We start from the raw sequence: 109,951 nt of genomic DNA, 5'->3' as shown, positions 1-109,951 counted from the left end.
AGTTAAAGTGGGACAACTTTTGTGTCTAGACAAGCCCCTAGTCTAGATGTGACCGTAGCGTATGTAATAGCAGGACCCCACCCTGCTTCATTCTGCCTAGTACAGTATTCCCAGGGAATCAGTCAGTACTGTAAAACCCTTATTTTAGGAGTTCATAAAATCAAAAGGTTCATAAAATCGAACCCCACAGGTGCAGGGCCTGGTGAACTATGGCTTTTTTCTTGTCCTTCACCTCACTGCAATGGGGTTCCCCGTGCACGGAAGGCATCGGAATGGGAAGCTATGCCGACCTGTTCCTCATTGTAAAATCGAGGCGCCGACTTTCCAAAGTGCCGGGGGGTGCTTGACCCCCGGCTCTGCCCCAGGCCCTGTTCCACCCCTGCCCCCAAGACCCCACCCCACCTCTTTCTGCCCCCACTCCATCTCTGCCCTGCCTCTTCCTGCCCAGTTCCGCCACCTCCCTTGAGCGCACCGCGTCCTCGCCCCCCCCCCCGAGCCTCCTGCATGCCTCGAAACAGCTGATTGCGGAGGTGCTGATCCACGGGGCCCGCCAGCGGGCAGGAGGCACTGGGGGGGGGGAGTGAGGAGCAGATAGGGGGGCTGCTGGTGGGTGCTCAGCACCCACCATTTTCCCCCTGTGGGTGCTGCAGCGCCGGAGCACCCACAGAGTCAGCGCCTATGCCTGGAGTATGTATAGACATTTCCTATTTCTGTCTAATCTATTGCTGTTCCCACGTGCTGATCCCGGCGGTGTCTCACTGGCACTCTCATCCTCTCCCAGGTATTGAAAAGAACAAAAATGATCCAGTTTGTGTGCATGCGGCATAGCAAATGGATTTGCTGTTTTCGCAGACTTGGGGTTTTTTTACAAAAGGAAAAAAGAAAAAATTAATCACTTCATGCTGCTGCAGTTACAAAGCAATACAAAAGCTGGCAAGCAATTTTAATCACGGACCCATTGTATTGCTCTGCCCAAAGAGTGTTTTGTAAGGATGATTAGGACAGCAGATCCAAACAAAGAATTCTTCCATTCATTTCATTCTTCGGTAGTGCCTAGAATTGTAGTTAAGTTCTCACAGATCGACAGCAACGTCAGATTTCGCTGTTGTCCCTATGATATGCATAATGGCCACTTAGAACTGCCCAGGAATAGAACCCAGATCCTCCTGCTCCAGAATCGAAGGCCTCTACTGCTTGGGCTAAATGAAGAAGGTTGCATCTGAAGAAGTGAGGTTTTTACCCACGAAAGCTTATGCCCAAATACATCTGTTAGTCTTTAAGGTGCCACCAGACTCCTTGTTGTTTTGGGGCTAAATGAGACTCTCCTTAGCAGCATAGGGCCTATCACATGCCGGTGGGCAGTTCTGATTGTATCCACTAGAGGGCAGTGGTTTGCAGCTGCCTAATCCAATTAAGTGCCACACTCTGGCTGTGAATAGTCTTGCAAGTCTTTGCACTGTTGAAGAGCGAAGAGGAATGGAGGAATTCTCAGAGCCAGCTGCTGCAGGGGGTTATATTTGAGCAACAGGCAAGAAGCACGAGGTTTTGTGGGTTATTGAGAGTGAAAATGAGTGTTTGCAGGATCAACTCAAACAGGTGTCAGATGGTAACAACTTCCAGCTGCTACCGACCTGGATAGGGCTTAGACCAGCCCAGCTACAGACTGAAAGGCTTTATACTTAGTCCTGCCTTGAGTGCCGGGGAGTGGACTAGCTGACCTCTCGAGCTCCCTTCCAGGTCTGTGATTCTATAGCCAATGCCAAGCCCCTGGGCTAGTTAGTCCTTCTCCAGAAGAGTTCCTCGTGGCTTCTCAGAAGTTTCTGGTACCATTGCCCTGGCAAGGTAGAGGAACGGAACAGACTTGTTATCCCGTTATCTTCTGAACACGAAGTACTGGCAGGGAAAGGCTATTTATTTAGCATCCAATTTCCTAGACTTGTACACATCCTTCTCTGGGAATAGTTCCAGGTGCATTTTCAGCAGCTAGTCTCCTGTTGGTTGGGTCTCTGCATAGGCTGGGTCTCTGCAGGGAAATGTGGGCACATGGAGTTCCCAGCACTGCAGAAATCACAGAGAAATGACCAGCCCCCAAGATGTGGATGGAGGGGGAACAGGAGGAACAGATCCAGAGACGCAGAGATTGGGGACTCTTGTGGGCACTATACTTGTGCTCCAAGGAGAGACTGATCAAAGTCAAGTGAGTTCACTAGTGAGGAAGAGAGGGTGCATGTGCACACACATGGACACACACACACTATGCACGCATAGAAACAAACACATACATTTAAATAGAGCCCCATCTCAGTGGCTGGTAAATGAGAGGGCTCTGGTTCTGACAGTACAGATGATAGCACCTGACACAATGGGGCCCTGGTCCCTGGCTGGCACCTCTAAACTCTACCGTAATATAAACAACGTCAGTCATTTATTACCATGCCACAAACCAGTTTCTCATGGGGTAAGTGAGTTTCTTCGAGCAGGGCCCCATCAGAGTGTGGCCCCATTGTGGACAAACATATACCAAACAACGCCAGGCTTGGAAGGTTTACGGCCTTGGGTGCTGCTGTAACATAAAAAGCAAATAGTAATGGACCAGCAGCTCCGCCATAGTTAAGGTTGAGAGTCACTATTAGAAGATGACTATTCTAAAAATTCACATGCTGAGGGTAGTTAGTGCTCCAACTTTGGGGTCATTAGAGCAAGCGGTTCATGAGATTTTAGCACCCCTAAAAAACATACGTTTACAGAATCAGCTGCTTATTGCAATACAGTAGAACCTCAGAGTTGCGAACACCTCGGGAATGGAGGTGGTTTGTAACTCTGAACAAAAACGTTCTGGTTGTTCTTTCAAACGTTTACAACTACTGAACAGTGACTCAATACACCTTTGAAACTTTACTATACGGAAGAAAAATGCTGCTTTTAACAATCTTAATTTCAATGAAACAAGCCCCGAAACCGTTTCCTTACCTTGTCAAATCTTTTTTTAAACATTCCCTTTATTCTTTTAGTAGTTTACGTTTAACACAGTACTGTACTGTATTTGCTTTTGTGTGTGTGTGTGTGTGTGTGTGTGCGTGTGCGTGTGTGTCTGTCTGCTGCTGCCTGATTGCGTACTTGCGGTTCCAAATGAGGTGCGTGGTTGACCGGTCCGTTCGTAACTCTGGTGTTCGTAACTCTGTGGTTCTACTGTAGTAAGAAAGCTCTGTCATGATTGTAGGTTTTACATCTGACAGGTGTCTTTCCAAAATCCATCCACTAGAGGGAAGTGGAACCAATGACTAGTTATTGGATGTCAGCGATACATAGAGACAGGAACTGTGAGAGGTGGCTTGTTTGCCTTGAAAATATTTAAGATTAAGCTTAACAGTTGTGACGCAGACCAGACCTCCCAGATATGCTAACTTGACTCTGCAATGAGTAGCATAAATTCCCACTTCTCAGAAACAAATGCTAATGTTAGGGAAAGATTTTTCCTCAACGTTTTTAAAAGTCTCGACTTCATCTATCTTAAATTTTAAAAATGGGCTGAAATATTGAAAGTCTCCTGGAGACTTTACTGTTGTTCTTTCTTGTTACTGTTTTCCTTATTTGGAAACTGGCCATTCAGACCAAATGCACTTTGGTTGCTGCTTGTACAGGGGGAAAAAACGTGCTCTGCGCTTCCGTAATTCCCTTCGCCTGAGGAGACTGGAGGCATGTTCCAAATGCCAATGCACAACAACCTTGCGAAACAGGCAGTGCCCTTCTGGTTGGACTGATGAGGACCTGAAGCAGTGACTCTCCCAGTGTCACACTGATTCAGTGGCAAAACCAGGCCTGGAATGCAGGAGCCCGGACTCCCAGTCACAGTTGCCAACTTTCACGTGGTAAATAAGCACCCCGACTTTCACAATAAGCCAAAAATCAAGCTAATCCCATTTCAAAATAAGGCCAGAACAAGCCAATCCCTAAGAACCCCAACACTCTGTGTGACTAGATCCCCCCGGCACACAATCTGGGACTGTGGAGGGCCCGCTGTGCACCCCTGACTCTCTCCCCCCTTGCCCCTGCTTGCCGGGAGCCAGTCAAAAAAAAGCAACAAGCTACAAGCCAAAAACTAGCTAACAAGCAACTCGCAAGCCAATTAAGCCAAAAACAAGCCCAATTTCTGTTTTTTTTCTCGCAGGTTTGGCATGTCTGCTCCCAGTCCCCGCCTACTCTAAGCATTGGGCAGTGCTCTTATCTTTCAGTCAATGGTTCCCGGTAGGCCAGGGCAGGGAAGCCCAGCAAATAGATATATATAGAGAACTCTCAGTGCTATATGGAGCAGGGAGTTCATGGCTTTTTGCTTGAGGTCTCTGTGACCCTTCTCAGCCCTTATGTTAAGAGCAGCAGGGCAGAGAGATTCCTGGGAGGGGGCTGGGAGCCATGGGGCTGCCCCCTGGCAGAACAGGTTTTACAGCTGAAGCTTGCCCCAGGGTTAATATTTAAAAGGCAGGTGTGTGTGTGTGCATGTGTGTGTGCATGCGCTGGGGGCCGAGGGATGCAAAATAGCTGCTGGTGATGCTGTTCTGGAGAGTTGCTATTGCCGTGCTCACCACCTGATTAAGCCCTGCCCTGCCCCACAGTAACATAACGCCCGGTAGAGCTCTGTGCCCTCTCTGTGTCATCAGAGGAGTTGATGCTCTGTTCAGGTACAGGAGGGGCCACAACTTGGTTGTTTGGTCAATGCTTTTATCAGCCACCAGGCTGGCTTGTGCTCACATCAGTGTCCGTGAGGATGGAGCCAGTGCCAGCGACGGGAAGGGTGACCTCTGGAGCTGCACAGGGGTGCTTTAATTCGGCCCGGATGAAGGAAAGTTCTGTAGGCTGCCGGGCGCCACGGCGTGGGTGGGTGGGTGGGGCAGATTCACACCACCTTGTGTCTGCACTGCTTTGGCCTAGGCTGGGGTTACGCCGAGCCAGCTGGCCTTTTGGCAGCCAGTCATATCTCTGAACTGCCACAAGGTGTCAGCATGTCCAAAAATTAATGCAATGCCCATCCAGGGCCGGGACTAGTTCTGTTCTTCATCTGACTTGAGCACGGGTGATGCTGCCAGCCCAGGGACTCTGGGGATACCAGAGGAGCTGGCAGGGCACTGCAGAGCTGTTGCGCTCTGAGGAAGAGAGCTCAGAGACAGGTATCACAGGGACTGTCAGGGGTCCATGGTGCCAGGGGACAGGGTTCAGACTGCACTTGGGCTAGAGGAGAATCTCCATTAGCGGTAAGGGGTGTGGGACATACACCTGGTCAGCTGTGATCCCATCCAGTAGGGGGCACTCAGACACACATCCCGGTTCACTGTACTCTTTTTAAACAGAACAATAATGCAGCTCTTCGCACATGGGTAGCTCAGTGAGATTGGTTGATGGGCTGCAGAGCTGATTCTCCCCTCGGCTGCCAGCCTGAATTCAGCCTGGGTCAGCTGGCTTCATGCTGCCCTCTGGGAAACCAGGTGGTGCTCACGGCCTGAGAGCCTGGCTTTCCACGGCACCATAACTGGCACTAAGTGGCTCCCTCCTTGGCACTTGGAAGCAGGAGAGAGCTGGCTTGTTTTCCCTCTGCAAGGGGTCCCTCCAGGGCCGGGCTGAGAGTGTGTGGGGAAGCTTGCCTTGTTCCCATGCTGTACCTGTCCGGTGGCTAACCAGGACGTCATTCTCCAAGGCTTTGCAGCCCACAAACCCTTTAAACATAAGAGCTGCCCTGATATCAGTGTCTTTGTGTAGGTGTGTCTGCTCCCCCCAAACCTCCTCCAGGGAAGCTAGCAGGTCCAACAGCCCCGGGCTCTGAGCTCTGCCTCATGTTGTGTCTGATCTCTCAGCTAACAGGGAAGCAGCTATGACAGGAGGCGCAGCAGCAGGGTCTGCTCATGGCAACGCTCGAGAGGGACCAGGGTTCAGATCCAGCCACAGCAGAGGGCAGGTAAACAGAGGTGGCAGAGGGCAGGGGATTGCACTTAATTCTCATTTGCAAGGCATTGGAGGGAGATAGGGAGTGACCTGGGCTGGCTCCCTGCAACAGAGTCACAGCGGATCAGCTGAGCCTTATCTAACCAGGTGACTGATGATAAACCTGTTCACTGCTGGTCTCTTCCGCAGTCCAGGAAATGCATCCGGGACTTGCTCACCTCCTTTGAGGCGGCTGTCCCAGCGTGCTGGCCACCACCATGCGGAGCGGCTGCCATGGGACATGATGACAGGCTGGAATTTTCAAAAGGCTCAGCCCCCCACAGTCAGGGTCAGATTTTCAGAAGAGCTCAGTGCCCACCGAGGCAGTGCTAAGCTGTAAGCAGGTTGGGTGCTGAGCCCTTCAAAATCTGGCCCATAAATGTCTTCCTCCTGGTAATGCCATGTCTAGACCATGAATCCCCAATCAAAAAGCTCAGAACCAGACCCCTATAATAATCCTGTGCCCTTCTCTAGCATCCTCCCCGTGTGTTACTGAATTGTGCCCATCTGTGAAATATTTTTTACAGGAGAAAGCTGAAACTCAGAGAGTAGAAGCAACTTGCCCAATCTTCACCCAGCGGCAAAGAGATTAGAACCCCCGTCTCCCCAGTTCCAGACCTGTTCCTTATCCAGTAGACCATACTACCTCCCTGGAGTCTCAGCTGTTTAACTGGAAGTCCACCTTCGTCAGATGCTTCAGGTCAGTGTCTCGTTTACGTCAGCAAGTGTTGAAGCTGTGTCTAGAGCCACACACCACTCAGCATCTTTGGTTCATTTCAGTTTGCATATTTTTTTTTTCATTCCTTTTGCTTCATGTGGTTTCTTCCTCCTCTTGAGCTTTGCTTTCAGGTTCCGGTTCCTGGCACCCTACAGTGAACCTCCAAACAGAATTGTTCTCTCCCTTTAAGCTCCGTGCATCATGTAGCGGTTTGCAAGGGTTTCTGAGAGTTTGATGGATTTAGATCCGTCGTGTAAACCGTCATTTTGTGCAGGACTAAAGTGAAGCCACCAAGCTTGGTCTCCGAAAGCCGTTCTGCATAATCATCCCAAACCTGATCAGTGTTAAATAGGGGCTTGAGCGCCCAACATTTAGATCTGGATCCCAACCACCCCAAACTGTGGGGATGTTGGATTCCAGGAGTTTGGGGAGGCCTGTTATCTAAATGGAACCAGCTGCAAAATTGTGATTAGGATCTGCATTCATATGCTAGCCTCATTCCCGCTCCACCCCCCCACGAAGTTGGGAGCTGTTTGGATCTGGGGTTTGGTTTGGATCCAGAATCTTCAGCGTGACAGAGTAAATGTGCAAAGTCCAGCACAATATGCAAAATCACCCTGACATTTCCCTTATGTTTGCTTAACAAGTAAGCAGCTAAAAATATGTTGGTTATATCCGGAGGCTTGTGAACCAAGAGATTTAAAGCCATAAACAGTTGTTCTAACCTTGTACTCTTTGCTCTCAGTTCTACACCAATGTAGCTTCATTGACTTAATAGCGTTACTCCTGATGTACACCATGTGAATGCTGGGAGGATCACATCCAGCTCCTGCAAATGCAGATGCTCTTCTGTGGCGTTTCTGGATGTAATTTATAAGGCTCTCGACAGTGTAGAGAGAAGCTCCATAGAGACCAGTCCTGACATAACCTTTAGCCATTGCCTTGGTGGCTCTGCAAGTGCAGGGAAAGCTGCTTCAGTAGTCAAAACAATGCTAGAATTGCGCCGTTTAATAATCTGCATTAGGATTTGCTACTCTGGATTTGAGCTGTACGTGGGCGGTGTCTTATAGATTACAGGTCCAGTTCTGTGCTGCCCTTCTTGGAGGCACAGCACGGGGAGGGATGGGCAAAGATGCCTTTAAGATCCCCAGATTCTGGCCCAGATGAGGGCCAGTTTGGTAGCTAACATGACTTAGAGCAACTCTGGATGTTGCTATCATTTATGGCAGCCTCCTAAGGGCTGCCCAAGGGCTGTCATAGTCCACAGTGCCCAGAGTATTATGCTTTGCAGAAACCCCCTGTCTCATCCCTTATGCGCCCTACACTGGGCCTTGCCAGGGGAGCAGGGCAGGGTCAGTTACACTGGTCCTGTGGTGCTCTGGTGCCAGGGGAATTCTGCCCCAGCTTTTGTATGCTACTTGTGCAGTTTGTAGAAGCCAGGGTGGTGGGGAGAGTGCTATTTGCATTCTAAAGGGATGGTTTCCCTGGGCTTTAAGTTACAGATCGTACAGGCATGTATCAGAGCTTGGCTGCATTAGTTCAGAACATCTGGGTCTTACAAGGCAAGATGATTCTGCAAGTACCCGGAATTCCCTTTTGTGCTGTTTCACCGACCGGGTTTTGAAATGCGCCTGCTCACTTATTTCCTGTCCCGTAAGCCCGGCCCTATTTCGTTTGCAATATTGCGAAAATTGCAGATCCCGCAATATTAGGCGTCCACCGCAGTTTTTTAAATGAGCTTATATTGCACAATCCACAATTTTGCAGACCTTGTGAGTATATAGTGCAGAGTGCTGCACTAACATTCAGTGCCTGTGAAAATGTAAAAGGCAAACGTGACTGGACTCCGAATCTACAGCAGTTGTGTTAAGACTTCTTCAGTCTTCTGAATTTTATATGTTCAGTCACTTTTTTTTAATGAATGTAACATAGTTGCAGCAAAATGTCTGATTATAAAAAAAAATCAGCAGGCATAACAATACCTGAATGTTTATATTGTTCCAGCAAATTTTTCTTTTTTAAAAAAAGCTCTACTCTGGCTTTTCCAACTTACCATTATTAATAAAGGTCCATTATTACTTTCCCATGATTTTCCATGTCTTATCCACAACTCAACCACAATTGTTTGAAGATCATCCCGCAATTCAAGTAGGGCCTTTCCCATGATGGATAACCACAGCTAGACACATGTGCAGGGGAGCAATCTAAAGATTTGCTAAAATACTGCATGTTGTATGTTCCCCCAGTTGCTTTGGGGAGCAGGTTCCCCTGCAGAGATTAAAGGCCTGGAGTTAATAGTAATAATCATTCTTTGGCGCCTTTATGGAGCCTTTTCATTCCTAGACCTCAGAGCTGGCTCAGCCCTGTTTAATAGATGGGGAAACTGAGGCAAGGAGAGGTTTTTCTGTTTGGTTTTGTTTTTTAGGGACTGATTTTCAGAGTTGCTGAGCACCTGCAGCTCCTGTTGATTTCAGCTGGAGTTGTGGGTGCTCAGCACTTCTGGAAATCAAACTCTAACTTGATTTTCTCAAGTATCGTATATAATTTAGTGGCAGGGTCAGGACTAGAATTCAGGTGCCTGGAGTCCTAGGTGTCTGTGTAGTCCACTGGATTACGGCTATCCTTTCCATTGAGTAGCATGCCTCTGCCAGAGCTGGGGTTGTGGGGTGACCCTTCAACCCCTACTATCTAAAAGGGAAGCAAGCCTGTCTGCAACATGGCAGTACAAATGATTTCAGGATGTATTCATAGAATGTGGGGAATAAAAGGCTCCAGATACCATTGGAGCACTTAATAGCTTGAGAATGACATCGCTAATGAAATAATAGGTGTGTTCAGCTAGGGAAAAAATCCTGCTGTAGATTTACCTAGAGGCTGCTGCCCAGGGAACTGAGAGCTGTGTGCCATTTGATACCATTGGCCAGGAGCTCCTGCTAAGCATGGTTGCCATTCTCCCCTTGCCGATGGTCAACTCACGGCTGGTGCATCACGCAAGTCCCATCTGAATCAGGTTCTCTGAATCCTCCCCAAACCAGTTTTTCTGCAGTTTAGAAGGCTTGAAATCCCTCTCTTCAAACTCTGTCCCTGGGAGCTGAAGTGGGGCTTTCTGCTGGTTTTGTGCACAGGGCTGGAGTTCCCCCCCTGCGATGGCTAGATGGTGATTTTCCACACGAGCAAACTTCTCCTGCAGTTCCCATGCCCGGGCAGCACTGCCAGTGTTATAAGAAGAGGCTCCTATGTCAAGTCCCCTCCCAAACCCATTGTCCCGGGTTCACAGAGGGGAAGGGGCAGGGTGTTCGTTCATTTTCCCCATGTAAACAAACCAACACAGCTTGATACACGCATTGACTATTATGGTAGCACCAAGGGCCTGGTTATGGTAAGTGTTGTACGCGCATGTAGTAAGAGAGAGTCCCTGCCCTAAAGAGTTTATAAGCTCAATAGCGGAAGGGTGGGAGGGGATTCAGAGAAGGGAAGTGACTTGACCGTGATCACACAAACAGGTCAGTGGCAGAATTGGGAGTAGAACCAAGGTCTCCTGAGTCCTAGCCATTGGCCCATGCTGCCTCTTGTGCCTACGCCGAGTCCACGGGGAGCATGTCGCGAGCCTGGCAGTATCCAAACGCCATTTGAAACCAGGGTGAAGCCCTTGCGGGCGTAGTCTTTGCAGCACCCAATCCCATGTGCTCCAGCGGATCACCCAAGAGCAGCCCCGGCGTTCCTGAGCCCCTGGATTGCTCTGAGAGGGCAGGATTGGCCTGCAGTGGTAGACAGCTTCATTTGATTTTCCTTCTTTCAACTACAGTTTTTGCCATCTGCTCTGCCTTCCTAATTATAACAGCAGAGAGGAGTGGGTGTCGGGTTTGTTAGCAGGCGTTGTGTGACGGGAGGGGAAGGAACAGCATGCTCCAATGCACTGGATGGACAGTCTGATCCAGAGGAGATCTGGAACACAGCGTTACCTGCAGCGGATCCCAGATGTGGGGCCGTGCCCTCTCCACGCCTCTCTGACCCCAGCGTGGTGCCTGGGTGCTATGTACATGCCCAGCTATTGGTCAGCCTCAGGGTGCTCTGCGCTGGACACTGTCGTGCAGGGCGTGGTATGTGCCGTGACTAGCTCCTTCTGCTTTCTCTCTCAGAAATGTTTCCCTGATCCCCTCTCCCGCCTGTCGCCGTGGAGCTGACAAACCCTCCAGCTGCGCCAGCGTTTGGGGAAGGCAAGGGCTGTGCTGGTTCCCCTGCTCGGGCTGAAAATAGGAAATGTGCTGAGCTGTGGGGTGCAAACCCCGGCACGGTGTCCTGGTGAGGGCAGACGTGGCAGCGAGTGTCTGAGTGGCTCCTGCCATTCCCCTCTCTGTGCCATCAAAGCTCTTCTCCCTGGGGCAAGCCAGCCATGTGCATTGCTGTAACCCTGCCTTTCCATAAAGCCCTATTATACAGCCAGGAGGGGCCATAGGGATCCTCTCGTCGGACCTGCTGAATCAGCCACATGCAGGTGCTCTTCACCCAGCCATACCTGGTACGGTTGGGCTCAGAGCTGGACACTGGACAGCAGTGGGGCAATCACTCGAGCTTCCCCCTGCCCCCTCCACTCCACCAGCATTTCCATCCTGGTCTTCCCCTTTGTCAGTCTCTCGGACAGTCACCTCCATGCCTTCCCCCAGGCACGCTCGCCCTCCCTGAGCATATCTGCTAAGCCCCTCCCTGCTCCCCTTCCCTGAAAAGAGACCCTTCTGCTGCGCAGCTTGTCGGGAATCTTGTTGATGTGGCTAGAAAGGCCCTTGTGTCCACCCCCTTCCTTGACCTCTGGCTGTCCTTAGGCTGTGAAATGCTTGAGGCAGCGACTGCCCCTTCTTGTCTGTCTGGAAAGGACCTAGTGCTGTGCAGGTGCTTCTGCAGACACACAAATGAATTAGCCACAGCAATGCTCTGCTAGGGAAGGGTTTGACCTGCCGTTCACGCACCTGAGCTGCTTGTTTGCTCCTGCTGCTCCCTGCAGGCAGACACTTCCCTGTAGCTCTTTCACCCAGCTCCTGTGAAGGCAGCCGAGTCCCGACTCCATGCCCTCGCTCACCTGTGGTGGCAGGAGAGAGGTTTGTTCTGGGCCCCTGACTGAGCCAGCGGGAAGGATCCCTTGGCTTGGAAAAAGGGAAGCTTGTCAATGGGTCAGCAGTGGAGGGAGATGGATTGTTCCCCAATTTATCTCACTTCTGTCTCTGCTCCGTTCGCACGGCGCCATGGAGGACGAGGTCCACGGCTGGGAGCAAACTCCTTTGGCATTGGCGTTCGACTGCTCTGCATGTAAAATAGAGAGAGAGAGAGAGGGAGACCCAGGGAGTTGCATATTACATGTATGTTGCTTTTGTCACCCGTGGCATTTCCCACATCTGTGTGGAGCTGGGCATCATTGTCGCTCTCCAAAGAATGAATAATAACAACAAAGATCTGCCCTTCTCTAGCTTATTCCAAGCCAAGGATCTCATTGACATCGACAGATTAAGCCTCACAGTGCCCTTGTGAGCGAGTGTAACTAACACCCCCACTTTTTGGATGAGGAAACTGAGGCACAGAGCAATCAGTGGCCTGATTTTCAGCTCCTGTTGATTTAATCATGCGTTGTGGGTTCTCAGCACTTCTGGAGATCACATCATAAGTGGCTTGACCAAGGCTACCCAGCCAGGCTGTGGTAGAGAAAAGAATAGAACCCAGGAGTCCTGGCTCCTAATCCAGTGCCTTCACCAGATGATTTCCTCCTTCAGAATTAAGGACCCAAACTCCCCGAAATGGGCTTTGGTTCTGGTGTTTCAATATTCAGCTGCCCAGCTTGAAACCTCTTAAAGGGGCCTGTTTTTCAGAGGTGTGCCAGCTGCAGCTCCCATTAAATTGAGAGGTTTCAGAGTAGCAACCATGTTAGTCTGTATCTGCAAAAAGAACAGGAGTACTTCATTAAATGGAGGGTGCTCAGCCTCTCTGAAAAGTCAGATCCCTTTAAAGCGTCTCAAGTTGGCCACCCACAGAGCAGAGTAGTTAGGAGAGTTTTGCCCTTAATGTCTAACCCTTTTCTAGACAAGGGGGTGGTCTTTATGAGCCCCTAAATGCTTTTGACTCTGTCCTGTGAGTGAGCTCCAACTCCCTGCCTTCCCCAGCCAGTGTGGGGGACAAATCGACGCACCAGCCGGGACTTTCAGCCAAGCCTAAGGGAGGTGGGCACCCAGCTCCCGCTGAAATCAATGGGCAGTGACAGTGCAGAATCCGCCATGCTATCTGCTAATGTGTCCCACCTCTGCTGGAGACCGGACAGGAACTGAGTCTCCTTAGCCTGTTCAGTCAGGGTGAAATCCACCCCCGTGCCCACAGAGGCCCACACATGGCCTAGGCACCACGTCCGCCCTCCGAATTGCCTTAAATGGTAGGTTTTGTGGTGCTGTCCTGCACAGGGGCGAGCGTCCTCCTCAGTCCTGGCTTCTCCGTTGAAGCTGCCAACTATGTGGGCCAGCTGTGGAAGGGGTATTTGTGCTACAGACACCTGCCCACTGGGAACTGGGCTGAGACCTGCCCCAAACTCATCTCACATAGTATCTAATATCTGACCCTCTCCCCCCAGGATACTCTGTGGGCCAAATGCTTCCCCGGTGTTCTCAATGGATTTATCCTAGTGATAAGCAGCCATTGGAAGAGGGCAATTTGTCTCTGCATGGGGGAATGTCAGTTCCTGTGGGATAACGCCGATTGCTCCCAGCTAAGTTTATAATTACGTGCTTCAGTGTGTTCCTCTCTTAACCTCAGTATAACTGGGATAGCTGACCCAGAAGGGAGTTGCCTGCATATCCAGTCACTTTGCATTCCTCTTCCCCAGCCACTATACCATTGACTTCCATGTTCTCTTCAAACCCTGGGTGTAGAGCTAAGTTAGGCAGCAATGGTCAGTAAGCATTTGTCAGCCACATCCATGCAAGAGCCCCTTCCCCAATTGGTGGCTCTGGGGAAATAATTAGCAGCAAATATGCAGATTAATTGAGCCTGTGTCTCTTCTAGGGATCAGAGGGGAAAGGGAGATGGCAGGGAGGAGCAAGGCGAGTTGAATGTGAGGAAAGTCCCACCAATTTTTCCCTGCTTGGGAGCCTCTTTGCAGCATGAGCATCTTCCCATCCTCTGCAATCCCAGGAACTTGGGCCATGGAGCCGGGCAGGGGAAGCCCGTTTAGGCTCACAGAACCCAGAAGCCACAATTTCAGACTTAGAGCACAGGTGCCAGAGTAGCTAACGTGACTGTAATCTGTCCCTCTGTCGGGCACTGTTTCTCCTTTCCTTAGAGCCGGGCCACACCTGTCTCTCAGCGGCCCCACACCTGTCTCTCAGCGGCCCCACACCTGTCTCTCAGCGGTCCCTAGCAAATCTTCCCTGAGCAACTCCAGCCAAACATTCCTGCTTGCTTCCCCCAGTCCCACTGCTCTTTGGAGAGGGTGAAGATTCCCCTAGTGCAGAGGGCTAACCCAAGATCTATGCACTACTTAAGTCCTGCTTCAGCCCTAGCGTTAGCAAATTCTGGATGCCTCTGCCATCTCTCTGAGGTTTCTAGGTAAGTGATGTCTGTTCTGTATGCTGGCGGTGTAAGGGGCAGAAAGGAGCCATTCTGAACCACACAGCCAAGAGTTAAGTAGTGCAAACCGATGGCCAAACTCCTCCCTAGAAGAACTCCATGCCTTTGGCCCGAAGAGCCTCTTGGGTGGAAAAGAGCAACTATTGATTGCAACCTTATTGTTCATTTGACATGACCCTGCGTTTTAGGCTCTGGCTTTGCAGAGTCCAAAGGTTTTTTGAATGGATTTACATGAAAAGCATGGAAAAAATACTTTCTGCATAATTTTTATTCCCATGTAATTCATCTGTCTCTGGTTGCTAAGTGCACAATTCTCTGGCTCTGATTGGTGGATCCGTTGTTATGGTGATGCAGCGAGGGCAAAATTGAAACTAGTTGCTGCTGGATTTATTGTTTTCCTATTGGTCTGTTGGTTGCTACGGTCAACTGTGATTTGGCTGACTTTACGTTTTTAGTGTGTGTGAGGTGCGTAGCATAGCGCCCAGTGAGTTTAGTTGAGTGCAATGAGGTTAGTTGATTGGGAGGGATTTTTGGCTGAAATGTGTTTAAGGGTATGTCCACATTGAATTGTAAACTGGGTGTGTGGGCTTGAGCGTCCACACTGCACTGTAAACCTGAGTTTACAGTTGCTGGACCCAGCTCTCTCAGTCATGCAAACACGTCCACACTGCACTGTGCAGAGCTTCTGACTCGGGTTTGCAGCTTGACCCGAGTCCACAATGACTGGGCTTGGACCCGGGTCACCGCAGGACTCAGGCTCTGGTGCACCCCCCACCTTAGCAGGGTCCTTGGACCTGCTTGCTGACCCGAGTCAGACTGATTTGTATGTAGACAGAACAGGGATATGGGCTCAAATCGGAGTCAGAGTCCCAGCTTAGTGTGCAGTGTAGACATACCCTCAGTGATTACTCTCCATGTGGGATGCTCTTGTGGCTGGTGCACTGTACTGGGATGTAGGACACCTCCTGCTCATTTCTAGACACTGCCACAGACTCCCTTTGTGAACGCAGGCAAGTCCACATCTCAGTGGGAGTAGGTATTACTCAGTGTAAGAGTATTCAAATCTGGCCCACTCTTTCCTGTACTTCAGTTCCTCCCCTATAAAATGAGGATAACAGTACTCCCTTTATCGATCTTGTCAATTTAGACTGTAAGCTCTTTGGGGCAGGGATTGTCTCTCGCTCTGTGTATAGCACCTGATATTGATCAGGGCTGCTGGCACTCCTGTGATACCAGCAATTACAAGCGGCTGCTTTAGCCGCTGCCAAAGCAAAGTGACAATTTTGCAATAGCCAGTGGAGGTCAGATCTGCTTGAATTTTTAGGTACATCAGCTCAGCTAACCCCCAAACAATCCCTGGTCTGTTACCTGAATGGTAATCTGCCTTTGAGTGGGGCAGCTTGACTACAGCGTGCTGGAACAGAGGCACGAAGAATGTCTGGTACAAGCTGTGCCTCTGGTGACAGCTGCTTTAATAATAAGTTATTTAGATAACGTGGTGATCAATAAACCCCTCTTAGCACACATAGGATGGGGTGGGGAAATGACAGGATAATAGCAGTTTAACAATCCCGTCAGCTGAAGATCTCAATGTGCCTGACACAAGTGAGATAAGCCTGCAAACTGGGGAAACGGAGGCATGGAGAGATCTCTTAGCCTGCCCAAGGTCCTGCACAGTCAGGAACAGAACCCAGGAGTCCTGATGCCCAGCTGTCTGCTCTAACTCAAGGCAGCAGCAAAAATCATCTTCCTCGGGCCCGAATTTTTCAAAAGTGGATGCTGATTTTGGGTGCCTGACTTGAGACCGAGGGTTTTCAGAGGCTGCTGAACCCTCGCAGCTCCAGGTGAAATCAGTGGGATTTGCAGGGGCTCGGTACCCTATGAAAACCAGGTCCAAGGTGACTCCGTTTGGGCACCCAAAAATCAGTGGCCAGTTGCAAATTTTGCAAATGAAGTTGCCCATCTTGAATCTAAAGGTCAGACTGAACGCTTCAGTGGCTCACCTCCTGGCAATGATTTTCATGTGTGTGTGTGTGTGTGTGTGTGTGTGTGTGTGTGTGTGTGTGTGTGTGTGTGTTTGCGCGCGCAAGAGACGAACGGGGCATGGGCAGCAGAGTATGAACATGTTTTATCTCCGGGAGTCAGTGCCTGTGTAGCTCCCGAGTGGCAGGGCGATGGGAAGATGAAGTGCTCACTGGAAGGAGAGACTAAAACGCACTGTATGTTCTGCTCCCCGAAGACCCATCTGCCTGCTTCTGTCTGAGTGGAGCGTGTGTGTGCACGTGAGCTGTCTCAGGTTAGGAGAGAAGAAAACCTGCATGTGAGCATCTGTAACTGCGCCACTGTGAATCCTCTGGGATCTGGGACAGCTGTGCCACTCCAGTGTTGCTCTACTTGGAAGCGAGGTGAAGGCAGGGGGATGGCATAAAGAAAAGAGGTGACTTCCACTTGTGCTGACACGTGTTTCATAGACTAGCAGAGAATATTATCTGCAGTTAGTATGTACATACTGCTGCGGATTCTTCACCTCTCCAGTCTAGACTGTCAGACGCACCCATGTTAGAGTGCTCAGGATAGGATTGTCATGACTTTTTATTAATAGGTATGCCTAGTGGTTAGAGCAGTGGGCTGAGAACCAGCGCTCCTGGGTTCCAGTCCTGCCTCTCAGAGGAAGTGGGGTCTAATGGTTAGAGCACCAGACTGGGAACCAGGGCTTTATTCCCAGCTCTCCCTCACTCCCTGTCACCTTAGACAATTTGCTCAGCCTCTCTTGTGCCTTAGTATCCCCATCAATCAAATGAGGCAAATGTTCCCCTGCCTTGCAGGGATGCTGTGGGGCCTGAGCACAGAAGGTTTGTACCAGGGGCATTGAGCTCCGCAGACGGATGTTGCTCTAGATGGATGTGGAATTATGTAGAGAGTGGTGCTGAGGCCTGGGGCCTGAGCAGGTCCACTGGGGATGCTAGCAGCCTGCCCGCATGGAATGCCCAGCTCTTTTAGCGCAGATTGGCCGGGCTGCGTTTCCCGGGCTCCCAGGCTGGGAGGCTGAGATCAGTGTTAGAGAAGACCAGGGAGGGCCAAAGGGTGATTGAAAACGAGAGAACTCTAGGATGGATGGTGCGAGCATTTGGCCGGCTTGCCAGCAGGTCGCCTCCAGCCCAGCCTGGTAGCTAGGAGAGGTCATCGCGTTAGCTGTTCGGTGGCTTGTATGCAATGAGCTGGGGTCTATGTGCATTTCTAACAAACTGGGCCTGTAGTACGAAAACCACCACTGCGTTTGGCCCCCCTCGCTGCTGGTCGCAGCGCGGTGGGACCAGTTGCTGAATGGACCATGGAGACTGAACTCCCCTCTTAGTCACTTCAACGCTCTGTGCCTCAGTTTCCCCATCTGTTAAATTGGGAGAATAACCCCTCCCTACTTCACTTGCCAGGCTCTTCTGTTATTTGTAGCACGATAGCACCTACAAGCTGCAACGTGCGAGGTGCTGCTCATACACATAGGGAGAGACGTCCCTGCCTCAGAGTTGATCAATCCCTCGCTCGAACCAACAGCAATACACAACAGAATTGAGGCCATGCATCCGAAATGACAAATAACCCAGTACAAACTCTCCAGTGGGAAGCAGGGAGGTCTGCCAGTAAACGCAGCTCCTCCCCACGACGCCCTGCCCGGGTGGTAACCAGCTGTTTCCCCATCTCCAACCTAGGACAAGTTACTCAGGGATCGGGTGGGAGCAGCGGGGTTGCCCCCCCCCCCGGCTTTGTATTGGTGGTGGTGGGCGAGGGTGCAGCTCTGTGGGGCTTCTGCTGCAGTAAATGATCTCTCCTGCTCCCCTGCCCGCAGAACGCTGGAACACTGGGTTCTGCTCCATTTCCCGTGCCGGTTCCTCTGGGGCCGGGGCGCGCATGGAGCTGCAGAATGCAGATGCACCAGTTGAAGGAGAGCGCTGTAGGGAAGAGCAGCCCTTCAGGAGTCTGTGATTAAAATGCTGCTCAGGGCTCACCAGCCTCTCCTAGAAAACTGTTGGCAGGGAAACCTCCTCCCCATCTCTAGTCCTGTTGGCAGGGAAACCTCCTCCCCATCTCTAGTCCTGTTGGCAGGGAAACCTCCCCATCTCTAGCGAAAGGACTCAGCAGTGTCGTCTGGGATCTCTCTGCTGTTGGCTCATCCTTGGGGTGGGGAGGTGTTTTTGGCTTAAGGAAGAAATGTGGTGCTCTCTGTGTAGAGGGTGGACATGTCCATATCTCTATGCCCATCTCCTGGGGAATTCACCTGCTACGACGGACGTTCCAGCAGAATCCTAACCCCCTGGTGCCTGGGGTTGCCCACCTAAGGGCCATGCTGGTAACTTGACAGGAGCCCCAGGGCTGTGCCTAATTGGCATGAAACAGAACAGATTGCAGTGGCAGTCATTGCTCATGTGGAGGTGCAGCCTGTGTTGGTGCAGGTCCCGGCATGCCAGGCCCATCTGGATCGAGATGGAGAGTTACCTGCTGGGCTTGGCTCTCGGGCTTGACTCTCCACTGCCTGGCATCCCATGTCGCCATTCCCCCTGAGCAAAATGAGTGGGCAAGGGATGTAAACACTCCTGTCCAGATCTGTGAGCATCTGTGCTCATGTTATGGAGGGGTAAGTGACGGCACAAGGTGCCAGGCAGGGTAGGAGCAGGGCTGATGTCTCCAAGGGATGCAACCTGTATCCAACATGAAAGCAGCCGGGGGCTTCCCTGTGGAGCTCCCCAGACGGCATCTGACCCATTGGCTGCAGTTTGGCCAATCTGTGCACTAGGAATTGCATTTCGGTAACAGTTCCAGGGTTCACTGCCCTGTCCAGCCCCACGGATTCCCTGAGCAAAATGTCCCCAGGGGGAAGCAGCCATGCTCACAATCATTGGCTTCGGCAAACTGTCGCGACTTCCAAACCAGACCCATTTTTGAAAAATATTCCTCACAGCAACGGGCCCATTTCAGTGAAATTTGCCTGTGAAATATCACACGATTGCTTGATTTCACAGCCCTAGTTCGTGGGCACAGCAAGACTTTGCAAACCCAAACATGCCTCTGTTCCACCCAGCTGCTAAACTGCCATGTTGGAAAAACACCGTCCACACTGCCTTGCAAATCACTGAATCAGAGAAATGCCAGGCTGGAGGGGACCTCAGAAGCTCATCAAGTCCAGTCCCTTGGGCTTGCAGATCAGGTAAACCTGGGTCAACCCTGACAGGTGTTTGTCCAACCTTTGCTTAAAAACCTCCAATGATGAGGATTCTAGAGCCTCCCTTGGAAGCCTGTTCCAGATCTTAACTACCCATAACATTAGAAAGTTTTTCCTAATACACCTCTACCCTGATATAACGCTGTCCTTGGGAGCCAAAAAATCTTACCGCATTATAGGTGAAACCATGTTATATCGAACTTGCTTTGATCTGCCGGAGCGCGCAGCCCCGTCCCGCCGGAGCGCTGCTTTACCGCGTTCTATCCGAATTCGTGTTATATCGGGTCACGTTATATCGGGGTAGAGGTGTATCTAATCTGAATTTCCCTTGATGCAGATTAAACCCATTACTTCTTGTCCTGCCTCCAGTGGCCGTGGAGAACAATTGATCACTGTCCTCTTTGTAACAGACCTTAGCATATTTGAAGCCTGTTGTCAGGTCCCCCCTCAGTCTTCTTTTCTCAGAACTAAACATGCCCCGTTTTTTTTAACCTTTCCTCATAGGTCACATTTTCTAAACCCTTCTAAGCCTAAATGTGCCACTCCCTATTGCAGAGGCTTCTGATGACATGTGCCTGACTCAAGACCAATGACCATCAGGCCCTGCTGTCCTCCACAGACTGTTGCTTAGGGGACACTTTGCTTTGGGATATTGTTGGGAATGAACCCTGGGTTACAATATGGAGCCCAGTGCCTCCCTACTAGAGGTACTGTATTGCTGGCCTGCATCCTAAGGAACGTCTAACATTCAGTGTAATGCTCCCAACCTCTCCCACGCTGCTGCCATGTTTATCGGAGGTGGTTTCTCTCCCAGGCTGTCTCTGAACAGGAGCACTAGGAAAGCTTCCCGTCTTTTGGCTGCGCCAGCAGAATTCTTGGCTTCTCCACTCCATGTCATTCCCATCAGGATTAGAGCTCTCCCTTCCTTGACATGGTGATTAGTGTGATTTATTTTTATGGGGAATATTATGGGCCCATAGGCATATGGTGTGACCCAGGCACGGAGCTTACATCCCTGCTCACTAATTGCTTGTAAAAGTCTTAGCTGTTGCATGCAGGTCTGGTTCCGCCAGTGAGTTCTCTTTCTGTCTTCGGTTCGGGGCTCACTGTCCCTAATTGGATATGTTTTGCCTGGGATTCTACTCGGCTTCCTGGTTCTAAACGACTTTAAGGTGCCAGGCTGACAGCACTGGAGACTGAAGTTCCATTTGGTGTCACGTGAGCAGCAAGAATTGCCGTTCTATTGAAATCACCCCATCGTGCAAGACATTGCATGTAAACATGTTAAGAGATCGTCCCTGCCCAAAGAGTTTACCATCTTAAATAGGCAAGACAAACAAAAGAAGGATTATGATCTCCATTTGGCAGATGGGGAACTGAGGTACAGAGAGACTAAGGGACTCTCCCAAGGTCACACAGGGAGTCTGTGGCAGAGCTGGGCTTGAACCGAGATCAGCCATGTTTTAGATTGCCTCCTTAACCACAGGCCATTAGTTCTCACCAGCTAACTTAGCTACACACCCCACCTGCCTAACATACCTCAGACATGAACTGGAAGGACAGCTTCTAGAGATGAGAGTGGAATTCAGCCTCCAAAGCCCGGTCAACTCTTGGTCTGTCTGTCTGGGAGGTGCAACGAGGTCTTAACTTCTCGTTTTAGCTGGCGGGCCCTCTAGAAGACTAGAGAGTTGGGGTGGGAAGTTTCTCAGTTATAATGGTAAGGATGCTGAATCTTTCACAAAGGTCACATCCCTCCCAAGGTCTTGGTTGGGTGTTAGAGTTACAAAGGTATTAAGATGAGCTAACAAAACAGCCTGACTAAAAATCCCTTCCTCTCTGTTGCTCAGCTTTCACACTCTTGTGATGTCATCATTTCTCCAGTTCTCCAAAGAGTCCTCCAGCAGAAAACAGACAGCCTTGTAATTCTGTATGAAAACAGACAGGACAATCTCCCAGGCCAGGACAATCTCCCAGGACTTCTTCTGGCCTCTTGTTCTCCATGCCCTCTTTCTAAGGGGCGCCATGCCCTGCCAAACAGAGGTGTGTTATTAGCATCCCCGTCTTATTCCAACCCTCCCGTCTCTCCCAAATCCTCTTGGATGACGCTGACATTTTAACGTAACATTACATTCGTTACTGAAATTCTAGTGACAGCCAGACAGTGTTGGAGAGGGATGGGAATGATCTTGCAAGTTATGTGAGAAATTAATTAGTCACAGACAGATGATGTTGATACCTTCTGTAAGCCTGATTTATTTCCATGGGTGTCTGTTTTTGGAAAGCTGAATATGTTTGGCTAAATATAATACAGCAAATAGTTCCTGGCGAAGATGATCATGCTGCAAACACAGAATCCAATGGAAACGCACTAGGCTGATAAGTAGAAATCTAAAAGATTTGGGCAACCAATTCCCCAGCCTTATGTTTTCATGCCACAGGTTGGTTGGTTGTTGGTGTTTTCATGCTGGGAGTCAGATTCATCCCACATGAGCTTGGTGCTGGGATCAGGGCAGTGAGAGTGGACAACACTGGCTTTATGTGGAGGCTGCTAGGGTCCAGTTCATCTCCTGCATCGTCTGCAGCTTAGAGCAACCTCCAGGGCTTCCCTGGTTTGTGCCCCCTAGGGCAGCTGGGAATAGCCAGGGTGCTGGCCATATTCTGCAGAGGGCCCTGCTGAGGGAAAGAGAAGTACGACCCAAACTCGGGGGTCGGAGCAGGGCTCACAGTCAGGTTCTGGACAGAATTTTACAGCGGACTCTCTGTCCCTCTGAGTGGCTGGAACTCTGAGCTTTGGCACCAGCGGCCCAGATCCTCACCTGGTGTAAATCAGCATCATTCCATTGAAGCCAATCGAGCCTCACTCGTTTCCACCAGCTGGGGAATCTGTTCCATGGGGCAGGGACGGTTCTAAAACCAAACTTCCCAGCCAGCTACTCTGTCTGCCATGGGCTGAATCAGACTTCAGATCGATCCGCCTTGGGGCACGGAGGGGTGGGGAATCTGTGGCTGGATTTTGCTGCTTGGAACGATGGCTGACGGTGCCCAACAGGGAGATGCCGCCCTGATGCTGCTGCAAGGCTTGTTAGGCTCTTTGCCAGTGTCCACACTGCCGAGGGGGTGAGTTACCAGTCCACCGGAAATGGCTCCTGGGCTCTAGCCTACACCTCCAGCCTGTCCAGCTAGCCTGGGTTGAAAGCACCCCCGCCCCAGGGGGAGAGGGTTTTGTGTGTGGACAGCCCCCTACTAAGAGCCTGAGTAATCTTTGCAGTGAAGACATACCGTGGGTTTGGGTGGGTGGGAAGGGGGATCAGAGGCCAGATTTGTTTTCCAAATGAGCTGCTGCCATCCAGAAGTACACTGTGCACCCACCCATCCTTGTATGCCTGGGACAGCTCGGGAAAAGACATCTGAGCCCGAGCCAAGCAGGGCTTGCTACCCCCCCAGGATTGGCAGTTGCCCGGCAGGGATGTCAGCTTTGGGGAGGAGCCAGTGTCACACATGAAATACTCCAGCCTTACTGGGAGGATTTCTCTCTCTCTCTCTCTCTCTCTCTCTCTCCCCGCCCTTTGCTCAGTGCCTCTTGCAGCCCTTGCTGCGGGAAGACTCTTTTCTTACCTTTTCGGGGAGTGAAGTGCGCCAGGCAGACGAGCCCGGCTGGCGCAGGGGAGAGATCGGAGACGGGAGAGACGTGGGGAAGCAAAAGTGGACTTGATCTGAAAGAAAAAGAAAGAAAGAAAAGAGAGTCTCCTCTTTCTCCAGCGTGTAAGTACTGGCTCTTCCCCTTGTGCGGTTACATTTCACCAACATTGCAATGTAAACAGAGCAAAGGTACGGCAGAGTGGGGTTTGCTTTTAAAGGAGCAGTTCCCCTTTTATATCCCGCTGGCTTCCCAGCACAGCTTCCTCGGTGGGGATTATTGATCTCTTGGTGGCATGCTGTACTTTGTGGGAGAGGGCGTGAGGGTAGTTGGGGGCCGGGGGATCAGATCAGCTTTATGCCAAATGTAGCAGTAGGATATTCTGGTCTCCTCCTTGGCAGAAGAGATTCCTGTGTGTGTTTTGGTTTTGGTGCGGGGCATTTCGGAAGCCGTGTTCCCCCTCCCCTCCATCACGCCTTTCTCCAAAACCCAGAGGAGTTTGCTCGCAAGGCACGATATTGGCCCGTCTCTGAAGGAAGCCGGCCGGCTGGGAGAGGAGGGGAAAATCTGTTGCCTCCAGTATGAAACTTTGCCAGGCTGCTGTTAGGAGGAGATGACACTGAAGTCTCGGTGTGACATCTGTTCACGTGCTCAGGCGGGGGACGTTCTCCCTGGATGTGTGCATTCCCCTCACGCTGCACTTTTTGTGGCTGCCAGTGTCCTTTGCCTCTCGCTGTAGCTCTGCCACATTCCCAGATATGTGGGGAAGTTGCCCCCTAAGTGTTGCTTCCTTCAGCTCCCTCATCATCACCGCCCTCATCGCGGGTGGGGAGAAGTTACCTAGACCAGATGGTTAATGCCTGCAACCCAAATCCTTGCCAGGCCAGGACTAGAATTGGTGCCAGTGACACTTTAACCAACTGGCCGGTCTCTGTATGGAAACAACCCAGAATGAGCGGTGCCGACAGACTGGCACAATGGTGGCATTAACTCTGAAAGGGAAGAAGCATCAGCCTCCAGCCTGAGGCTCCGGCTTTGTTTGTGTGTCTGGGGGGGGGGGCACTCTGCACAGGCAGCAGGCAGAGGGTTAATGGAACGGCAGTGGGTTTTGTTAAAGTTGAGGAGGGGTGCGTATGCCTGGAGCTCTGGCTGCTGCAGGGTAACCAGTGGTTCGGGTTCAGTTACACTGCTGGGCATTTTCAGTGGCAACATGGTTTGGGCAGAGCGGAAAAACAAACCCCAGACTGAATGTGTGATAAATGCGAAATGGGGCTGCTTTCCATCCCCGGGTGGCTGTGAAAAGGCTCCTGAGAGGCCACCAAAAAACCCCAATTAGCTTGAAAACAGTTACCCGCTGCAAACGCCAGATATTTAGACTCACTAATCATAATTAGCACTTTTCCCTCTTAGCTCTCTAAGCACATTTACAAGCTGGGTAAGTAGCATCATTCCCTGAGTATAGGAAAGTGAGGCACATAGGAAGTGACATGCCCAAGGGCTTGCAACAAGTAAGTGGCAGATCCCAGCTCTCCTGACCCCTAAGCTGGGGTTCTGTCCACTAGGCAATACCGCCTCCCTGCTGCATGACTAGAGATCAGAACCATCCACTCTCCTGATAGGTCACTCTGCCAACTGGCACAGTGAAGGCCCCTTTGGCACTGGTCCTGTCTGCATGCTGGAGGGTTTTGCCAGTGTGGGTGAGAGGAGTGGTGCCAGCTCACCTGGCCAGTAAGGGAGAAGTACTTTCCAGGGACTGCTGCCCCTTACTGGAGGGGTTTAGAAATTTCGCAGGCATGCCTCCACTGACTGACTCGGGTTTGTCTTCTGTGTGAGATGCGCAAGCAACTGTAGGCCTGTGTTAGCCTACGCACCCAGGAGTGCCACGTTGCCACTCCTGACTCCCCAGCTCCAACCTCACAGGCCTGGTGACAGGTGAGGAGGGAACTGGATGGGTCTCTAGACATCTTACTTCACATAGAGCCTTTCAGACACTACAGCCAACCCCACTGAGGTGTGTGAGGGGTGCTGGGTGGGGCAGCATATGGGAAGGATCAGAGAGTAACAGGATTGATTTGGGCATAGGAGAATGTAGGCACCATATCAGGGAAATTTCCTCAGGGTGAAATCAGTTAGACAGTGGAATAATCTCCCCAGCAAAGGCTGGAAGCCCCCTCATTAGAAAAGAAAGGAAGGTCTTATGGCTAAAGAACAGGAGTCAAATGATCTGGATTCTATTCTTGGCTTTGCCACAGATTCCCCCGGGGACCTTGGGCCACTCACTTAACATCTGTGCCTCAGTGTCTTCATCAGTGAACTGTGACCTTGCATCGCTCCGTGAGGTTTGCTCATTCGGGTCTGCACTGAGCATTGAGATGCTGGCATGGAAGGTGCTTTGGAAGCACAGAGTATTATTTTCAGTGTTGTATTTTTTGTGAAGGCCACTTTCACTAATTGGCCACTCTTTTAGGTCCCTTGAATGGAAGCTAACGACAGGTTTCACTGGATGGAGTGTGTAGTTATTGTGTGTCATGTTCATACATTATGGGTGACGATAGTGCAGTAGCCATGCACCCTGGCTTCTGAGTTGGCTGTTTTAAATTTGGCTAATGTATTCCAGATGCATTTATGATGGTAGTGGTTAGAATTCCTCTGAGATGGGGCCATATTGTGTCAGGCACATACCCATAGTGAGAGAGAGTCCTTGCCTGAAGTTGTGTACAGTCTAAATAGACAAGAGAAGGATTATTAGCCCTATTTTACAAATGGAGGAACAGAGATGAGGTGACTTGCCCAAGGTCACTCAGGGAGCCTGTGGCAGAGCTGAGAACTAAGCCCCTGAATCCCAGACAATCCTTCCACTTTCTGTGTCACAGGCAGAGCCCTGGCCACCTGCTGAAAACAAAAGTTATAGGTTTATGTGCACATGTGACACTGGGTGGACTGCAATCACTTCACAGACATCATGTTTGCATTAAAGTTTTCAGGCTGCAGCACATTTCTGAGTCCATTGGTCCCACTCTGGCCTTCTGGAGACAGATGAATCATTCATTACAAACCCTGGAACACTCTTCTGGCTTCATTACACACCTGAAACTTGGGGCAGGTTGTCTGAGAAAATCTCGACGTGTCCAAATAAACATTTGAGCTTCCATGGTGCTGTATGTACAACAGCATCCTCACAACCTCCCTTTGAGGAAGGTTTCCATTTCACAGATGGGGAACCTGAGATATGGAGGCGAAGTGGAATTGATGGTAGAGCAAGAACGCTGGGCACCTAACTCCCAGCCTGGGTCGGCTCCAGGCACCAGCGCAGGAAGCAGGTGCTTGGGGCAGCCAATGGAAAGGGGCGGCACATCCGAGTCTTCGGCGGCAATTCGGCGGTGGGTCCCTGGGTCCCTCTCGGAGGGAAGGACCTGCCACCAAACTGCTGCCGAAGAATGAAGCGGCGCGGCAGAGCTGCCGCTGCAGTGCCACCGATCGCAGCTTTATCTTTTTTTTTTATTTTTTCTTCGCCGCTTGGGGCGGCAAAAAAAGCTGGAGCTGGCCCTGCTCCCAGCCTTGGGCTCAGTCCTCCAGGCCACTCAGAACTCTCAAAAAGGTCTGAAACGCAGTTTTGCTCTGAGTTATTGGTGCATCGGCTCCACCCCCCTGCCAAAACTCAGCCCAAAGCCTGCAAACTGACATTGCCTTGATTTGCATCCAAGCATCTCTAATGTTTAATAGGCATCTAATTTTAGAGGTCACTTGGCTCCTTTCAGCAAATGGCATCCCGGCGGGGATCTGCCTGTTGAATTTGTCTTCTTATCCCTTCCTGACTAACTCACTGCTGCTGGAAAAGAAACAGAAAACAAACCACCACCTGTTGGTTGCTGTAGGTGCAAAGGCCCGGATTGCAATCTTGCACGCAGTTAGCTCGGCAGAGACAATCTCTTCCCAAATACAGCATCCTGGTCTCCTGGTCACGCTCTTTCTTTTCCAATCAAGGTCCCTTTTAAGGTAGCATTTCCCCTGCAGCCAAAGTTGCTCCTCGGCTCCCCAGTTGCTTAGCCACTCACAGCCCTCGCCCACACCACTGGCCTGCCACCCTTGCTGGAACAGAAGCTGGAGTGAAAATTACTTTCAGACAGCTGTGAAAAGCGACCAAGCTTTAGACTGTCAGGCAAATCTACACTGATGCCTCCTTGCTGCTGTGGTCTGTGCGGTCTCTTGCTTTTCTTCTCTCTCTCTCCTTCTTTTGTGCAGTCCAGTCTTGTCGATTTCCCGGTTGCAATTGGAGATCAGTATTCTGCTATCTTCTGCATTTTCGAGCTGTTTTTAGAGACCGGCTCAGACGCAGATATGCAAGTGCTCAGCAACCACAATCAGGGCCCGATTGTCTAAAGAACTCCGCTCCCTCTAAGGCACCTAAGCAAGAGCCCGATTTTCAGAAGTGCTCAGCACCCGGCCGCGGCCATTGGGACACTTCTGGGTCCAGATTTTCCAAAGAACCCAGCACTCAACGCACACCCAACGTGCTGAATTCTCCTGCAAACCTGGCCCCTTGGATAGGTGCCTGAGAGGCAGCTGAGCTCTCTTGAAAGTTCTGGCCTAGGGGCACCGTGCATAATGGTCCACATCTTCTAACACGGGGCTAGTGCTTTTGGCTGCATGATTCATAGAGAGGAAGGATGGTCCAGCGGTTCAGGCACTAGCCTAGGACTTGGGTTCAAGTCCCTGCTCCACCGCAGTCTTCCTGTGTTACCTTGACTACATCACTGAGCCTTTCTGTGCCGGCTCCCTGATGTACAGTGGAAATGGTAGCACTTTCCTACCTCACAGGGGTGTTGTGAGGATAAATACGTTTAAAGGACAGTGTGATGTCCAGATGCTATGGAAACGGGGACCTATGAGGACCTACAATAGTGAGAGACACTGTATAAGGGGCTGGTTTTCAGAGTGCGAGTGCTCAGCACTTCCTGAAGATCAAGCCCCTTTAAAGTATCTCAAGTTGGGCTCCAGCGGTTGAGACAGCCCAAATCACGAGTCACTTTGGAGTTTTAAAACACGTAGCTCGCCACTGCTTAGAGGGACAATGTGGTGGTAGGCAATAGAGTAGCTCTAAGGCAGGGGTTCTTAAGCTGGGGGTCGGGACCCCTCAAGGAGTCGGGAGGTTATTATAAGGGGGGGGGTCACGAGCTGTCAACCTCCACCCCAAACCCCGCTTTGCCTCCAGCATTTATAATGGTGTTAAATATATAAAAAAGTGTTTTTAATGTATAAGGGGGGTCGCGCTCAGAGGTTTGCTATGTGAAAGGGGTCACCAGTGCAAAAGTTTGACAGCCACTGCCCTAAGGAGTCCAGGCAAGAGAGACACTGACTACCCTCTTCTGAAACTGTCCCACGACTGTCTTTACCTGCTGCTCTGAGTGATACGTTTGTGCGTCACTTCCAAATACCCGTTTCCCAACATCCGACGCATCCAGGGGGCAGCGAATGATTTATTGGTAACATCTAATCCGAGGAGTGATCATTAGGAAAAAATAAAACAACCCTGCAGCAGTTTGTACGTATCTTTGCCACCTGCCTTCTTCATAACTGTACATCTTGCCTGGGCTATTTATAGGGCTTCCTGAGCCATCTGGGCTGAGGCAGGGAGGTGCTTGGGACTGAGGCATGGGTCGCCTACTTTCAGATGAGCAAAGGTGTCTCTCTTGAACAATTAGCTGGCAGCGAGGGTTGGGAATCGAACTGGCACTCGCCTACCGTGCACTAACTGTGCGGACCCTGATGACACACATTCAGAGTTCCTTAATGGGTTTTAATCTACTCCTGTTTCAAAGAGGACTAGAGCAAAGCCTGTTAACAAACCCCTCAGCAGGATCCACATGGACAGTCAGTGTCAGCACGCTAGTGAAGGGTAGATTCTCACTCCAGCCTGCAGCGAGCTAAGGCCAGTTCTATGCTATCAACTTACATCAGTATAACTACAATGCTCAGGGGTGTGAAAAATCCATTCCCCTGAGCTACAGAGCTATACTGACCTAACCCCTAGTGTAGACAGGCTTCTCCCGTCGACATAGCTACCACCTTTCATGCAGGTGGATTAACTGAAGCTGCAGCATTTTAAGTGTAGACCGGCCCTAAATGTTGGTGTAGATAAACCAATATGTAGGGTGGCAGAAAATGAATTGTAAGGCAGGTGCGGGGGGAGGCACATGCCGTGCTCTAGGCATCAGGGGAGAGGCGCTATAGAAAAACCCTTTAGACTAGAGCCATTAGATTGGTTGGATTAGATAATGGGGGTTGTGGTTGATAGAGAGGAAGGATCGATATAGCAATCATGCTCTGAATGCCAACAGCAAGTGTCATGTTATCACAGCACAACTGAAGTGGCTTAAGGAGCAGTGGTATTGCCAGAGACTGTTTAATAGTAGCATTGCAGCTGCAATCAAATAATTTGGGTCCTGGATCTGCCTTGCCTTTCCAGCTATGCTACTGGGGAAATGCCCTGTGGTTCAGACTTTCATTTTGCGGAAGCAGCTGGTTGAGAGAAATCACCACTCTGATCCTAGGAAACAAGCGGGTCAGCATGGGGTAGCGGATAGTGCATTGAACTGGAAGCCAGGAGATCTGGACTCTAGTCTAGGTTCTGCCACTGACCAGCCAAGAGACCTTGGGCCTGTCACTTCGCCACTCTGCACGTCTTCTTCCTCTTTGTCTGTCTTGCCTAATTTGTAAGCTCTTTGAAGCAGGGACAATCACTCACTGAGTGCGTTTGCAGTGCCTTGCATAATGGGGCCTTGATCTTGGTTGGGGCATGTAGACATTAATGTAATATTCATAACAATATTTTTAAAAATTACTACTCTTTGATGTAATGTTGTCAGCACGGACTGCTGGCCACCTCCAGCATTTTGGGATCACACAGGATTGCCAGAGCAGGAGTATCACTGCTGTTGATGCACAAAGAAAGAAATAACCCGGATGAAATGGTGTTAATTTCAAAAATGTGTGTGGAGGGTGAGGGCAGAGATTCTACATGAGCCATATAAAGAATGGCCTTGCTAATGAAGATACTTAATTAGTAATAATTAGTGAGTACCTTCCAAACATTAACTCTCACAACACCCTTGAGCTATGTACAGGGCCGGTGCAACCTATTAGGCGACCTAGGCGGTTGCCTAGGACACTAGCATTTGGTGGGCGGCATTTTCTTCGGCGGCAACCGGATCTTCGGCCGCCCCGGTCACCACCCCGCTCCGCTTCTCTCCCTCCCAGGCTTGCGGTGCCAAACAGCTGATTGGCGCCGCAAGCCTGGGAGGCGGGAGAAGTGGAGCAGCGACAGCATGCTCGGAGAGGAGGCGGAGCAGAGGTGAGCTGGTGTGGGGAGCTGCCGCACGGCTCCCCGGGCAGAGGGGGGAGCTGCATGGGGGAGGCGCCTCAGGGTGGGGGGGGGTGGGGAGCTGCCGCGGGGCTCGGGGAGGGGGCGGACCAGAGGTGAGCTGGGGGAGTTGCCGGCATGGCTCCCCGGGCTGGGGGGGTGGGGGGTGGAGAGCTACTGTGGGGGGGCGTCTCAGGGCGGAGGGGGGGTGGGGAGCTGCCGCAGGGGGGGTGCCTCAGGGCGGGGGGGGGGTGGGAAGCTGCTGCAGGACTTGGGGAGAGGGGAGGGCACAAGGTGGAAGTTTCGCCAAGGGTGTGAAACATCCTTGCACCGGCCCTGGCTATGTATTATTATCCCTGTTTTACAGATGGGTAAAACAAGGCACAGAACGGCTAAAAGCTAGCTTGTGCACAGTGACCTATTCCTGTTTCAAAATGAGTCATTGCCAGAGCTGGGCATGGGACCCAGGCGTCCTGGCTCCCAGCTCCCGATGTGACACTTGTCAGTTTATTATTTTCCTGCTTTTAGAAGAGCGAGCTGGGGTGAGAGTCAAATAAATCAATTAATGAAATTAACCTGGAAAAACAAAGCAGGTGGCTGTTAGTGTCGCTTTAATCCATCTGGATTTTTAGCTGCAGGGCAGTGGGCTCCCTTTATGCTCAAATAAAAGTGTTAGTCTCTAAGGTGCCACAAGTACTCCTGTTCTTTTTGTGGCTACAGATTAACACGGCTGCTACTCTGAAACTTGGGAAATAGAAGATGCTGTTACCAGCAGCAACATCCTTGTACAACTAATGACAGCAGTGGGGTGCTGGGGCTCATGGGAGAGTTGGGGATTCTTTCCATTGCTCAGTGATGAGATTTTTTTTAGGAGACTAAGGGAATTAGGGCCCGGTTTGTTAAGGAATTTAGATGCCTAACTCCTATTGAGTTCAGTGGGAGTTAGGTGCTTGAATACCTTTAAGTCTCTTGGAGCGAAGATTCAGTTCATGCAGCATGTTTCTGGTCAGGATGTCTTTTGCTGGAGACTAGGCACCCAGCTGGTGCCAAAGGAACACACTGCTCTGTGTTTTTCGGTGGTGTTCTAGGGCATAACCTGGGTGGAGTGGTCCAAGGGGAAATTATCTCTGGAAGGGTTAAGGTCAGACTTGGAGATGTTCACTGTCAAACAAGATCCCATTATAGATTCTCTCCTGCCTGGTAAATGTTCCTCCAGCCACCACACTGAATATTCAGAGCCTGGCTTCCTATTGAAACATGTTTAAATTGGCCGAGGGTCAAGAGTGCATTTTCAATGCAAAGAACATGTGGGAGAAAATTAATTTATTCTGCAAGATTCTGCGTCTGGGAAGAAATACCCAGGTCATGTTCTGTTCTGTTCTATTCTGTTCTACTGTTTATACCATGCCCATCACTGTGGACTCTAAGCACCATCCAGAGATGCATTAAGTGACATAGCTGGCATCAGACACACGTGGTTCTCTCTTTCTCCTTTTCATCTCCCCAGGGGCAAGAATAACGTGAGATGTTTTTAAATTATTTTTCAGTGTCTGCCATATTATGTTTATTATTGAAGGCAACGTTCATCCTGAGCATCGGATGATCTGTCTCTCTCAAGCCCTCGGGTTCTGTGAGTTTAACATTCTCAGGGAGGTAGCGTTGGGCACTACCACGCTACATCGGCTCATTTTCACACCCCTGAGCGACGTAAGTTACATCGAGTTAAGCGGTAGTGTAGACCAGCCCTTAGCCTTACCTGATTTCCAGGCCCTTCTTTTGAAAAAAAAAAAAATATCTTGAGGGTACAGCTGCTGCGAGAATGGTTTAGGGCAGTTGTTCTCAAACTGTGATCCACGGACCATAGTTCGTAGGTTGCTGCATGGGTCTGGCTCTCCTTTTCCCCCCTGCTGCTAAATTGTATTAATAGTTAGCTTAAAAGTATCGGAGTATGTTGTTTTCCATGAGTTACTCTGGCAATTACTGTAGCTGCCACAGGGAAGTTTGTGATCCTGAATGGGAAGGAGGGATGAAGGAGTGTGATCTCCCACTTCTCAGCCTCTTGTCTTCTGTTCAGGTGTATTGACGGGACCCGTCACACAATCAAACCCTGATAACGTCCCTTCCACAATCCCAGAGCCTGAACTTCCTATCACAGCTCTTGTGTGCTGCTAACACCTCTCTGTGGAGTCTGAAACAAACAAGTGGAAACTCCTAACAAATCCTTCTAGTTTTGGGGTTGGAGTAAAGTGTGTGTGTTGGTGCAGGGGGAGGACAGAGAGAGAGAGAAATTTGGTTTCTTTCCCCAGCAGACCTGAGAGCTGCAATTATTGGGTTCTTTTTTAAATTGAATTTTTGAATCCAAAAGAATTGAATTTCTGGGCTGATCTTAAACTCTGCAGCCTCAAAACAGATTTAAATATGTGATTCTGCAAAACAGGGAAAAATTCCAAAATCCCCGTTTATGTGTGTTCTTTATTGTGAATTAAAAAATAATTGAAAAAGACCTCTATCCAAAGCTCTAAGCTCTCTGACACGCCATTAACAATCACAGCAGCATTAAAATGAGCCATTCCAAGATACATTGGTGTATTTCCACCTGAAACGTCAACCTGAACCCTGCCTTTGTACCGTCCAGTGTGTCGTGGATTGCTCAGTGGCCGGGTAGATATTGGAAAGTATCATTTGATGAATGGCAGGTGATAGGGAGCTGTGGTGTGGCCCGTGCTGCTGAACTTCATCCAGACAGCTCTCAAAGGGGCCAGATTTTCAAAGGTATTTAGGGGCCTAACTTCCACAGATTTCAGCAGAAGTTATAGCCTTTCTGAACCTAGCTGCATCTTCAGGCGCCTGAATACTTTAAAAAAATCTGGCCCAAAGTGCTTTATTTAAAAATATAGTGGTAGGAATCTCTTCCCACCAATGCAGTGTAACCTCCTAGTGGGAGAAAGCCAGTACTTTTACAAACCGATGAGGAAAGGCAGTGAAGAGTATTGGGATAATACTTACCTCTCTCACCGTGGGGCTGAAGCTTTATCGGTGTCAGGTGAAAAGTTGGAGATCCTCAAGCGAAAGGTGCTGTAGAAGGCTATTATTAAAGGGATTGGCTGGCTGGGCACAGTAACCTTTCCCTGCATAATGTCCTTCGCTCTTCAAGCTGAAAGGGTAAATTCACATACAAAGGAAAAGCAGCAAAGTGTTTTCTAGGGAAGTTTCCACCCACCCTAAGACATTTAATGCTCTTTTTGCTACAGAAATCCCCTAGAAGCAACCAACTCAGAATTATCTCTGAATCATTATGTGGTAATTGCATAAATGGCCGATTCCTGTTCCTGACCTCTTAGGAATCTGCCCTACCCTTAGCACAGACAAAATCTTTTGTCTAGTCCCAGCATCAAATAGTTGCTTACGTGGCCTTTCCGATAATTACAGAACCTCCAAATCCTGCAGAGAGAAGGAACACATCTCCACTTATCCGCTATTGTTAAATAAGGGGTCTGGGCCCCGTTCTCAGTTGGTGCAAACTGGTGTAGTTCCACTGGAGTCAGTTGGAGTCTCCATTGGAACTACACCCACTTACAACAGCAATGGATCTATTCTATTCTATTCTATTCTATTCTATTCTATTCCTGGTATTATTTGTATAACAGTAGCACCTAGTGGTACCTAGAGCCCAGTTGAGACTGGGGCTTCATTGTGCTAGGGACCACGCCCGGACGAACGACAGTCCCTCCCCCAAAGGTTTTGCAGTTTGAATAGACATGACAGAACAAGGCTGGGAGCAAGGAGGGTCATTATCTCCGTTCTGCAAATGGGAACCGAAGCAGAGAGAGATTAAGTGACTTGCCCAAGGTGACACAGGAAGTATATGGCAGAGTGAGAAATTGGACCCAGTCTGTTCTGTTCAGCTTCTTATATTTTGCCCATCACAGTGGAGTCTGGCCTGCTGTGTTGTCTGCCAGACACTTAGAATAGACGTAGCAAATCAGCTTATTCCCCAGTGCTGTGACTGGACTTCTCTAGACGTTATTTTTAGTGTTCATGAAAGGTGCCAGTTTGACCACACTGCAGACTGAAGCCCTGTGTTAGTCCCATCCACGTCACAGGCACCACCTGGGGGGTGACTACGAAACAGCTCTGTAATGTAGCCCTGCCAGTGTTCCCCAAGCCCTGCACTATGGAGACCACATCTAGGGGAGAGGTCACTGACTCTGCAGCCCTCTACAATAAATGCATTGATCATTTTTCAGTGCGTTCAGCACTGGTGGTAGGTGGTAAATTAACAGCCCTGGCGATTCAAGGCCTCTATTTACTTGGAAAGCAGGTCCAGCGCAGGTATGCATCCCCCCAGCACTGCTACACCAGAGTGTCTCCAGCGCCAACCTGGAGGGACCTCCCTTCTCCATGAGAGCGTGGTTCAGCCTCCATGGACGGTCCCTGGCCTCTCTGCTGAGCCTAGTTTGGTGTCCACAGAAACGGGAGTGAAACCATAAACTTCATGCTGCATAGGCCACTAAGCAGCCATTAGACAGTCAGTGCCACAGAGCATCTGCAGCATGGTATCCCATCGTCACCCGGTCCCCTTGTTTAGGGAGGTGGTGGGGGTGAATTGTAAAATTCTGTCCTGTGCGGAGGAAGATTCTGCAGGGCTAAGTCTAACTTTTGGCTCACGTGGTCCAAGCCAGAAATCCCCAAAGGATTCCTCCGACTGCTCTGGGAAGAGGAGCCCCGGTAGTTGTTATTTATTTATTTATTGTGAAGCGAAAAAGACAAGACACAGATAACCTCTGTGACGCAGGCCTGAGGAGGAGGATGACGGCAGTGCGGAGTTTCAACAGGCCTTCTGAAAAACAGAATGGAGATCCTTTAATCCCTGCCCTTTAGCCAAGAGGGAGAGCGGAGATCCAGCAAATTGAAGCTGGAAGGCTGAGTTCTGAGAGACCTACAGCTCTGAAGACATTCTTCAGGTCACATGTCTCTGCTCTGCACAGAGACTCCAATTGCGGCTCCTTAGAAGGGTTTCAAAGGGCCACAGGTGAGTCTGATGGATACCTGAGCTGGCTTGCATTGTACTGTACTAGGTTTAAGAAAAGAACCTAAACTGTGTGCATGTGCTAATGTATGTATTTATGCCATGCCACCTTTCATGAGCTCTTTGGCCCGGACTCTGGTTTCTTGGATCTTTTCCAAAAGTCCATGTTAAATGCAGATAATGCCTCCGCTTTCCAGTGACATTCACTCTCCCAAGTAAACCAAACCCTCACCCAAGGCTTGCCCCACTCCTGTTTCTAGCACTGCCCCTCCCCTTTATCGATAAATCTCCAGCCCCCCAGCAGGAACAATGACAGCACTTCCACTTCTAGGATGAGAATTCCTGGTACCATCAACTGCCCTGATGGTTGCACTGTTTCTAAAGGGCTGTGATTGTGGCATTTCAAAGGCTTTGACTGCACAAGCAAATCTTTTGTATTGAATTGCTGTCAGACAAATCCAAGGTGCTATTCTGCCAGGAAGGAAGGAGTCAAAGTAGATTGCAAACAAAGCCCCTTTGACTTCAGTTTTCCAGCAGAGGGGCTAGGAGAAAGGGATTGCTGGGAGTCATTTTAAATCCATGAAAACAGGATACAGTGTTTAAGGGAGAGGGAGTGATTTCATAAATTCACATTCACAGCATGTGTTCGAGTTAAGCACGTAATCCATCCCAATCCCCTCTTATTAGCGGTTAATTGTATAATTAGTGGCACTGTGATAATGGTGTGGTGAGTGCAGCTAACTCCCACGTGCACAGCCGACTCAATGGCTTTCAAACCAGAAGGGAGTGTGGTGTAGTGGTTAGAGCAGATCACTTAGGCTAAGCTTGGCTCTGAAAACCGATTTGCTGAGTGAACTTGGGCCAGTCAGATCGGTATAAAGCTCACCTGCCTTTCAGGGATTTTGTGAGGCATAAAGAAGACCTGCAAAGGAACATTTAAAATTGCCATTTTTTGCTTCTTGATGTACAAAGACATCTTTTATCTGCTTGATTGTTAGGGTTTTGGGAATGCCCAGTCTGGTCTCGCTGGTTTTGTGGGTTTCAGATGTTTATTGTGAGTGCTCATTCCCAGACTGAAAGGTTGTGCAGTCTTTACCACAGACATACTTTCTCCGAAGTGTCCATCAGCCATTGGAATTCAATTGGTGTTAACCAAAACAAGGACATTTTAAACAGTGAGGCAGAAAATCTCTTCTCTCACTTGCTCACCTTTGTCATCTTGACGCTGTGAAGTCACAGTTACGGCAGTTCTCCAGTAGTCCATAGAGCCTCCCAGTATATACCAGACCTGAATAAGTTCAACCAGAAAATGAGAGCGAGCATGGAAAAGTCTATTAGGACACAAGCCTTTCAGGCCATCTTTAGAAAGAAGCAAAAAACTGGGCATCAAGCCCAGTCATCCCTTTCCACTGCAGCTCTCCTTCGGATGATCAGGGCAGTGTTAGCTCTGTCAGCATTTGTGGTCTCAATGACTGCGTGCACTCAAGTCACAAACCAAAACCACCAGGATGTTGTCCTCATTTATTGTTTGTATTACAGTAGGGCCTAGAGGCTCTATCCAAGCTGGGGGGCTCATTGTGTGAGGCTCTGAACATACACATAGTCCCTGCCCTGGAGAGCTTACAGTCCAATAGACAGCAAAGGCAAAGGATGGGAGAGGGGAAATATCTCCATTCTACAGATGAGGAATAGACTCCCCTAAGGAGTCTGTGATAGAGCCAGAAATCAGGCCCAGATCTCCAGAATCCCAGTCAAATGCCTTACCCACCTGACCATCCTTCCTCCCTGGAGCTGGTGTCAAATTCTTTCCCATTGATCTGCCATTCAGATTCCTTCTAGCACCTGAGGCTTCCTAATGTCATCATCCTTCTTTGCCTTGTAGTCTCCTCTAGCAGATCTCTCTCTCCTTCCCTCTGTGTGTGTCTCATGCTGAGCTCCGTTATTGTCCACACTTTCCAAGGCTCAGGCCTAAGTGCTTTTAACTTGTCCAGGGCACCAGAGCCTGTGGCTGCATGCTGAAAAGGTGGTGACCCAGTGGGAGACTGAACTACCAGATTACAACAAAGGATCTGATAACTTCAAAGAGAGGAGAGGGGGCTGAGAGGGAACAGGGTGCGTGGATGGGATTGAACTGGTCTACAAAAGGCATAGAGTGTGAATGCATCGGAAAGGTGGTTTCTTTTCCATAGAACCACCCCTGTTTTGTCTGCCGCTCTAATAACCAGCACAGCTGCTTCGAGGCAGGTTTACTGTGTAAGGGAGAGGGCCCTGTACCACCACGGTTGCCTGGGAGCAAGCTTAGAACGCTGTTCCATCCGGTCGTGTGGATGGGGTATCTGTAAAACTGTGCTGCAGCCTTGACTAGTGAAGGAGCTGTGGCATGGTCCAGAGACATGGATCTTCTCCACTTTTTAAGGTGGAACAACATTTTTAACCAAACTGGGTATTATAACTGGGTCCCCCTAGTGTAGAGGGGCTCACAGGGTGGCCCTCCATTTGGAGGCTGGAGGTTTCCCAGCTGCTAAAGGGATGTTGGTGATTTTTGTGCTCACACTCCATTTTGGAGGGGTTTTCTTTATTCCTCCAGGCATGATAGAGCAGGATCCCCTAACAGAGCACGCTGTCTCGGAATGGTTTATTCTGGATACATCATTATCATTTGTGCAGGGTATTAACAGAAGGCAGATAATCAGCTGGTGTTTACATTCCAGCAGGGAGCTGCTGGGTGAGTCTCTGGCTGTAACGCCTCCTCCTGTTAGCATTCCACTCCGAAGGAGGATTGCATTGCCGGTGAAAGGTTCCAGATACCCAGCCCCATGCATAGAACAGGTACAGCAGGGACAGCTGCAGGCAGGGCAAGCTTCCCTGCCCATTTACCTCAATCCTGACCCGGAAGGTGGGCGAGGTCACCTCTGGGCATCAGAAGTTCATTCAGTCTCTATGGCCTATTCCGTTCGTGCCAAGAGAAGGGTTGGCGATGCATGTGTTGGGGATGGGGGTAGGTTGCCATGTTGTTGGCAACTGGGGCATTTGTCCGCTGAACGGCTGCCCACAAAACTCATTGCACAAAGGGCTGCCTTGCATCTGCCAGATCACCATTGAGCTGGGCCAGATCTGAACCAGAAGTGAGAGACCCTGGGCCAGCTCCTCAGTTGGTATAAATTGACATAGCACGGGTGAAAGTCAGGGATGAAGCTAGCCTGGCCAAGGATCTGGTTCTTACCCTTTTTTTTAAAGTACCTGTTGGTGTTTGGTTTTGCAACACCTCTGCCCAGCCCATAGCCAAAATGATGTCCGTTCTTCATGCAGTTGATCAGCCTCTGGCCCCTTGCAAGGCCAAAATTCTTTGTGCATGAGCAGGTGCATGGGGAGGAAAGCTCAGGAATATTGGTAGCTGGTAGAAAGGCATCCCAGAGTACTTGGCTCCCTGCAATAGCTGGGGAAAGGTCACTAGTTTGGCAGAGCGCCGCGGAGGCTGGTGACCTCAAAAGCGGGGAGGCGAAACTGACACATAAAGAAGCTACTTGGAACCAGTTTGTAACAGTGGGCACAGATAATGCGTATGACCTGAGCCAGGGTAAGTGCTGCCAGACTTGTGGAATGTCCACTGCTCAAGGGCACATGAGAACACATAGAGTTTATCCGAGGACGCTGTTTATTCTGCGTCAATCATGTTTTAAACAGCCTGGCATCGAGGTAACCAATTGGAGCTTTTGCCAAGCTTGCAGCCTCGAAACAATCACCTTATTGCAGGGGGATCCCGGGCAGCTGCCTCTCGGCCTAGGAGGCTTTTATTTCCCTCGTGGCCTTCCGGTTTTTACAGGACTTTAATAGACATAAGCTCCCTGTTGTCTGATGGCTGGGAGTGCATCCTCAAGCGGTCTCCCCTATCGCAAGCCAGCAGCAGTCCCCCATTTCCTGCTGCCCGTCAGCACAGGTGCAGCAAAAGCAAAACCTGCTGCACATCTTGGAATGTAGCTCTACCAGCAAAGCCTGAAAGATCCCACCGGGATGATTTCAGATAAGGCCACTTAGAGGCTCGCTCTTATCTAAACACTGACATACAGTTACAGCAGCAATTATTTGGGTAGGGAACTGCAGGCTTATACAGTCTATCAGAGGTGTATTCCAATGCTTGAGCAGCGGGTTGGCTATATAGACTTGTTGGCATCGGGCTGGGAGTCAGGGGACTTGGCTTCAATTCTTGGCTCTGCCACAGACTCCCCCTGTGACTTTGGACAAGTCACTTAATGTCTCTTGTTTAGCCTAACCAAAAGAAGGCTGGGGGGGAGATATGATTGCTCTTTATAAATATATCAGAGGGATAAATACCAGGGAGGGAGAGGAATTATTTAAGCTCAGTACCAATGTGGACACAAGAACAAATGGATATAAACTGGCCATCAGGAAGTTTAGACGTGAACTTAGATGAAGGTTTCTAACCATCAGAGGAGTGAAGTTCTAGAACAGCCTTCCAAGGGGAGCAGTGGGGGCAAAAGACATATCTGGCTTCAAGACTAAGCTTGATAAGTTTATGGAGGGGATGGTATGATGGGATAGCTTAATTTGGGAAATTAATTGATCTTTGACTATTAGCGGTAAATATGCCCAATGGTCTGTGATGGGATGTTAGATGAGGTGGGATCTGAGTTACTACAGAGAATTTTTTCCTGGGTGTCTGGCTGGTGAGTCTTGCCCACATGCTCAGGGTTTAGCTGATTGCCGTATTTGGGGTCGGGAAGGAATTTTCCTCCCGGGGAGATTGGCAGAGGCCCTGCAGGTTTTTCGCCTTCCTCTGCAGAGTGGGGCACGGGTCACTTGCTGGAGGATTCTCTGCACCTTGAGGTCTTTAAACCACGATTTGAGGACGTCAGTAACTCAGACATAGGTTAGGGGTTTGTTACAGGAGTGGGTGGGTGAGATTCTGTGGCCTGCGTTGTTCAGGAGGTCAGACTGGATGATCAATGGTCCCTTCTGACCTTAAAGTCTATGAGTCTCTCTAGGCCTCAGTTCCCTATCTGTCGAATGGAGATGACAACATTATCTTTTGTCTGCCTTTTCTGTTTCGACTGCAAGCTCTATGGGGCAGAGACTGTTTCTCACAGCACTTAGAACAACAGGGCCCCAAACCTCAGTTGTGGCCTCCAAACACACTTGTAATAATAACACTAATAATAGCGTTGGGAGGTAGGAGCTGCTGGGTCTAATCCCAGCTCTGACTCCCTGTGAGATGAGATTGAATCTCAGAACCTCATCATTCACGTACCAGGAAGCCAGCCTTCCGCCCTCACTGGAACACCACCGCCTGTTCCGTGGGAGTTCTGAATCCATGAGCATCGTGATCTCTGATGGCCTCAAAAATCTATGACCCTCTGGTGGCTTCACTGAGAAGTGTATGGTGACAGTGATCTCTTCCTGCTCCCACACCTGCCCCTGGCACTGTCCTTGTGATTCTTGCACTCTCACCCGAAGGACTTCAGGCTGTTCGTTCCACCCCGAGACCCTTCGCCTGTGGCCTTCTTCTTTGGCTCTGGCATAACGAAGCGCTTGGAAGCAGGTTTCCCATTCAGACTTCAAATGGCTGTCTTTCAGCTCAGGGCTGGCAGTGGAGGGCTCTGCCTCTCTCTCCCCTCAGCTTTTCCAGAAAAACATTTTGGTCTATGAATTGCTGTTTTCTTCCTTTCGCCCTGCCTGTTGGCGTCTCTGTTTCCACAAATCTTCCCCACAGGTACTTTCCCAAATGTTTGGCTGCAGGTTTACATGTGTAGGATCGCCCGGATTTTAACAATGCCCCTTTGACTTTGTATAGTGTCTGGATAACGTTATGTTGCTCCAGAAAGGTAATATCTCTCCCTACACACACACGCATGCACCCAGAGGTATGATGGGCAGCAGTTAAGCAACTAGGCTAGGAATTGGGAGAACTGGATGCTATCCCCAGTTCTGCCTCTGAATTGCTCTGCATCTTTAGGCTAGTCACTTAGCGCCAGGTTTTTAAAGGCATTTAGGCTCATAAAGATACAGATACACCGAACTCCTATTGAAATTAATGGGAGTTCGGCACTTAGGTGCTTCTGAAAATCCCGCTAGGCATCCATCTGCATCTTTAAGCACCTAAATGCCTTTAAAAATGTTGTTCTTACCTTCTCTGTGCCTCTGTGTGTGGGGCCCTGGTTCCTTACTGGGGACTCTAAGCATTATTGCAATACAAATAATCATGTGTCTTGAGATCGACAGATAAGGATTATGAAGTTATTGTTTTTATTACTGGGGGGGCTGCCAAACTTAATGATTGTTTGTGCTCTGAGATCCTTGGAGGAAAAGGGTTGAATTGTTACATTGATTCCCATGCAGCTTTCAGACATCTTCCAGCCACTGCATTTCCTCCACCGCTAAGCAAAACACATGTGCATACGCACACAAAGAGCCAGCCAAGGATGGGTGCACAACTGGTTTAAGGTTAAATGCCAGATTAGCTCAATCCTTGGCAAGGAGGCAGAATTGTGGTATTTGCTTATTCGCTTGCCATCATGCGACTCACAGAGCTTTAAATAAAACAGATTTGAAACCCCGATGCAAAGGGTTTTAATGCCTGATTCTACACAGCAGAACTGCTGTCCCAGCACATGGCCTCAGACAGAAACCTAGTCAGTACCACTTCTGTAAATTGTCTGGAAGGGGGGAAAATAGGTCAGGAACTGTGTCTTCTTTCATTAGTTTCTTCTTGTGCTGCTGCTGAAAGATCTGTCTGAGTTCTTGGGGCTGGTTTTTAGACTCAGATCAGCCCTGTGGAAGCCTGTCTCCTGGGTCTGAGCTGAAGTCTGGAGGGGATTTTAGTCTTGTGCATATCTGTTTGGATTGAATCTCTCCTACTCTGCCCCCATTTCCTGAGAGTGGTGTGTAAGATGATGTCGTTTCAGGTAATCTGATAAGTGCTGACCTGGCATGGCAGCCTCACGGGAGAGATGAATAGCTTTGAAATCCAGGTATTAGAGAGAGTTTTGTGGAGATTCAACCACTTTCATAGGGGGCTAGGATCAAAATGTGATGCTGTTTGGAAAGGTTCCGAGTATTTCCACTCCAGTAGGGAAGATGCAGAGAGTGTACCAGCCCTTTGTGCTGCTGGTGGGGGGGGGAGGGTGTTGGTTTGGGTTTATAAAATTTATAGCTGTGTTTATTGGGGGGGAAATCCCTTTACTGTGCCCTAAAAATGTTCTTTTCCATACCGTTCATATTAGGTGAGGAGTGTGGAAATTGAGCCTGAAGTATCAGGCTTCCTGATCTCACGGGAATGAGAAACAGGCAACTGCAGCAGGACCCGCAGGGACGACAGAGCTTTACATCCCTGGGGTTCAAGGCATCTTACAAAGGATTCTGTGTCCTTAATGCCCAGAAGTCTGGCACCCAAGGATCACAAAGTACTTTACAAACACCAGCTCCCACAGTCCCTCTGTACAGCATGTGTGTCTTGTCGGTCACCATTTTACAGAAGGGGAAAACTGAGGTGGCGAGAGAGGCTAAAGTGACTTTCTCAAGGCCACAAGCAAGTCAGTGTCAGCAGCATCCTGACACCCAGTCCTGTGCCTTCATAAGAACGGCCATACTGGGTCCTATTCTGTCTTCTGACAGTGGCCGATGCCAGGTGCTTTGGAAGGAATGAACAGAACAGGGGATCATGAAGTGATCTATCGCCTGTCGTTCATTCCAGCTCCTGGCAAACAGAGGCTAGGGACACTTCAGAGAATGGTTTTGCATCCCTGCCCATCCTTTCTGCATAAAACCGTGCAATAGAACAAGCTGTTTTAAAGAAGAGTAACATTAGTGCAAAGAAGAGTAACATTAGTGCAATGCTGCCCACATTGATTGTTGCTGAGGTCTCCTGCATGTCTGCATCCATTGATCCTGCCAGCGGGTGGGGGTCGGGGGTGTGAGCTCCAGGCAAGATCTTTGATTCTATGCCACTTCTTGTAACAGGTAGAGGTTTGCCTTGGTATGCCTGGCATAATTCCTTCTCTGGCTGCTGCTGTTGTGTACCAATTGTCTGCCCACTCCTTTCCTCTACACCAGAGGTGGCTGCATTTTAGTGGTAGGTGAAAATAGAGCATGTCTGAATTCTGATCTGTGAGATACAAGATCTCTCTCTCGCTCTCTGCCTCCTTACATGCATCCCACTAGTAATGGTTTTAATATGAGAAACTACAAATATTTCATCCCCCGGTGTGGTGGTTGTTTCAAAGTAAGCTGATACCAGCTGACACGCAATCTCAGCCCCGCACGGTGTCTTAATGGTCACGCACGGTTGATTAGCTGGAGGTAGAGCTGCTCAGACTCTGTTGACAGCTCTCCTAGCCTTCCACAGCAGCAGCCGCCTACCGACTGCTTTCCTGCTAGCCAGGGCCAGGTGAAAGGTCCCTTAATCGGCTTGCAAATCTATGGCGAGGGTCTCGTGCATGCGGGAGGCAGAATACAAAGGCTGCAGCTCTGGGATGTAATCAGGTGACAGGATCAGGGTACAGGGATCGCTGCTGGGTAGAGCCCGGAGAGGATTAGGTTTGTGGACAGTAACTACCAAAGCTGTGCCTGGGTCACTCCTATTTGTGTGCGTAAATCATACTCCCCCTCCACCCCCAGGAATGTGCGGCATTTACATAGGGCTTATTGTCACTCAGTGGCCCCAAAGCCCCTCACAGACCCTAAGCGTCACAGCTCTCCTGTGACGTATCGCCTTCATTTTACTCGGGGGAACTGAGTCCCAAGCCAGAGACTCACGATGTGGGTTTAAGCAAGTCACCAGTGGCCTGATTTTCAGTGGTGCTGCACACCCGTGGGTCTCTTTGGGCCTGATACGCTTGCTAAAGCCCTTTTGCATTGCCAGAGTGGTGTAAAAGGGGCTGAGTTTAAATGAGAATCAGGCCCTTTGCCTTCAGTAGGAGTTGAGCATCAGCATCTCTGAAAATCAGGCCATGGGTGACTTGCTTAAACTCACATCGTGAGTCAGTGACAGAGCTGGAAATAGACACAGTAATCCTCACCATCTATCTCCTGGACTAACCACTAAACCCTACATCTAAAAATAGAACCCTGTGCCCCAGCTTCTGTTCCTTCCCCACCATCAGCATCCGCTAGGCAAACAAACAAACTCCCGTCTAGAGCTGGGCCCAGAACCCAAGGATATTGACTCCCATTCCCTCTGCTAGAGCCAGGAGTAGTACCTAGGTATCACAACTCCCAGTCCTGTGCTCAGGTCACTAGGCCACGCTAAACTCTTCAGTGGAAAAAATTAAAGGAAACAAAACTACAGCGTTTTGTGTTAAAGGCAGAGTTTCTGCTTCTGTAGAGAGAGGATTTCACCCCCTTCCCACACACGCAGCTGCCCCACTGCTGGCAAAGGCAGGGCAAGGAAGGCCTGACTTTACTTTGCTGTATGAGCTGAAATCTCGGAGTCGTTTATAAACTGGGGACACTGGGAGCTACGTGTGGGCTAGAAAGAGAGAGAATGAAAGCTCTAATTAAAAATTAAGGAAAATAGCAATGAAAAGGAGGGAGGCAGGCTATGCTACACGCGTTGCATGTGGGCGATAATCCCTGGCTGCCCAGCCTCATCCAGGGGGATGCTCTATGAAGAGAACGGTGGTTCTCAACCTTTTTCCTTCCAGGACCCCTGGTCAATCCTCCATTCCTCTAGTAGGATCTCTCTCCCATTTAGCAATAGGGGAGGGGCAAGTGGTCGTGACCCCACCCCCGATTAAGACTGCCTGGGATAGATAATCAAATAACCTTTCCTTTGGTGTTCTGGAGTTAGCATCCTCTTTTTTTACCGTGTGGGAAAGTTGATTGCCAGAAATGTTCTCCTCCTACAGGAGGCAATAATAATAATATTTGGTTTGTCTTTCTGACGTATCTTTCATCCAGAATGGTCCCTAAACTATTTCTAAGCTATGCATATGTGACAGGTTCCCCCCGGGGTGCCACCTGGAACTGGGGTACCACTGAGCCCCCTGACCCACCAGCCTGGGCTCCCTCTCACACTGTACTGCTGTGACAAGCTGCAAAGCCCTCCAGTCTGCACTTTCACCAGCATACATATGGGTAGGGGCACACCGAGCTGCAGTTACATGCAGGCTCTCTGACCAGCCCCTTCATGGGATGGCTACTCCCAGCTCCTCAGGCATGCACCCCCTCTGGAGTAGAAACCCAAAATTATACCGTCTTGTGCTGTACAGCATAAGCTTATAAAATTCGCCCCCTCCCTCAATATGGAGAGGAATATGCAACAGCCTTTTGCCCCGAGTTATGATTCCCACATACTTCACTCCAATTCACTGGTTTAGATAAAGCAAAAACAAGTTTATTAACTATAAAAGATAGATTGTAAGTGATAGCAAACAGATCATAGCAGATTACCTAGCAAATAAACAAAAAACACAAACTAAGCTTACTATATTAAATAGATTGGATATGAATAACAGATTCTCACCCTAAGAGATGATACAAACAGGTTGCAGATTCTTACGGGGCAAGCTACGCTTGCTTACAGCTTGGAATCCCCAGGTGTTTCGTTCACAGGCTAAAAATCCCGTTAGTCTGGGTCCAGTTCAGTCTTTGTTCCTCGGGTGTTTCTAGGAGTCTTCTTGTGTGGGGAGTGAAGAACAGCTGATGGTGTCACTCCCTGCCTTATATAGCTTTTGCATAAGGCGGGAACCCTTTGTTCCGAAAGCTTGGATCCCAGACCAGTCTGTGGAAAAATACTGACATCCCAAGATGGAGTCTAGAGACATGTGGTCTCATCACATGTCCTTGTAGAGTCCGAGCAGCCATCACTCACAGGCTGTCTGGAGCGTTCTCTGGAAGGCTCCCCAGGTGGGTGATAAGCTTCTCCTAAGGTCTATTGTTTTTCTCTAATGGCCCATTTCCCTGAATAGCCCCCCCTCCCCCATCTAGACCAGAGGTTCTCAAACTTCATTGCACTGTGACCCCCTTCTGACAACAAAAATTACTACACGACCCCAGGAGGGGGGCCTGAAGCCTGAGCCCATCCAAGCCCTGCTGCCCCAGGCAGTGGGGCTTGGGCTTCAGCAAGTCTAAGCCGTCCCTGGCGACCCCATTAAAATGGGGTCATGACCCACTTTGGAGTCACAACCCACAGTTTGACAACCACTGATCTAGACCGAAAATATCTTGTCTAGTGGGCGTTCCCCAGGTGTAACTACATTTGAAATACAACTACATATCAATCTTCATAACTTCCGATACAAAAATGATACATGCATACAAATTAGATAATCATATTTAGCAAATCATAACTTTTCCAATGACACTTCACATGACTTACCTTGCATAAAATACATCATAATTATGTCATAATCATATCATCATAATATCACTGTGAAGAATATGGGGTGCAGTGTCACAGCATATATGCAGGAGCCACTTCACCCACCAGTGATGTGCAGCCACCATGGGCATGTCTACACTGCACAGGGCTGACTCAGGTTTGAGTTCAAGGCCCTAAGACTCTGCTAGGGGGGTGGGTCAGAACCCACGTCATGCTGTGACTTGGGTCCATTCCCTGTCGTTTTGCAGAGTGGACGCAGCTGGAGCAGCAGACCTGAGTCGGAAGGTCTGCCTAGTGCAAGGTGGATGTGCAGCCCAGCTGTGAGACTGGGTCTGGCAGTTGTAAGCCCAGGTTTACCATGCGGTGTGGATGCTCAGGTGCATGCGTGGGAACGTCAAGTCCACAAACGTTTGCAGGGCAGTGTGTAAATACCCCGGGAAGGTAGGTTGTGACAGCTGTTTAACAGCACGTAGCTGGTTAGGGCTGGGAGCGAGGCATTGCCGAGTCTAGTTGAAGAGTCAGGGAACTGAAGTGTTCCGGAATGAGTTGTATTTGGGTCAGGACATCAGCTCTCAAAGAGCTTTGCAAAGGATGGGTGAGTATCATCAACCACTTTTTGCATTTGGGGAAACCGAGACACGGGGAGAGGAAATGACTTGCCCAGGATAACAGAGTTTGGAATATGTTTTAGGGGTTTTCAGATTGCGAGGCAGTATGGAAATGTAAGGTTGTTGTCGTTATAAGTCAATATGGGTCTTGGATTGGTGTAAGGCTGAACTTTGGTTTTCTGTGTGCATGGGTCCCTGATTCTGTCCTTCTCTGTGTCCCATTATCACCGGTGTTATTTGTATTATAGTAGCACTTCAAGGACCCAGCTTTGATGAGGACCTCATTATGTCAGGTGCGATCCATACAGGTAGTAAGAGACAATCCTTGCCCTAAAGAGCTTGCAATTGAAATAGACAAAGAGTGGGAGGGGAAACTGAGTCACAGAGCTGGGAAGAGACTTGCCAAAGGTCACTCAGCAGGTCAGTGACAGAGCCAGTCACTCAGTGGTTGACTCCTGCCCCCACAGAAGTCAATAGCAAAACTCCTCTTGACTTCCACGGGGCCAAGATTTCACCTCAGGTCTCCTGAGTCACAATCGTGTGCTACATCTGCTCAACTATACTGCCACCACTATGATCGCTAAGAGCTCAAGACCCATCTACTGAGTGGCAGCAAATTAAACTTGTAATTTAAACAGTTCCAAGAAATAAATGAATACAAAGCCGAATGCACTTGTTTGGACCTTGGGTGAGTTCGATACGTTCACCGTCACTGAGATTCTCATATTATTATAACCCTATTCTGGGCCAGATCCTCAGCTGGAGACAAATGACGGGGCTGTCTTGGTTTGAAGGGGACTATGCTGACTTCCATCAGCTGAGTATCTGGCCCAATAATCCCCTGAAAATAAGGAGCGTACCAGGGACACGCTGACACAATCACCTTCGCTACCGCTCGTCAAGAGCCCTGGTAGACTAGCAGACAATATGGGTATTGAACAGGCTACAGCCGCTGGTGTGTGACAGGACCGTCTGTACTGGGCCAACGGGCTATTAATGGCCTATTGTCCAGCTGGCCAAACACGAGATACAGTCTCTCAGGTTAACCCCAGCCAAAGAATAAGCTCCTATCGGCTCTTGGTTGCCGAAATAATGACTGTCATTTTAGTGCCTTCACTCAGAGCCATCAAGCGTTGCAAGGCTGTGACAGAGGGTCCTAGTGTGAAGTGCTGACTACACCGCCTGGGGCTGCTGGCCATGGAGAGGCAGAGATACAAAGGAAATACAAGCCCCCTTTGTGTGATCCTGTTACTGGGCTCATTGTCAGGACTTAGGGGATGGAACTGCTTATCCAGCAAAACAGCTCTCCTGCCCGTGTGCAGCAGTGTGCTGAGTGCAGGTTATGGTAGCTGGAGGCTGGACCTGGAGGAAGCTTTGTGTAAATTTTGCCTTGTGAGGCCTGGCAGGGTCTCTCTCTTGTGCTTTGGACACTAGGTTTGGATATAGCTTCCCTCGCTTCTAGTCATCGCTTTGGTTCGGGTGCATTACCATTTCTGCTTCGCCGGGACCCCACCGGGTTACCTCGTTGTCTTCACGGGTCCCGTGAGTGAGGAGTGTTGTCGGGGGAGATGGGGGTTGAGCAAAGGAGTAGGATCAAAATCACAGTGCGCAAGGTGCTGTACATGTGCAGAGCGACTGAGAGTCCCTTCCCCACCAGGCTGACAATCAAAGAAAGACAGACGAAAGGTGGGAGAAGGGAAGCTTTATCCTGGTATTCAGGATGGGGAAACTGAGGCACGGCGCGAGTAAGTGGGAGGTGGGAATTGAACCTCTCAACTTCCTCTCTGACCAGGGCCTGGGGACTTGGAAGCTCGGGGAGTTCCCTGTGCCAGAAACGGGCTGCTGATAATTGCAAACGTGCTGTTGCTGACGCCAATGTGAGGGAAAAGCTGCAGCCCAGGAAATGGAGTCAGTCCCTCAAGGAGCTACGTTCTTCTTTCAAGCAAGTGCTTGATGCAAACAGCCTGCCCTGGGATCCGGGCTCCTGCTCTTTGCTGCGGGGCTCCTGTAGATTGATAGGAGTTGACTGCCCTCCCCTCCTTGCAGGAGCATGATCTCCCGGCAGGGGTCTTTGTTTCCTGCCTAGGAGTGAAATGGCAGGGCCTCTGAACGGCACAGCTCAGCAGCAGGAGAACTGAATGCCAAGCAGGGCTGTGGCCTTGTTCTCTCCCCTCATCACTCACGCTTCCTGGAGAGCAACTGGCACAGACAGCTGCATGGGGAGGCGAGGGGAGTTCCCAGGGCTCCCCCGGGGCTGGATTGAATGAGTTTCCTGTGGGTAAACAGCGTCATTAGGAACCAGAGACAGGGAGAGATTTTAAGCCAAGAAGAGGAGACCCTTATATCTCTGTCGATAGGGTGCTACGGAATCTGTTGTGGGAATAGCTGTGCAGTGTGCATGCCTCATCACCAGCAGGCGGGCTTAGTAATAAAGGCCCAGGACTTACATGGCATGAGCTGGCTGAATAGTAATGCCTATTTCTGACCTAGAGCGTTTCGTCAGTAGGTCTCAAAGCGCTTCGCAATCTATTAGTGTGTTTATCTGCACCACGCCCCCATGAGGTCAGGCAGGGCTCTTAGCCCTAGTTTTTATAGATGGGGACCTGAGACACAGAGAGGCCAAGTGACTTGGCCAAGGTCACACAAGAATTGCATGGCAGGAGCTGGGAATTGCACCTGGGTCTCCACATCCTAAGCAAGTGCCCTAACCACTATTAACTGTTACCACTCAAGAAAGAGATCTTGGAGTCACTGTGCATAGTTCTCTGAAAACATCCACTCAGTGTGCAACGGCAGTCAAAAAAGCAAACAGAATGTTGGGAATCATTAAGAAAGGGATAAATAAGAAGACAGAAAATATCATATTGCCTCTGTGTAAATCCATGGAACTCCCACATCTGGAATACTGAGTGCAGATGTGGTTGCCCCATCTCAAAAAAGATATATTGGAATTGGAAAAGGTTCAGAAAAGGGCAACAAAAATGATTAGGGATATGGAACGGCTTCTGTATGAGGAAAGATTAATAAGACTGGGACTTTTCAGCTTGGAAAAGAGACAACTAAGTGGGGGATATGATAGAGATCTATAAAATCATGACAGGCATAGAGAAAGTAAATAAGGAAGTGTTATTTACGCCTTCTCATAACACCAGAACTAGGGGTCACCAAATGAAATTAATAGGCAGCAGGGTTAAAACAAACAAAAGGAAGTATTTTTTCACACAACGCACAGTCAACCTGTGGAACTTGTTGCCAGAGGATGTTGTGAAGGCCAAGACTATAACAGGGTTCCAAAAAGAACTAAATAAGTTCATGGAGGACAGATCCATCAATGGCTATTAGCCAAGATGGACAGGGATGGTGTCCCTAGCCTGTGTTCGCCCAACAGGGGATGGATCACTTGATGATTACCTGTTCTGTTCGTTCCCTCTGGGGCACCTGGCATTGGTCCCTGTCGGAAGACAGGATACTAGGCTAGATGGACCTTTGATCTGGCCCAGTTTGCCCATTCTTATGTTCTTATGGACCATCCTTCCCGTCCAACCTCCCAGGCTGTTTGGGGGGGGGGGGGGGGGATGTGCCACCTTGTGGCTAGGGCTCAGACCTGAGATTCCCATGTGTTTGGATGAGTACACTCTGAAATCCCCATGCACGCTTATTCTTCATCGCAGGATGTTCTGGTTATTTCAGTCCCACCTGCTAACTAGATCTAATCTCCCTTCCGCTCCCATTCCTCTAGCCACACGCACTTCCTCCACCTCACCCCATCTGCTAGTGCAACACAACAGGGTAGTGGTAGCCTTCAAAGTGACCCTCGATTTGAGCAACCTCCGCTTTGAAAAAGTTCTAGTCCCGGCTCAGCCTCTTTCACTGAATGCATAGCCGTGCTCTGGGTTCCCACTCACTTCGGGGTGCTCTTCCCAATTTCCTGCTGCCCTGCCTCTTGTGCAGTCATTTACACCAGTGCCAATGGGTGTAAAACTCTACCATGTTTTCACACTCACTTTGCACTGATGTTCATGACCAGCTATAATGCAGTCGATGTTCTAGGGCCTAGGCAGTCTCCAAACCTCGTCTCTTCCTCTATACCCGATCCTGGCAGTTGTGTTCAAGGAATGTGCTTGCTGTCTGTCCCTAGGGTTGGATTCCTGAGGGCATGAGGAATGGCATGGCCAGTGGAGGGATCCGAGCTCTGCAGTGTGAGCCCTCAGAAACTGCCAGCCTCTATCAATCTAAACTAATCTCTCCAGGCATTCGATCATGCTTGTCACTGTAGTTTCTGAGCATGTTATTGGAATGCTGGCGTTCTCTAGGATACTGTGTAAGATGCATCTGTTCAACCTGGCTTTTTAGCCAGCAGGAGATGTACCGTTGGCTGGGGGAAGAAGGGGCTTGTTAATTTGGTAGAAGATTTATTGTCAGTATGGGGTGGGGGGTGAAAGGCAGGAAGCGGTGTAGTTTGTGGTCATGGGTTGAAATTCTGTGCTGCCCCTCGTGGAGCCAAAGGGCTTTGCAGTCTCTGCTCCCTCAGGATTCTCAGCCACCCCAGGGGGTCAAAATGACCACCAGCATAAATTAGAGCAGCCACAGGGGTGTTCTAATTTATCTCAGCCTCCCAAGAACATCCGAGTCTCTGCAGTGGTATGTGCCAACTCCTTCCCCCATCCCCATTCTGGCAGACCTCCTGTAAGGGGGCCAGTGTAGGGCTGTGCTGGGGGAATTCAGAGCTGAGCCTGCTCAGAAGGAATTCTCCCTTAACCCTTCATGTTACAATGCCAGAGTGACGGATAGGGTTTGGGTAAGGGATGGAATCTGTCCCACAATGGTTATGTGGCTGCCTCTGCTGCTGCTTCTCGACAAGGATAGAACCCTAGACCTCCAGCTCTAAGGCACAGGCCTCTCCTACTTGAGTTTAAAGAGTAACTGCAACAGCTAGTAGCTGTAGTAGGCTGTTATCCTGTGTATTGTCCAGTCATTAGAAGGGGACACCACACACTTATCCCATGTGTTACATAGATTAGCTTCTATTCAGTATGATGCCCATGTCTCCATAGGGATAGCCACCTAATCAACCAGTGCCTTGATTCATTATTTACTTAGCCCTGTAAGCGCAGGCGGTCCTGTACAGTGGATATCTTTGCCAAGCAAATAAGAGCCTCCACTCTGAAAAGCCTCCAACACCAACAATAACGAGTCAATGCTACCTAATAACTGTGAGAATAAAAAATAAATACTGAATCACAAGGCGTGCTGGAATGGAAAGGGGGCTGTTGTGCATAGCGATGGCAAGTTACTTATTGGCAGTTCTCTGGAATATCTGTCTCTTGAATTCCACAGCAGTACGTCAGAGAGTTCTTCTGGGATGAATACAAGAGAGATTCATCTGGCTAATTACAGCCCAACTGTCTGTTGAAATAGTTTCCTGTGAAATATTGAGCAGAGGTATTGCTAGTGCAGCTACTATAGCTTTAGTAAGCAGTTAAGTATCTTGTCATCAGTCCATGTAATTAGCATTCTTGCCTGGATTTAGCTTTGGGTTCTGTCGACAGTTTTAGCCAAGTATTTACTATTTGGCTGTTACAGATCGTTCACATCACTCGGTTTAATCCCGATTTCTTAGCCAAATTCCAATGAGAGCGATTTCATTTTGTCTGCTGGGGCCTAAGTTTCCCGTTGCCATTTCAGTGGGATTCTTCACTTCCTGTCCTAAAGTGCTGTGTGATGCGAATCAGCTGACTCTTTCCATCCCGGGGTGGCTGCCTTTCAGTGGTGGTTGTCATAATTCACTTTGTGCTTTGGGATCCTTTGAGCTCAAAACCATAATATTGGTAATACTCTAATACCTAGCTCTTGTATAGCACTTTTTATCAGTAGACCTCAGAATACTTTACAAAGGAGAGGAGTCATTATCATCTCCATTTTTCACAGTTGGGGAAACTGAGGCACAGGGAAGTGCTGTCACTTGCCCAAGGTCACCAAGCCAGTCAATGGCAGAGCTGGATCTAGAGCCCAGGTCTTCCAAGTCCCAGTGCAGTGCTCCACCCTCTAGCCCACACTGCCAGCCCCTGTAAAAGAGTTGTGTGAATGCACATGGTATTATTGTTTTGCTTCTGTAAAACGGCATTGAAAGGTTTAACATGCTCTGATAGAGCCGATAAACACGTCTATTTCCTTTCGTAGCAGCAGCCAAAACTCATGTAATACAAGAGAAGGCCACTAACAGTCATTATTTTGAAATCCATTCTTGAGGGACTGGGCTCTCTCTGGATCATTAGTGGGGTCTGTTCCTTGTAGTTACTCAAGCGTATGCCACAACTCAGAAGAAACCCAAACAAAAATACCCGTCTCCCCAGTGCAAGAGACTGTAGATGCTATTGCCTTCAGTGACATTGCCAGTCATCTGCAGGTTTCCAGGAGCCAGTGAGAATGCAACCCCAGTGACTTCTTCATCAGCTGATTCCAAAAAGTTTTTGTCAATTCCGCTGTGTGAGGAACACCCGCAGCCACGGTGCCCTGAGGCTAGTCTGTCTTGTTCAGTGGTTCTGTTTTTCCCATAGTAATAGTTCCTTCTGGCTACTCACCTCTTGAACTTGCTGCTCCCAAAGGTTTGAGGGAGTGTCTCCTCTCCACCTTCTTGATCAGAGCAGTGAGGGGAAGGTCTGATGCAAGAAGAGATTAAGCTCTATATTGAAGATACCCTGGCTAGGGAGGTGGAGACTAACGCCAACGTTTCCCAGAATGGCCACTAATCTAGAGCGCTTTGGTTTTTGGATACCAAACTTGAGACACAGGGGACCAGTTTTTCAGAAGTATCCAGCACCCACTTCTGGCCAGGTTGGGTGCAGAGCTCTTTCGAAAACGCGTCCCCTAGTGCCAGATGTTCAGAGTGCTGAGAAGCACCTGCCACACCCACTGACTCCTTCCATCTGCAAGTGCTCAGGACCGTTGCAAAATCAGACCTAAAAGTAGAGACACCCAAAATCAGAGGCTGCCTTTGACAATTTGGCCCTGGGTGCCTCAAATCAAGCACCCAAAGGTGGAAACTTTTGAAAGTTTGGGCTGAAGCTGCTTCGTTGAAGTGAAATGTCTGAAGCTGAAACTCTCTAGAGTTGGGCTTTGACTCAGCCATTGATGCAGCAGTCCTGGATCAACTCCCTAATGTAGACATGATTCCCACCAGTGCGGTGCTGTTTGCAGTGGTGCAATTTACCCTGGCTTGGAACTGGGGTATGCTGCACGGATGTCAGTCACTCGGCACCCTGTGTAAATCATATCTACGCTGGGGGTTGCCCTGGTACAGCTGAAAACCCAGTGCAGAGCCTTAGAAACAGGGCTGAAACCTGACCGCATCAGAGATATTTTGCACCTGCCAGGCAGGACTGATCACGACAGGGTGGTGGCATCTCCGCTTTAATGCAGCTCGTGACCATACAGTACGAAGTAGGATGAATTCTTGTTTCGGGGAAATGGGGGGAGGATGGGGAGAACAATAACCATCCCATAAATTACAGCCTGTGGACATTTTAATGTGAACCTCTTCATCACATGTCAGATCTTGATTTCGTTGGAGGAAGCAGCCAGTGTTACACAGTACACAAAGTCATAAAGATAATGAACACTGAATAGTTCAGGCACATAGCAGGAGAGGTAACTAACAATATCCTTGTGATTTCTTTGCAGCTATTTTTACCCCCTATCCACTTCCTCTCTGAGCAGGTTTATATTTAGTAGCTTATAGCAGCTAACGCTCTGGTAGGTGGCAATGAGAGGAAGAGAGATTCTCAGCACTGGGATGTTGGATTCTGTTAAGTCAATAATTACTTGCATTAATTTTGGGAGTGAGTGGGGGAAGGGGCAGACCTTTTTTCCATTCTCATTTTCACCGTTTCAGATTTAATATCTTTTTATTCCCTGACTCTTCCTTGGTTCTCCAGCTCTGGAATCCAGGCTCCTGCATAGTGCCCCCTTCTGGCCATGGCACAATACAGAATCATAATAGTGAAGGAAAAAGAAAAGGGCTCAGAAGGGATATCAACTATCATGCTTCAGAGTACAAGCCAACCTCTATCTGATTACGGTCAGGAAGAAATTTGCCCATGTCGGCAGATTAACTGCAGGGTTTCTTGCACCTTCATCTGAGCTTGTGGGACTCAGTGCCTGGCACATTTGTCTGAATATCTGATGCTGAACTAGATGGACTCATGGTCTGATCTGGTGTCATACTTCTGCTGTTCCTTTGTCACAGCAGGCCTGGTGGCAGCTGATGCAACAGTCCCTGTGGTTCTTCAGCCTCCAGGAGAAACAGGAGCTTATCCAGGGCCAGGCACCGTTTTCCGTGGAAGGGGTCAGGCACCACAGACGGCACCTGCTGAGTTCCTGCACCATTAGATGTGGAAGGTTGGGCCCATTGCCTGACCAACCAGCCTAACAGTGGCTCTGCAACATCCTGCATTCTATCATGGACCCGTTTCACCTCCTAACAAACGCCCCTATGGCTTGGGTCTCAAAAATCTTCTGTTCTCTGCATCACAAGCTCATCTGCTGTGTCTTCACCGTAATAATAAATTTGCTAGGCTGGGCTAAATAATCAGTCCCTAAAGCCGCTGCTTTATAGGGGCTCCCTGACTGCCCCCTGCTTGTGCATTGGCTTCTGTCCTCCTCACAGGCCTGTCTGCATGGCAAAGGGCCCTACTTGTTTTTGCCAGCTGTCGCTGCGGTGCTAGTCTGGAGCATTGCCGCAGATACACATTCCTTCCGTGCTTCACCAGATCAAACAAGTTCCTGGGCCTTGCGTCTGTGTGGCACTTGACGTAATTCCCCGAGCCACGCCACCTCTGCACCTCCCTCAGCCTCGTTCCCTACTGACGGCAGCGTCACCACTGCCCGGGACCAGATTCCAGAGTGGCTCATTGCTGGCAGCGAAGCAGAACGAGCGTGGAGAGCTTTCCTCCTGCTGCCACTGGGAAAAACAAATAAGCTTGACAAATATGCAGTTGAAGTCCCAGAACAGAGATTCCACTCAGAGCCTGGGATCTGCTCTCTTATATCCTTCCTGAGCAAGGGAGACTTTCTGTCTTGTGGTTAAGGCACTAGACTGGGATTCAGGAGATCAGCTGTCCGTTCCCTGTCCTGCCACAGACTGCCCGTGTGACCTTGGGCAAGTCACTTCATCTCTCTGTGCCATAGTGCTCCAGCTGTGAAATGGGGATAATAATCCTCACCTTCTCCCACCTTTTGTCTGCCTGGTCTATAGACTGTAAGCTCTTCTGTGCACGGGCTGCCTCTCGCGATGGGTATGTCTACACTGCAGTCACGGGGTGTCCATTGAAGCGTGAGTAGATATATCCGAGCTAGCTCGACACAGTGGCAGCGTGCACTCTGCGCAGGGTGTACAAGCCCATCTGGAAGCTGAGTAATTACTCGCACTGTTTAGCCTGCTGCAGCTTCTTGGCTCCCGTACCCCAGCTCACTAGAGTAAAGCTAGCTCTTGGGTATGTCTACTCGAGCTGTAATTGCACCCTGTGATTGCAGCGTCAGCGCACCCTCTGTGTGTATAGAGCACGCAGTTCAAGGGACCTCTGGGCCCCAGCGTGACACACATTCATCAACAACAATTTCAAGCAGCTCTGCCAACGAGAGGTTGAAAGAGGGTCAGAAATTGCTGGGTGTCCACCCTTGATATCAGACCCTTTTAAAATGTCTCACATTGGGTGCCCCAAATCACTAAGGGTCTGTCTACACTGAAATCAGAGGTGCGACTGCGGCATGTGTAGACACACCCCAGCTAGTTTTCCTCTAGCTAGCTCCAGTAACAATAGCAGTGAAACTGCAGCAGCGTGGGCTATCCGCTTGAGTACATGCCCAGGGTCCTGCGTGGGGTTCCACAGCCCATGCCACTTCCTATATTGCCCCGGCTTCACTGCTGTTGGTATCCGAGCTAGCGAGACCAAAGCTAGCTGGGGTGTGTCTACACGTCACACCTGCTGAAGTCACACCTCTGACTGCAGTGTACACATACCCTAAGTCACTTTTGAAGCTCTTGACCAGTCTCTCCAGGGTTGGGCTGAGGTGTCTTGGGATATGTCTACACTGCAGCTGGGAGCAAGTCTCCCAGCCTGGGTAGACAGACTGGTGCTAGCATGCTAACGATAGCAGTGTGGACGTTCTGGCTCAGGCTCTGAAGCCCACCCGACCCCCTATGCTTGAGAGCCTGATCCCCAGCTTGAACCAGTTAGATCTTAGCTCCATTAGCACAAGTCCGTGCAGGCTGGGAGGCGGTGTAGACATATCTTAGACATACCGTAGTGTAGACATACCATAGACTTCGTGGGCTAGTTTGGAGGAGTCTTGCACTATGCTTTTACCTGCTCTGCGAAATGAAGCAAGGACTGTCAGCTTCAAGTGACATCTTTCAGGAGAATTTGAAGCAAAGTAATTGCAGTGTCTGGTGCTGCTAGTGTGTAATCTTCCTGATCACATCATTACGCATAGTAATACTACAGTAATGATATCTGTTGTTCACATAGCACTGTGGATGCCAAAGCGCTTTACATGCTGTGTATTTGGCCCTAGCTACTGAGATGCAATCATCTCTGCAGCACCCAGCAGCAAAATGCAGCAGCTGTTTCACAGCATGCTACATAGTCGTTTAGGACAGGAAGTGAAGAAGAAAACTGCAGTTAGTTCAAAGTGGGTGCAAGGGTGGAAGGAAGAATGTAATTGCCCATATTGGAATTGGGGTTAGAACCTCTTAGGGTCTACACTGGAGATGGAAGGTGTAATGTCCAGCTCATGTAGACATACTCTCGTTAGCTCTGATCCAGGTAATGAAGAGTAGCTGCGCTGCTGTGGGAGGAGTTAGCCACCCAAGTATGTACCTAGCATCTTGGACAGGTACATACTTGGGGCAGCTAGCCCTCACGCTGTTCAAACTTCTGTTTGTAGTACACTAGGTTGGTCAGAGCTAGCGCGAGTATGTTTACACGAGCCAGAAGTTACACCTGCAGCTCGAAGTGTCAACATACCCATAGTCTTTCAAAGAGTCCCATGCCATCACCTGGTCAGGAACCCTGCTTGCTGCCTCAATTGAAAGACAGCTCCTCCTGCTGGGGTGTGGCTGAACATTACTTTGGAGAGAACACCCCCTATTCGAGCACGGATGCAGGTCTGGATTTTCCCAAGAGTTCTCCCATCCGCTGTCTGTCAACTACAGCCCTAGTCATTGCAGCGCAGCATGGGCACGTGGCACAAATGCTTGGTCGCTTCCCCCAGTGCTGCTTTAACAGCATGAGTGAGCGCACACAGCTGGAGTGAGAGACATCGGATCCATTTAGCTCCATGGATGCACATGACATGAATGGCACTGTCTAATGTGCTTAGGTTAGACCTTGCTTAGCTTGTGAGATGGGAGGATAGTAAATATTGGTCACCACTCTGCTGGGGCTTATTAAATAGTAGGGTTAAGAGAACGCCCCCTGCCTCCCCTGTAACCAACCCCCCAAGCCACCCAGTTGTCTGCTGTGATTCTAGATGTGCTCGTGCCGCGATCGACCCTTTGTCTGTAGATGGAGAGGTTTGCCAGGCTGGGGGATGTGGGGAGAAGTGGGGTTGCAGGAAACCTGGTTGAGTGCAGCCTTAGCTCAGGTTAATACCCGGGGTTCCCAGGCGCTGAACTTGAGAGATTGCCTCAGTGTTAGGAGGCTGGGTCTGGGATGCGTGCGCGCTGGGGCGACAGCAGCTGATGACCGTGCAGAATGTTTATATTACTGACAGATGATCTGTTAAGGTTTCAGATGCAAGCGCTTCAACCCAAGTGTGCTGGTTGCCACAGCGACACGATGCATTAACTCCCCGGATGTGGTGTCTGAGCCCATCAGTCTGGAATGTGATCACCATTTGTTTGTGCTGGTATCACAGGGGCGGCCAGGGGAGGGAATGAGCTACCAGCAGACAGCAATACAGCAGACCCCTTCCCGCTTTGAAGGTCTGAAGGGGATTGAGGTCTGGGGCAGAACCCCCTGAAGTAGCATTCAGTGAACTGGGAGCCAGCGGCTGATATGCCCTTTAAGATTCCTTCTGTGCTGCAGGATGAGTGACTTTAAAGGAATGCAGTGCTCCTGAATGCCAGTCCCCTGCCAGGTACAAGGGCCTGGTGGAGGGGCAGCTCATCTGAGCCCAAGATATTCCATCCTTCCCCTTTCAGTCCCCCACTGCCCTCAGCACAGCCACCACCCTCCAGTCAGCATCAGGGCCAGGAGACAAGGCCCAAGGCAGTCAGAGACATAGCACATGGAGGATCTGACTTCAGCCCCTTGTCCCCCAGCCCACTAGGGCAGTGGGGGTGTGATATAGAGAGAGCGATTCTAAGGTAGCAGGACCTTGACATGGCTTTCCCTGCATCTTCCCTCCCCTGCCCCCCATGGACTGGCGGCTGGCAAGACAGACACAGGGCTGAGGCAGTCAGTCCCAGAGCTGCTGCAGGCCCACCCCCTGCAAGGGGACATGCCCGTGAGGGTCAGCATGATCTAGCCACTGGGCAACAGGGAGGGAGCCCAATCAATGGCTTTGCCTGCCAGTGCCTTGTGGCCAGCAGGGGGTAGCTGCCGGGTGCTGCTGAGCCATCGATTATTTCCCGGCTTCTTGTTAAGCAACAGCTGCTACATTTACTCCGCTGCTGTGCAAAAAAAGAAAAGAAAAAATCGCTTCTCTCGCAGTGGGAGGGTGGGTGGAGTGGGCACAGCCAGCTCTGGCTGGAGGCAGGAGGCAGGAGGCAAGCTGTTCCGGGTCAGTGGGATTCTGTCCGGTCATTATGGTGAAAGGGTTAATTGACTGGGCAGCAGCCTTCCCCCTCCTGCCAGCACACCTCATCGCTCCATCGCTTTCCTGCTCGGGGCTGGAAGAGTAGGGGGGCTGCACATGAGGACTGGCAGAGCGGGGTAGGGGTGGCGGTACTGGATGAATGGGGGGCTGCAGGTTGCCACTGAGAGGCATCAGCTGATTTCTGTATGGGGGGAACCCAGGACTGGAATAGTGGGGGGCGCTATGGGTCAGGATTAAAGGGCATTGGCTGATCTCTGTGGGTGGGGACCCCGGGGCTGGAATAGCTGGGGGCTGTCCAGGATTGAGGCGCTTTGGCAGAGCTGTGTGGGGAGTCCAGGACAGACATGGCAGGGGTGGGGCTGCAGATCAGAATTAAGGGGCATTGGCAGAGCTGTGCAGGGACTCTCTCCCTTTACGAGGTTTGGTTTAGGGCACTGCTGTTATCCCGTCAGTTTCAGGAGCCGGGAGCGTTACCCTTTTCCTAAAACTGTCACCCCAGACAATTACTGTAACCAGAAGGCATCTCGTCTGTTTTTAAACACCAAGCGCAGAATGTGAGCCGCTCCTAGGCCAGGCCCGGTCTCCGTTGCTGAGCTAGGGACGGAAGGTGCAGCGCGCAGTGCAGTGGCTTGTAAGCACTGGGAATTAAGACTGCTGCAGCCATGCCCTGCATGTGTTCGTTCAGCCAGCCAGAGAAACAATGAACTTCACTCTTTGTCCCTTGGGGGTTTTCTTCATTTAAGGGTTTTATTCTTTAATCAGATCTGTGGCTAAGAGGATTTCAGTGTCCATAAGGATTGGAATCAGACAAGAGACTGTAAATGAACGGTGAACGCTCAGGGCCTCGCTTCTTCTCTTACATCTCAGGGGTCCCCTCCCAGTCAGAACCTCAGTCCCCTCTTCCCTTGGGAGTTCGCTGGTGCCCCAGAAAGTGTCTTTGGCAAAGGCAGAGCATAGAAACTGGAGAGACGCGGCCTGGAAGCGTAGAGGATTTTCCTGTTCTTCTCTGTGGGAGTTAAATCTTCTTTCTCTTTATTCGTTCAGTCTTTCTTTCTTTCCTTCCTTTTCTCCCCCACTCCATAGCCCTTGCCCTTTCCAGCTAGGACTGGGAGTCTAAGCATGTTGCAGACCAGAGTGAGACTATGTATTTATTTCGATATGCCTGTATTTAGGTGTCTAGAACACAGCCGCTGGGCCCATGTGACAATGAACGACGAAAAGGCAAGCACCGGGGGCCTGTTAGATCACAGTTAACTAATGAAAACACAAGGGGCCTGGTTCCCTGACTTACAGTAAGGCCCCGAATGCTGCTCTCACAACGTAAAGGGGCCTTGAAGCAGGTGGAAGGAATGCCCTGAGAATATCCCGTGTACTGGGGCCTCCCCAGCTAGTTTAGCACTGGCCTGAGGGCTCTATGCTGGCCTCCTCCCAGCACAGAGAACACATGGGGAGCATGGCTGGAGTGCCCTGCATCTAGGGCTATTCTTTGCTTCCCACGGTGAGCATATAACAGAGCAACCCCAAGGCTGCTTTAATTGTACACACTGGGAGCTGGGCAGGCTCCTGCGCAGCCCCAGAATACATGGGGCAAAATTGTGGCCCCATTGAAGCTACTGGTAAAACTCCCATTGATGTCAGTGAGGACAGGCTTCTCCTCTTGAGCTTTGGGTTCAAATTCACCTCAGGCTGTGAATGAAAATGAACCTGGTCCTATTCCAGAGCTTGTGCGTCTCTCAAAGGGATCACACACCTGACAGTCCCTGCTTCGGAGCACGTCATGGTAGGAGGGTTTGCGAGGTCCTGAATGCACTTGTTAGACGCGGGAAAGAGTTTGGAGCCTTTCATCGCTAGGTCAGAGGTTTGAATCCGGTCTAGGTTGGTGTCAATCGAGCGTTGTTACTGTCTGACAACTGTTTGATGATGGGCTACAGTGGAGAGCATTGCTAGGTGTCAAACTGTTCCCTAGTGAAGGGGTGTTCATAGTGCAAGCGATACCTTAGCTGACTCCTTCACTTACTAAGGGGGCCAGGGTGTGACTGAGGTAGGCACGCTGCTGCCACACCAGGGGGTGAGGGGAGGAGAATGGGATATCCTCTGGCACCTATTGCCTGCTTTGTCCAATGTGCGCCATGTACAGCTCCATGGGAATAAACCTGGAAAACAGATCCACTGGGTTCGGGTCATGTCCCCCAGCTATTCCCAGACCCTTCAGACATGGCCTGATTCTGTTCTGCAGCTGTTGAGGGTGAAAGGTAGAACTTGAGCCATCGCTGAAGCTTTAACAGGAGCGTTTCACTGGCCTGCGGTGGTTATTCCCTATGGAATTCTGCTGCTTCGTCTCACATTATTAGACGGGTGCCGCAATCCATCCTAATTACCCTGCTCAGTCACTAGCGGCTTTGCAGCAGAGCTGACGATGCTGAGCACAAGAGGGGGTCTGCTCTTCACTGCTGTGAGGCAGCGGAGAGAAGGGAGGCAGAGACAATCATTCCTTTGGCTTAGCATTGAGGATTCACGCTTAGGCCCCGATCCTGCAATCTGAGCCGTCCAGACAGGCCCCTGCAGCCAGGCCAAGTCCCACTGAAGTCAGTCAGGCTGTGCATGGGCACATGGGTTCGTCCACGAGGATCCATTGATAGGATCAGTGGTTTGGGTCTGACCCAAGGCCTGCTGAGTTCAGTAGAAAGGCTCCTAGTGATTTCAGTGAGCCCTGGATTGGGCTTCTTATTGGTAAACGCATCAGGAGCACAGACTGTATCTCGGGCCTGATTTTCACCAAGCACTCTCAAGTCCAGTCAGTCAGTGCTGCAGGTGCCCGACACCTCTGCAAATCAGGCCCTGTGCGTCTGGCTCCAGCCCCAAGCGGGTGGTCCTGCATGCAATCCAAGCCCTTCAGCCTACTCTCCTTGCTTTCCCCTTCCAGGGCCCTGCCGTCCCGCCGCATCACAGGATAAAATGAACAAGATGAAAAACTTCAAGCGGCGGTTTTCCCTCTCCGTTCCCCGGACGGAGACCATCGAGGAGTCGCTGGCCGAGTTCACGGAGCAGTTCAACCAGCTCAACAACAGGAAGAATGAAGGTGAGAGGCCGGCAGGTTCATTCTGCCAGCCGGGGAAACCGGTCCAGGCTTGGTCAGAATCCCCTCCAGGCACAGTTAGTTGGTGCAGGGTCAGGATTTCTTTCCACTTGACCTTTAACTGTCTCAAATGGGCCCAGAAAAGCAGCACAAATAGTGTGTGCAACCTTGGGCGAGTCCCTGGCCACTCTGTGCCTCAGTTTCCCCATCTGTGAAACGGGGGTAATACCTCCCCAACATTCATTCCTCTATGGGGAGCGCCGTGGGTAGACAGTGCTGTAAAAGGACAAAGCATTGTTATTTTTACATATCATTACACATTAAAGACCACAGCAAAAAGTGGGGGAGCAAGCAGCTATTCTGCTTAAGGCCTGCGCTTCATTAAAGCATGGGGCCCCCTTCTCCCCGCCAGAAATAGTAGCGATTGGCTCTCTGGCAGGCTCAGGCCTTGTTCACATGCAGGGCAGTTCTCCCCCCACAGCAATTGTCTCAAGCTCTCTGCAAACTCAGCCACACACCGCTCCCTTGTTTCACTCCGGTCACATTTACGCCTTTCTCTGCAACCACAACAGCTAGAAACATATTTTAAAACAAAACAAAAAATCAAGTCTGAGACCCTAATGTAATCACCTGGCTCCTCCATCCAGCCATCTGCTCTCTAAGCTAAGTGTAGAAGAGACCCCGCAGCCCGTACTAGAGATGGTTTTCTTTCCTCCTTGTCCCAGCTCCCTGCCCCTCTGCAGTGCCCGCCGCGGCTAACAGATTACGTCAAGCTGCCGGCACTGCACCCCCCTTAGCAAGCAGCCACGCTTGATGCTCAGAAGCAGCCACTGTGCCTGTGTGCTCCCCCCACCCTGGCAAGCTGGGGCTATAATTAGAAACGAGCCTTTAATTACAGGCATGGAAGCTACCGGGATGAAACGGTGCGAGACTAACGAAGTGCTGGGTGCTGACAGCAGCAGCTGGCAGCGCCTTTCTCAGGGGACATCAGCCCTGGGCTCTCTGGCCCTTGGCTCGTTATCGGCGTGCATCAAACCCAGGCTCTGTCATATAACAAGGCGGCTTCCCCGTTCTCTCACTTTAATGAGTCCTGCTTGTGCCTGGCCTCCTCCCCTTCACTTTTCAAACCAAGGTCTGCAGCAGCCCACTTGTTCTGCCCACCCCTGCTGGTCAGTACCTCTACCCGGGTGACCCGAATGGAACAGGAGCGAGGGCAGAGCTGAGTACTCAATTGTCTCCCTTTTATCGGCCATGAGTCTGTCACTTTCTTGGGAATCCCTGAACCAGGCCCAGGGGTGTGTCTCTACCCCCTGTGTGGCAGGAGAACCTAATACCAGGCCCAGGGTGTGTCTCTACTCCCTGTGTGGCAGGAGAACCTAGTACCAGGCCCAGGACTGTGTCTCTACCCCCTGTGTGGCAGGAGAACCTAGTACCAGGCCCAGGGCTGTATCTCTACCACCTGTGTGGCAGGAGAACCTAGTACCAGGCCCAGGGCTGTGTCTCTACCCCCTATGTGGCAGGAGAACCTAGTACCAGGCCCAGGGTGTGTCTCTACTCCCTATGTGGCAGGAGAACCTAGTACCAGGCCCAGGGCTGTGTCTCTACCCCCTGTGTAGCAGGAGAACCTAGTACCAGGCCCAGGGCTGTGTCTCTACCCCCTGTGTGGCAGGAGAACCTAGTACCAGGCCCAGGGCTGTGTCTCTACCACCTGTGTGGCAGGAGAACCTAGTACCAGGCCCAGGGATATGTTTCTGCCTTTCTAAGAAACAGAAGCCCCCAGTACCAGGCCATGTCTGTATTTCCTTCCCCCTGTTGGAGGCAGAAGAACCTGGCTACAGTTTGCTCCCCATAGTATGTGGTAAATTCCTCATCTTGCAGCCTGTGCCCTTCCCATGCGGTACAGCCCAGACATGGTGCCCATCTCCACTGTCCCCAGTTCTGCGTCATTCCATCGGCGTCATTCCCTCGCTCCCATACAGCCCGCTCCTTCTGGCCCGAGATCTCTTGATTAAGTTTCTCACAGATTGTAAACAAGCCTGTGAAGTCACCTCTGCGCTGCCCTTAATCTCCTTCCCCTGAAAGCTGCGGATGTTATTTATTAAGAAGCCTGACAGCCGCATTTGTCCGACGTGTCTCTTCAGCCCTCTGCGGATGGCATTTAATAAACCCCTTGCCGCTGGGAGCTCCCTGCCCACAGTATTGCGCCATCCGGCATTGGCAGGGGCAGGCTCAGCAGGGGAATGCCGCGTACAGATGCACCAACCTGTCTAGCACTGTGTGGGCTTGATCCACAGCCCACTGATGGCAGAGGGCATCTTCCTACAGATTTCAACGGTCTTTGGATCAGGGAGGGGGCCATGGTTACTGCAGGTTGGGGTTCAGCAGGAAAGGGATTGGTTTGCTTTTTTCTGGAAGGGAATCGAGCCGGGTTCATTCCCCAAGTTCATCTCTCTCGGGGGAGACTGGGAAGCTCGTGGGCGCTAATAGAACTGGCTGCATGCAACTGCACCATTGGCAAAGGCCTCGGTCTGACCCTGTTTTACAACCCTGGATGCGCTAAGCCTTCGGTGAGGTCGTTCTCATTACCCCGATTCTACAGATGGAGAAATTGCAGCACAGGACGGAGCAGGGACTTGCCTACAGTCACGCAGCCAGTCAGTGGCAGAGTTGGGACCAGAACCCCGAAATCCTGATGTTGGGTCTTGGGCTTCAGCCACTCCCCCAAGCTTCCCCCTGTGCGGGCCAGGCCCAACCATTACCGGATGTGTCCTTTCGATACTGTCGCGTATGGTGCAGTTTAAATATTCCTACTGCTCACGTTTCTGAACGAGTCTCCTGGGCTCTCTCTGCCCGTTCTGCGTGGCAGGCTTGAAAACAGGGCTTGTTGGCATCTCCTCAGGTGAACATGTGTCCAAGGATAACACGTGCAGGGAATCAAATTTCATGCGCCATGGAGAGAGCTAATCATTGCAGGGATCAGGAAATCATTTTCCTTTCATCACACTGCGGAGTTGGCCGGGGGAATTATTTAATTATTTTCCCCAGCCTCGGCCGCTGCTGACAGCAGGTTATTGGAACTGATTAGACTCAGAGGCAGAGGTAGAATTGCAAATTCTGTAGGGGTGGCGGGGGGCCAATAACCTGTCCCTTAACCAAGGCATGCTGCAGCCTAAAGGGGGGATATTACCATCTCGACACTGGCGTTTTCCTTTATTATGAGCCGTATCACTTATCAATTGACCCAAGCTCTGAGACTCGGCGCCCCAGGTCTTGTATTGCAGTGTAGACATATCCAGAGAGTTTAAAGCCAGAAGAGACCACAAGATCATCTGCTCTGACCTCCTTTATAGCAGACCACCACCTGGCACCTGCCCACTAACTCAACAACCGAAGAGCGACCCACGTATTGCAGCCCGCAGGGGACTAGGGCTTACAGGTGGATCCCCCACTGCTGCAGCAGTGGGAGCACTAGTGTAGACAGGCTGCTAACAGCTTTGCCTCCCTATTGTCTGGACCAGCCCTGAGCAAGGTTAGGCGACTTGGGCCTGATTTTTAAAAGGACTCAGCACGCTGGCTGCGAGTTAGATGCTGAGCTCTAGTGAAAATCCAGCATCATAAGGAAAGTGGTGGGAGTGCTGAGTACTTGGCAATCTGCCCTGGATTTAGGGGTCTAAATGAGCGCCCAATTGTTTGGAAAATCCAGCCCCCACTGTGGGTGCTAAGTACTGGGAAGTCTGGCCCTGAGCTCTTTGGGAAACCTGGCCCTAGGGAGGTTAAAAACACCCATGCTCTGGCTACGTGAGCTCTCTCCCTCTCCAGCTACTTACCCTTGGGAGTGAATCCCCCAGTGGGATTTTGTTTGACATGCTTTGTTTCAGGATCAAACTTCCCAGATTGCAGCCTCTGCCTGTGCTTCCTTGCCCAGCCCGGCTGTGTCTGTGCTGGCAGCAGGATGGGTAAGAGCTGGAAAATTTCATTTAAATGGTGACTGCCACCATTTGCCTCCACTCCCTGGGGACACTCCCTGCCACTCTGCAAATACCTCTCAATTGCAGTCACATAGGAGGAAAGCTGGAATGAGGATCTGTTCACTCTTCAACCCTGATGGCTAGCAAATGTTTCACGGCCGAGCTACGTACTTCTAGTGTACCATGATATTTAGGCTGCTGTGCATCGGTGGATGCCAGAATTTAATGTCTGGAGACCTGCTTCGCCATCCAGGGAAGTCACAGTGATGTACAAAGCCACCAGCGTCCATTCATTGCATCGTCATATTGCAATGCCCTCTCATATTGATATAAGCAGGAGTTGGATTGGTGAGCCAGTTCCTGGTCCTGGTCACTGCCAACTTGTGCTCCAGAATCTAAGCCTTCAATTAAAAAAACATAGTCTGTAGCCCTTATGGTTCTGAAGATAATCTTCAAATGGTGGATGGAGGGTAGGCTGAGAAGGTGATGTAGGGTGACCAGATAGCAAGTGTGAAAAATTGGGTCAAGGTGTGGGAGGTAATAGGAGCCCATATAAAACAAAGCCCCAAATATCAGGAATGTCCCTATAAAATCGGGACATCTGGTCACCCTAAGGTGATGTCTGAGTGGGTCTGCAGATAGCCTGAAACAATAGCTTGGAGTAAAAACAACGAGGAGTCCTTGTGGCACCTTAGAGACTAACACATTTATTTGGGCATAAGCGTTCGTGGGCTAAAACCCACTTCATCAGATGAAAGGAATGGAAAATACAGTAGCAGGTATATATACACAGTACATGAAAAGATGGGAGTTGCCTTACCAAGTGCGGGGGGATCAGTGCTAACGAGACAATTCAATTCAAGTAGGCTATTCTCAACAATGGTTTGAACTGGTCCTGTTCACCTCAATGGGATGTTAATTCTGAAGCCTAATGGTGGCTGCCAGCCTTGGTAACTATTTCATTTTGTGCAAGGAAAGAGTGGGATGATCGTACTGAGAGTTCAGTGCAGTCTGCTGTGAGTAGCATTTCGTTCAGGTGTTCCTGGTGTGCGGAAGTTGGATTCTGGGAGGAGCTGAAAGAGTATCACCACCTATTTTTCCCCCAGTCTGATGCAACATCACAACATGGTGTTGTGAAAACCTCTTGCCCCCTCTTCTCTTCTTGGGTGCTGGCTGGCGTGTAGGGAGATTACCCTGCTGGACAGCCTTCTCTTCCCTGGGGCAGGGGTATATGATGGGAAATGAATCCAGATAGCTCCTGCAGCACCTGGGCTGGACTTCAGTCCCTGGCCCCACCTGCACTGGGGGGCCTGATTCCCCATTGTCCTGCACCTGATGTAGTCAGGTACCCCAGTGCAAAATGAGTGTAACAGACTAGCAGGCTTTACCCCACATTGCATTGTAAATGGAAACACAAGGTATAACGCAGGACGGAATCAGGCCCGGGTTTTTACTGGGCACAAATCACGCCACACAATCGTGGTTAGCGCAGCGCAGCTACCCGCATGGCCGAGAGCCTCGTCATTCTGGTTGCAAATCCAGAGTCGCTCCTGATTTGCAGTGGCATTCATCAGAGGCAAACCAGGTCTTTGCTTTGCCTCGCCTCCCAAGGAACAATGTATTGAGGGTGGAAAGAGGCCGAATGATCCAAGCTCTGAGTGGGGCTCAGCCTTGCAAGTTTAATGGAGATTTAAGAGGAGAGTTCACACTTAGCGAGGTAATTAAAAGTTGTAACTCAAGCAAGCAGTAGAGGGTTTTGGCCCCTTTCCCTGGGAGATCAAAGCTTGTTTTGGCAGAGGCGGTGTTTAAATGTATTTATAAAAAGAGAGAGAGAGAGAGAGAGAGACTCGTCTAAGGCAGCTGCAGTGTCTGCCGCCTCGCTTTAACTTGCTTTGATATCCTAGGCAGCCTCATTATTCTCCGGATGTCGGGGCCTGCTGTAATCCACATGAAAAGCAGAGCGGAATCAAACAGGCCATGGCGTTTGCTCACCCAGAGCCTGACATCATCTCCAACCAACACCCAGGCAGGGCGGCGAGCACGCAAATGCCCAGCAGGCAAATGCTGCCTCCTGCTGGAGCATCCCCTTTCCCTCTGCCTGCAATTCGCTCCCACGCCACGCATGCACCTCAGGGTGGAGGTGCTAGGGAGTGGCTGCGTGCATGTGACCCGCTTTGACTAGCACAGGGGCATTTGGAGAGGGCCAGATTCCATCCTTCATTGCGGGGTCTGCAGGCTGAGATTCAGAGCCAGGACTTCACACTCGGCTCAATCCATGGCAGATCCCTCGCTGATGTCAGTGGGAGGTTTGCACAGAGAGCAAGGGGGGAATGCAGCCTTTATGAAGTAACTGCATTTTAAAGGATGCTGTCCTTTGCTGTCACATGCAGCCCCTCCCCATGAGAAAATCTGCTCCCTTTTAGGCCAATGCTCCTGCAATCTGCTCTCTTCCTTCCCCATCCTCTTTTCTCTCTTTCTCTCCCTCTTCCCCTGTCTCTATGAGTCTTCTCCGCTATTCCTTTTCCATATTCTTCCCTGCTGTAATTCACACCTCTCCAGGAGTTTCCCACCCTCCCACCTGCTTTCTCATTCCTTCTGCTGAATGACCAGCCAGGGAATAGTTCCTGTTGACATTGTAGTGAGCTTTAGAGTTGCCGCTCTAGTGAAATCAATGGGGATCTGGGCGGCTCATGCGCCAGAGAGCTATTGTATCAGGTGTCTGCAGACACAGGCGGACTTCAGTGTGTCACGTTACACTTGCTTCTCATTTGGACTGTTTTATTCTCAACCATGGGGGATAGAAACTTACCCTGATCCTGGAGAACCTGAATATGTCACCCAGGCCACATAAATACATTGCACTGGTCAGGTCCGATATGTTTAATATCCCTGCCCCGGTGGCTGCCCCAGGGACTCTAAATGTATGTCTACTTTGCAGAAAAGCACCCAGGGCTGGCCCATGTCAGCTGACTCGTGCACTGCAGTGTACGTGGTCGGGCTGGAGCCTGAGCTCTGGGCTTAAACCCGAGCCCAAACGTCTACGCTGCATCAGCTGACACAGGCCAGCCACGGGTGTTTTACTGCAGCATAGACAGACCCTGACAAATGTGATCTGCCGTTTGCTGACCGAAGCAGGAGTTCTCTTTTAGCTGAAACAGTAGGGCCCAGGTGTTCAGAGCCCAGGCCCGAGCCCGGCTGATGACCTGTGGTGTCTCTGTGGCCAGGTGCCCGCTTACCCAGGCATGCGTTCGTGCAGATCCTACAACACAGCTGGGTTAAGGCAGCATCCTGGCCCTACATTCTGAATGCAACAATGATCTGGCTGCTTCCTTCTGGGACAGGCCCCCTCACTTGCAAGGACTCGGGTGTGGGATGGAAACCAAGTCCCTCTGGGTGGGCTTGGGAGGAAGGGTCTCTTAGTACCTTCATCCCCCTGAGTATACTTATGCAAACCAGCACCGCTTCAGGTGCTTCCACACCTCATGGTGGGTTCTGATCAGGAATCCTTCCCATAGATAGAGGCCATACAAGAGCCAAGCATCCCTTGAACCTTTGGGCATCCTTATTACACCAGTGGCAATGTCAGGGAACCACATTTTCCCCTAGCCATCCTCTCTTCGGGTCGTTCATCTGCTGCATCTCATCCAGGAGATGGGCTAGTGAAGCCAGCCTTGGCTGTCCCCCGCTCTGATCAGTGCCCTGCGAATGTAGCTCTCTTGCTGATCCCCAGCAGTGAACTCACCCACAGCTGTCCAAGTAGATTGAAGTCAATGCAGTGAAATCCACGTTAGCAATAGCAGAGGGCTGTTTCTGTGCAGCTCTCGGCTAATGGAAGTGGCGTCTCAGCAGGAGGATGGCTGAGGGTCGTGCCCTGGGCGACTGAGCCGAGTGTATTTTGGTCAGAAACTCCCCTGCTGACATTTAGCCTTCTCCTGCTGAGTTATTATGTATGAGTGGACACTGTTACTTTGAGTGTTACATCCCCTGTGGATTCAGCAGTTAGTAGGGTTAATATAGAGGGTCCGAAACTAGAACCCCAGATCTGAACTCCCCCCTGTTCCTTCAAACTTTGGCCATGGTCAGAATCGAAACCTGGATCTAGAGCCTAACTTCTAATGTTGGGTCGTTTGGATCTGGAGTGCTAGTTTGGCCCATTCTAGTGCTAGGAGCAAGCCACATGTTCAGATCAGGAAGGGGGTTTGGGAAAAGCCCCATTGGGTTTGGGCCCAACTCTGTATCTGTGAACTGCAGATTGCTACATGTTAAGGCCAGAAGGGACTGTTTTGATTATCTAGCCTGACCTCCTGCATAATACAGACCAGAGAATTTTACCTGGTAATTCCTGTGTCTAGACCAGTAACTTGTGGTTGAAGTAGGGCATCTCTTTTAGCAAGGCATTCAGTCTCAATGTAGACTCCAAACACATCCCTTGGTACAGAGACCTCCTTGGCAGGTAAAGCTTCCCTGCCATGCAGCACAAGGGAGAGAGAGAAAGCCCTCACTCTCCTTACGCTGCAGCAGCATAGTGGTTGTGGACCTGTTCCATCTGCATTACAAAATGCTTGCCAGGCAAATGCTTTCCAACGACCTCTGTTGACAAGACACTCTCCCTGCAAAGGGCTCTCAGCCTGGAGCAGCTAGCTGCCTTCAGCCTGTGGAGACACAGGGAGCCGTTCAGTGGAACCCTGGCCCCTGCAGAAACATTTGTGATTCAGTTCCACTTGGCACCATGCTAGAGGGCCTCTGTGGTGACATGCGGCCCCCAATAGCAGTGACAGCAGCAAGAAGATATTAAGGGGAGTTAGGGCATCTTTGTATGGCAGGACACTTTCCGGACACTCCTAGTTCCCCAGGCTGACAGGGGAGGGATCTTGTGGCTGATACACCATGGCAGTTCATGAGATGTCTCCCTGACTCATGCTGCAAACAACCAGTGGAGCTCCCAGGGAAGGGAGCAGCTTGCCAGTGCCTGTTCTTGATGTATGGCATTTTCCTAATGTTGTGGTGCTCTGTGCTCTTAGGGGACATGTCCCTTCATCCCTCCCCCCATAGCACTGACCCTGGTGTTTGTAGCATCAACAATTTATCCTGTGCAGAGGGTAAATTGCAGTGTAATAATAATCAGTATTAATGGTGAGCCCAGGCCGAAACCCCAGATCTCAACATGAGGGTGTTTGGAATCTGAACCCTGGTGTGAAATTCACAAATGGCTCTTAAGGATAACTGTCGGAGGGCGGTAGATCCCTGCATAGAAACGCAGAGCTCTTCTGCTGATTCACACTAGCAGCCAGACCCGGTGGGTCCTACTAGCTTCAGCTGAGGAATACAAAAATCTTGGAGTGTCTCTCTCATAAAGCAGAGAGAACTAGGGAAGGGACAGAGGCCCTGCAGGGAAAAAAAAACAAAGGAAGGGCTAAACTCAGGAGGAAGCTTAGGCTGAGGGATGTGCTTTGTTCTTAAGAATAAAGGAAACCCCCAAGAAAGCAGGGTGAGCTTGGGACGCGGTCATTTTTATTTATTTATTTATTTATTACAACTATTGTTGAAACCAACCCTTGAGCCTATTCCAGAGTGATGTAACTAAGCCCCATCCACAAAGGCTGTAATAGTGGCCAAGGCAGCACATCTGGGCCCAGGGAAATGTTGTCAAGGAGGTTGATTGATGGATCTGTTTAATTGGTTTTATGCTGCTGTCCATCCCTGTAGTATCTGGGCGCCTGCCAGGTAAAATCAGTAGCAGTAGTGAAGTCCCTGGTGGCAGCAGTCACCTGTCACCACTCTCTGAGTTATGCTGCCCAAGAACAGTTGGCGCCACTGTTCCTGCCATGTCACATAGACAGGTTAGCAGTATGTTGTGTTCCACTGTGTGAAAGGTTGCGGAGAGGTCCATGACCACAAGAAGGTTGTCTTCTAGTGCCACCAGAACTGTCTCTGCTGTGCTCTGGCCCCTGACGGGGAGACATCTAGGTTCGTGGCTGACGTTGCATGCTGTTGGAGTTTGATGATTACTATTTTGCGTAGGAATGGGAGGTGGGCGATGGGACAGTAGTTGGAGAGAACTTCGGGGTCATGTGATGGCTTCTTGAGGATTGGGCCAACTATGGCATTTTTCTCGAGGTTTGGGAGGTTTGTGTCTCTGAAGGAGACCCTGACTGTTTGCATTAGTAGTGGGCACAGTTGTTCTTCACTAGCTTTTACCAGCCAGGAGGGGCATGGGTGTATTTCACAGGCTGTCGCTGTAATATTTTCCTGGGCTGAAATTTCCTTAAATTGCTAGAGAGCCTGGGCTGGGCTGCACGGCTGCTGGAGGAGTTCAAGAACCGGGTCAGAAAGGAAGCTGTGTCTGTGAAGCAGGCATTTAAGCCTGAACAGCAGTTCCTCCATTTCTGGCCTCTTCGTTCCTCTTGATCTGTTAAAATGCCAAGCTTACTTGCAGCTCTTTCTTGCTAAATGTGACAGTCCCTGTGGCTGGGGCTGGCTTGTGCACCCATTACTCACGCTGGTGAGAAGTTACTGTTGTTAATTGTATGACAGTAGCATCTAGGGACCCGAACTGAGGTCAGGGACCCATTGTGCTAGGGGCTGTACATGCACGTAGTGAGAGACAGCCGCTGCCCCAAAGACAGTAAACTCCAAATAGACAAAGCTAGAGGGGATGCAGAGGCCCAGAGAGGGAACTGGTCACACAGCAGGTCAAGGGCAGAGCAGGGAACAGAACCCCTGGTATCTGTCCCATCAACTCTCTGTCACCTAATGTGCAGACCTTTCTTGCCCTCTCTTCTCCCTCTCTTAGTTTCCTCGGCGACTGAGTTCTGTATCTCTGACTGGCTTGTGTGAAAGGCTGTCTGTGCCAAAGGCAGTCGCCTTGTGTTGTATCCATGCAGTCACCATGGAGGGGCCCGAAGACATTGTCATGTGTCTGCTGAAAGTCTTTTGTAAGGGAGTCAAATTTCTTCCACTAATCCTCACAGGAGGGTTTGACTCCTCTTTAAATAGCCAAACTTCATTCAGAAACATCTAATTAGCAGAGGCCTTGTTTTGAATGGCTCGCTTGGAAATAATGCCCCTGCGAATTTGGAGAATCCATCTCATAGGGATTCGGGTGACCTGTGTTGAACTCGTTAAACGTTTTACTGAGACAGGGTCTGGGTCCCTGCGCTCCAGAGCTTCCTAGCAACCAGACGTTAATTACAGACCGAGGAGGAATTAAGTGCAAGCCTAAAACTGGAGTCCTGAGGGAGCTTTGTGGCTTATTTTGTTCTGATTTCCTGCTCCTTTCATGGCGCCTGAGACTTGATGATGCTTCAGACTTGTAATCCCAAGAGAAGAGTTATTATTCGGAATCTCTTCAGCCTTCAAAAGAGCTGTTGCGTTTTAGGACCATTTCCCAGGACTACGTAATCTGCTCAGATGTAACGGGCTGGGGCAGGGGAGCTTGTACCTTCCTCTGGAGTCTGCTGGTTTTAGGGTGCAGTAAAGGGCGCTCTGTCTGCCCTCCTTTAATCCCATAGACCCTTTGCTCAGAATCGTTCAGGTCCCTGGGAGTGAATAATGATGGTGATACTGTTTGTGACATGAGCTGAAGCTACTCAGTGCCGGAGAGAGAGCGCCTTGCTCGTGGTGAAGAGTAGGCCCCATTGAAGCAGGTGGTGCCCCATGTAGGGTGCTAAGTAGTGTTGCCTACAGCATAAAGCACTGGACTGGGACTCAGGAGACCACAGTTCTATTCCCAGCTCTGCCAGTGGCCTGCTGCTGCAGGACCTCGGACAAGTCACTTCATCTCCCAGGGCCTCAGTTCTCCTCATCTGTACAATGGGAGTAAAGCACTAGCAATTAGTAGTGAAAGGCTATCACAGCCTGCCCCTGAGACTGCAAGCAGGGAGCAGTCTTTTCAATCCATGTGTATACAGTGCCTAGCACAGTGGAGCCCAGCTCCCTGCCTGGGGCCCCTAGGCACCACCTCAGTCATAATAGCAGAAGTGCTATAGGTAGTAGAAAATCCTTAGCACTGATATTCACTTTGCAAACACACATGAGCTCCTGCAAGCTCCCCCGGGGGCGAAGCAGCGCTGGAAGGGAAACCTGAGCTGCAGAGAGGTGAAGGGACTTGCCGAAGGCCACAGATTGGTTCGGTGTTAGGGCAGGGATCAGTGTCAAGGAGCCCCCTTGCTCCCCATCCTGTTCTCAGACTCAACCGTGGTATGTGATTGTCCCATGCATTGATTAATAGTGGCCAGTCTATCCACTCAGTCTCTGCTTCCTCTCTCATCAGACCTGGCACAAGGGCACCTGCAGCTGGGCCACCTGGGCAGGGGTTTCCGGGCAGAGCCAACCTCCATTTCCCCCTCGGAGGTGGAACGCCAGTCCCCGACAACTGTGCGCTACCGAAGGAACAACCAGCGCCGCTTCTCCATGGAGGCAAGTACTGAGCGGGGTGAGGAGGAGGTGCATGGAGGAGGAGCTCCTGTGGTTCTCATAGATGGGAGGCAATTGTCTAGGACGTGGGGTGGGGGGCATGGGGAGTATGTAGGCTGTCAGGCACTGCTCCCTGAATGCCTGTTTAAGGTTCTCAGCTATGTCGGGTGCTTTAGACACTAACTCTGTGCTGGCCCTGTCTGCAGGATGTCAGCAAGCGGCTCTCCCTGCCTGTGGACATCCGTCTGCCCCCGGAGTTCCTGCAGAAGCTGCAGATGGACAATCCAGAGTTCCCCAAGACCTTCAGCAGGATGTCTCGACGGGCTTCCCTCGTGAGTCACACAGCTCAGGGGGTCTGGGTCTAGGGGGAATTGTGTCAGGCTCATGACACTATGCACATATGCCACTGCTCACAGCTGTGTGTTTAAATCCCCATGCATTCACGTGTGCAAATTCCCATGTGAATGCCCATCCACCCACGTTCCCACACATGCACATCTCCGCCTGCCCACATGTACACACTGATGCAAGTAAATCGCTATTGCACACAACTACGAGTGTAAACCATCTCACACTCGTGCCTACACTTGCGTAAATCCTCACCATGCACATGCTCGCACCTATGTGTGCAAATCCCATGTCCATGTGCAGTGCAAATCCCCACCTGTCTGCGTGCATACTGCTACGGGTGCAAATCCCCTGCTGCACATGTGCCCGCACCCAGCCGTGTAACTCCCCACACCTGCCCCTCACATTCAGACACTCCCACGTGCCCACACTAAGGTTTGATTCTTTGAAAGGATGGGGACTGAAAACCACTTGACGTTTAAGAAGCACCTGCTGGCGGCCGCCGCTCCTAGTTAAAATACGAACGCCGATAAATAATGAATTAGTCTTCGTACTAATTTCAGAGTTTCACTTTCTGTTTAGCACAGCATCAGCATGCACAACGGCGACACCACAGCACCTTATTTACGAATATGCCAGCGTGCTTCCCAGGCACCAGAAACACTCTGTGTTGCCCAGTCACTGCGTCCGAGGCCTTGGCAAGCCTTTGACAGACATCTAGCCCCAAGTGGGAAGAATGGTGTAAGCTGATGTACTGACAGCGCACGCCGACCTGTGCAGTCTCTTGTGTCTATTGAATAACATATACCTGGGTGAAGCGAGTGTTCCATAAATATTCATAATCCTGTCAATGAATAATGCGTGTTTCTGTAACACTCTCCACGTGGCGGTATGCTGTTCGTAGGCTTTCAGATCATGTCCAGCCTCCCTCACCTTCCAACAGTCACGTTATTATCTCCATCAACTGTGCAAAATAGACTGATGTAGTTGCTCCTGCGGGAGATGGATTGTTCAGGGGAGTGGGAGTGGTGCTACTGACACTATTGACCTCACAAGTCGCTAGTTCAAATCCATCTCGTGTCAGCAGCTAGACTGTAAGTTTCCCTCCTCTGTGTTTTGGTGGCTTGTGTGAAATGAATGGGTGGGATAGGCGCTGATTGGAAAATGCGGCGGGGAGGGGAGTGATGGCAGAGAGGCCAGAGAGACTGACCTGCGTTCTGTATAGGTTGGTTTCTCCAGGTTCCCACTTACAAGGGGGATTGTGTCCCTGCTGCAGCCCATGGAATTCCTGCTCCGTGGATAAACAGTCTCCAGGACTTGCCACCAGTTTAAAATTCACACACCATTTTCCTGTTCAACTCCAATCAGACGACCGTGATGTTCTTTATTCTGAGAGAATATGACAAACAATTTCTCTGCTCCATGGACGGTGACTGCGCTGTTCCAGAACTCCCTGTCGAGCGACAGCTGTCTCTCTAGCACCGCCTACTGATGGAGAGATGGCATGTGTTGTATCGATGAACAGAATGCTGGGAATCATTAAGAAAGGGATAGAGAATAGACAGAAAATATCATGTTGCCTCTGTATAAATCCATGGTATGCCTACATCTTGAATACTGTGTACAGATGTGGTCGCCCCATCTCAAAAAAGATATATTGGAATTGAAAAAGGTTCAGAAAAGGGCAACAAAAATGCTTAGGGGTATGGAATCGCTTCCGTATGAGGCGAGATTAATAAGACTGGGACTTTCCAGCTTGGAAAAGAGACGACTAAGGGGAGATATTATTGAGGTCTATAAAATCATGACTGGTGTAGAGAAAGTAGATAAGGAAGTGTTGTTTACTTCTTCTCATAACACAAGAACTAGGGGTCACCAAATGAAATTAATAGGCAGCAGGTTTAAAACAAATAAAAGGAAGTATTTCTTCACACAACGCACAGTCAACCTGTGGAACTCCTTGCCAGAGGATGTTGTGAAGGCCAAGACCATAACAGAGTTAAAAAAAGATAAATTCATGGAGGATAGGTCCATCAATGGCTATTAGCCAGGATGGGCAGGAATGGTGTCCCTAGCGTCTGTTAGCCAGAAGCTGGGAACGAGCGACAGGGGATGGATCACTTGATGATTACCTGTTCTGTTCATTCCCTCTGGGGCACCTGGCACTAGCCACTGTCGGAAGACAGAATACTGGGCTAGATGGCCCCAGTAGGGCCGTTCTTATGTTCTTATTATGGTACATATCAAAAAGTGGAAAACCACTGCACCTCCCTGAGATAAGAGTTGTGTTTGTGACTGTCCTGTACATAAACACATACCAGGTGTGTGAGAGAGACATATTAGTTATGTCACAGGAACACCTATCCATGGGATTCTTTCATCGACCTAGCAGTATCTACGCTGGGTCTTAGATTGGCTTAACACATCGCATGGGAAGCTAAATTTTTCACAGCCCTGAACGATGTAGTTAGGTCGACTTAATGTTATAGTGTAGACCAGGCCTCAGAGATAGTCCCTGCCCCGAAGTGTTTAAAATCTAAATAGACAAAGGCCGTGTCATTTTCTCATTGGGAAACTGAGGCACAGAGAGGTTAACAGCCTTGCTGACGTTCACACAGAGAGTCTGTGGTAGGAACTCAACCCAGATCTCCTGAGTCTCCGTCCAGGGCCTTAACCGCAAGACTACCCTTGCCGGGGCTGTGTCTATGATAGTGTCTCTCTCAGTGTTACTTGAAAGAGTGACCATTGCAAACAGGAAATGTCTCTTTCCTGGTTGATTTGAAAAGCACCTGGGATCAAGGAACGGCATTCTACTGAAGATCAACACATGGGAATTGACTTTTAGCACAAGGAAGGGGCTGCCTACTTGATGTGAGCCAGGGTAGGTGTCTTTGATGAAAGGGGCATCATTGCATTTAAAAAAAAAAGCTCATGTTTAAATTCAGATTTAACTGCTCAAACATCAGGATGATGGGTGAAGGAGGGACAGATGGACAGAATGATAATGGAATCGTAGAGATAGGAGCAGTGGAAGGCAATATTTCAAGCCACAGTCACATTGCAGAAGAAGACACTTAGCGCAGTGATGAAGTTAATAACTTGCGTCATAGTTCCATGGAGGGAGAAAGCAGGTATCATTTGTTTCCTTTAAGCAACCGGTTTTGGTTTCCCTGTGATTGATTGGCTGGCTGGCTGGCTGCTCTCCCCTGTAGATAGCAATAGACGTTGTGTATCTAGAACTGCTGCATGCGAACACCTGCCTTGATTTATCTCTCCCCAAAGCTCATACTGCCCAGCCTCCTTGACGTGCCCTTCAGCCGCAGGGCTAATCTTTCCTAGGGAAGGATGTTTCCTGCTGATGTTCTTCCCTTTTCTTTGCAGTCGGACATCGGATTTGGGAAGCTGGAAACCTATGTTAAATTGGAAAAACTGGGGGAGGTAAGAAGAATGTGAAATCAACTCAAGGTTGTAGATGAAGTTCAGAGCAGAGCCCAAGCTGCAAAGGACAGACCCGGAGCCAGACTTCCTCAGCGTATGGGCGTGTTTGGACCTGGGGGTTTGGTCCTGGCCCAGCGTTAGTTATAAGTAACAAGAAGTACTCAAACGTAGCACTTACAGAGTTCTTTTGGGCCCGATCGAAAGACCATTGAAGCTGACAGGAATCCTGAAGTTGACTTTCATGGGCTTTGGATCAGGCTTTTTATCTTCAAAGCAATTTACAAACACTCTGTACAATCCCCGCTTCCTTCTGGGATAGCTACGTGTTGTCATTTTATAGGGGCAGAGAGAGGGGGGGAGGGATAGCTCAGTGGTTTGAGCATTGGCCTGCTAAACCCAGGGTTGTGAGTTCAATCCTTGAGGGGGCCACTTAGGGATCTGGGGCAAAATCAGTACTTGGTCCTGCTAGTGAAGGCAGGGGGCTAGACTCAATGACCTTTCAAGGTTCCTTCCAGTTCTAGGAGATGGGATATCTCCATTAATTTATTTATTTATTAAGTGATTTGCCTAAGGCTACGGAGGGAATCGGTGTAGGAGCTGGAGTAGAACTCAGATGTTCATGTTACCCAGGCTTGTTCTCGTGCCAGTAGATCATTCCCACCCTCTCAGATTAAACCCTGACAGGACCATTTTCAAAGAATTGTGCCTAAAATGCACCCACAAAGCCCTTGGTTTTACAGGCAAAAGGTTAACTGGGTGCTTAGATGGCTACTTTAAATGCAGGATTGTCTTGGCCATCTGAGCTCCAGTCTTGAAAAATTTGGCCTTCAAGGTTTAAGCCCAAAACTTAGACTTCCCTCCCAAAACTCTGGGTTTACAAAAGGTATTAAATTGTGCAACGTAATACAGTATTTACAGGAGGGGAAATTGCCACCTGATCCCCTGGGTTACTGAAGTATGACATTGATTCCTATTAATATCTTGATTTATGTAACAATCCCAACCACCTTTCATCAGCAGGGAAGATAGCTGGGTCTCTCCCACTTGAGTTAAAGGAGCAAGTCCATTAGATGGTAGCACTAGTGGGTTATTACGTTCTACGTGAACCAACCACTGGAGAGGGATTTAGCCAGTGTCACCAGTGGTTGTAAAATTATCCTGCCCTTGTTTTTCAGTCCCTTCCATCCAGTGATAAAATGCTCCCATGGACATTGGTTTGCGGTACATGCAGGGTGTCAGATCCTGGCTCCCCATAGCAGCCGTGCTCCATGCCATCCAAGTGTAAGTTCATGAGCTGCATTTCTCTGTCTTTTTCTCACAGGGCACCTACGCCACTGTCTTCAAGGGGCGCAGCAAGCTAACTGGGAACCTGGTCGCTCTGAAGGAGATCCGTCTGGAGCATGAAGAAGGGGCACCCTGCACAGCTATAAGGGAGGGTAAGGGGCAGTAGATACTTTTTGTGCTAAAAGGCATCACACACAGGGATGGACCACAGCTCTGGGACTCATGATTATCAATGGTAGCAATTTATATCCGCTTACCAGATGGCCCTGCCTCAGCACAGGGGGCTGGACTTGATGCCTTCTCAAGATCCCTTCTAACCCTATACTTCTATGACTCAAATGAGCCCATAGTTAAGGCTACAGGTATTTTTAGTAAAAGTCATGGACAGGTCACGATCAGTAAACAAAAATTCACGGCCTGTGACCTGTCCTTGACTTGTACTATATACCCCTGACTAAATCTTGGGCAGGGGGGTCGTGGATGCTGGGGGGTGGCCCAGGACCCCCGCTGGTGCTGGGGGGTCTGGGCGGTGGCGCGGCCCAGGACCCCCGCTGGTGCTGGGAGGGAGGGCCGGGCGGCGGCACACAGCCCAGGACCTCTGCTGGTGCTGGAGCAGGGAGTGTTGGTGGGGCTGGCAGGCTTCCTACCCAACTCCATGTGTCCGTGCAGCTCCTAGGGGGAGGGAATGCCAGGGGGGCTCCACGCACTGCCCCCGCCATGAGCTCCACCTTGGCAGCTCCCATTGGCCGGGAACTGCAGCCAATGGGAGCTGTGGGGATGGTATCTGCAAGCAGGGACAGCGCGCAGAGCCCCCTGGCCCCTCCACCTAGGTCAGGAGCTGCTGGGACATGCCGGCCGCTTCCGGGGAGCCCCCCTGACTGTGTGAAAAGGGGGATGATGCCTGCAATAGAAAGCTAGTAGCGAATCAGCTTTGCCTTAGGGCTGGATGGGCAGCTCAGCCAGCCAATCCAAACCCACTCAGTCCTGAAGGACTGACTCTTCCATCTGCAAAACACTGACCCGGTCCATGAGGACCAGATATTGGGACCAACCAGCCCTGCCCGGGCAGGTTTTCACCCCTCATGACAAAGTATGCCGACAATGGACCCTCATAGCTAACGCTGCCTTCTCCTTGCCTTGCAGTTTCCCTGCTGAAGAACCTGAAACATGCAAACATTGTGACCCTACATGATTTCATCCACACTGAGCGCTCCCTCACCCTTGTCTTTGAGTACCTGGTGAGTCCAAGGGCTGCTTGCCTGGGTGCTTGGTCTTGTGCTGGGGCAGTCTGGACACCCAAACTTTCCCCTGCTGCGGAAGGGATGGGGGCTCATTCCAGACACGGAAATGGTTCATGGAGTGATGAGAAGTGCTGGTTGCAACAACAACAACAACAAAAAAGGCAGGGGGAATCATGGGGAACAAAAAAAATTTGTGTTTTTCAAAATTCTGAAAATTTCCACACTTTGAGAATTCCCTGACCCGCTTTGTAATAGGTCAAAAAAGGGAACATTTCACAGTAATTTAATCAGCTATTTCCCTGATTTTTTTTACGTCACTATCTGTTTATTTAGGAAGCATTGACGGGTTTATAAATCCTTGCCATGTAAATATCAGAAACAAAACCATCACCATTCCAACAATGAACTTTTGTTTAAAGAGACATTATGCAGGAATATAGACATCAGATTGCTCTGTGTACCAGGGAGTTACCATATTGCAGCCTGAGCATCATTACAACACCCACACAATATTAACATTTGATAGATAGGCCTGATCTCTTCAATATGTGCAATCAGAGATTTCACTCCATATTTTTTAATTAACAAAATATTTATTCACTTCTAATAACAATTGTCTGCTCTGAGCTCCTGTGTAACATGGACCATAGAATTTCACCCAGAGATTACTGCATCAAGCCTGTTCACTTGTGTTTGAAATGAGTTTTCCTAGCCCTCCATCTCCACCCATTCCCCCGAGCCACTTCGAGGAGGGTTTGGGATGATCGTAATGATTCTTTCTGACCATAACTTCTGTAAATCTGTGAAAAAGGCTTCAGGAAAATCTGTGAAAAAGGGCGGTGGGATTTAGCCACCCAGCCTTTGTCAAACCTCACTCACCATGCTCAGCTTGTGCACCAACCGCTTGACCATCGCCATGTGTTGTCAATAACTTGTGGGGCACACGGTTATTCATGGTCACTTAGAAGGTTCCTTCGGGACGTGCTTGTCGTTGCAGGAAAATGACCTAAAGCAATATCTGGATAACTGCGGGAACCTGATGAACGTGCACAACGTGAAGGTACGAGACCACTATCTTGCGGAAGGGGTTTACAAATTGTCAGGGGATGCTCTATCGTGGCCATGTTGAAGACCCAAGGAACTGACTCGAGGTGCATTGCAGTCGTTGGGGGCTCAAACATTCACACTCAGATTATTCAGATGATCCCATCCAGTGTGCATTATCGTGTACTTCTCAACAGTGAATTCATCTGCCATCGCAATGCCCATTCACTTAGCATTGTTAGACGCCTCTGAAGTTCCTCACCATTTTCTCTGGCCTGGACTAACCTGAATAAATTGGTGTCATCTGCAAACCCTATTCACCCCCTTTCCCCAACTAGTTGTCTGTATTACCATTCATCCGAGGGTGATTTCATTTCCTTCCTTGCATCTTATTGCAGGACCTTGTCAACGGTTTTTAGAAAGTTCCCGAGACAAAGACTCCGCCCCTTGTCCAGCTCCTAGCATAGTGGGGTGTTTGGTGTTAGTCTCGTGGCAAATGAGGAAACTGACTTTGTTAAGAACTGAGTGCAGCTACACTTGGGGGAGAGGAGCACGCTTCATAACTTCTGGAGACCGAGCTGACTGCACACCCCAAGAACTCCTTGCATCCCTCCATTACCCTCTATTTCAGGGCCTCCCTGCAACTACTCCTCAATGTCCCCCCCGCCCCGGGAGTTCTGTGTGCCCCCCATGTCCCCCTCCACCATACCAGAGTTCCCCATTCTTCTCCTCATCCATGTTATAGACTCTTTCTGCTCCCTTTCCTCACATTCCCACCTCCCCACCCCTGTGCTCAGGGCTCTGTGTATCCCCCACCATATCAGGCCCCCCGGTTTCCCTCCTCCCACCAGGAAAGGTGTGGGCCTCCCATTCCCCCTTCCTCACCACCATTGATTTTTGTCTGAGAGAGAAGTTATTCAGGATGTCAGCATATTAGACTGTCTTGGGAGGATGAGCAGGGCTATTGTTATGCTGGACAGCAATAGCAGGGGCCATCAATTCAGTTCTTTAATCTGTAGACAATTGCAGAGGTGCTTGAAGCTGTGGCTGCGCTAAACACATGGCCGGGGCACTATGCGTCCCACATTTCCCCCCTTCTGGTTTTCCGATTTTCCCTAAAATTGGTACGGGTTCTGCCCCTGGATGCCTAGAACATTCCCTGCACGTTTGGAATTGATCAGATGTGGCAGAGGGAAGTTCCAGACAAACACAGAAATACCACCAATAATAATAATTATACCCAGCTCTTACATAGCGCTGTTCATCAGGAGCTCTCAAAACGCTTTTCATCCAGGGGAGTGTACGGCCTTCGCAAGCTCTGCCAATGAGTAAAAAGAGAGAGAGAGAGAGAATCTAATGCTATGCTGCAAAAAAAAAAATCTCGATGGGTGTGCAGACTTGGGCTCACGGGGCTCTTGCTACAGTGTTAAAAGCAGCCATGTATCCGTTCTGGCTCAGGCAGGACCTTGGGCTCTGAAGCCTGAGGAGGGGAGAGGCTGAGCCCCAGACTGAGCCGGAACAGCTCCGTGGCTATTTTTAGCACGGTAGCTCGTGTCTGAGTCCGTTGAGCCAGGTTCTGAGACTCACTGCCATGCAGTGTCAATGTATTCTTAGGGTCAGATTTGCATTGACACGCTGAAGGCCAGACTGTGTAAAGACTCCCTGGCTGTGTAAAGGGGCCTCAAAGTGGACATGAACGTAATTTAGAAGTCAGTGTAATTTGCAGCCACGTTAAGGCCCCTGCATGCTGCCACATTGGTGTAAAGGGGCCTTAGTGTGCATGTGAATATTGCCTGTATTCTTGTGCTCCAGGCTGGAGACGCGGCAGTTCTGGCTTTGCACATTGCTCCATCCAGGGGTGGCACCTGTACATCGTTTGAAATCAATCCAGAGCTGTCCACTGTGATTTTTATTCCCCATTATAGGGTCCCAAGCCCATTGCAGGTTCTACTTGTCCCTACTGTGTGCTGAACAACATGCCAAACACTGCTCTCCCTCTGCTCTCCCCCCTTCTGCTCCCCTCCCCAAGATCTTCCTGTTCCAGCTGCTCCGCGGCCTGTCCTACTGCCACAAGAGCAAGATCCTGCATCGAGACCTCAAACCGCAGAACCTGCTCATCAACGAAAGGGGGGAGTTAAAGCTGGCTGACTTCGGTGAGTAGGGCAGGGAGAGAGCAGCGCTGGCCTGGATTGGGCCAGGTTCGGGCTGTGCAGACAACAGTGGGTACCGTATGCAATCCCTGGAGCTGCAGAGCAGCATGGGGCATGGGTTCCCGTAGCAGCCCAGGACACAAGCTTGTATGCACTTCTCAAGCTGGTGTAGGGTGACCAGATGTCCCGATTTTATAGGGACAGTCCCAATTTTTGGGTCTTTTTCTTATATAGGCTTCTATTACCCCCCCACACCCCGTCCCGATTTTTCACATTTGCTGTCTGGTCACCCTGAGCTGGTGCTTTAGTCACCTCTGTATGGAAACTGTCTGCTCCACTTAGCAAGGTTTCAGCTTGGTGTCTGTTCCTCTGAGGCACACAGGCTAGGGGCCAGGCTTAGTCTGGGAATGCAGGGGGGCGGGACCTCTGGGGGCAGGGCTTCAGCACCTGACAGCTCCCATTTAAGCGTCTAGATGCAGTGGGCCAGATTGTCAGACTGGCAGCTCCAAATCTGGACCGCTGCATTTAGGTGCCTAGATGAGAGCTGAATTCGTTTGCAAACCTGGCCGTGCGGTTCCCTGGGATGAGCGCAGTGCTGCCGCAAAACACAATAGGAGCAGTCTTGCGAACATCCCTTTCGTCTCCAGGTCTAGCCAGAGCCAAATCAATCCCTACGAAAACATATTCCAACGAGGTGGTCACGCTGTGGTATCGGCCCCCAGATGTCCTGCTGGGATCTACTGAGTACTCCACACCCATCGATATGTGGTGAGCCGGCATCTGCATGCAGGGTGGGGTGGGACGGCTCCGTCAGAGTCCCACATTAAGATTCCAAGCTCTCCGGGACAGGGGAGTTCATTGTCTCCCATGTGTCTGTACAGCACCGAGCACTCTGCTGCCCAGTTAAATAATGTTAAATAATAACACTGGGCTGCCGCCTGCTTCGGTTTCTGTGCCATGTCCTGCATCTCGCGGGGCACAAGGTCTTTGGAGCAGGGGATGGGTCTTATCTGAACATGTGTGGTGCTGAGTGCATGGTTAGCAGTAGTAATAGGGTGGTAGCTCTGGGTACTGATTTCTCTTCCAAGGGAACTGGTGGGAGCCCCATCCAAGGGCTGGGGCTGGAAGGAACCAGGCTGCACTGGACACAGGGCAGGGATGGACGAGGACAGCTTTCCCATCTCTAATTCCAATGTCTCTGCTGCTCCTTTAGGGGTGTGGGCTGCATACACTATGAAATGGTCACTGGACGGCCCATGTTCCCAGGCTCCACTGTGAAAGAAGAGCTCCATTTAATCTTCAGGCTTCTTGGTGAGTTGTCTGCATTCTCCCTTATCTCCACGAGAGGGAGGTGGCTGACTGAGCAGAGGGAAAACAGTAACCTTCCTGGTGCTCTTAGACCGGCCTTTAACTCCCTTTCTGTAAATCTGGTAGGATTTACGAGAGACTTGGTTCTCAACCAGGGGTACGCAGAGGTCTTCCAGGTGGTACATCAACTCAGCTAGGTATTTGCAAGTTTTACAACAGGCTACATAAAAAGCACTAGTGAAGTCAGGACAAACTAACATTTCATGCAGACAATGACTCATTTATACTGTACACTGAAGTGTTAGTACAATATGGTAAAAATGAGAAAGTCAGCAATGTTTCAGTACTAGTGTGGGGTGACACTTTTGTATTTTTATGTCTGATTTTGTAAGCAAGTAGTTTTAAGTGAGGTGAAACTTGGGGTACACAAGACAAATCAGACTGAAAGGGGTACAGTAGTCTGGAAAGGTTGAGAACCACTGTATTAGAGAATCAGGATGTTTTCTATAAGGTTTTATACCCTTCTTGTAGAATTTGATAGCAGAGAGAGAATTTTCTATTCAATTCCAGGGGATGGTTCAAACCACCTATAGAATAGCTATTGTTTTTTACCAGATTCAGTGGGGCTTTTCGACAGGGAGCTATTCTCTCTAGTGTAATCTAGTGTCGTTACTAGCAGCTTTCCATAGCCCATGCACAGGGTGATGTGTCTAAACCTGCCTTTCTCCCTCAGGCTCCCCTACAGAAGACTCCTGGCCCGGAATCACATCCAACGAGGAGTTTAAGGGTTATCATTTCACCCAGTACCAAGCCCAGCCCTTGCTAAATCATGCACCCAGGTATCTCCCTGGAGCAGAGACCCACACTTGCACTGTGGTTTCAGGCTGTTCACAAATGGGAGACTAGGGCGATGAGTGTTGGGGTAGGGGCTGGACTGATAGCCCCGGATATTAAGGATCTGCGCCAATCTACAGAACAGGTGCAGATGAAGCCAGCATCAGAGCAGGCCTCCTCCACTATGCCCTGCTAATGTGCATACAACATGCCCTGGAAGGACGCCCCTCCAGGGGCTCGCAGATAAGTACCCATCTGCAGGGCTTATTCCGTCCTCCTTTCTGCTGAGACTGCCACCACACCACATAGCAAGTGTGAAAAATCGGGACGGGGGAGGGGGCTATTAGGGTCCTATATAAGACAAAGCCCCTAATATCGGGATGGTCCCGATAATATTGGAATGTCTGGTCACTCTACAAGGGGTGCTAATTAATACTTAGAACCCCGCCCACCAGCTGTGCAGGGCAAGGCACTGTCCCCGTTGTGTCGTGCAGTGATCGATCCTGAGCCGTAGAATAGAATCATAGAATATCAGGGACCTGAGGAGGTCCTCTAGTCTCAAAGCAGGACCAATCCCCAACTAAATCATCCGGGGTCTCTGGGGTATGGTCACAGTCTCCGTTTTTTCTCAGGCTGGACACAGAAGGGATCGACTTGCTGACGAGCCTCCTCCTGGTAAGTGATCTGACCGTCCAGCCGGATTGCAAGGGGATGTCTTGGGTGGAGGTGCCACCATTCAGCACCCTCCACCCTGGGGCTCCAGGGGTGCTGCCTTCCTTCCTGGCTTAACATTAGTGCTACCTACCTTCTCACCGGGGGGCGGAACAGGGGGCCTGGCCAGCTGCAGCTGGGAACACTGCACCCACAACAGCCGATCTGATGCTAACTTGGTGTCTGATCATGCGGCCGTTGGAGTCCTCTACAGGCCCTGGATCAGGCCCTCAGGGCCATAGAGCAATGGCAAGGGGTTACGGATGCAACTAAGCCATTTCTCTGACGCTAACGCCAAGGTCTCAGTAGACCTTAGTACCAACCCGCTCCCATTACTCCACCCCGCTAACTGCCCTGAATTCACTCAGAAACTCTCCCCTAAGTGTTGGACATGCCCTTTTACCTTCTTCTGGTTCATGTCCTCCTTGATCAGATCCCTTGTCATTACCTTCCCTTCGGCTTTTTGAGACCAGCCCACTTGTCCCTGTATTTAAAGTCAGTGGAATTCCCGAACTCCGACCCCGCGTCTCACTTGCGTTATCTGGTCGCTCACCTTTTCTGTGCTGCCAAGTTCCTGGTTCCACTTTCCTGGATTTGCCCAGAAACACAATCCTGCTCTGCAGCTGCTGCTGACCAGAAACGAATGCCATTTCCATCACGGCACTACTCCCCGGTGCCCACGTAGGTGCCCCAGCGTGGGATTTGGACGCCGTACGGAGGGGCCCTGATTGAAACTTGTCTCCGCCTCCCCTTCCCCGTCTTCTCCTCTCCCATGGAACCTGACACACAAACACACACACACACTCTACGTAGTGACACACACAGAGCATAGGTAAACACATGCGCGCACACACACACACTGCTTATGTCATCATTCACGCTCACACTCAGAGCTTATGTCGACACACACGCCTTTTTCTGTGTTTTTTACAGTATGAAGCCAAATGCCGGATCTCCGCCGAAGAGGCCCTGCGACACCCTTACTTCAAGGCGCTGGGGGACCGAGTCCAGCTCCTCCCTGACAGTGAGCACACAGATTATCCTGTTGGGGTGTCCAAGGGCAGGACCCAGCACTTCAGGGGCTGCCCGGCCAGTTGTTACATTTCTTACTGAAACACTGTGGGAAGTAACACAGCCTCCCTCGCCATTTCTGAAAAACCCCTTGTCTGAGTCATGCACCTCTGTGAAGTCCCCTCGTCTGTATTAAGGGAGAGGGAGCTAGATTTGGACACGTAATAATAATACTTAGTAGATTTAGAGCACTTTACAAAGAAGGTCAGGATTGTTATCCCCTTTGGACAGATAGGGAAACTGAGGCACAGAGAGAGGAAGTTACTTGCCCAAGCAGGCCAGCGGCAGAGCCAAGAATAGGACCCAGGTCGCCTAGTTCCAGTCCAGTGCTCTGGCTATACTGCACGCATGGGCACCGGGCCCAGCCAGGCGATGTGTCTAGGCTCTGTCTGCTCCCTCGTCCGCGTGAGCGCCACATTCTGGCTCAGTCCTGCACTGAGCAGGCAGGGAGCGCGTCTCACGTCAGGGCCCGGTGAAGGTGCTGAGGGGAGCTGGTAAGAACAAGGTTTCATCAAAAATGATTTTTTTTGTGAAAAAAATCTTGGGTTTGACAGTGTTTTTCATTGTTTGAAAATGTTTCTAAATGGAAAATTTCGGGTTGGGGAAGAGATTTTTGGGGGGTATTTTTGAAATTGTTCATGTTGCGAGTGTGAGGAAACTCTGCCTTTTTCCCCCTATAAAAGCAGAGAAAAGGGTTAAAAAGAGTGTTATTTTCAGAGTGGTAGAGACACTTTCATCCCTTTCTGACGATTTTCCAACTGGCATAGCTAGGTTGAAGACAGTCAGAAAGTGGGACTTCAGCAGGTTTTCTCACACTTCCTTTATTTCTGAAATGTTTCCCATGGGAAAACTGTGGTTTCCTTTGGGAAAACTGCTGTTTCCTATGGGAAAACTTCAAATGAGCATTTTTCCTGTGAAAAATTCCCACAGGAAACATTCCCATTAGCTGGCCAGTTCTAGAGCCGATCAGGAGAGAGAGCACAGGGGCACCCTCCTGCATGAATGAGAACCTGCTGAGTCAGGCGGTGGTAGGCCTAACAGGCAAAGGCAGGGCCTTATTAACCCTCTAAGGATTGTGCTTAAGCACATGTCTGTTTAGAGATCCCCATTCCGTGGCTCTGTGCCCATTTAGAGAAAGGGAGCCAGGTACTCAGGTGGCTTGAAGCTGTGGCATAGTAGGGAGGGGAATTGTGGGTCCAGGGACACCACAGTGTGGGGTATCTGGGGACTATGGGCACTAGGGGGTGGGGAATTCTGGGCCTGTGGATGCTGTGAGGTGGTGGATCTGGGCATGACAAGATGGAGAATTCATGGGAGCCGCAGAGTGAGCACCATGGGTGAAGCTCTGAGGGTGCATTGGTGTTTGCCTTCCTATGGAAGCTCAGATCCCAGCTCTCCCAGCCAGTCAGGTTAACTCTCAATTTCTTCTCTCTCTCCCTTCACCCAGATGCCTCCATCTTCTCTCTGAAGGAAATACAGCTTCAAAAGGACCCTGGCTACCGAGGTTCAGCCTTTCAGCAGTCAGGTAGGACGCTGCAGCGGGGCACAGACCCCTAATCTGGGCCCCGTGGGAGGAGAGGCACTCTAGAAATGTGCAGAGCCGGAAGGCGCCCTGCTCTCCTGCCGCACTTTCCATCTGTGGCTCCCGAAGTGAAGAACAAGCACATGTGCGATTAGCTGCCCAGCCCCCTAGGAGGTAGATATCGTCCTATCCCTGTTCTACAAATGGGGGAAACTGAGGCACAGAGTGGGGACTTGTCCAAGGTCACACAGTGAACCTGATTCTCCACTGGCTTGCGTCATGGGGAGTCATTTACCCCCCAGGTGTAAAACACTGCCAAGTCAGAACCCTGTGCTCTCACCAGTGGCTGTGTTTCACACCCACTTCCCTCTAGCATGAATAACAACATGAGGTGCCAGGCAGAGGGTGCCTAGGCCCAGTGAGTCGATGGGTCTAGAGTTCAGGGGCCCGATCCTCCTCTCGCTCACACCAGTTTTACACTACTATCGGCTGCAGAGTTACTCCAGATTTACACCAGTGTGAGTGAGAGCTGAATCAGGCCCCAGGTCTCCAGACCCAGTGCTGTGCTTTCCCCACGAGAGCTAGTCCCTCCCAGGTGGACGTCCCCATGAGATGACAAGGCTCTGTCTACACTGGAGTGGGAGGTGTGATTCCCAGCTCGGGCAGACGTACTTGCGCTGCTCTGATGGAGCTAGCAGGCTTAAAATAGCAATGTGCCTGCAGCCGCATGGGCAGCAGGACGGGCTACCAGCTCAGGGTCCAGTCCTGTCTGAAACCCTAGGTATGTACCGGGGCGGCTAGCCTGTCTCACCGCTGCAGCTATGCTGCTGTTTTTAGCACACAGCTAGCACGGGTATGTCTGCCTGAGCTGGAAATTACACCCTCGGCTCCAGTGTAGACAGACTCTAGGAGCAGCAAAGCCAGTGTGGGGAGCCCTGCCTCCCATGCTCTGATTCAGCCGATCCTGTCTCCTGCCGGCCTTGGGAGATCCTGGCCTGCCTTGCGCTGGTGTGGTCACACTGACGCACACTGCAGTGATAGCATTGGACTGCATCCATGTGCAACACCTCAAGCGCTTGGTATCCTGCCAGCCTTTCTACACCGTCCAGGCAGTGCCATGCAGGTGATGTGTACACCGCGCTGCGGTGACCTTCTCTTCCAAGCAGCCAGGCAGGTCCCATTGTTTGTTTCTCAGATTAATGTCAGGGGAAAGTCTGTTTGGATTAGTGGGAAATGCCACAAAGCAGCCTCTCCCCATCCCCTTCCCCATGTGCAGGTGAACACACCTCAGAGTCCCCTAGCTGATCGGGAAGAGGTTATTAATGAGGTGAAATGATTGGGCCTAATTATAGTGTCATGACTAAGCATCAGGTCTGCTGGGTTCTGTTCCCAGCTCTGCCACTGCCCTGCTGTGTTACCTTTGGGACGAGTCATGTCCCATCTGGAGACTTTACTGACCTCCCGTAACAGGGGTGGGTGGGTTCTCAGGCAGGCACTTGAAATTCCACAGAAGAAAAGCAATACAGTACCCGCTGAGAGGGCCAGACGCAGCTCCCAGTCTGAGCCCCCCAACACCCCATGTTAGAAGATTCAGATCCAGATCTTTGTCGTGGACTGAACCAGAACCCTGGATCAGGGCGCTCATGACCTGTTAAGTTTGGATCAAGATTCAGATGTTGTGGCAACCCCGGACCAAACTAAACACATCAGATCACAACGTCCCTGAGCTTCAGGCGAGTTCGGCTCCAAAGGCTGAAACGCGGGGCCCTTCTTCTCCACCTTCGTATATTGACACATTTGTTAATATTCAGTTGTGTCCAGAAAAGCACAATGGGGCCAGTGGCCCCCTGGCATAAGTCCACTGGTTTGGATGCAGCTATGTCAGGGATCAGCCTTGGCCTGAACGACGCTGCATGGTCTCCAGACTCTGTTTCTTTGGCTCAAAAGGTTGTAGCGGACTCATAAACTTTTGCACATGACGTAGCCGCTAGAAGGAGACATCGCACCAGACTGTTAGTGGGTTACGTCAGGAAGAAGCACCTATGTTTTAGCCTTTCTGATCTCTCTCTCTCTCTTTTACTATTCCAGCCCGAGGGAAAAGCAGGAGGCAGAGTATATTTTAAACCTGGCTCTTGTTCCCTTTGTCACCATGGAGATCAAAGCACTGAGAAAGGAGAGGACTACATGCTCCCACAGGACCCATCCACAGAATTACTGACTCTAACAGGAAGATACTGGAATGCCCCTCTACCGTGGGCTGCCCTCTGTCTGTCCCCCAGAATCCCACTACTGACACCAATCAGCCCACCAGTAGTTCTTGTCAAAGGAGCTCTGCCCCCAGTTGCTCATTTTTCATGTGACACCACCAAGAGTAAGCTACTGCGTTCCATACCCGGGTAAGGTACTTTATCTAGTGACTAGCTACCCTGGGAGTAGCCCTGAGCTCAGGAGACTTGTGTGCTGGCCTCGTTACAATCCTGGTTCCTGCAGTACAGGGAGGTAAGATGGAGTGCAGGCAGAGGGCAGAATCTCCGAGGATTGGCAGACAGCTGGGTTGTGGCATGTAGTGATCATATTGCGGAAGACATTTCTGTGAGTGCACGGCATGCCTGTGCTTGGGCATCCTGCTATATCCACCCTTGGGGAAGTCTGACCTGGCAAGACGTATTGCACTGAATGAAGGATATGCTATCACAAGCAGGGGACGCCCTACGGTGAGCCTCATCCAGGGCTTTCTGACATCAGACATTTAGTTGGGACTGAAACATTTAACAAGGGAGAGCTCTCCTTCAGCCCCTTCCCCCATGGTTATCCACCAGGGATCCCTCTTCCCCTACCCATAATTTGAGCCTCATGCACAGTTGCTGGGATTGCCTGAACGGCAGCCCCAAGAGGTCCAGAGGAAAGAGGCTGTTAAGGGGAAAATGCAGATTAGTCGGATTCCTCTGATCCCTCGGTTTCCCCAACAACCCCCCGGACACCTGGCTGCTGTCTAAAGACATCCCTAGAGCAAGAGCACACAGTGCTGTGGCACGGCTGGTATTCAGGATGCAGACTCTGTCATTAAATCCATGCAAAATGGGTGCAGTGTTCCCCCGGGACGTCTCTCACACCATGTTTCGCGGCAGTTCCGATCCCCTCTGATTTAGCTTTTCTGAGAAATCGGTGAAGTCCCATTTCCCACATCAAGATCCTGCTGTGTTTCTAATCCACTAGGAAAAGGACCCATTTCCCAGCGAGCGGCTCAGGAATTGCAACAAATGGTCCAGCCACTTGGGCCCATCTTTGAGCTCATGGCAAAACATGAAAGAGCACAAGTAGTTTCACTGATTGGTGCGAATGAGCTGTGCATGCACAAAGCTGCGTCATTCCACCTTTGTGGTGGGCGTGCAAAGGTGCCGACCCTACCTCTGTGAGGCTGTGGGATCATGAACTGACTCAAACATAACACAGGCTATTAAGCAGAAAACAGACCCACCTTTCACTATCTACCCGATCCCCTAGGACTGAACATATTGTGTTGGCCCTGTCTGTTACACACATTCCGCACTCAATGGGACTCAAGTGCTTGCTTAAATCGGAACAGGTGCTTAAGTGCTTTGTGTCTTTTCCTCCCCCTCTATCTCCAGGCCATGCCAAATCCATTCTGGTACAATAAGGACCTGCTCAAATCTTCCTCCAAACCTCAAACCAAACCTGAAACTTTTTTTTTTATTTGAATTTTTTGTTTGGTTGATTGATTTGGTGATTTTTTTTTTTAAGTTTTCATCCCCTGTCCAGGTACCTCATCCTGTTTGATACCCATCATGGCCCAGTTAGCACCAGGAAAAGATGGGGAATTGCTCTGGAGAGCATGCATCATGTGCTGGTAGACTGACTGAGGGACTGGTAGGCAGGAAGTCCTAAATTCTAATCCAGACTCCCCTACTCACACACTGAGTAGCCTTGGGCAGGTGATGGCACTGCTCTGTACCTCTATTTCCCCATCTGTCAAATGGGGATAATAATCATTAGCTGCCTCACTGGGAGGCAAAGCATAAGTTAGAAATGGGCCTGGATCGGAGCTTTGCCAAAGCTTGAGGAGGGTTGGAGCCAAGGTTCCAGTGCAGGTCAGACTCTAAACGCTAAGCATGATCATCCCCAGGAGATTCCCAGCCCAATGGATACACCAAAGCAGTTTGGACCAAGTTAGGCTCATCCCAAATAAGCATCCAGACCTCTGTATGGTTTGAGATTTGCCCGTCCCTGGTAGGTTTCTTTCGGTGTGTGTCCAGTATACAGCAAGTGGGGGGGAAACACTTTGTTTCTATCCATTAGCTCATTCAGCACTTCCCTCTGCAGCACATGAGTGATGCGGCCAGCCTTTCCGCATGCACTTAGACAGTGTTCTCTGTGCCAGCTGCAGCGGGTTTTCTTTTGAAGTGTAAGAGGGAGGTTTACAAATATGTGGCTGGCGTTAGGTAGAATAAGTTTTGACACTTGTTCCCCTTTAGCTATCCTTTAACAAAGCTTTTTGCACGAGAGTTTCCTAGGGAGAGCAGGAATCTGTGCCATGGGCTTACTCTTTCCACTGCAGACATCTCTATTCATGGGTGAGTAACTCAATTGACTGTCTACCCCATCGATGACACTTCTCCTGTAGGCTCTGGTTCAGCAAGGGACTTAAATATATGCTCAGTTCTAAGCACCTGAGTAATCCCATTGATGCTATTGTGCCTACTCACATGTCACAAATTAGGCACTTGTTTAAGGAGCTGTGCTGAATTGGGGGCCATAAAGTCCCAGCCTAGGGGTGAATATGGACCTAATCCATCAGCCCACTTGTGAGTTATAGGGCCAAGTCCATCACTAGCCTGGGGACAATGCTCCCCTCTGAGGCTCCATCGCTGGAATTTAGAGCACTCGTACCCAGTGCCAATGTCATTGCCAAAGTCTCTTGCCTATTCTCCTACATACCTTGTGTGTGTTCTTCCTGCTCTCATCAGCCCCAGGCTCTGAGGAGTCATCTAGTCATGTAAGCCGTGATGAGTTATGTTGTAACATCTGCGGCCACCTCTGAATCACAGTTGCTACAACGCCGTGCTTGGGGTCTGTTTGGAATTTCCTAGCCACAGCAAGGATAGAACTCAGCACTTCCTGCTCCAAAGTCACAGACTCCTGCCCCCTGAGCTAAAGGGGGATCCCCATTGAGCTTTCTGAGTGTAGAGCCTATGAAGCCCAGATAGGCAGGTCTCGTTCCATCCTGTAGAGGGCAGTGGAGCTATGCAGGCACTGTAAGTTCTTGATGTCCAACACAGTGAGGATAATGAGGTTCTGGGGCAGCTAATGATTTGTTACACTGTTAACAAGGGCAATGGTTTCATTGACTTTTGGGCAGAAGAGGAAACAGTCGTCTACTGGTGCTTGCAGTCTGTTTTCCGGGGGTGCCGAGCACCCGCCGCGCCCACTGAAATTAACTTTTGTCGGAAGTGCTCAGTGCCTCTGAAAATCAGGCCCTGTCTGACTCAGCTTAAATCCTTCCAAGCCTAGGGACTAGACCTTCAGATAAAGTACCGACCAGGCTTACAGGGGAGCAAGGGCCGGTGGCTTAGTAGGGTCAATAGAATCAAAGAAATTCAAGGTGGGAAAAGATGTTATTAAGTCTGCTCATCCATCCCCCTTGGTCTTTTGGCTCTAACAACACAGGCTTCTACCACTGGTGCTAAAGGAGAGCTGCCTTACCTGACATCAGTAGCAGGCCCTTTGGTCTCCGGAGAGCTCCACCAGTCTCATGGACAAACACAGCGGCATAGTGCGTACCCTGCCTCCCACCCCAGTGCCTATGGGGCTGATTTTCAAAGGTGTTGCTGAACCTCTGCAGCGCCTGTTGGCTTCAGCTGAACCAGTGGGTGCTCAGCACCTCTGCCCTTTCCCCATCACTCTCCACTCGAGAGAGGCCCACCCTGGAAATACCAGGGAGAGAACAAGGGAGACAATGTCATTGACTGGCGTGGAGTCATCCGGGGCTGCAAACTGGGACAGAAGGTTATAGAATGACCGTGACCGTGCAGCCAGGACTGTTTTCTCCAGGTTCAGCACGTGAAGGAGAAAGTTATCTCCAAGCCTGTAACCTGGACGCTCTTTACTCCTGCGTAGCTCTGTCCGTTTCCCCACAGACCCTTCCTGAAGGAGATCTCTCTGGTGGGACGCTGTTATTTATTAGCCTAGCGAGCTGCTATCAGTGTGAGTTTAAGATAACACCTTTTGTTCCAAGGCATTTCGGTGGGTGTTTATTCCTATTCAGGGGAGTGATAGCGCATGTAAATATTTGGCACCCCTCTGAGCAGGGGTTGATTTATAACCCCCCCCGGCACTTGCTCCCTGGCAGGCCTTGGCAGGCCGAGTCCTAGTTGTGTGATCTCTGGGTTCCTGCACATGCTCTGCCTGTAAATGCCTTCCAGACACCTACATCTGAGCACAAGCTTTTAGTCCAGTGGCATAAGGACAATGGTCAGATCCTGAGCAAATGTAAATTGCCCTGGCCCCACTGAAGCTCGTGGTGATAGGGCCAGGTATACAATAGTATTTAGGTGTCCAAAGAGGCAGATAGGCTCCGACTGGGGTTTACAAAAGCTCCTAAGCAGGTTAGGTGCCAAACTCCCATTGAAAGCCAGTAGGCGATAGGTATCCAACTCACTTGTAAATCCAACTAGGCACCTATCTGCACGCTTCGGTGCCTCAATGTGTTTATAAATCTGGCCCCTACACAGATTTGCATCTGCTGAGCATCCAGCTCTGTCTCCTTTGGCAAATTAATCCAGCTCGGTTCCACTGTGCATGTAGAACGTTGCGTTCATTGGAATGTTTTCAAGGCTGAAGCATTGGTTGTATTTTGTTTCCTAGGGTTTCACCGGGCATTATTTGCTAATTGCATGGTGCCACTGAGCTGTTTGCAACAGGGAGATGGCCAATGCAATTGATAATTTCATAGATGTAAGAACTAGAATAGAGATTTAGCCAGGAACCGCTGACCTACCTCGTCTGTGTGACAAGAAGCATGCATTGTACTGTAATATGGTATTGCCATCAGCTGGCACACTTCAAGGCTGTGATCGACCCGACTGGCTACTCTGGTTGGAGTATCAGCAACGTTATGGGAGTGCATTAACCCAGTTGTTCTTGCTGCACATCAAGTTCTTTGGGCCTGGTACTCTTCTCACTTAGCAAGGTGTATATCAGCCGACTACACTGAAGTCAGTGGAATTACCTCAGTATAAAACTGTTGTGAGGCAGTGGAGAATCAAACCCTGTGTTACTAATCCAGTATTAGGTTTGTGAGCACAAGGAGTTCCTTGTTGGAAACTGAGTTTCGTTTAGCTCTGTCCCAGTCTAACAGCCAGTTCAGGCAAGGCTTGGAGAGAGTCTTAACCGAAACCTGCTCTATCCCCAGTGATATGTGAACCTTTTCCCCTCTCATTGCCAGCAAGTAGAATGAAAAGGACCTAAGAACGGCTATACTGGGTCAGACCACTGGTCCATGTAACCCAGAAGCCTGTCTCTGGCACTGGCCAGAGCCAGATGCTTCAGAGGGAATGAACAGAACATGGCAATTTTGAGTGATCCATCCCCTGTCGTCCAATCCTGGCTTCTGGCAATTGGAGGTTTAGGGACACCCAGAACATGAGGTTGCATCCCTGGCCAACTTAGCTAATAATAGGACCCCCCCACACACACTTAAATTTTTTTTGTAAAACCTAATAAAAAATGGCTATGACTTTTATTAACTCAATACATTTAAATTGGTGGATTTAAACATTCTCCGGAACAGCAGCACTGAGACCAGGAAGTGAAACTGATCAGTCTGCTATCTCCTGGTGACACACGTATGTGGAATACTGGGTTAAAAGTAGAGCTGGTTGAAAAATGGGAAATGTCTGGGGTTTTTTTAATGTTCACATTTTTGAATGTTTTTTGACCAGCCTTTAGTGTGGTTGAAACTTTTCCAACAATTGGAATTTCAAGGAAATTTTTCAGCAATTTTTTTTTAATGTCTTGGGTTTTTTTGTAGACTTTTTTAATTTCTTGACCAGCTCTAGAAAAAAGTGAGTTGGATTTTTCTTTCAGATCTAGGCACTACTCCTTTAAAACTCTGTATTCTTCCATCACTACAGCTGATATCTAGCTCCAGTAATGCCGATAACGCTAGTGTCAATAACAATGTCTACGTTACAGTGCAAAAATAAAACTTTGGAGACATAGTCGTTTTATTTCCCACTCCCCATACACATGCAACTTTCCTGGCTTGACACATTTGCAGATTTTTGTTGCAATTTTAAATAGCAAAACTGCAGTGTGTCGGTTCTCATGGTAACGAGAAAATAAGCATTTTTCTCCCCCTCCTTTAATGTGGAAATTTAGAGGAGCCATTTTCCCCTAGCTTCCGAGCTGTGTGTGTTTTCTTATGACTTGGCGTCGCTCAGAAATGAGGTCACTGTTAGAACATGATCTTGAGGCGCTGATTTAACTAACATGATGTTTAACATGACTTTGCGGTCCGTGTCAGCTTGTAGGGGAAAATGGTGCTTAACATCAGACCAGCTGGTTGGGGTTAAACCAAGGGGTCCAGCTGGCACCATATTAACACACACAGATTTCTGTCTGCACTGACTGCAAAGGTGTGTTTAACACCACTTTAGTTAATATGACTCCTCAAGGTCATGTTCTAACTGCCTCCTTTTTGAATGAGGACAAGGCCTGAGTGGCGATGCAAGTACCTTGAGTCACTAAGGCTCGGGGTAAAAGCAAACAGGTGGAGAAACAGCGGGAAGGTGGAAATGGCTTAGCCCTACAGATTGAGGTACATTAGCATCTCAGTGGGCTCTGTGCCTTAATATCTACGTGTGGAGTGGAGACCAGACCCCCATGGGTTTGATTCTGCTCTCGCTTACGTGGGTATTACACTGGTGTAACTGAAAGCAGAAATAGATCCCATTATCTTAATTAGGACGGTGTCACTGTGATCTCTGATAGGAAGATTCCATGTCAGGTGCAGCAGCAGATTTTTGATACCTGCCAACCTCACTCATTGGAGTGATCCCTACTCCAGGAGAGCATCCCCAACGGAGTCCTAGAACCAGGCCATAACCAAATGCTGCAACATAATTTGTATCAGTTCAACCAACCTGCTCCTAGTGACCTCTCTCAGTACATAGGACCTGATCCACTGCTCACTGATGTCTGTGGAAAGCCTCCCATTGACTTCAGTAGGCGTGCTGCACTTGCCTCTGACATCTTAATCCCGAGGGGCCTGCACAGCCCCCAGGGAGGTGAAGTCCACAGAGAACTGAAACCATCGCACCCCACACTACCACCATTTCCTAGCCCTAGTTGGCCAGAGTCTGCTCAGTTTCACCTGTGCAAATCTGGCATCCCGCTGCTAAAGTCTGGATTTACACTAACTGAGAGCAAAATATTGGCCCATAAATGTGCAGTCCGGTCTTTGTGAGAATTGGGGTTGAAACTAACAAGGCCTCTCGCGCCAAGAGCCACGGATCTTTGCCTGAAAATATTGCTGCAGCTGTGCTGTATCTGTTCTGTTTCTGTACTCTTGCGTCTAGTTGTTGAATGCACCTTGCTGTCCCTTCAGAATTTCTTGCTAGTGATGTCCCGTGTTAACAGGGGCAAATAGTGAGAAGCCCGCTTTCTGGTTTATTCGTCACCTGCATCTTGCTTTTCCTGGAAGAGGAAATACACACACACACACACGTGCACAAGCCACCAGGATACCCATACTGTGAATGTTCTCTGGTGTGATTCATTTGCAAATACAAATAATATATTTAACTATTATTGTAAAAACAGAAGATGAATTTTAAAAGAAATAATTTTAAAGGTTTATTCCAAAAGATGCAATGATTTTTTTGTATGGAAAGTTTTTCTGGAATTATTCGAAAGGTACAAAAATAAATAAAAGATGGTATCGCTGTGTCGGAATGTTTTATAAAGATCCTGCGATTTTTGTATTTCAGATGTGCCCTGGACTCTTTTAAGAATGTGTTCGTTTTCTTGCTAAGGCTTATATTACAAATGTATTGTGAATGCTACGAAGCCAAGATTGGAAAATAAACTTTATTGAGTAGATGGTAGTTTTGTTTGGGGCTTTCTCTATTTGGAAGGGTTAAATGTCTGCTTTGGTGTGTAGTTTTGAATCAGTGAGGCTGGCTAGTGCGGTCACTTTGCTAGCGCTGGTTGAAGTTTTTCCCCTTACGTCTAGGATTTCAGTGGTAGCTTGGTGCTTTTGAAAATCCCCGTACGTGCCTATCTGTGTGTTTAGGTGCTTCAATACCTTTGAAAATCTGACCCTAGGGCTTAGATCCTCAAACATATTTAGCCACCTAGCTCTCATTGACATCAGTGGGAGTTAGCACCTAAATAGCTTGGAGGATCTGACATTAGGTTCCCAGTTTAAATCCAGACCAAGGGCCCAATTCTGCAATCGGGTCTACATAGCCTTCAAATCAGTGGGATTCCCCACATGTTTAAAGACCCAGCCACCTGGTGCCAGCTACAGGATCAGGGCCCAAGTGTGTAGGGCCTGAAAGATGTTGCTATCTGATAGTGGGTCATTGATGTACCTCACCAAGAGTTGGCAGGGAAGAGGTTAATACTTTGTTGGTCAAAAAGGATTGTTGTGTGCCTGGAGTTGCAGAGCTGGACCAGCTGCGGGTAATTGGTTAATTTTCCTGTACTGTGCTGCCTGGAGTTTGGGCCTGAAGCTGACTTGGACAGGGAAGGTCCATGAGAGCTGAGCAGAAAACCAAGGTGAGCCACTTTTCTGTCCGGTCTCTAGATGATGAAGGTTTTACTGCATGGGTTCTTCAGCTTTGTTCCCCAGCCCCCGGGACGGTGGGGCTCAGGCTTTGACTTTGTCCCCCCCCACACTGGGGGTGGCGGGGCTTGGGCAGGTTCAAGCTTTGGTCCTCAGAAGGCTGTTGCGGTGCAGTGAAGTTTCAGAACTGCTGTTTTACTTGTATTTGTTTGGTCTTTAAAGGGACAGGACAATGTATTTGCAGGAATTCATGCCTAATCTCATTTCCTAGGATGTGCAGGCCTTTATTTTTTCACCTTTCTCATGCTCCAAAATCTTGTGCCACTTGGTGCTAATATGTTTGTTCCCCAGACTTCAAACTAAACCACCCGGCAGGACCACGGATTAAAGGGAGGAGGACAATTTGTCAGTTTGCTAGGAGTTCCTCAGCAGAGAAATATGCTGCTTGGTCAGGTTGCTAGACATATCAGGTTCCCCTAGCTGCAAATGGACACCGCGAGACAGAACTGGGGGGTTGTGTGAGGATTAATTGGCCCAAATTCTTCACTGTTGTAAATCGGTACAGCAGTGCCAGTTTAGAGCAGCGGAGAATTGGGTCCATGATGTGTGTAAAACACAGAGTTCCCCTGATGAGAGGTGCTCTAGCAAGGCAAAGCAGTTCACATCCAGGGCACTGTCGTTCCTTGAGGTGTGTTACCTTAATTAAAATCTGAGCAGTGGACCTGGGCAGGCAGTAAATGTGTTGCTTTCCCAGCTGGAGCATCTCTCATCATCCCTGGATCAGACACTTGGAGACCACAGCCTTGCAGCTGACTTGCTTTGTTTTTTGCGTAGCACAGGTGACTGTATTTCTCTCCTTTATCTCCGCTTTTGCATGGTCCTCCTAGAGAGACTCAAAAAATGCAATAGGCCCCGTGGCATTCAAGGCATTGTCGCCGGACTTCAGGGCCACCCAGAGGATTCAGGGGGCCTGGGGCAAAGCAATTTCGGGGGCCCCTTCCATAAAAAAAAGTTGCAATATTATAGAATACTATATTCTCGTGGGGGCCCTTGCAGGCCTGGGGCAAATTGCCCCATTCCCTCCCCCCCCACCCCAGGCAGCCCTGCAGGACTTCCCTTTTTTTTCCCCATGGTGAAAGCTCAGGTCAGACACAATGCTTTGCTGTGGGGTGAGGCTTCTGCTGCCTTTACCCAACCTGGATTGAGACACAAGGACAGAGGGGCTTGCCCACGATAGACACCACAGACAATTCCAGAGCTCCTGTCGTCTGAGGATCTCAAAGCACCTCTCAGATAGTTCACTAAACCTCACAAAAACCCTGGGGGGGGGGTTATTATCTGACAGGTGGTTTAACTGAGGCAAAGCACTGATATGGCTCACCCAGGACTACCCTGCAAGTAAAGGGCAGAACTGGGAATTAGAACCCAGGTATCCTGGCTGCCATTGCCCTGGGAGCCCTGACCACTAAACGATGCTTCCTCCTGGCGCTCAGAGCCGTGTGAGCCACGGCTGTTTTTAAACACCACTGCTGGCCGGGTTTGAACCCAGTTCCTGGACTAATTGGAGGACTATAATATGCCGCTGGAAAGAAATCCCAGGCCACAGTGCAGTGCTGAGGGATCCGGTACTGGACCCCAGCCAGCTTCACTCATGTTCAAACAAGGCTGCAGCTGACACAGGTGTGACGCATGGTCGGGTGCTGTATGATGACATTTTGGTTGTCAAACTGGTTCTCCTTTGTTTCCTAATTGCTCCAGTCACACGGCTGTGGCATGGCTGGCGTGTACTGTTGGAATGTGGTCCTGGGTCTTTCCCCTGGGGGACTAATGGGAGCTGTGGTGTACGAGTTACCCAAACAACTCTGACCTCTTTTAATAATCTGAACCTCATTAGCCGATCTATTTTTGTTTCCTTTTTTGATTGATCTCTTTTCCCTTGGGTGCGATCTCCTGCTGTCCGTCCCCAAATAATACACCAATAGAGCCCACTGGAATTTTTCTGACACAATACGGGATTTAGTTTTCAAGGGACAATGTTTAATCTTGACTAAATTTTCTGATTTATCACTGGGAAAATTCAAAGTAAAATGTTTAGTCTTGGTTGAAGATGTTGAAATGTTTCACTTAGACGTTTCTGAACTGGAATTTTCCCAAGCTTTTTGTTCCATGAAAAAATGGCATTTTGACTTTTGGGGATCAAAACAAACATAGAAACATTGGACTTTCCCGTGGGATAGAAATGCCATTTTCTAAACAGCTCTGCCTGCCAGTGATTCCACACAGCTCCACAAGGATCTGTTCATATGGGTTGAGCCAAACCACTTCCCTTTCTGTGTCTCAGTTTATCCATCTGTAAAATGGGGGTGATATTTGAGGTATTGAGACTATTTCTCCTCCCCCCCCCCACCCCCATTAAAATGCAGCCACCTCTGGGAAGGAGTGTGGTAGCTCTTTAACAGCACAAAGCAATAATGTACAACAGTTTCAGGTCGGTAAATGAGGAAGAATTTTGAATCCAGCTGAAACTGCAGAGGGAATTTAGATGAGAAGAATTATTCAAATTGGATGGCTGGGAGACAAGAGTCCTGGGATCTTTAATGACCAGGCCAGGATTTCAGTGTTACATTTAACCAGGAAGGTGTAATCTAGGGCCAGAAATCAAAGTACTCAGCACCCACAATTGGACCAGATTTCCAAAGTATCTAGCACCCAATGTGCTGAACTGTTCTGAAAACCTGGCTGATAATATCTCCAGAATATGAGACTAACGTGCTGCAGTCCTAGCTGCCCGGGACCATTCATTCGCAGAGCACAAGCTCTGACGCTGAATTTGTGCACTCTGGAGTAATTCAACCCATTGTTTGAGAGTTTCCATTATATTGTGTGTAAAAGAAACACAGTCTTTTCTCATTAAGTTTCAATGACTCTCACGGGGTGTTTCCATTTCCACACAAACTCACGTAAGGGTCTTAGCTTGGCCATTGCAGCAGTTGAAAGGCTTTGAAGTTCACACCCAGTGGGCATGGGGGAAGCACACATGACACATCTCATGTTCTTCCTGTGGTGCCACTGTATCTGGCTGCAATGCATCAATTGGCCTGGATCTGTGGCTCCCTGAAAAGGGTTGGAGGGAAAGGACAAGGGAAGGGCAGCAGAGCTGGGGGAGTGCATGCTGTAACCTGTAGAAGCACAGGCTCTGCAGGCCACATGCTCTTGTGCCTGTGAATTCATAAAGGGGTAAGGTTCCTCAGCCAGGAGCGTCAGACAGGAAGTGGAATGCCCAGTGCACACCATAGTCCTGTTCCTGGGGAAGTACTGCCCCAAATCCTGCTCCGAAGCCTTGCAGCCCTCATCCCTAAAGGTATTTAGGCACCTAACTCCCATTGATTTCAATAGGAATTTGGCGTTTAAATACCTGTTCTGAGCTGGGCCTCAGCCAAGGCGGCCAAGCCAGCTCAAAAGCTAATGGGAACTCAGAGTGAACAAGCACCCTCCCTTGCAGAACCACCTATGTTACAGCTGGTCCTCAGGCATGTGAGGGGTGAGACCTGCTGCCTGGAGTGGCCAGAATGTTCAGAATTGCCAGCAATTCTGGGTGGTTCCCAGCCTGAGGTACTTCAGGGCTGATTTTCACAAGTGCTGGGAACCCACAACTCCAAATGACATCGATGCTCACTCAGCAATTCTGAAAAAAAACAAGCACCAGGCATCCAGAACCACTGGCCACTTCTGAACGATTTGGCCAGTGTTGGCAGGAGCTTCTCCATACAGAGTCTCTGTTCCAGTGCTGGGACGCTAGCCAGCTCTGCCAATGGTCCCCGTGTCCTGACATGCAGCCTCCCTCCCTACTTCACTGCTCTTTCTGTATGAAGACAGGCTGTCCTGTCCCGCTGCTGCTGGGTTTGTGAACAAGAGACCAACCAATCCTGCAACTGGGCCTGGGATGAGAGTCCACGATTTGCCCTGGTGTCTTCCCAAGTGAAAAGCTAAAACAGACTGCCCCACAGAGCCCCGCCTCAATCAACCCCTTACTTGAGCAGTGATTTCCCCTCTCCTCCAGAGATTGGGCTGAGGGCAGCAGCACCAGCACCATAGCAAAATTACATTGAATGATGACAACCAGCTTCCTTCTTGGAGCTATATTTATTCAAACCCAATCATGACAAACCATGGCCCATTACATTAAGCAGGCAATCACTCCATCCGCCACAAAGAGGAACATGTCTAGAGAGGGGAGACTGAAACAAGCTTTCATGCCTCATGCTCCCCAAACAAGAGGGGCTGAGGGCAGCAGGATATGAATAGAAGGCGTTGCTTAAATACTCAGCTCTCTTTGAGCCATGTTAGCAAACATCAAATAGTGTTGTTGGCTGTAGTTCTGCTGCTATTAATAATTCATTCTTGGTTTTACCTTGCAATTCGCAGCAGGCACAGAAATGTGGCTGTTAATTCACTGTCCGCACAAAATTGATCCCAGGATTTGAAAATCAGCTAAGGTGTCACTTTGCAAAACTACACCTCTACCCTGATAGAACGCTGTCTTCTGGAGCCAAAAAATCTTACCGCGTTATAGGTGAAACCGCGTTAAATCGAACTTGCTTTGATCCACCGGAGTGCACAGCCCCGCCCCCCCCCAGAGCACTGCTTTACCGCGTTACATCCGAATTCGTGTTATATCGGGTCACGTTATATCGGGGAGAGGTGTAGTTCTGCTGTTAGATGCAGGCCATGGAGCTACCATTCTATGTACTATTAGTTACTCAGTACAGCGGCTCAGCCCACACTAAAGGGTTCGTGTGTTCGTATGCAGACAAGCCTTGTAACATGTCAACTTTTATTTACTAACATAACTTCTGTCACCTCCCTTATCAGTTCCCAGGAGCAGTGCTGGTATTTAAATCCTTACTTACTAAGGCCACGTCAGATGGAGCTGGAATATGAAATGTGCTAACAGTGACAATGAACGTAGACGTTGCTTTTCATTAGGAGTGCCAAAGGATTGTTATCTCCGTTTTCCAGCTGGGGAAACTGAGGCGCGGTATTGCTTAAGGTGATGCAGTAATTCAAAGCTGGGAAGAGAACATGTGCCCAGTCTAGCTCCCTGTCCACTGGTTCAATAAAATGTGATCCAATACAGAACTGATCCTGGCGTAAGATACAGGACAAACATAAAACTAACAGATTTGTTTCCTCATTCACCATCTGGTGTGATTAAAAGCAAAATAGTTGAAATCCATTGTTGTTCATACCAGTTCAGAGTCCATACAAAAAAATGTCTATAGCACTTTTCATCTTCCGAGCACTGTGTCACTTCAGGCCTCTCAGAAACCAAAAGAAACCAAGCTTTTCCCACAGATTTTGCGTAGTGTGTGTAAAATGCCTGGCAACTTTGGAAAATATTGCTATAACTTAATACTTGACAAGCAGCCAAAGTGCAGAGTCCTGCACTTAGGAAGGAAGAATGCCATGCACCACTACAGGCTGGGGACCGACTGGCTAAGCAGCAGTTCTGCAGAAAAGGACCTGTGGATTACAGTGGAAGAGAAGCTGGATATGAGTCAGCAGTGTGCCCTTGTTGCCAAGAAGGTCAACGGCATATTGGGCTGTATTAGTAGGAGCATTGCCAGCAGATCGAGGGAAGTGATTATTCCCCTCTAGTCGACACTGGTGAGGCCACATCTTGAGTATTGTGTCCAGTTTTGGTCCCCCCAGTACAGAAGGGATGTGGACAAATTGGAGAGAGTCCAGTGGAGGGCAATGAAAATAATTAGGGGGTTGGGGCACATAACTTACAAGGAGAGGCTGAAGGAACTGGGTTATTTAGTCTGCAGAAGAGAAGAGGGGGGGATTTGATAGCCTTCAACTAGCTGAAGGGGGGTTCCAAAGAGGATGGAGCTCGGCTGTTCTCAGTGGTGGCAGATGACAGAACAAGAAGCAATGGTCTCAAGTTGCAGTGAGGGTGGTCTAGGTTGGATATTAGGAAACACTATTTCATTAGGAGGGTGGTGAAGCACTGGAATGGGTTACCTAAGGAGGTGGTGGACTCTCCATCCTTGGAGGTTTTTAAGGTCAGGCTTGACAAAGCCCTGGCTGGGATGATTTAGTTGGGGGGGGGGGGTTGGACTAGATGACCTCCTGAGGTCCCTTCCCTCCCTAATATTCTATTATTCTAATTCAAACTAGAAATAACAAACTTTTAACAGAGCAATGGTTAACCACTGGAACAGACTACCACAGGAAGTGGTAGAGTCTCCAGCTCTTGATGTTTTCAAATCAAACTGGGAGGCCTTTCTGGAAGAGACGCTTTAGCCAAACACAAGTCATAGGGCTGAATACAGGATAACCAGGTGAAATTCAATAGCCTGCATTATACAGGAGGTCAGACTGTTATTTATTTATTGTGCCAGGTGCTGTACAAACACAGAACCAAAAGACCTGCCCCACGGGGCTTACCATCTAACATCAAACAAGAGACAGCAGTACAGACCAACAGGAAGCACAAGGAAATGTTGAGATTATATTGGTTAGCATGACAGACAGTGGTCTCAGTTCACCAGCAGCTTAACTGTGGTCAGATTTTTGTATCGCAATTATTGGGGATGTTAAGGAGGGAGTTGAAGGCAGATAACGAGGAAGCTGTGTGGCAGTTTACGGGAGCGCCTCCCAAGCATGCGGGCCAGCAGGGGAGAGAGCAAAGCACAAAGGGGCTTGTTTGAAAATGTAACAAGTGGGTGATAAAGGCTCCTTGGCCAATAGGAGGCAGGAGTGGACCTCTTGATAGTGGAGGAGAGAGGATCGGTGGGGTGGAGACAGGCTGTGAAGGGTATGGAGGACAAGGAGCTTATGTTTGATGTGATAGACAAGGGGTGACATGGTCAACGAGACAGGCTAAGAAAAGATCTTCACAGCAGCATTCTGAATAGATATGAGTGAGGCAAGGCTAGAGAAAAGTAACTGAGACAGCTGATAATGCGTGTCTAACAGTCCCTTCTGGCTTTCAAATCTCTCCTCAGCCCTTTTACAAGCATCCTGACAACTTCCCTCTATGCTGTCGATAAGAATCATTATCCCCATTTTACAGATGGGGAAACTAAGGTAGAGAGAGGAAAAGCTTTGTCTAAAGTAAAAAGTTATGATGTGGCAGAATCAGGACCTGAACCCAGAGCTTCTGACCACCCCTCCTCTGCTATCATTCATAGGTTACCTGAACTGCCTAGTAAAAAAAATTGGGTGCTGGATAAGTCATTAGGATACAATTCTATTTCTGGCTCTGCCACTGAGTCACTGAGTAACCTTGAGTAAGTAACTTCACCGCTGGCTGCCTCAGCTTTCCCAGTTGTAAAATAGGATGATAACATTGACCTAGCTCACAGGGAAGTTGAGAGGTTTCTTTAATGGTTTCGTCTTCCACTCAACAAACAAGGGAGTTCTCACACTAGCCTGTGCCTATTCATTAATGTTTCCTTTCCTGGGCTGCTTTTGTTTGTTAACTCAAAGTCTTTTGGAGACAATTTGTCTGAGTGAGGTGGGAAATGAGAGCCTGATTCTGAACTCAGTCAGGCCCCACTCCCAGGGATGTATGACGCGCTAGCAGATGAATGGAATGGTGAAGAACTAGGGGTCAGGTGCAGTTTGGATTCGCCAAGCTCTAAAATAACAACCTGTTGTGCAAACTAGCACCGACAGGCTCCACGGCAGCATTCCTAAGATATGCCATAAAGCCCACACATGCCGAGCTGAATGGAAAACCACACAACACACATGGGCCAGAACTAACCCATCCAGCCTGGCTGAACTCTGGGACATGGTTTTGCAGGGCCGCCCGGGGGGAGGGGAGGGGAGGGGAGGGGAAGTGGGGCAATTTGCCCCGGGCCCCGCAGGGGCCCCCATGAGACTATAGTATTCTATAGTATTGCAACTTTTTTTTATGGAAGGGGCCCCCGAAATTGCTTTGCCCCAGGCCCCCTGACTCCTCTGGGTGGCCCGGGGGCTTTGCCTGGGACGAGTGTTCTAAAAATCACTGGTCAGTGTCTAAATGCTTTACTGCTGTGGGCATGGGGCTAAAGTGAAACAGATGCATAAATGTTTGCAGGGGCAGGGCCTTAGTGGGTTTCCCCCTTGCTGTAAAGAGCCTTTTAAGCCACACTAGGGGAAGAAGAACCCTGGACAAAAGTGGTGGTGTTTTTTCCCCCCAGGGATTTTTTAAAAGACCCCCAGACAGGCCATTTAAAGAGTGCGATGGGCAGAACTGGAAGGGCCTAGAAACTAACCCAACATTCAGCCGGGCTGCCTCCCTCCTAAAAGCCTGAGCTGTGAGCTCAGGGACCAGGGTGCTCTCCCGGATGGAGCCCTCCTGGCTGGCACTTCCCTGCAGCCCAACCCAGGGGGGCTGGAACAGTTTGTACGGTGGAGGGTGGGGGGAGGCTGAGAGCCACTGAACCAAA

The 109,951-nt window shown here is 49.9% G+C and overlaps 1 protein-coding gene across 1 annotated transcript; it reads left to right on the top strand.

Annotated features, from left to right (window-relative positions):
* The first annotated feature begins 23,075 nt into the window (after positions 1-23,075).
* Positions 23,076-93,783, top strand: CDK18 (cyclin dependent kinase 18). Its single transcript, XM_054027234.1, has 16 exons — positions 23,076-23,264; positions 63,214-63,369; positions 75,607-75,752; positions 75,956-76,081; positions 79,479-79,535; positions 80,857-80,971; positions 81,963-82,057; positions 83,058-83,120; positions 85,134-85,257; positions 85,902-86,022; positions 86,468-86,565; positions 87,296-87,401; positions 88,029-88,071; positions 89,041-89,131; positions 90,626-90,703; positions 92,789-93,783. Exons 2-16 carry the CDS (start codon positions 63,246-63,248, stop codon positions 92,821-92,823), a joined length of 1,422 nt encoding a protein of 473 aa, XP_053883209.1. The 5' UTR covers positions 23,076-23,264; positions 63,214-63,245; the 3' UTR covers positions 92,824-93,783.
* The last annotated feature ends 16,168 nt before the right edge of the window (positions 93,784-109,951 follow it).

Source organism: Malaclemys terrapin, chromosome 4 (assembly GCF_027887155.1).
Source record: "Malaclemys terrapin pileata isolate rMalTer1 chromosome 4, rMalTer1.hap1, whole genome shotgun sequence".
NCBI classification, from domain to species: Eukaryota; Metazoa; Chordata; order Testudines; family Emydidae; genus Malaclemys; species Malaclemys terrapin.
This window is presented reverse-complemented; position numbering and strand designations above follow the sequence as displayed.

Coding starts and splice junctions, on each gene's coding strand:
- CDK18 (XM_054027234.1), top strand. CDS start 63,246: ATGAACAAGATGAAAAACTTCAAGCGGCGGTTTTCCCTCTCCGTTCCC. Junction 63,370..75,606: donor CAACAACAGGAAGAATGAAG/GTGAGAGGCCGG, acceptor CTCTCTCATCAG/ACCTGGCACAAGGGCACCTG. Junction 85,258..85,901: donor GTTAAAGCTGGCTGACTTCG/GTGAGTAGGGCA, acceptor TTTCGTCTCCAG/GTCTAGCCAGAGCCAAATCA.